At 49.4% G+C, this 141251-nt stretch overlaps 4 protein-coding genes and 4 long non-coding RNA genes across 12 annotated transcripts in view; 4 read left to right on the top strand and 4 right to left on the bottom strand.

Annotated features, from left to right (window-relative positions):
• The window catches only part of FHL2 (four and a half LIM domains 2), a 47435-nt gene extending 10770 nt beyond the window's left edge, over window positions 1-36665 (top strand). The window contains exons 1-6 of one of the 3 annotated variants that reach the window (XM_027554788.1): window positions 11116-11668; window positions 23437-23614; window positions 29927-30101; window positions 34613-34782; window positions 35454-35640; window positions 36201-36665. In XM_027554788.1, the coding sequence (XP_027410589.1) occupies window positions 23459-23614; window positions 29927-30101; window positions 34613-34782; window positions 35454-35640; window positions 36201-36352 (840 nt within the window). In that variant the 5' untranslated portion in view covers window positions 11116-11668; window positions 23437-23458 and the 3' untranslated portion in view covers window positions 36353-36665. Of the gene's footprint in view, window positions 1-11115; window positions 11669-11899; window positions 11985-23436; window positions 23615-29926; window positions 30102-34612; window positions 34783-35453; window positions 35641-36200 lie in introns of those variants that run through there. The other 2 variants (XM_027554786.1, XM_027554787.1) reach the window with 2 other exon arrangements.
• On the bottom strand, window positions 11064-13855 carry LOC113901000. 2 transcript variants are annotated; one of them, XR_003513286.1, is made up of 4 exons: window positions 13768-13855; window positions 12267-12461; window positions 11702-12033; window positions 11064-11149 (listed from the first exon to the last, which is right to left on the bottom strand). It is a non-coding gene; the product is annotated as an uncharacterized LOC113901000 (long non-coding RNA). The 2 variants fall into 2 exon arrangements; XR_003513287.1 differs by lacking the exon at window positions 13768-13855 and adding an exon at window positions 12806-12895.
• Window positions 36666-38501: 1836 nt separating the features above from the next.
• C11H2orf49 (chromosome 11 C2orf49 homolog) lies at window positions 38502-49134 on the bottom strand. The gene is made up of 4 exons (XM_027554790.1): window positions 48819-49134; window positions 47007-47173; window positions 43131-43506; window positions 38502-41313 (listed from the first exon to the last, which is right to left on the bottom strand). The coding sequence occupies exons 1-4, from the start codon at window positions 48915-48917 to the stop codon at window positions 41257-41259; spliced, it is 699 nt and encodes a 232-aa protein (XP_027410591.1). The 5' UTR covers window positions 48918-49134; the 3' UTR covers window positions 38502-41256.
• LOC113900999 lies at window positions 49012-50778 on the top strand. Its single transcript, XR_003513285.1, has 3 exons — window positions 49012-49308; window positions 49967-50017; window positions 50410-50778. It is a non-coding gene; the product is annotated as an uncharacterized LOC113900999 (long non-coding RNA).
• A 4908-nt stretch (window positions 50779-55686) lies between these two features.
• On the top strand, window positions 55687-89475 carry TGFBRAP1 (transforming growth factor beta receptor associated protein 1). Its single transcript, XM_027554784.1, has 12 exons — window positions 55687-55767; window positions 62337-63037; window positions 65849-66043; window positions 68464-68618; window positions 76316-76398; window positions 77366-77707; window positions 79619-79676; window positions 81311-81454; window positions 82391-82534; window positions 83280-83439; window positions 84661-85094; window positions 86936-89475. Exons 2-12 carry the CDS (start codon window positions 62350-62352, stop codon window positions 87110-87112), a joined length of 2580 nt encoding a protein of 859 aa, XP_027410585.1. The 5' UTR covers window positions 55687-55767; window positions 62337-62349; the 3' UTR covers window positions 87113-89475.
• Window positions 87835-92066, bottom strand: LOC113900995. Its single transcript, XR_003513283.1, has 3 exons — window positions 91801-92066; window positions 91448-91562; window positions 87835-89725 (listed from the first exon to the last, which is right to left on the bottom strand). It is a non-coding gene; the product is annotated as an uncharacterized LOC113900995 (long non-coding RNA).
• On the top strand, window positions 90309-93452 carry LOC113900996. The gene is made up of 2 exons (XR_003513284.1): window positions 90309-91504; window positions 93032-93452. It is a non-coding gene; the product is annotated as an uncharacterized LOC113900996 (long non-coding RNA).
• Window positions 92496-135300, bottom strand: GPR45 (G protein-coupled receptor 45). 2 transcript variants are annotated; one of them, XM_027554785.1, is made up of 2 exons: window positions 134941-135300; window positions 92496-96245 (listed from the first exon to the last, which is right to left on the bottom strand). In XM_027554785.1, the coding sequence occupies exon 2, from the start codon at window positions 96025-96027 to the stop codon at window positions 94906-94908; it is 1122 nt and encodes a 373-aa protein (XP_027410586.1). In that variant the 5' UTR covers window positions 96028-96245; window positions 134941-135300; the 3' UTR covers window positions 92496-94905. The 2 variants fall into 2 exon arrangements, 1 of the variants encoding a protein (XP_027410586.1); XR_003513282.1 differs by lacking the exon at window positions 92496-96245 and adding an exon at window positions 134161-134612 and having other exon boundaries at window positions 134941-135285.
• Window positions 135301-141251: the final 5951 nt, after the last annotated feature.

Genomic DNA, 141251 nt, shown 5'->3' with positions numbered 1-141251 from the left:
GAAGATCCCCTGGAGGAGGAAATGGCAACCCACTCCATTATTCTTGCCTGGGAAATCCCATGAACAGAGGAGCCTGGCGGGCTACACTCCATGGGGTCGCAGAGAGTCGGACAGGACTGAGTGCACACATCTGCACAGCAACGTCCTCAAGGTTCATCTCTGTTGTAGCTTTTCATGAACGGAATTCTCTTCCTTTTCAAGACTGGATAATCTTCCACTGTTTGTATAGACCATATTTGGTTTATGTATTCATCTGCTGGTGAATACTCGGAGGAGGAAATGGCAACCCACTCCAGTATTCTTGCCTGGAGAATCCCATGGACAGAGGAGCCTGGCGGGCTACAGTGCATGGGGTCAGCAAAGAGACACAACTGAGCCACTGAGCACTATGAATCTTGGAGTTGCTCCCATCTCTTGGCTGTTGGGAACTCTGCTGCTATAAACACGCAAGTGTTTCTTTAGACTGTGCTTTCGACTCTTTTGAATATATACCCAGGGGTGGGATACGCTTCCTGTATCTTAACCCAGATGGGATTGTATTGGGATTTCATCTCTACAACGCTGGCACCCTCCTTTCCAGTCTCGCTGGACTGTGGGCTCTGGGAGCGATAGCCCAGGCTTTATTCATCTCAGTGGCTTGCTGAGGATGACTCACTTGGCAAACAGCAAGTTCCTGCTCAATCACTTCCTCTTGCCTCCCCCCACCTTCAATCCAACGGCTCTGAGAAGGATGTCATCTGAGTTTTTAATATCGAAGCAGTGCCAAATTCCAGGACACTTCACAAATTTTTGAACAATCATTCACAAGCTGAACCAGGCAGGAGTCAGCTTGTCCTCTTGGCAGAGGAGAGAGCTGAGCTGAATTATCTGCGCATTGGAAAAGCACAGTGGGGCACTTCCAGGCGGCTCTGGACCCCGGGGGAGGCCAGACGGAACTGGGATGCTGCAGGTGGATCTTTCATCCCCTCTCTGCCTCCTCTTTCTTGGGTGAAGAGTCCTCCATAGGCACTTCAAAAATAGTATCACATGATTTACTAGCTTCCTCAATAGGTCTCTGTAAGATCAGACCAAGTGTGAACTAACCTGGTTGGTCCTGGGCATAACTGTATTCACCATTTCGTTCAACAAAGATGTAAGTCACCATGAACTCGAGGCCGCTCCAAGCTGGTAGATGCCCTCTCTTTTTCCTCAGCTGCTCTCCCACTGGGCTTACAGTGTCCTGGCCTTGCTTGGAAAGGCTGGAGCTGAGTGTGAAGCTAAGGTGTGGGGAGATTTGGGGTAACTTCCGCTTTGTCCTCGGATTCAGTCACTAAGTTGTGTCCAACTCTTTGTGACCCCCAAGGACTGCAGCATACCAGGCTTCCCTGTCCTTCACTATCTCCTGGAGTTTGCTCAAATTCATGTCTATTGAGTCGGTGAGACTATTTAACCATCTCATCCTCAGAAACCACCCTGATTTCCAGACATCGCTTGTGAACAGTGGCCTTATTTGCCCTCAGAAATGAAGCAGCCATGGGACTTCCCTGGTGGTCGAGTGGTTAGACTTCTGCTTCCAGTGCAGGGATTGCTGGTTTGATCCCTGGTCGGGTAGCTAGATCCCACATGTCTCCTGTCCAGAAAACTAAAACATAAAGCAGAAGCAATATTGTAACAAACTCAATAAAGGCTTTAAAAATGGTCCACATCAAAAAAAAAAAAAAAGTCTTAAAAAAATGAAGCAGCTAAAGCAGCCCTCTCCCACTTCCCCAGTGGAAGCTTCCTTTCACTTGCTCTGGCCACCTTCCCACCTTCCTTCCCTCACTTCTGTCTGTCTGTCTTGCCAACACTGTCCCTTCATGCATCCATTGCAGCAGGCCCCTGCAGCCCCTTCACTGGGTGCCAAGGCTTTTCCTGCCATTCCTGACCCCCCCAGGAGGGACCCCACAGTCACCCTGGCCACCACAGACTCCCACCCTTGCTCTGCTCCACTGCATCATCTTGACTGCAAGGCCCACCTCACACCGCCTCCCCTCCTGGAGTTTCAGGCAGAAAAGAATGCTCCAAGACCCTGAATCTGAATCCATACCCATCTCACCTTCCTCTGCCAAACAGGCATCACAACGGCAGTCAAAAATAAATAAATAAATAAATAAATAAATAAGAGCAAGAAAGAAAAGAAAACGTGTTGAACGGTGTTGGTGAATCCGGGATATCAAGTGGACATCCATTGATTCTCAGAGTTTCCTTCAACTGCTTGCCGCAAGTCCTGGGGACCCGAGGGACCCAATACTCATATGCACCACCAAAAAAAGGGAGGAAGATGGATTTGAGCCCATGCAAGTTTAAAGAGGTCAGGGAGCCTGTGTATGGCAAGGCCACCTGCCAGGTGAAAAGAGAACTTCAACTGCTGGGAAGAAGGGGAAACAAAGAAAGGAAGGAGGAAAAGAAGGAAGGAAGGAAGAGAGAGAGGGAGGGAGGGAAGCACCTTGAATTCTAGGACAGTGAGATGAACGTTTGGACGCCTGACAGTAACTTGCTCCTGGCGCATCCCTGCAGGAGGCATGTGACCAATCTTGTGTGATTATAGGGTAATTGCTCAGCATCTAACTGGACAGAAGTTTCCAAAAATATTTATGCAGTAAGGTTGGACCAGAATTTTAAAAGATGTTTTGGGGGGCAAAGAGTCCCTTCAAGGAGAGGCTGAAGGTCAGATGTTTTAGAAAATCTTTTCCTGGTTTTTGAACAGTCTACTGTTGCAATGATGTAGAAAGAAGCTTGGCTGTTTCGGAAAGCCCTGCCATGGCTCTGAGGTCCGGAGTCAAAGCACTTTCTGAAAGAGGTGGAAAATAGTCCTTAACTTGTTTTATTTAGAAGAACAGAAATCAACTTAAAATACAATTCTTTGTTATATTCAAATTTGGTGAAGAGCCACTCATGGGAGACATTACAGAAATCTTTCAATTATTGATTAGCCATGAAAATGAGTTGAAGAAAAACTAGATTAACCCTTTAAGGTAAGAAGTGAGTGGTATATTCTTTGTCTCACAGGTCAGGTGGGGTTGAGGGCGTCTCTTACTGTTCAGTCGCTTAGTCGTGTCTGACTTTTGGCAACCCCATGGACTGCAGCACGCCAGGCTTCCCTGTCCTTCACTATCTACTGAAATTTGCCCAAGTTCATGTGCATCGAATGGGTGACGCCATCCAGCCATCTCCTCCTCTGTCGCCCCCTTCTCCTCCTGCCCCCAATCCCTCCCAGCATAAGGGTCTTTTCCAGTGAAGGTCTCTTGCCTGAGGTCATATACACACATCCTCCATCAGAGCTCCTGGCTTGGAGCCCTGCCCATGCCTACCCACCTCTGCGCCCCCCAGGGCCTGGCACCCGGCTCTTCCTGGCTAGGCCACAGGTTTTCTGTTAATGACCCTGATCTAGGCGGAAATAGTACAAAAGAACGTTGGGATTTTAAAGTTTTAGTGTTGACTCATAAAGTTACTTCACAAAGAACAATTGTGATTTCAGTGTGGTTTAAAATCGACATTCTGAGAAACAAGTGAGGCATGAGGGGCCCTCTTGGCAGGAATGCCAGGAAGGATCATCAGAGGCTGCAGGTAAAGTGCTTTGGGGGACCCTGACATGGTGCCTTTAAAACAGGGTTTTGCCAGGTTTGCACAGACCTAGGATATGTATATATCCTTTAAATAGATTCTAGACTAACAGACACACGGAAAAAAACAATTGCTGGCAAGCAGAGAGGTGAAACGGGGCTTCCCAGGTGGCTCAGTGGGTAAAGAATCTGCCTACCAATGCAGGAGACATAAGAGACACTGGTTCAATCCCTGGGTTGGGGAGATCTCCTGGAGTAGGGCATGGCAGCCCAGTCCAGTATTCTTGCCTGGCAAATCCCATGGATAGAGAGTCTGTGGTGTGCAATAGTCCATAGAGTTGCAAACAGTCAGGCATGACTGAATCAACTGAGCACAGCATGCAGAAAGGTGAATGGATTGCTACAGAAAAGGGCTGGAGTCAGAGAAGAAATGATCCCAAAGGAAAAAAAAGAAGCAGAGTTCTTCTGGGCCTAGAGTACAAATAGCTTCATCCATCACAGCCCAGCATTTCCTGCTCTCAGGTGAACCCAGAGGAGCCGCGGTATGATGGCCTCCTCTCGCTGGATATTAAGCCTCAGACAGAGGCAGTTCCTCCTGACTTAGCAAGGCTCCCGGGGACTTGTGTCAGCTGCTCAAACACGCAGGAACCAACCAACGATGCAAAGTTCGATCCTGGCACTACTTGTTGATCCAAGTCAGACATGTCTAGGGGCTTTACGGCAGCAGTCCCCAACCTTTTTGGCATCAGGGACCGATTTCATGGAAGATGGTCTTGCCGTGGACATCCAGGGTGAGGTTGGGGACCCCCTGCTTTACATACTGACTGTTTGCACCCAGTAAGTCAGTTTATGGAAAGGGGAGTGTGAAGAAATAGGATGTGGGAAAGCAAGCATCTTTCTTCCTAGCCAGAGGGTGGTTAGGAAGGGGTAGGGGCAGTGTCTATCTTTTATGCCCACCTATGCTGTATGCCAGTCCCATCCAGACTCTTTGAAACTCCCTGGACTGCAGCCCATCAGGCTCGTCTGTCCAGGAGATTTCCCAGGCAAGACTACTGGAGTGGTATCCTCCAGGGAATCTTCCCGACCCAGAGATCGATCCCGAACCTCCTGCGTTGGCATGTGGATTCTTTACCACTGAGCCACCTGGGAGAGCTGAGCTTTTTCTGACCGACTGCCAGGCACAGGAACAACACGGGTCCTTCAGGAGTGAGCTATGTGGAACCACTGTAACCCGACCAGGTTCCTTCCTTTTGCTCCACCAGCTCAGGGGCACCGGCAGTGTGCTACCCCGCCTGTGGGGCCAGGTCCCAGAGAGGGTTTCCTGTGATTTCAGGAAGAGGGAGCACCAGTGCCCTGAACGGCCACAGGCCCTGCCTCCTGAGCCTGCTCCCCTCCCCTCTCCTTCTTCCTCCCCGCTCCTCCCTTCTCCCCTCCCCTCCCCTCCTGGGAGCAGGGCCAGCCTTTAGTTCTGAGACACTTACTCCCTGTCCAACCACGAGGCAATTACAGATGATTACCTCTGAATCAGGGGCAGATCATCCAGCAGCTTCCTGCCCCAGGTTGCCGTGGGTGGAACCAACTGCCAGTGAGAAATATCTCTTTAATCTACTTTGAAGATCTCTGTTGAGATGGTGGTTTAGGGTGACTAACCCTCTCCTCCTGGTGGGGGTGAGGGAGAGGGTGCCACAGAGGTCTGAGTGGGCCCACTGTCTGGAAGCTGGCCCTCCTCTAGGGGTCAGGAGGAGAGAGCTCAGCTTCAGCGTTTGCATCATCTAGCCGCATCTGGAACTTATTGCCGGTACGGGTTGCACCTTGTACTTCCTTCACAAGCCATGCCTACCTGCCTAAGTGGTACTTGCACTTGGATCCGAGTCCCTGGGCCTGGTCTGTGATTAGTCGATGCTCCCCGCCCCCCATAAAAGTCTCTGGTAAATTACTGAGTCCAGAGATAGGAGTTCCTGGTGAGCGTTTCACCTCAAAGCATGAGCAGTCATCAGTATCGCTGGAGGCTTGTTCAAACAGAACCCGCCTAAGAAGTTTCCTTTCACCAAGTTTCCAGTGATCCTAACACTTCTGGTTCCAGATCACCCAGAGGACCACTGGCTGGGCTTCCCTGCTGGCTCAACAGTAGAGGACCTGCCTGCCAATGCAGAAGACGAAGGTTTGATTCCTGGGTCAGGAAGATTCCCTGAAGAATCCCTGGACAGTGGAGCCTGGCGGGCTGAAGTCTTTGGGGTCTCAAAGAGTTAGACACGACTGAGCGACTAAACAACGACAGCCCCACAATGCCTTCCCTCTCCTTTGCATTCCTCTCTGTGCCTCTCCCAAAGCTCTGCGGTGTTGGCTGGGGCAGGATTTCAGGAGAAGCGAAATAAACCCAAGAACAAGCTAAATGACCCATCCACATTGCCACAGAATCCCTCTCTGAGGAGAGGGAATTTCTTAATTTTGTCCTTCTATGCACTCAACTCAGATCTATATCAGAGAATTGTTCTCTCAAAAAGACAGTCTTTTATCTTGAAAGCAGGATCTAAAGTGTCATCCTTCCTTCCGACAAGAATGAAGTCTGTTTCCTGATTTTTGTTTGTGGAGATGCAATTGACATATAACCTTATATTACTTTCAGTGTGATTTGACATTGGCATATATTGTGAAGTGATGGCCACAGTAAGTTGAGTTAACATCCCTCGCCTCACAGTTTTTCTTGTAAACAGCACTTCTAAGTTTCTGTTTACAAGAACTTTTAAGTCCCGACGTCTCTTGTGTGCACCGTGTTTCGTTCAAGTACACCACACAGCGCTGTTAACCGTGGTCACTGTGCTGCACGTCAGATCCCCAGGACTCACTTATCTCACGCAGCAAGTCCCCTACATACAAACCTTCAAGTTACAAAATTTCGAAGGTGTGAGCGTGCGTTCACACGTCCAGTCACGTGACTTGGTTTGCACGCCTGGCGTGTGTTGTCATGTGTGTGCGTCCTCTACAAATGGTTGTGCTTTTGTGCACTTTACTTGGTTCTGTACAGAGAAGAGTCGTACAGTGTCTTTATTTGAAGGCCAGGATGTCTGGAAGCAAGCGTCAAAGCCATGGTGATGTAGCTGGTACTACTGTACTTATCGAAGTACTAAACCATAAGATGAAAAATGCTTCTATTTTTTGTGTTTTTCATGCATTATTTGTGTGAAGAGTATTACAAACCTACGACAGTACAGTGCTCTATAGCCGATTATGTTATGTGGGTACCTAGGCTAACTTTGGACTTAGAAACAAACGGGACTTACGAATGTGCTCTCAGAACGGAATTAGTTCATATGTTGGGAACTTACTGAAAAAAAAAAAATTGTACCATTTAACCACCTTCACATTCCCTTCTTCTCCTGGAGTCATCTCTCCTTTAGCCATGGAATAAAAGCTAGTGTTTACTGAGGGCCTACTATGTGCCAAATGTGTACTACTGGGAAGTGGTTCATGGGCACCATGTCAAGGGATCTTCCCAACAGTTTTGCAAATAATACGTCACCGGTCTGTCTTACACATGAGCAAACTGAGGTCTAGGGTTTTGTGTTTGCTTGGGGCTGCCGGGCCGGTCACAGGGGTTCAAAGTAGGGTCTGATGCCAGTGGTCTGTTCTCTATAATATTCCATCGGCTATACTATGAACTAACAAATTACAAAATGAGAGATGTTACCTATTATAGTTCTTCTATGATCCATCCATTAATTCAAATTCTTTATTTAGTAAGCACCTACCATGCGCCATGTGTTACAGTCAGGTCCTGGGATTACAGCTGGCCCCTTATCAAAGGGTTCAGCATCTGAAAATTCAACCAACCTCAGATGGTAAATACTTAAAATAAATTAAATCTCAGAAAGTTCCCAAAAGCGAAAACTGAATTTGCCAGGCTGATAACTAGATACATAGCATTTACAACTAGTTACATAGTCTATGTATTATAAATAATCTTGTTGTTTTACAATTGCTAAGTCATGTCCACTCTTTGGGAACCCATGGACTGCAGCAGCACGCCAGGCTCCTCTGTCCGTGGGATTCTCCAGGCAAGAATACTGGAGCGGGTTACCATTTCCTTCTCCAGGGGATCTTCCCCACCCAGGGATTGAACTCGTGTCTCCTGCATTGGCAGGTGGATTCTTTACCACCAAGCCACCTGGGAAGCCCTGTTAAGTAAACCAGAGATGATTTAAAGTATACAGGAGGGTATAAGCATTTTATATAAGGAACTTAAGCATCCTTGGATTTTGGAGTTCTAAGGGGTCATGGAACCAATATCCTCCGACATGGATAAAACAACTGTACAATGATGTTCTGCTGTAGCCACAAGTTCTGGAAAACAAACTCACTCAGGAGGACAATGCAGTAGTGGAGTGCAGTTCATTACACTGGCGGGCCCAAGGCAGAGTCTCCTCTTAGCCAAGGACTTCAACCAGTTTTGTGAAAACCTTATATACCTTAAATGTACCTGCCCAAACCCACCTCCCCTGATTCCCTGAAACTAGTCGGAACAAAGGAAAAGAAAGATACAATCAAAGTTAAGCCGTGATTCATTTGCCTTCAGCCTAGGTAGTTAACAGTGGACAATTATCAATAGGCCTGTGGTCATACCCCAATAACCATAATAGAAAGTATGATTCTATTTGGTTACACAGATAATTAGGGTATTATTTTAGGCAACAGAGAGTCTAGGTACAAGCCCTGGGGCTCTTCCCTCCGGGGACTCTGGTTTTCCAGTTGGTATGTTGTTTCCATAGATACTGGGCATACAGCTCAAAGTCCACAATCTGGCCCAAGATGGAGTCTTGCTTTCAAGATAGAGCCTGTTCTGTCAGTTTCCTCCTTCAATACAAGAGAGAATTTTACAAAATAGTTTCCCAGAATGCCTGGTGAAATTTTATTTTTTAGTGGTTTGTCCTCTGGTTTAAGTTGTTCAGAAAAGTACCTCTATCATTAGGCCCAGAATGCATTCCTCCGTCTTCAATTTGTTTTCTGGCAAAACATGTTTGAGTTTCTAATAACTCAGTTTGATAAATTTGTTTCCTATTCCTCCTAAAGAAGGAACATGCATTGCTTTAATTTTTAAAATATTTTTAGGATTTCTCTGGTAGCCCACTGGTTAAGAGTCTGCCTTGCAATGCAGGGGACACAGGTTTGATCCCTGGTCCCGGGAGAATCCACGTGCTGAGAGGCAACTGAGCCTGTGTGCCACAACTAAGACCCAATGCAGTCAAATAAATAAACTATTTTTATTTTTGAAGGAACAGTGCATTTATAGAGCTGAGATTTTTAAGAAAACAAAGGATGCATAGTAAACATGTCTATCTTCTCCTGACCCTCAACCCCTCCAAAATGCCCCAGAACAACCATTATTGTATACGTATATACTGTCTCTCCCTTCTTTCCTTATCAACACAAATGGTTGGTTACTATTGCGCATGTTAAGTCGCTTCAGTCATGTCGCACTTTGCGACCCTATGTATGGTAGCTTTCCAGGTTCCCCCGTCCCTGGGATTCTCCAGGCAAGAATACTGGAGTGCGTTGCCATGCCCTCCTCCAGGGGATCTTCTCCAGCCAGGGAATGAATGCTTGTCTCTTCTGTCTCCTACATTGGCAGGGGGGGTTCTTTACCACTAGCGCCGCCTGGAAAGCTCTTTACAAAGTGCCAATTCAATAAACAGTTACCTTGTTCTTCTTCACAGCTGCATATAGAAACAATTCTAAAAGGAACCATGTGATATTGAATTAGGCCCTGTTGATGAACCTATTACATGGTCCAGTATTTTGCTATGACAAACAGATCTACGCTGACTACTCTTGTGTGTATATGAACTTACACATCAGCATGTCCACCTATAAGATAATTTACTTTAAGAGGAAATGCTGGGTTAAGGGCAAATGATATGTGCATTTGTAATTAAAAATTTTGATTACTGAATATTTCAAGCATTCAGTAAGCAAAGAGACAAGTACAATGGACTTCTACACACACTCCACCACTTTTCAATTGTTATCATTAATCCATGGCTGATACTATATCATACATACTATATATATATATATATATATGTATATAGTTAGGTCCTACTTATCCCCTTCATCCCAAATTATTCTGAAACAACCCTGACATAGTATTTTTTCCATGGGTAAATATTTCTGAAAAGTAAGGGCTTAAAGAATGTGTGTGTGTAATTTCATTAGCATATCTAAAATAAATTAATATTATTTTATTAATGTCATCATTTGTTAGTATCACATTTCCCCAGATTGTCTCATGAAAAATTATTTTTTCAACAGCTTGTTCTTTGAGTCAGAATCTCAATAAGTTTCATCCATTCACTGCAGTTGGTTGTTTTATTTTTTTAATCTATTGGTTTTCTCCTCCACCTCTCTCCTTTCTTTCTTTCTTCTTTTTTCTTCTTCTTCCTGAGTGATATTACTGTAGAAACTGAGTGAATTTGCTTCCAGAGGCTGGATTTTGCTGGTTACATCCCCATAGGGACATTTAATATGGTCCTCCATCCTTTAGGTCAAAGGAAAAATGCAAAATTAAACTGTAGAATTTCTTAAATGATCAAGAAAAAACATATCCGAATCTGTGCGGCATAACTAAAGTAGTTATTAAAAGAAAACATAGAGAACTAAATATATCAATCAAAAAGAAAATTAAAATAAATGAATTAAACATTCAACTTAGAAAGCTGAAAAATATAGTAATAAAAAATTAAGTAAGCAAAAAAAAAGCAGAAGGAAGATAAAATACAGAAATTAATGTTTTATTATTTTTTCAACTTGCTGAAAAGATTTAGGATCATCATTCCAGACCTAGGTGGTCATTTTGTGATTTACAACTAAATAGACAACAAATGGTACTTCCCTGGTGGCTCAGGGGTAAAGAATTCGCCTGCCAATACAGGAGATAGGGTTGGGAAGATCCCCTGGAGAAAGAAATGGCCACCCACACCAGTATTCTTGCCTGAAGAATCCCATGGACAAAGGAGCCTGGTGGGCTACAGTCCACGGGGTCGCAAAGAGTGGGACACGACTAAGAGACTAAACCACCACCCCTGACACCATAACCTAGGTTAACTGTCAGAGGGAAAAGGCTTTTATACCCAGTTTGCTCTGGATTTCAAGATGAGGCCTGCTCTGACTGTTAGTGAGAAGTCAGGTCCGAACCCACACTTAGGTTCTTGGTGAAAAACTTCAAGGATCAGGGAGGAAGCAGGGAAGGGAATCTTGAAGGGTCAGGTCTGGGGCGAGTCGCAGCCCCCGCGGCCCTGGAGTGACTGCTGGGCGGAAGGCATCTCCTCGCCTGTTGGATACAGGGCTTTGCCTTCCTCAGGCTCCAGGTCAGATCACCACTGCCAGAATCATTCATTGCTCGGGAGGCCTTTAGCAGATCCCTCTGAGAGAAATGTCTTTACCCTCAAGCAGGAGTGTTAACCCTTACCTTAAAGGGGCGAGGGTCCAATGAGATGCCCTGTTAGAGCTACATCTCAGTAGGTGACAGCTAACAGGATGGCGCTGGGGATCTGTGATTCTACGATGGGGACCCGCTGACACATCAGGGTACACAGAGCATCGAACAGGAGAAATCAACCAGACTGCTTCCCTTCTCCGAGGCCCACTCCTGCTGAACGCGCCACGTCCACCCCCGGGCCTTCTGTGCTGCCTCGGCCTCCATCCGCCCACCTTGCACCCCGGCTGCGCGCTAGGACAATTCCAGCCCCGCGCGCCGGGTCCTGGCCGGGCTACTGTGCGCTCTCGCCCGCAGGCCGTGCCGCTGAGCCCCCAGGCCGGGCTCGGGGGTCTGGGATCCAGTGGGGGAGGCGCTTTCTCCAGCTCAACTGGGTCTCCCTGCCCCGGAGGGACCACAGAACGTCCAAAGAGCGCTCCTCCGGCCTGGAGCGTGGGGACTGGTCCTTCCCGTCCCCTCCCCCGCGGGACAAAGACCCGGCCTTCCCCATTTTTCCTGCCATCGGCCGGCTTACTTGGTGGCACAGGAGCCGCGGGGACTGAGTAGAGACCCCACCCCCACCCCGCGCCCCGGCGCTCCTCCAGCTCCTGCAGACCCGGTAAGTGGACGCCCCTCCACCGCCGCCCCGCACCTTCCCGGCGGGTCGCCGCGCGCCAGGGACCTGGCGGGAGCCCTGGAACCGGCGCCCGCGACGCCGGGGGATTCAGGAAACGCCCGCGGCAGACAAAGGGCCGGGGTCCCCAGCGCCGCCCTGAGCCCGGGGGCGCCCGCCCGCCTGGCCCGCGCCGCCCAGCGAGCGTCTCCTTATTTGGTCAAATGACACGCGGGGTTCTCCGGGCGGGGCGCGCCTCTCCGCGGGCCCAGCCGCGCGGACCTCCGCTCCCGTCCGCCGTCTGTCTGCGAGCCGCCGCGCGGTGAGTGAGCTCCAGTCGGGCCAGGGACTGGGGGCCGGCGGTGGGGGACCTGGGAACAAGGGAACCCCGGAGGAGGAGGGAGATCTGTGGACAGTGTGGCTGGGGGTGGTGGGGAACCTGGGAGCAGGGGAGCCCAGGGACAGAAGAGGACTTGGGGACAGCTGGCGGTGGGGGATCTGGGGACGGGAGGTCTGGTGCTGGGGATACCCAGAGAGAGGGGAGCCGGCCATGGGGGCGATCCAGGGACAGGGGAGTTGACCCACAGGGACACCTTAGAGGTACCTTAGGTGGGAGAGACCCTGGCGGGGATGGACCCCACCTCATCCTGAAGGGAGGAGGGCAGCAGCCTTCTGGAGAGGAGGGTCACCAAGCCAGTGGTCTTGGTGCACTGGCCGAGTGAGTCTGCTCTGGGCTCCAGGCTTTTCCTGCGGTAGAAAGGAGTGGACCTTGCTGGTGACCTCAGGCATAGATCTGAACCTGAAACATCAGAGCAGAATAAAACCAAAACGGGCTTCTTTAAAAAAAAAAAATAATAATAATACAGTACTCATCTTAAACTGACTCCTGTGATATCTTAGCATATCTGAAATTGCAGGAACAGAGTGTTAAGTGTTTCCATTTTAAAGGAAGGATTAATTCTCTTGACTTTCAGATCCCCACTTGGCTTTCCATTCCCAGTAGTCTAACCTGGTCACCTGTGCTGCACTAGGGCACTTGAGAGGCAGTAACCCACCCCACTCTGGGACTTAGAATCCCAAGAACTGTGTTTAGGACCCACCCCCTTGGCGCTAACCCCGCTGATGTGTGTTTTGTAATAATACCTTAGAGGGAGGAGGCTTTCATATCCTGAAGGTGATTTCGACTAAGAAACAAGTGAGGAGAGTCTGAGAAGTACAGGCATTCCTAGGCTGACACTTAAAGTCCTACAAAAGCAAACAATGAAGAATATTTCATTGTGCAGCTGTATGAATTTTTTCACAGTGTTTTCCAGCCTGTATTTTTTAGCGTCATGAGTTAATAGATGGAATGGGGTTTCCACAGTGTCTATTATCTGGTGAGCTTCGATGCTTCTGCAGAGCTACGTGTTCACAGGGCTGTGTTGGCTTCCCATCAGCCAGGCATGGTGGGGTAGGCTCAGGTATGGACGTGCTTTGAAGCAGGTGTGGCTGGTAGCCTGTGTGCTTGGGCTGGAGCTAGGCTGCCTGGGCTTAGGTTCCTGTCGCTCCCCATCCCTCAACCTCAAGCTGTGCAGTCTTGGCCAGGTCATCTAAACTCATGGTGCTTTGGTTTCCACAACCTGAAAACACAGGATGGTGGCTTGCTTGCAGGGTTTGTTATAAAGCCTGCCCATCAGAAGCAGTGTACACAAAATGGATATTACCCTTGTTTTTACAGATACAGTGGAACACAGAGAGATCGAAGTAACTTTTCTCAAGGTTTCCTAGCTTAGAAGCGGTGACTCCAAGAGCAGACCCCAGACAGCTTTAATTTGAGAGCCTGAGTTCTAACCTCTAAGCTGAGGGTGGGCTGGGGGTAGGGGAACCTGAACATTTCAATGAGGGTGTAACTGCATACCTTCACTCAGGGTTGTTGTTAAGTCACTTCTAGTACTGAAAGAATCTAATTGTAGCCCAGCAGGATATTGAAAAAAACAAAAAAAAGACTGAAGACTGGGCTCAGGAGGCCTGGGTTCTCTTCCTGTCCTGCCCCCGAGGGCCTGTTTCCCAGCCTCTGGGGCTTCGGCTGCCTTGTTATCAGCAGGAGGCTGGAGGAGGTAGCTTACCTAAGCTGCTCTGACTCAGCACCAGGAGATAACCCAGTTTCGTGAGCTCCCGTGAACAGAACGAGCCGTTGGAGACTTCCTGGTCATTCTCTTACACCAGATTTATCAGAGCCACATTGTCACGTGGACTTACACTAAGCGGTCACTTCCTGAAGATGACCACCTGGAACTGAATGCACACGCCCATCTCTAGGGACTGTGAGCCCAGTCTTCCAGAGCTGGAGGCTGGCAGTGACTTTGGGGTGAGGTACGTGAATGGCCTCTCTTGTCCTGACTGGTGGATTGCAGTGTTAGCTCTTGTGGTGGTTCATTTTGCGTCAACCTGATTGGGTCACCCGGTGCCAAGACACAAATGTAACTTCTGGGTATGTCTGGGAGGCTGTTTGTGGATGTGATTAACATTTATTTAATCAGTAACCTGAGTCGCCCTGCCCAGCTGGGGTGGCCTCGTGCAGTCAGCTGGAGACCTGAGTAGAACAGAAGGCTGAGCAGGAGGGGATGCCCTGTGCCTAACTGTGGAGCTGGGACCCGGTCCTTTCCAGGCTCTGGTCACAGCTGGAACTTCAGCTCATCTTGGGTCTTGAGCCTGCTGGCTTTTGAGCTAGAATTTACACCTCTGGTCCCTGGTTCTCAGGCCTTCAGACTCAGACTGGAACTTCAGACTCAAGACCTCGTAGCTCTGCTTTGCCAGTAGGTCTCCAGCTTGCCAGCTGCTTGGGACTTCCAGCCTCCATAATAATATGATCCAATTCCTAATAATCAGCCTCTTCATATAATATATACTTTCAGTTCTGCTTCTCTGGAGAACCCTGAATACTACCATTTCTCAGTAACTTTGCTTCACAATTCTCTCCATACGCTCAGTTTTGCTTTTTTTAATTTTTATTGGAGTACCGTTGCCTTACAACATTATGTTAGTTCTGCTGTACAGCAGCATGATTCAGCTTTTTGTATACATGTATCCCCTCTTTTTTGAACTTCCTTGCCATGGCAACCCACTCCAGTGTTCTTGCCTGGAGAATCCCAGGGACAGGAGCCTGGTGGGCTGTTGCCTATGGGGTTGCACAGAGTCGGACACGACTGACGTGACTTAGCAGCAGTAGCAGCCATTTAGGTCATCACAAGAATCGAGTAGCGTTCCCTGTCCCCTACAGTAGGTTCTCATTAGTTATCTATTTTATGTTGTTCAGTTGCTAAATTGTGTTCGACTCTTTGTGACCCCACAGACTGCAGTACGCCAGGCTTCCCTGTCCTCCACGACCTCCCAAAGTTTGCTCAAGCTCATGTCCATTGAGCAGGTGATGCCATCTAACCGTCTATTTTATACTAGTATCAATAGTGTATGTGTATCTATCTCAATCTCCCAATTCCTCCCCTGCCCCCATCTTGCTTTTTAAAGATTCCATCATCCCACTGCTACGGGTGGTCCTCACGTTCCCTTCGCTGTAAAAGGTGGTTGCCCGCCCTCTTGGGTCCCTGATGAGCTGTTTGGGGGCAGCTTCTGGTCTGTTGATCTTCAGTCTGGTTCTCATGGGTGATTCTCACGCCCTGTCTGAGCTTTGGACATCACATATCACCCTGCTCATCATTGGTCTGTGTAAGTGGTACCTTGCTGGCCCTAAATTAGTTTGTGACTTAAAGATCTCCTTTAAGTGTTTCTGAGTGAGGCCAGTGATGTCTGAGCCCATGAGTGAAGTGGCTGCCCTGTTTTTGTAAGTAAAACCAGTGTTGAAGGGCATCCTTGAAGCCTGTAAACGTTTGTGTTTCAAGAGAACAGGTCTGTCTGTTTGATGGTATAACCTTTGGAACAAATGAGAATCAGCCATTTTAGGCAGTGGTGGGAACGGCAGGAGGAGTGCATGCCTGTCGTGACAGGATCCTGCGGGCTGTGCTAGAAAAACACCAAGGGGTGCGGGGCTGTGCGAACAGGGAGGGGGGCTGGTCTTTTGTGGAAGTTGGGGTCATAGCAGATGGAGGCAGACGAGAGTAAACTGCGAGCTGCCTTCTGGAGATGGGAGGAGACGTGTGAAGGGGAGTGCGGGTTTCTCCTTTTGTTTTTGTGAAACCCAACGTGGGTTACTTGGGCCACACGTAACCAGGAAGCGGAGGGAAAGAGGCTGGGCTCCCCTACACACGTTGATGCCAGTTGAGGACCCGAGGCCTCCAACCATTCTAGCCTGCGTAATTATGCTTGTCCTGTGCAGACAGAGCTGATATGTTTTGAGATTAAATTGCCAGATAGAATCTTAAAGGTGATTTAAATTCTTTGGAGCTGGAACTAGACAACTCTTCCGGAGACTGTTTCATCTCAGTCTCCCGGGGCCGTTTCATTATTCAGTACTACCCAAAAGATAATTCCAAAGACATCAGCTCACCTTATCCAACCCCTGTCTCTCACACAAAATATTTCTTAATACGATCATAAACGACTCAAGCTTTTTAAATGTTTCTGAAAGTTACTAGTTAATATACCAAGTTATAATACATTCATGACCCCTGCCTATATACTCACTGAAGACTCAGTAAGTGAACCCTTAAATATACAACAGGTATGGCTGCCCAGGTGGCTCAGTGGTAAAGAGTCCGCCTGCCAATGCAGGAGATGCAGGTTCGATCCCTGGGTTGGGAAGCACCCCTCGAGAAGGAGTTAGCAGCCCACTCTAGTATTCTTGTCTGGAGAATCCCATGGACAGAGGAGCCTGGTAGGCTACAGTCCATGGGATCGCTAAGAGTTGGATGCGACTGAGTTCACACACACACGCACAAGGTATAGTCATTCTTACTAAGAATCCCAAAATGGATTTCAAAAGGATTTTAAATACATTATAATACTTTTTAAAATAGCAACATCCTTTGAGATGGTGTCCCTCTCCCTTTCAGCAGAATTTCTGTTTAAAAGAAACAGTTCAGCTGGACTAATGGAAGAGCTTTGGGGTGAGCTGGTCTGTATGTCTGATCCTTCTGTCCATGGAAAAACAGACTGGTGCAGAGTGTTCGCTGGCTTCTCTGCTGGTGTGAGAGCTTGTGCCTTTGGGCAGAGACCTCTGGTTTATAGCTACTGTGTCTGTGTGAGACACCCCGGGTCCCCCCTGGTGCCTGGAGCCTGGGTCCAGGGAGCTGGTAGTTCCGCACAAAGATATTGGGGGCATCTCCTGGGGGGATGTGGGCTTCTTGACCTGGACAGCCTCATTTGGGGGCCATGCAGCTGTGTGCTCACATGGGTGTGGATCCAAACACAATAAGAACAATTCTACCCGCTGAGGAAGCAGCAGTTTATCTGGAAGAGGGACGAGGCCAGAGGCGGAGAAGAAAGAATGAAGCTTAAATCTGTTGCTTTAGAAATTGTAACAGTGTCGGATGCCAAACCACATTACATCTGGGGTTTGCTATGCAAAGTGGGTTGTTCACATAACACAGGCCTCGTTTCCTCTGGGGATGTTGCCCACATGTTTGTGCTCTGGGATATACGTGCTCACCCACCACCCACTGCGTGTCCATTCATTCATTCTCCATGTGTCCCTGAAGTGCTGGACCCGTGTTTGTCACCTGGTGACACCCTTGCAGGGCTTACAGTTGAGGGTGGTGTCAGGAAAACATTGCATTTTCAAATATATTCCTAAAAAGAGCCCACATGCCGCAGACTGGTTTTCTTAATCCTCCTAGAAAGCTCCAGATGCCGGTAAGCAATGGCGGTCCCCACCTGGAACCTGGCTGTCAGTGAAAGCTGGGCGGGGATTCGTCAGGACTGACTTGCTGAGGCTGTGTCGCAGGTTGTGGGACGGTTCCGGGGATGTTTGCAGATTTCTTGGGAGGAATCAAGGCTGTTAGACCAGGCTCATCAGGCAGCATGGATAAAGACGCACAGGCATCATGGGGCTGGAGGCACATGGCATCTCTGGAGTCAGGTTGAGGTGCTTAGTTGGCAAGGGGAGCCCTGAAGAGAAGGCTGAATGGAAGGCCCACTGTTCCGGAAGGACAAGCCAGACGCCTGGAACTCTGGCCCTCTCCTGATTCCCAGGAAATCTTTCTGGGAAAAAAAAAATGCAAAGGGACTCAGCCATACATATACATGTATCCATTCTCCCCCAAACTCCTCTTCCATCCAGGCTGCCACATAACATTGAGCAGAATTCCCTGGGCTCTATAGTAGGCCCTTGTTGGTTATCCATTTAAATATAGCAGTGTGTGCTTGTCCACCCCACACTCCCTAACTATCCCTTCCCCACATCCTTCCCCACTCCCGCAACCGTAAGTTTGTTCTCTAAGTCCGTGAGTCTGGCTCTGTTTTGTAAGTTCATTGGTATCATTTCTTTTTAGAGTCCACGTATAAGGTATGCCACACGATATTTCTGCTTCTCTGTCTGACTTACTTCACTCAGTATGATCATCTCTAGGCCCATCCATGTTGCTGCAGATGGCATTGTTTTCGTTCTTTTTAACGGCTGAGTAATATTCCATTGTGTGTATGTACCACATCTCTATCCGTTTCTCTAGGTTGCTTCCATGTCTTGGCTGTTGTAAATAGCGCTGCAGTGAACATTGGGTTGTGTGTATCCTTTTGGATCATATTTCTATTTCTTCACTGTTCACCGGAAACTATCACATCATTGTTGGTCAGCTATACCCCAAAACAAAATGAAAAGTTTTTTTAAAATGAGGCGTGTTCTTCCTGGCCCTAAATGCCTTCCTCCCTCCTCCACTTCCTTTCCTCCTCCCTTTTCTTCTCATTTCTCTTCTTTTCCTGGCTCTCACACTCCCCCTCCCACCCCAGACTTTGACAATTCTTACATCTGAGAAGATAAAAATAGCTCACACGTACAAGCCTGTGGACCTTGTAGAGTCATCATTTTCTGTGGGGAGCCCTATGTACTCTCTGAACCTGCATCTTCACACCTGAGTCAGCACAGGTGGAGAGACTCAGATCAAAGCACTCTCCCTCCTCCCACCCCCGGCCTGCCAGCTGCCCCAGGACTGACTACTCCCAGCACTGTCAGCTGGGCCTGCAGCCGCATCTGTAAACCTGCCCCCTAAGATCGGCTTCTTGTTCAGAGCCAAAGGGGGATGACATCAGAGGATGACTTAACCTGGAGGAGGGGTGAGAACTCGACACTGGGATCTAGGTTCAGTCCATGAACAACAAGTCAGCAGTCACCCCTGAGGTCCAGGGTCTCCTTGGCTGCTGCTCTGTGCGCTCAGCATTTGTGCACAGGCGATGGTCTGAGTGACAGGTAACCCACAGGGAGGGATGTGGTGGTTTGGTGAGGGTAAGCAGGTTGTGCACAATTAGGTAAAAAACAAAACAAGATGTTCTGGTTTTGTTTGAGGAAATGATTCAGAAGTGGCCTTAGATACCCCAAAAACATTTTGAAAGAGTCACTGCCTCTTGGTTTTGTCTCCCGTGGCCCCACAGAGTGAAGTCAGGCTTCCACACAGTAAATCTTCATTCACTGCAGGCTGAGGAGTTCACGTGCTACAGCTAACTGCCTGTGGGGCCAGTCTGTGTTCAGGGTCATGGTCACAGGCCCTCCTTCCCGTGGCCTCTGGCTATCTCTTCAGCTTCATCTTGAATGCTCCTGGAATGACCCGAGTCACTCCCATCTTCCTGGGGTGTCTGCTCTCCCCCCCCTCCCTGATTCCCGTCTCTGAGCCTCCACTTTCTGCCTACATCATCACCTGGATAACTCTTTCCTGGCACAGGTAACATCTTAGGAAGCCTGTCCACCGTCCCAGGATGGGTGACTCAGGGACTGCTTCTCCCGCTTCCCCTGGTACCCTTCGGGTCTCTCCCTCAGGGTGCTGAGCATGGAACTGAGTCTGTTGGATACACACCATGCATCCGTTTCTCACTAGACAGATTCCCTCCGGGAGGTCCCGTATCTTACTCATCTTTGTAGCTTCAGCTTTTTGGATAATATCTCACACAGTTCCAGCTCAGCTGATGCCTCTAGAATGAATGAGTAACCAAGCATTTTAGAACTTCCCTCGCGGTCCACTGGTTAAGACTCTGCACTTCCAATGTAGGGGGCATGGGTTCGATCCCTAGTCTGGGGAATAAGATCCCACATGCCGTGTGGTGCATCCCCCCAGAAAAAAAAAATTTTAAGTAAAAAAAAAAAAAAAGAAACAATTTTAATTAAATAAAAATAAGTCATTTTATAAAATTTAAAAATGTTATAGGGGGTGTCTAAAGCAAGGCTGTAGCTAAAAATTTCCCATTAAACAGAGGCTTAAGAAGATTGGACTGTAGCCTGCCAGGCTCCTCTGTCCATGGGATTTTCCAGGCAGGAATACTGGAGGGGGTAGCCATTCCCTTCTCCAGGGGATCTTCCTGACCCGGGGTCAAACCTGGGTCTCCTGCATTGTAGGCAGACTGTTTACCGTCTGAGCCACCAGGGAAAGCCCCATTCAAATAAATAAATAAAAATCAGGCATTTTATAAGATTTAAAAGTGGAGTTATCAGTTCAGTCTCTCAGTCGTATCCGACTCTTTGCAACCCCATGAATCTCAGCACCCCAGGCCTCCCTGTCCATCACCAACTCCCAGAGTTCACCCAGACTCACGTCCATTGAGTCAGTGATGCCATCCAGCCATCTCATCCTCTGTCGTCCCCTTCTCCTCCTGCCCCCAATCCCTCCCAGCATTAGTCTTTTCCAATGAGTCAACTCTTGGCATGAAGTGGCCAAAGTACTGGAGTTTCAGCTTTAGCATCATTCCTTCCAAAGAAATCCCAGGGCTGATCTTCAGAATGGACTGGTTGGATCTCCTTGCAGTCCAAGGGACTCTCAAGAGTCTTCTCCAACACCACAGTTCAGGGGATGTCTAATGCAAGACTATAGTTAAAGTTTTTCCCATTAAACAGAGGCTTAAGATCGGTAGTGCAACTTTGGATATACAATTGTGTCATTTTCTGTTTGGTAGCATTAGATTAAAGAACTGGTTTCAAACTCTGCAGGAGAAGGGAGGCTCTTAGATTCCTTAGGAGCTCGTGTGCTGCTAGTTCTGAGACTCAGGGCTTGTGCTTCGTGGAACTCACTGGAAATGGGTTCAGATTCATGTCCGTCTGCTCTGCTTCTGATTAGTGGTGGTCTTGCTTTCCGCCCCAACCTGTTGGTTTAAGCAAAAGCACTGTCCTGATCAATAAAGCTGTTGTGACTCTTTAGAGGAGATAAGGAGCGAGGTAGGAGAGAGACCCACCAGCACCTGAAACTATCTGCAGAAGTGGGGGCCATCGGACCTGGAGGGCAGGTGGGGACGTCACTCGTCCTGCCTGAAGTCAGGATCAGCGATGCGGGCTGTGCTGGGGCCACCTCAGCCGTCTTCATCCGCCAAGGGGCCCTGCGTGTGCTCACAGTTCACTGTCTTAGATGACTTCTGTCACAGTCCCGAGGAAGCAGAGGAGGCAGAAAGCACATCCCAGGCATATGAGCATTGCTGGGGCAATACCCTGGAGGAAACAGAGCCCCCTTTCATAGCTCCAGAGCACAGGAATGGCTCTCGATGGGGTTACTGGTACAGCCTGTCTCCTTCCCCCAGAAGGGCCTGTGCTTTTCCAAACCCACTTGGAACCGCTTTTCCATGTTGACTGGAAGTTTATTTTGTTCTAAGTGAGAGGGCTGTTTGGAAACCAGTGCTCATATAGTCTTCTGTTTTCATGAATGTTCCTGGCTTCCCATTTTTCCGTCCATAAAATGAGGTTGTTGTTGTTTAGTCGCTCAGTCGTATCCAATTCTTTATAAGCGTATGGACTATAGCCCAGTAGGCTCCTCTGTCCATGGGATTTCCCAGGCAAGAATACTGCAGTGGGTTGCCATTCCTCTCCAGGGCATCTTACCAACTTAGGGATCAAACCCTCAGTATCCTGCATTGGCAGGTGGATTCTTTACCACTGAGCCATCAGGGAATCCCATAAAACAAGGTAGTTGTATTAATAGATAATCTCCTGGGTTGTTCCCAGATTTAAAAATTTTATTTTTTATAGCCCTATCTCCTTTCCTTGTTCTTATTTCAAATCTTCAGGTCATTATTCTGAAAATTGTGTGACCCGCATAGGGAATAAGATTCCGCAGTTAAATCGTAGTCTCTGTGGAAAAATTCATAGGTTGGAAGGATGGTGCTTAATTGCAATGAACTGAACGGTGGCCACTTTGAAGGCTAGATACAGATTTCAGGAAAGCATCACGTCTTCTGCCAACTTAGCAGCTGAAACCTGAGATGGCCTTAGGACAGATGATATTCATACACTGGGTTTCAGCACAAAGATCAAACACTCAAGAGCCTCATCTTGTGATGTTATCTCAAGAATATCCCGGCAATGTTTTCTTTAACTCCAGGAAGAGCGATTTAGAGGGATGGATCTCGCCACATGTGTCCAGCTGCAAGTTTAGTAACTTTCGGGAAAAAAGACTGTCCTATAAACACAGAAGGCACCAAGTATGGGTGCCTGAAACTTGTCTGTTTCTTTGCTTACAGTCGTCAGAATCTTGTATACACAAAGTACAAAATTAATAAACACGGTGGAATTCACTATTATCGTAAACCAGCCAGCAATATTTTATGTGCACCCTAGGGTTTCATTTTGGAATTTCACTCTTCAGTGGATGGAGATGACCGAAAATCAAGTTGAGTTTCATCAGTTTGTGAAACATCCCTCAGGAGTTGTATGGTCAACCTGTCTCCAGATTTAATCATTTATAAAGCTTTTCACTTTTCAGTCAATTAAATATTGCCACCTGAGAAGCTATTTCTGAAGAAGCTGGACGGTGTTTCTCATGGCGTGGAGGCGTTTCTCCACACCTGGGCTTCCCAGGGTAGACGGGCTCTTTGTGGGGTGGCTCTGACATGTTGGTGCAGGAACCGCGTGGGAGGGAGGAGGGGAAGTCCTGCCTCCCTCTATCCCCACCCAGTCCGTTCTGCTCATGCACACGCCACACTCATCTTGGAAACATGCAAGTCGGGGTGTCGCCTGGGGAGACGGTTGATTGCGGTCACTGAGTTTCCTACCGTGATAATCCCTGTGCCTGGCAGCCAGCCTTCCCTGTACCCTGCTCGCTGGCTGCCCAGGCTGCGGCGGAGGGCAGGGGTGGCTCCTCTCGTGCAAGGGCGGGGGGGGGCGGGGGCGGTGTGCTTCCTGGTGCCACCCATCCAGGTGTGCTCCCGTGGCCTCAGGTTTCCAGCTCCGACAACCCTCCCCTGGCTTCTGTGGTCTCTCCTTATTCAAATCCATGAACCATGGAGGAGCGCATGGAAAGTCTTTTTATAGAAATGAGCATATTGTTTCTATCCCTGCCGAGCTATTCTGGGGGCAGCAGATGGAGAAGATGTGATGTGCAGGTCCATCCTGTCTGGGGCAGGCACTCCTCCTGGGGGATGAGGGCTCTGGCTCCAACTCTTGATTTGTGTCCAGCATCAAGACCACTTTTTCTGACACGGTCACCAAGAACTAGGACTTTGAAGGAAGCGAAATGCGCTCAGACACAGAACTGCCCCCAAATAATTTTTTTTTTTTAAAGTACTATTGAAAATGACAAGGCGTTTCAGGGGTGAGTGTCGACTGCTCAGCCAGGAGACAAGCCTCCGAAGGTAAAGGTGATGGTCAAGGTGACCGTGATGGAGGGGGACAGTCATGCCATGTGAACGCTCGCTGGAACCTGTCCTCTCCTCCCTGGTAGGTGACAGACATCCGGGGCCAAGATGACCGAGCGCTTTGACTGCCACCACTGCGAGGACTCGCTCTTCGGCAGGAAGTACGTACTTCGGGAGGAGCAGCCCTACTGTGTGGCCTGCTTTGAGGCCCTGTTCGCCAGCACCTGTGAGGAGTGCGGGAAGTTGATCGGCTGTGACTGCAAGGTACCCCGGCCCCTTGGGGGTCCCCCTGTGCTCCCTACATCCTCCCTTACCGCCTGGCTTCCCTGGGCCCCACATTGGCTCCCCATGTTTCTCTGCATAGTTTGCACTTAAGTCCTGGTTCCCATCACCTTGAACACTCCCGAGCCCCATTCTGCTGGGCTGGGACCCTGCATGAGCCCTTCCTAGCCTCCCCCTGCAGGCTTGGTCTCTGCCCCCTCCCAGTCGCGCCTGCTCAGGGCTTTCCAGGAAGTGTACGCCTGGCCTCCCAGGTAGACTTCTGATGGCCCCAGGTCAGCATCCTTATCTAACCAGACACCTGCCGCCCAATCCCTTTCTCCCCTGAGGCTCCCAGCTCTCCTCCTGGGCTGACTCACAGGGCAGGTGTGCGAGGTCAATATTTGCGAAGTGAGTGTGGTGCGGGTGACACAGTGCCTGCCTCCTGGGTGGAGGGTTTCAGAGGCTCTGCCTGCCCTGGGGCATCTGGGGAGCTTCTGGTCTTCATGGGGAGGGTTAGCTTGTGTAGCTGCTGGCTGAGCGGGTGCGGCTGGCTCTACTGTGCATCTGCCCTGGGTCTATCTTGCATCTCATCCTTCCAAGGGCCTGTGGTGAGCAGCTGGTCGCACACCAGCTTCTGTCTCTGTGTCTTTAGTAACAGTCTAGGAATGATTTCCATCTGGTGTGGGGAAAGCGGACTTTGCCTTGAGCAGAGACAAGGGGCGTGGGATGCCAGCCGCTGGAGCCTGAGCTGTAGTCACATGTCCTGGCTCCAGAGCAGGGTGGATTCTGAGAGGAAGGGAAATGGGGACCCTCAAAACAACGGGAACTTTGGCTACAACCAAGAGCAAAAGCAGCTGGTCTTGCTCACCTGAAAGCTGCCGGCCCTCCGGCCTCCAGCTCTGGCGGGGGATGGATGTGTGTCTGAGTCCCTCCGCATCCATCTCCAGGCCAAGCAGGAGAGCTCGGACACCAAGTTGCCCCGTTCCAGCCTGGCTCTGTGTCTCACTGGCTGTGTGATCTCAGGCCCATGTCTTGACTCCCTCAGTGCCCATCTACGTGTTTACAAAATGGAGCCACAACAAGGAAGCCTGGGTCATGGGTTCTCACATGTGCAGCTATGAAGCAGCCAGAGTTCTAAGGAGCAGCTGCGTGTGTGCTCAGTCGTGTCCGACTCTTTGCAACCCCATGGACAGTAGCCCGCCAGACCCCTCTGTCCTTGGGATTTCCCAGGCAAGAATACTGGAGTGCTTTGGCATTTCCTTCTCCAGGGGATCTTTCCAACCCAGGGATCAAACCCGAGTCTCTTATGTCTCCTGTGTGGTCAGGTGGGTTCTTCACCACTAGCGTGACCTGGGAAGCCCAGGGAGCAGGTGCTGGTGGTATGAACTCCAGTCCCCTCTTCTCTGCCGACTGCACCCCTGCTCTTTCTGCAGCTCAGTCCCTCCCCAGGCCTCCTGAAGCTTCACCCTATCAGTTTTCACTAGAGAAACATCAATAAGAATGTCTGCTTTGAGGGAGAACTAATAGGCAGAGAGAAACTTACTATTTCTAAAGGCTCTCCCTGGAAAAGACGTAAGTAGGTGAGAGTTTTGGATATCATTCTGACAAAGAACAGCTCTGGGTTTTGGGGGGTCTTTTGGAGCATAATTGCTTTATTGTTGTGTTGGTTTCTGTGTACAAGAAAGTGAGTCAGCTATATGTATACATGTATCGCCTCCCTCCCACCCTCCACATCCTGCTCCTCTAGGTCATCCCAGAGCACCGAGCTGCTCCCTGTGCCATACAGCATCTTCCCACAAGCTGTCTGTCTCACACATGGTCATGTAGATACGTCAATCCCAACCCCCCAATTCATCCCACCCTCCTTTTCCCCACTCCGTGTCCACACATCTGCTTTCTACATCTGCGTCTTTACTCCTGCCCTGCAAATATGTCCGTTAGTACCATCTTTCTAGATCCCACATATGTGTATATTCATATATGATGTTTGTCTTTTTCTGGCTTATCAACTCTGGTTTGAAGGAGATGTTTTGGAGATTTGGGGCTAGTCATCCTTGGCTGGGAGCTAAAGTGAAAACAAAACTGAAGTCACTGATCGTTTCTTCAGTATGATTTAGTGGACAGGCCCTTGAAACTGCTTATCCTTCCGCACATGCTTTACGAGTAAATAAACAAGAATCCCCCCAGAGTGGCCAAAATCAACAAGACTGCTGCAGAGAGAAGACTGCTGTTTAGTCAATCACGCTGAACTTTTCAACCCGGATAACCGTCCACTGTGGAGTCTCAGCGTGTGATTCTGTGCATTTGGGAAGGAAACAAAGAAGTGAACTTGCAGTTAGACCTCGGCATGTGGGGTTTTGAATGTTTGGAACCGTTTTCTTGGCTTTTGGAAATAATTACGAAGTTGGCTTTGTGGAGAAAGTGATGGCAGGAGAAACGTGCCTGCCTTTCAGGGAGCGAACCTTGAGCCTGGCAACAGGGTAAGTGGCAGGGTTTCTGCCAGAGTCTTTCTTCAAGGATTTGAGAGACCATACGGATGGGGACATAGTGGCCTGACTGGCACAAAGCACGGAACATCTTTGCAAAGTGCTGAGCCGAGTGGCGTGGCCCACCCCCCAACACAGTGGGATCCTGTGGGCCTGAGGACTGGGTGGCTCGGGAATCAGCAGCTGATCTTCCCCCAGCCCAGGAGAGACAGACAGGGGCTGGAAGATGGCGAGGGACCCCGCCGCCCTGGGCTGCCCCCATTAACTGGGGAGTGCAAGGTCCCTCCAGGCCACTGACTCCACCCACGGCTCAGCCGAGGCCTCAACAAGGGCAGAGCAAAGCCACAAGCCCTTCCCACGTTAGGAGTGTCTCTGAAATGGAAAAATGGAAAATCTGAAAGGAAGTGTTTGCGCCTAATCTCACATTGTTTATCAAACATTTTACAGCAATTTATGACATTCTGTGTGCATAAGATTACCTTGCTAGTTTTTCTAGGATGTGCTGAAGATTTTTTTTTCTTCCTTTCTTTTTCACCCCTTCATGCACTCTCTCTCTAGAGAACCTTTAAAACAGGGGCATTTTCTAGGATGTTTCAAAGTTCTTGAAAGTTAGTCAGCGAGCCCCTACCTCTTAGCCTTGAACCTCTGGCATCTCAGTGGTGTCTCTGGGGACCACCCGGTAGGCTCGAGACACAACAGAATTCAGCGAGACAAGACTAGCTCAGTACTACAAGACTGAAACTCCATTTGGAGCAGTGAATGCCAGCGGTGAGAAGAGTCACTCAGAGCCCAGTTTACAGACACACGTTTAGAGCAGGCGTCAGCCTGATTCAGGCACCAAGTCGGATCACCTAAGCAGACCAGATGCCTCGGCCTTTCTGTGCCGACTTCCAGTCCAGCCCACGAGCCCCAAGCCAGCAAAGTTTTTCCCCACCTTGGCACCCATGCATTGTGGACTTTTCCACAGAAGGGAGTCCCAGAGGAGGTGGGGACATGAAGTATCAACTTGACTCAGACTGATGTGTAAGGACAGCACGAGAGAAGGAGGATTCCCAGGGAAGCTGATAGCACAGCCTCAGATGGGGCTTCCCACAAGCGCCCCTGAGCAAGCTGCGGGATGTGGCTCTTCCAGGCGTGCCCGTGGGGGTGGTACCCAGGCCCACAGGGCCAGCATCACTCGTGGCCACACGGGCATCACCGAGCAACTGGTGTCCTAGCCGGGCCTCCTAGCCAAGGCAGATGAGGGTGAGGGCCTTCGGAGGCCAGGACAGTGCAAGCCAGGGTATGGTCAGGGGAGAGGGGAGCATGGCAGAGAGGAGGCTGTGGCAGAAGGTGAGTCTGGGTGAGCATGCTGGGGCCTGCTTGTAAAGATGCTGCCAGGCCAGGTAAAGGTCTGTGCCCTGCCAGATGCAGACCAGGAAGAGGGATGCAGGGGACCGGGTTCAGGGTATCTTAGCATCATTCAGTTAAACTTGCTCACCTATAAAATAGGAATAAAACGTTATTCCATGGCATCATTGTGTGGTTCAAAACAAGAGGGGATTAAGGGAATTTTAGAGTTAGAAGGGCCGCGGAGGCTGAAAGTGCTGTACAGGGTAGAGTGACTGAGCCCAGGAGCCTGGAGCTCTTAGAGGAGGGCATGGAATCTGTCTTCGTCTCATGAGTAAAGGTGACCCCAGCAAGTGACGCTTTGGGGCACCTGCTGTCACCATGAGCTGGGATCAAAGACCAATGTTAGCCGAGCAGTTACAGTGTGCCAGGACTGTGGTCAATTCTTCACCATCATCTCTGCTTCCTGGGTGGCATCTGAGGCTGGAAGGGGTCAGGTTACTGACCCCACCCACCCCCCACCACCCCCTCCCCCGCCACCATGCAGCAGGTGTGCGGCAGAGCCAGGACTTGAGTCTGGAGCCTGCAAGTTTAATCGCTGGGGTGAAATACATCAGGCGTTTTAGACACGTGCTCCCAGGGTCCCCAAAGGCACTAGTGGCATGGCGGTGTGCGGGGCTGTGGCTCGAGGTTCCCCACCTGCCTGCAAGCCAGGTTTCCTCGGCCTGGGGCGGGCGCCGCTGACTGCAACTGGAACAGGGGTGGGTGAGCTGTCGTCCCACCTCAGCCCACCCCCCTCCCCGCCCCACTGATGGTGATGCCAGCTTGTTCAGAGAGAGTTGTGACTCACCATGGCTCCTGAGAGCGTGGGCGTAGATTGGTATTTATCTTCAAGAAAAACATTTTTGTCAGAAGGTTGAAGAATTATCAAATGTCTTTGAATGAACAGTTCAGGGCTGTTGTGTGTTAATGCAGAAATGTGTGTGTGTGCGTGTGCGTGTGTGCAAGAGAGGGCAGACAGAGGGAGCAGCTGTGCAGAGGGGTGAGGATGCCCCAGGGAAGGGATGGCCAGTGACTCAGCTCGGCAGGAATCTCGGCAGGATGGTGACCAGCCCCCTGGAGTGGGTGTGGGATGGGGGCGGGTGAGGGTTCCAGGCAGCTGCTGTCACCAGCCTGGAGGGCCATGCCATAGCCAGGGTGTGATCAGTCCCTCCCTTGAATGCAGGACGTGGGATTCGGGACAGCGAGCTACCAAATGACCAACAGCCTCAGGAGGGTGGAGGCCAGGAGCTGGACCTCCCTCTGGAGGATCTAGTCAGGACAGGGTGTAGTATCAGATTTAGAGGGAACTTTCTAGTGTCAAGGGGGCTTTCTTAGTGGCTCAGTTGATAGAGAATCTGCCTGCAATACAGGAGACCCAGGTTTGATCCCTGGGGTCAGGAAGATCCCCTGGAAAAGGGGATGGCACTCCAGTATTCTTGCCTGGGAAATCCCATGGACAGAGGAGCCTGGTGGTCTGCAGTCCATGGTGGTGCAGTCAGCTTAGCACACACTCATGCAGTGTGTGTCAGAATTTCTTTCATTTTTGACGCTGTGAATAAGAGTCCGTGTTTGTCCATCACTATCTGTCCACTCCGTGATGGACACTTCGATGGCTTCCACCTTTTGGCTTCTTGAGGGCTCTACAGAATCTGGGTCTACAGATTCCCGCTTTCAATTCTTTGGGACATGTACCCAGAAGTAGAATTGCTGGGTCATGGGGTAATTCTCTGTTTAATTTTTTGAGGAACTGCCTGCCATACTGTTCTCCATACCAAAAAGAAAAAGTTGTTAAATTCATTTATTCCATAATCAGCATTACAACAGTGACCACATGATCCAAACCCCAACTCATCTTTAATTAGGCTGATTACTGTCCTCAGTGGACAGGACTTTAGATGGTTTGTCGTCTTTATTCAAATTCTCAACAAAGACAGAGCGGAACTGCACTCACCTGGGTACATTCATCTGGCTTCCTGGTCCAGCCCAGTGGGAACTCTCCCAGCCGGCGCCCCTCGGTCTGGCCCTCCTGGTCTGTGCCTTCTCTGCCCAGTTCACGCATCCTCTGGTCTTTGATGTTCAGCTGGTGGCACTTCCTGGAAGTGTTCTACCCGCCTTCTCCAGGTTGACCCAGGGACCCCACCCCAGGCTCTGTCTCTGAGGTTCCCGCAGCCCAGCCTCCCTCCCCTGGGAATCACAACAACCCCTCGGGCATGGTTGGCTCTGCCCCACGTGCTTGTGGCCAGTGGACCCCCAAGGTCTGTGTGTCCAGCTGAAGCACTGATGAGTTTCATGTGCAGTTTCTCTTTCTTACAGAGAGTTCTCAGGGAAAGCCATCTGTTTTTCAGAAGCTTCTAAACAGTGGCTCCGTACCCCACCTGACCCATTCCAGCCCCTCGAGCTCCATTTCCCTGCCCCCCAGTCCCTCTCACGTCTCTGTCTCTCTGCTCTGGGTCTGCAGGACTTGTCTTATAAGGACCGGCATTGGCACGAGGCCTGTTTCCATTGCTCGCGGTGCCGGGGCTCCCTCGTGGACAAGCCGTTTGCTGCCAAGGAGGACCAGCTGCTCTGCACTGACTGCTACTCGCAGGAGTACTCGTCACGATGCCAGGAGTGCAAGAAGAGCATCATGCCAGGTGGGCGCCATGATCCCGCCTAAGTCCCCAAGCCCTAACCCCCCAATCCCTCCCCACGCCCCCCTCCACCCCTGCACACTCATGCTGGACCTGGAGCTGGGTGCTGTGCCCCATGCGGGTGACATTCTGGCAGACTTGACCGCAGCTGGGTCTAGTGGTCAGAGATGAATGACCTGTCTTTTGATGGGGGGATGGGACTGTGTCCCTTGCTTTTGGTGGGGTGGGGGGGATCTTTGCTTTATGGGAGAGAGGAATCTTCTTTTAAAGAACAGAATGGACAAAAATGCTATACGAAATATTTTAACACAGTATTCAAAAAATGAATCTTGTTAGACACACAAAGCAAGGGCAAGAAGAACCTAAGATCTGGACCCTGGATAGTTCATCGGCCACGGAGTGTCAGTGACATCCTCTGTATGACCAGTAAGGGGCGACTGGACAGTAACCTTGCCAGACTTAGCGAATAAATACAGGACTCCCAGGTAAACTGGAATTTCAGCCGATCCCACCTGAGACCTCGTTAATCTGGCTTCTCTGCCAGAGAGCCACATAAAATCAAGAGAGGCCTCTGTCCTTTGACTGTCTTCTGGGGTGTGCCCCCCAAACCAGGCTCAGGGTGGTGGGAGCAGGGCACAGGTCTAGGGTCTCCAGCTCTTGGGAAGCAGGATGCTGCTGCCTAGGGAGCACTCAAATTGCTCAAGAAAGTGTTTGTCCTCAAGATGGCTTCTTGGAGGATGCGCTTCCTTTAGTCCTGAGAAGCTTTAGAATTAAGGGCACACTTATCAGGAGAATCCAACCCAGAGCAATAATATTGTGTTAAATAATCTGATAAAGCATGAGTGAAGTTTAGAAAGAAAATTGGTCTCAAGAGTAAATTAATTTTTTGATTCTAACTAAAAGTGTGCAATTGAGTGATTTAGGTTTGTGGTTTTATACGGGGATTTTCTTAATCTGTAAATGTTTTTGACATTTAAGATACCTTAGTTTTTGAGGCTGTGAATAATGGTCCATGTTTGTCCATCATTATCTGTCCACTATATTTATATATTTAGCTCACTTCATCAACAATTACTTAAAAACCTGAAGTCCAGTTTGCCAAGGTCCTCCTTGGCATTGAACTTAGAAGGGATATCAAATACATTAAATTTTGTTGTTCATTCGCTGAGTCCTGTCTGACTCTTTGCAATCCCATGGACTGTAGCACGCCAGGCTTCTCTGTCCTTCACCATCTCCCGGAGTTTGCCCAGACTCATATCCATTAACTCGATGATGCCATCCAACCATCTCATCCTCTGTCGCCCCCTTTTCCACTTGCCTGCAATCTTTTCCAGCATTGGGATCATTAAATTCTAAGTGTCCTTTTAAAGGACTTCACTACATTGGTGAATGGAACCAAACATAAAGTCATGCCCCTTAAGAGTGATTTTTAAAATGTGCTGTATCCGTGAACACGCTGATAAGATGTGCAGGATGAAGTTCGATGGAGGGTTTTAAATTTTCAGCTTCAGTAGAATGAATGTCAGCTTGTAGAAACCTAGGTGCCCTGCAGAGTCATGCTAGTCACACAGCAGCTGGGGTTGCGCCGACACACGCAGAGAACCTAGGCTACAGGGATCATTTAGAGTCAGACTCCTGACTCTGCAAGGAGACTGACCCAGGGGATGCCCAGCCGCCGGGACCCGAGCCAGGGCCATGCGTATGGTGAAGGACACAGCTTTCCAGGGCAGCAGTCCAGATTGGGAAGAAAAATGTTCACTGCCGTTTTGACAAAGACAAATATACCTTAGAGTAAGAGGTGAATTTTTCCTAAAATTCCTGAGGCCACCAAGATGATTCTTGATTCTGGCAGGCTGGTCTCTGAGGGCTGCTCCCCCTCCCCCCGCCCCGCTTTCTCCCCAGGGACATGCATCTCACCATCTCTGCTGTTGGGGTTTTTAGGAGAAGCCTGGCTGGTGTCTACTTTGATGAAGGCAGTAAGTCAGAGCAGGGCAGCCAGGAAAGGGGCCCTTGGGGGTGTGACCTTTGAGCAGTCTCAAGGTCGACCTGATGTCAGTGGATGGAGAAGTCAGAAGAGGGCACATCTGGCAGAGGAAATGGACCGGGCATCAGAGGTGGTGTGCCCAAAAAGGCCTGCAAAAATAAAACAAGTACTAGATACTTAAAAAAACCAAACAGGAAAAAAACCCACAAAACTAGATCAGAGCGCTAGCTTCCTTCCTTGGTTTGGTTTTCAAAAGTGCTACAACCAAATCAAGATGAGTGCAATGCAGACTGGCAGCACAGCTTCTGCAGGTGTCCCCACTCAGCACCCACAGCTGTGAGTCACCAGTTCGAGGTATGAGGCTCCCGAGCCCACGCAGGGATGCTAAGCCCTGGCTCCAAGGCGCACCACAGCTTCCAGGCAGCCTCACGCTGTTGCCAGGCCTTCGCTGGTTTTCAGATTCCTCACTTGCTCCTTTGAATCAGAAAGACACCCCTTCCTCCAGGTGGACTCTGTCCCCTGGCTCCTCCTCATCTGCACGTCCTTAGAAGGAGGAGCTTTGCCGCCCCCTGCTGGCGACTCTGCATAAGGACCACAAGGTCTGCACCAGGTCTGTGGGTACCCAACCTGGGTGGGACCTGGGACCTAGGACTGGACATCTCCCTGAGCTCCGGGGTGGACAGAAGGCTCATTCTGAACATGCAGAAGGCATGTGTGGTCTGGTTGGGAGGCTTTAGTGAGACTCAGGATTGTCGGGTATTTATGGACAGATTCTTTGGTGTCTGGGCTGAGTGACCAGAGGGAAGGTCAGAGGTTAAAAGAACTAGTGTCAGAGGTGTACATGGGAAATTAAAATCCCAGAGACCAAAGGAGATTTTGGTTCTAGAATTTACAGCAAAGTCCTTCCATCATTTTTACCTGAAATTTAATTGCTTGATGTAATTTTTGCCATTTTCAGGATTCATTGCCTCACAATTTAATCACATAGTTGTGAAGATCACCATTTGCTCCCTACCCCCTGCACACACACTCTGAGTGTTTTGTACTCTCTCTGGGAGGTGGTGCCTGGGGTCTAAAAGGCCAGGAAGCTGAGAAGGTGAACCTGAAAAAAATGACACCTGCTAAAACAAGCAGGCCATGATTCTGGAGCGATGCTCAGGTCTTTCCAACCAGCTACAATTTGGCCGCGTCATTTCAGCCTCAGTGCTAAAAACTAGTTACCCAATGCCTGTGTCCCAACATGAAGCCCCCCACACCCCGCCTCCAGCTCCAGAGCCGCCTCCCTCCTTGCTCCCTGATCTGAGTTCAGTCTGACTCACGTCTTCTATCTGTAAGCTCCGTCCTTCAGGTGCGCCCAGGGGGTGGCCAGAGAGGAAAGAACCACACAACAGCGCCCATGGTCGAGGATGAGCCAGCGGGTGGGTTGCGGCTGTGTCTGGGAAGACCTTGGTGATGACCTGGGGAGTCCGGTCTGCCCCTGAGCTGCCCAAGGACCAGGAACCCTTCTGTTTCCTCACCCAAGAAGCTCCTTCTCCCTAAGTCCTTCCTTGCGAGCATGCTAAGTGCTTGCTAAGTTGCTTCAGTCACGTCCAACTCTTTGTGACCCCATGGACTGTAGCCCACCAGGCTCCTCTGTCCCTGGGGATTCTCCAGGCAAGAATACTCCAGTGGGTTGCCATTTCCTCCTCTAGGGGATCTTCCCCACCCAAGGATCAAACCCCAGTGTCTCCTGCATTGGGAAGCAGTTCTTTACCACTAGCGCCACCTGGGGAGCCTGCAAATTCTTCTGTAGTACTTTACAAAGGGAGCTCGCGTACACATTTCTCTTACTTAAACCATCTCTTTCTATAAACAGACACATGCTCTTTTTTTTGGCAAATATAGGGAAGAAGTCCAAACAAATACAGCCCTCCCTGCTGTGAATCAAGCCTGATGGGGGAGTGGGGAGGGGTGAACCAACAGCGTTTTCTTGATTTCTGGTCTGCTTGAGAAATAATGTAAACCTCTCAGCTGATAGCACTTTTTCCGGAAGGAAATGGAATATCGAGATAAGATCAGAAAATTGTTCAATGGAAGTACAAGTGAGGCAGGTGGGTTTTAACCACTAAGATTCATCACAGCTCAGTCTACATGGCCGGCTGCATCAGTTTCCATCCCGCTGGGAACCAGATGGGTGTTCATCCTCTGGTCCCCGTGCTCCAGATTCATGTTCCCTAAGGATGAATCTGAGCTGTGCCAGGTGTCTGTCAATATTTCACAAGCTGAGAGACAAGTATTTTTTCCACTTAATGTTCATAATCGTCCTGTTCAACACGTAAGTATCAACTATGTACAGATTCTGTTCCAGGAGCCAGGTGTGTGGCTGTGAATCGACTAAATAGGAAAGATGCTGGTTGAGAGGTGAGCCTTCCGAGCTGGAGTGACTCTATGCGGGTCCCAGGACTGGAGGGCGGCAGGTTCTCAGCATCAGTCACTGGGCCTCCCGGGTGGTCAGTAACGACTCAGCTGCTGTCTCCTTGACCCCCGACAGGCACCCGCAAGATGGAGTATAAGGGCAGCAGCTGGCACGAGACCTGCTTCATCTGCCACCGATGCCAGCAGCCCATCGGAACCAAGAGCTTCATCCCGAAGGACAGCGAGAACTTCTGCGTGCCCTGCTATGAGAGGCAGTATGCTCTGCAGTGCGTGCAGTGCAAGAAGGTACCTCTTACTCACCCGGCCTGTCTGTCTGGCATCCTTTCCTAAACAGCATCCTCCCATCCCCAAGGTCCCTCTGCTCACCGCTCTCCTTGAATAAATGAGAAACCAGCCCTGGACTGGGCCAGGGAGGAAACAAGGAAACTGGAAAGGTCTCAGGGTGGGGATGGGGGTGGAAGCAGACCACTCATCATACTGTCCAGGGCTGTGTCCCAACACCACTAGACACGGTAGGGAGGCAGGCCCTGGGCTCATTCCCCACGCCTTACAAGAAGCCGGTTCCACCGTGGTGCTGACTGACCCCAGGTGTCTGCTAAGGCTCTTCCTTCTAACGCCCGAGTAGCTGAATAGACTGTTGAAGGAGGTGCCCCTGGAGGTAGAAAGATGCTCAAAGGGACCTGCGCGCGGGCAGGGCTGCCGAGGACAGCAGGTGACATTGCATCCTAGCCGAAGCTACAGTCTCTGGCTTTGCCCTCCTGCCAGCCAGTAGGCGGCGCTTTCCCGGGCAGATACCCTGGTACCCAGGTCACAGATGGGGACCCGGGTCTGTGGTGGAGGGCATTGGGATGGGGCTGGCAGGGGTGCCCTTCTGTCTGGAGAGCGTGTCTGGGGCGAGGACCGTGCATCCTCCAGAGGAGTGGACGCGGCGGGAGCTGAGGTCCCTCTACCTGCAGCCCATCACCACCGGGGGCGTCACGTACCGGGAGCAGCCCTGGCACCGCGAGTGCTTCGTGTGCACCGCCTGCAAGAAGCCGCTGTCGGGCCAGCGCTTCACGTCCCGCGACGAGTTCGCCTACTGCCTGGGCTGCTTCTGCGACCTGTACGCCAAGAAGTGTGCCGGCTGCGCCAACCCCATCAGCGGTGAGTGTTCCCTCCGGGCCTGCATCACCCCCGCCCCTCCCCGCGGGTGTCCTGTGTTAGCTTGCAACCGGGCCTGTGTTTAGACTGAAACAAGGTCCTATTGTTTCAGTAAAGGATGGTTTTCTCTGCACACATCCTCCTAACCCGCTCTCAGCTCCACCACCCTGTGCAGGAGAGTCCACCCCTCCACCCCGGCCCACGCAGCGTCTCCTCCGTGAGGCCACGTTCCACCTCTCTTCTCCCTCATTCTTTACATCGAGAAACTTCCGAGCACCAGACCTGAGGTGCGCAGTGAAGGAGTAACAGAAATCAGTTCCCAGACGCACAGTAGGAGGAATACACACACACAGCAGGAGTCTCATGATGAGTGATGACCATGTAGTGCTGGCCCGTCTTATTTTTCTGAGGCTCAGGAGCTCCCCAACCTGAGTGTGGAATCTAATTTAAACGTGGAGCCCAGCCCCTCGAAGTTGTAAGAGGTTCACACTGTCTATACTACAGGAGCCAGGCTGCCCGGCTCCCTCTCCATCTTCATCCGTGTCTTCTTCCTGCCTCCGCAGGACTGGGCGGCACCAAGTACATCTCCTTCGAGGAGCGGCAGTGGCATAACGACTGCTTCAACTGCAAGAAGTGCTCGCTGTCGCTGGTGGGGCGAGGCTTCCTCACGGAGAGGGATGACATCCTGTGCCCCGACTGCGGGAAGGACATCTGAGCGACTCCCCACTACTCTGACTCCCCCACCTACCCAGGTCCCTGCTCGAGCTGCACGCAGACGCTGTTTGCTTCCTCCGCCTGCCACCGGGCAATGCTGCAACCCGGTCCCCTGGCCACTGCGGGACTTTCCTCTGCGCTTCTCAGCGATACTCACCTGTTTAAGTCCTTTAATCCACACTCTGTGCATGGGAAGGAGAAAACTCATGGGAACCTTAGGCGGGAAAGGGTTTTGACTCTGTAATCAAGCGAGACCAATCCGAGTGTAAAAATCATTTTGAGTGATATCTTTATAAACGTTTCTTTCACGCGTATTTAAGTGCAATCAGTTTGTCACAAACTTGACCGTTTCTTAACTATGGTAAGGTAATAAGGAGCTGGTACTTCCGGTGTAACTTCCTGCCGTGTGGGGCTGCAAGCAAGATGACATGGCTTACAATAAAGGTATCCAGGGCAAAATCTTTTGCCAGGCGCAGTGTGTGATCTGGTGATGAAACATGCAGGTTCTGAGTATCAACAACACTTTACGGGACTTCCCTGACAGTCCACTGCTTAAGACTCTGCGCTTCCATGTCCCCCTTCCAGGGGCCATGGGTTCAATCCCTGCTCAGGGAATTGAGATTCCGCATGCCACGCAGGTTCAATGCCTGTTCAATGCCTGGGTCGGGAAGGTCCCCCGGGGGAAGAAATGGTAACCCACTCCCGTATTATTGCCTAGGAAATCCCATGCATGGGCCTGGCAGGCTACAGGGTTGCAAAGAGTTGGACAGAACTTAGCAACCAAACAGCAACAACAAAAGCTTTAATTATTAGTCTATATATATATATAAGTTCAAATATGCTTAAAAAAGATCAATAATTTTTACTAGAAAAAATGTATAGAGCTATTGTGTACTTACTGAACTAGTCTTATATCTGTTCTTTGATTAAACTGAACGCTTAGTTAAGGCTGGACACAGTTAACAGTTTCCAGTAACCCTTAGAATCAAATCCTAATTCCTACACGGCTGTGTAAATCCTAGGTTATCTGGCCCCTGCCCCCCGCCCCCACCCCTGGTTTCTGGGTAATTTCATAATAGGCTCCCTGTTCTCACTGATCTGAACCACAGCGGCCTTTCTGCCATGAGACCCTCATTCTGCACCTAGCTGGTGTCTGAGTTATCCAGGGCTGGGAGCAAAGAACCCCAACACTTCCTGCTCCTCGTGATTCCGAGTCAGCTGCCAGCGCTGGTCTCATCTGGCAGTGGAGAAGGGTGACCCACAGTCAGGGGTCTTGGGGCATGCTGACTGCTGGCTGGGACACAGTTCTCCGGTGGGCTTTTCCCACAGCTGTAGCATGGGTCCAAGCGTGAGCACTTGACCGGTTCCACACCCAGTAGTGGGACGCAGACTCTGCCTTTTATGGGCAGAGCAGCAACGACCACACAGTCCTTTGAACCCCACGACAAACAGGACTCTTCTCCTGAAAGCTTTCCAAGCTGCCTGCCCTTAAAGCACCATCTCTTCCTGGAGGACCTTCCCTAACGCTCCTCACCACCCCCATCCCTCACTGTTCAACTGCAGAGTCTGAGTTTCCTCCTATCATTGCGATTATCTACCATCCTGAGCAGGAACTTACCTAACTCACGTCTTTATCTTTTCTGCCACAACAAGGAAGACGACCGAGCTCAGTACAGACAGCACAGAGTACATCAGTCAGCAAAAGGCACTGTGGGAAAACTGATCTGCATGGAAATGAGATTTTTTTGGTCTCTTCTGTCCAAACAAAAGAAAAGATCTACGTTTAAGTTCAAGGTAGAAAGTCACCTGAGGCTTTTCCAAATTCCTTAGTTAATTTAGAGCTTCAATTTCCAACAGTAAAACATCAGTAAAAAAATAAGAGATAACTTTTTCAAGATTACTCCAGAAACAAATCCTGCTCAGCTGAGCCTCTGCTGAGTCCACGTTTGCCAGGACAGCTGACCGAGGACCATGGGGGCTGGTGGCTCCGTCCCTGGAAGAACAGGGCCACCAGTGGGTAGCCCAAGGACCCCCACTCAGCCCTCACGCAGGCCCAGGATGGCTAGACTACTGAGAAGTCGATCCAGGTACAGAAGGTTGTACTATAAGGAATAAACAAGTTTCTATACAGCAAAAAAAAATCAAATCACTACATGTTTTTACATTTTATTTTTGTTATGAATGACAGACCTACTCAGTAATTTTACTCCTTTTATTTAAATAAGGATAAGGCTACTTAAAAGACTGTTGACATACAAAAATGTATATTACAAGGTTAAACTCTCTGTAAACTCTCTGTACCGAATTACAAAACCAGCATGTAATAAAAGAGCACCCTTAAAACATGGCCATTCCGGAGGCTCTAAGGATGACAAGCTCCACAGCAACCCCCAGAGGAAGGATGTCTCACAGACCTATGACTTCACCTACAGGCAGTTTCACTTAATCCAAGTTTTTAGAAGGTCGTTGCTATTGAATGAGTCTCTAGATCAGTTTTAGAATCATCTCTCAAAACTTAAGTCAACCAAAATGCTGTTTCAAATAAGAATTACAATTCTGAAGAATTTTAATACTAGCAGAGATATGATGGCCTCATAGTGGTATTTGCAAAGTGCCTGGTCGCTGCCCAAAGAGATTCTGGTGAACTGCCCGCCTCCTCGGCCACTGGGCGACAGACCCTCTCGGACCCCTGCACCAGCGTCTGGTCCGCAAGGAGGACGGGGCTCACCTAGCTCTGGCCTCAGTGATCAGCGGGCCAAGCAATCTGACTTGCAAATAAATGTAAGCCTGGAGTTCAGGATCTATAGGGTGAAGGAGAAGGAGCAGAGAAAGTAGAACTGTGGGAGAGGAGAGTATGAAAAAGGAAAACCGGGAGCAAAGAGGGAGAGGCATAGGAGCCCACGTGCCTAGGAAGTAGACATGTGCCTACATCGGGAGCCACCTGACTTGACCACCCACCCTTCACTCACTTCATCCAAGCTACCAGATGGCCCCTGTCAAGGAGCAAGGGGCGGTCCACCTGAGTGCCGCTCAGGTCAAGGCCTGGAGACAAGCCCATAAAGTGACCTGGGACCGCTGTCATCGCCCACGGAGCCGTGTCCACTCTGTGCTCGGATTTGGCGAACGTGACCCACAGTACTTGGCTGAGGCTTCTCCACTCTTCAAACTCAAAACGGCTCAATAATATGCTGCTATATGAGCACTGACGCTGAATGTTCGTAATATAAACTTCAATTTGAAGCAACAATGTTACACAGTTCAGCTGTTATTACCAACCTACTCTGTAAGTTAAATATACAAATTAAAAATTATTTTTATTGAGTAACTAAAAACAAGTTTCCACTGACGTAAAACTGTCAACAGCTAACTCTCTCTTAACTAGGAGAGAGATGCAAATGGAAGAGGAGACAGCAGAACATAAAATACAATCTGCCATTCTACCCTAAAATCTGCACTTGCAAAATCTCCCTTTACACACAGTATGTGTAGGATTATGGTTGTCCTTTAACATACCCAGATGTCAGCCCTGCAGATAACAAAGCATGTTTAACAATTTACCTTAACATTAACAACTGACACAGCACTAGTGTCTGTCAGTTTTGTCTTATGTGTACGGATTTATAGTCTAGATAAAGGCAGAAAGGCTGAAAACTGTAGGGTTAAAGTTTGGGTATAGTACCTATCTTCAAGGCTGAATGAATGTTTTGTAAGGCGATTCAGAGCTAAAATGCTTGTTTTAACAAATCAACAAAGGGATGAACTGCTCTAGGAAGGAAAACTCCAATCTGAGGGTCACTCATAGGAGGGAAGAATGTGAAGTGCCCTTGACCTTGGTCAGAAACACACGGCAGAACACGGACCTGGGAACTCATGAGCACGAGGCTAGCGTGTCTCCCCAATGACTTCTGCTAGTGGACTGGAGTGACACCACTTCACACACCATGAAACCTCTGGTGCCTCCGCAGTACCCCCACTGCCCCGCGCTGCTCTGAGCAACCCCCAGACTCAGCGGCCTCTCTCCTGCCAACTGCACATGGCTTCCTGATCCTCAGGCTCTGGCCTTCTACCCTCTCTTCCTATCCCCCGAGTCTCCTGCCATCAGATACCACCTCCAACAGGATCACTCCCCTCAAGAGCTTAAAGCCACCTTCACTTGGAAAAGATTATGCTCCCAGGAAGGAGTGATTCCTGACTGAGAGGGAGGTCAGAGCTGCCATGACTACGTGGCAGGAGCATCCAAGGCCTGGGCAGTTTACTCTCCAAAAATCAACTCACAATTAAAGGGAAGAAGGAGCAGGAACAGCACTGGGCTCCCTTTTGGCTTCTATGCAAAGAGGCAACATGGGCGTCAAGGACAGCAGTGTCCTCTGAATGTTCTGAGCAGGTAGCTGGCAGCACTGCAAACATGCTCTCCATGGGGAACCCTGAAGAGGACTCTGGCAGTACTCACTAAAACACTGTGATGAACTGCTATATTCTTTTGCTTGGGAAAAGAAATAAAAATCATGAATTTCTAATGTATTTGAGTTTAAAAAAACCCTCAAATTTACCCAAAGACCAAAACAGACAATTGAGCATAATTCTTAAAATTCAACAAATATTTTATACCAGACTTGCAGCTAATTATGTGACTAGGGCCAATATAAATGACTTTACTACACCATTTGTTTAAAAAGAAATTCCTTCCTAATCAGAGAATGAAAGGCAAGATTTCCACCCCCACCCCCCCACAGGAAGGAAAGGAGGGAGAAAGGGAAAGAAAAGGACTTTATTTTTTTTGAACCTAATTTAAACCTCTTAAGAAAATTCCACAATAATCAAGATCTCTGTAAATACTGTCAATATATGTGAACTTGCTTGAAAAACTACAGTTACAGTTATATTTACATTTTTGGAAACTTTCCTTCACGGCCATGTCACATGCTGTATCTTCCTCTTGGCTTCTGGGGGTTTCAGGTTAATCTGAAAACACAGGAGCAGAAGTCAGTGCACACTTGCACAAATGTCGAAGGATAACCCAAAGGCATATTTTACACCAAGACTGACCGCTGACACAGGAATGGTGGCGCACTGCTGCCGCCTGGTGGAGGAACTGGAGGCAGCAGGAAAGAAGGCCAGCCCCCAGTCCTGTGTTCACAGCTGCGGTTCTCAGATGTCTGCTGGACAGACTGGCCCGGGGCACAGACATGACCAGGCTTGGACCTCACCCCAGAGCCAACTCAACCAACACCCTCAGGAAGTGCTGGAACGTGACCCTGACCCCAGCGGGGTTTTTTGGAAGCGCCCCCAGTTACACTCAGAGATGAGAACGACAGCCATTCCAGACCTGCTTCCTCCCTGCGGGGCCCATCGCACCCCAACCTCACAGTCTATGATCTGAGTACAAGATTTAAAAGAAAAGTCACATCTCTCAAAGAATGAAAGTTTTCTGAGTAGAAAAGTGCTTTCCAAGAGCTTGGGGGAAAAAAAAATCCTCAGTGCTCACTGACCATAATATTCAAGGGCCTCCCTCACAGTTCCACCTCTCCTCTCCCCCCATGCCCCCAGCAGTGACTGAGGACAGAAGCAGCGTGGCGTCATCAGAAGCACGTGTGCTGGGGTCAAGCAGACCTGAACTCAACTACAGACTGGAGCCCTAGTTTGTTTAAATTATTGAGGCAGCTTCTTCCTCATCTGTGAAATGGGAAGACCTACTGTACCTACCACAGGGGGCGGCTGAAAGAAGTCTGAACAATGAACTGAAACGAGAATTGTGGGCTGGTCAGGTCACTGCAGCTCTCTCTCCGGGGTCTGCTATTTAGGTCTCAACTAGTCAGTCTTGATCTCTTTGACATAGAACATGAAGATGATAACAAAGCTGAAGAATATACAGGAATGCTGTGGACTGAATACCTTTGTCCCTCAAACTCCCTGTGCTGAATCCTGACCCACAAGGTGGCGGTGCTGGAGGGGGGCCTCTGGGAGGCAGTTAGGTCATGAAGGGGATGAGTGCCTGCCCCCATAAAACAGACCCCAGAGAGCATCCTGCCCCTTCTGCCAGGAGAGGACGCAGAGGGAGCGGCTGACTCTGAACCAGGAAGTGGGCCCTGACCAGACGCTGAGTCTGCCTTGACTGTGAGCCCCAGTCTCCAGGGCTGCAGGAAACGAACGTTTACTGTTGGAGCCACCCAGTCAGCGGCGTCTGTGGTTAATATCGGCCTGAATGAACTAAGACAAGGAGTGAAAGCTATAAAACTGCACATATATATGTATGTAAAATCTCATAATTAAACTCAATATATTCTGGCAACTCTACAGATCTGCCATTTGAAATGCAAGCATTCAGACAGTAAGTCTAGTGGAGCCTAACAGAGCAGCGTCTCCCAAACCACCTCCATCCTCCTAAAGACAGGTGCATGTGAGGGGGGAGGGAGAGGCAACTGGTAAACCCTAAAGACTCTGGTGTGATTTTAAGGTAAGTGCAAAACAGACCAATTCAAGGTCAATATCTACAATGCCGTTTAATAAATGTGTAACCCTGCCCAACCGAGTTAACATTCTGAGTCTTGCTAACACAGGACTACTTCTCTCCTTTAGTTCTAAGAGCACAATCTAGGAAAAGTGCCCAAAAGGCACTCCCTTTACATGTTTTAAGCAGAAATAAACTGAGTGCACTTTAAAAGACATTAGCTTATCATGGATCCCAGGGCCACACACAGGGAATGAGACGTAGAAACGAGACACCTCTGCAGAACGGACCCCAGGCATGCAGCTGGCACGCACCGCGAGGCAGCACTCACCGAGGCCTCGGCCTCCTCCTTGGGAGCAGCTCGCTTTAACTTCACGGGAGTGGCTCCCACAGGCGACAAAGGCGGCGACCTCACAGGGCCCAAGGGACTTTTCCTATGTGTTAAGTCATGGTTCTGCTTAGTGTCATTATTACCGTGTTCCATTTTATTGTTCGTAGGCAAATTGGAAGACAAAACTAGGGGTGAAACACTCGAGGAAGAATCTGACGATTTTCTAAAGGTATTACTGGTAGCGCTCGCCTGGGGCTGGGGCCTGAGCCGGTCATTATCCCCGTTCTCCGTCTTCTTCACTTTTATGCTTGTACTTGTTGAACTTCCGTCAAACACAATGAGGGGTCTTTTCCGCAACCCATCTGCAGGGCTACTCCTGAAATCACAGAGATGTATTCATGAAAAGTACTCTCTGAATGGCAAACCAGTTCCCTGGAATTCAAAGCTAAAATGATCAAAAAAGATTTGCCTAATCTAAGTAGGACTACTGGAAATGAAGTTTTCTATGTTTACCCTAAATGAAATAACTTTCTGCTGCTTTGAACTTTACAAAATTTATCAACAAAAATTTAGTTATCTTTCATGTATACAGAAGACATAGTTATTTTTAGAGCATCAATCCATCAACTAACCCTAAAACTTCAAGTGGGTCTTATGAAGCATTATACGAACAAAGCTAGTGGAGGTGACGGAATTTCAGTTGAGCTGTGTCAAAGCCTAAAAGATAGTGCTTTGAAAGTGCTGCACTCAATATGCCAGCAAATTTGGAAAACTCAGCAGTGGCCACAAGACTGGAAAAGGTCAGTTTTCATTCCAATCCCAAAGAAAGGCAAAGAATGTTCAAACGACCGCACAATTGCACTCATTTCACATGCTAGCAAGGTAGTGCTCAAAATCCTTCAAGATAGGTTTCAACAATACATGAACTAAGAACTTCCAGATGTACAAGATGGATTTAGAAAATGCAGAGGAGCCAGAGATCAAACTGCCAACATTCACTGGATCATTGTAAAAGCAAGGGAATTCCAAAAAACATCTATTTCTGCTTCACTGACGAAGCTAAAGTGTTTGAATGTGTGGATCACAACAAACTGTGGAAAACTCTTCAAAAGATCAGAATACCACACCACCTTACCCGTCTCCTAAGAAACCTGTATAAAAGACAAGAAGCAACAGTTAGAATCGGATATGAAATAATCAACTGGTTCAAAACTGGGAAAGGAGTACATCAAGGCTGTATATTGTCACCCTGCTTATTTAACTTGTATGCAGAGTACAACATGCGAAATGCCAGGCTGGATGACTCACAAGCTGGAGTCAAGATTGCCGGGAGAAACATCAACAACCTCAGATATGCAGATGACACTACCCTTATGGCAGAAAGTGAAGAGGAACTAAAAAGCCTCTTGATGAAAGTGAAAGAGGAGAGTGAAAAAGCTGGCTTAAAGCTCAACATTCACAAAACTAAGATCATGGCATCCAGTCCCATCACTTCGTAGCAAAGAGATAGGGAAACAATGGAAACAGTGATAGACTATTTTCTTGGGCTCCAAAATCACTATGGATGGTAACTGCAGCCATGAAATTGAAAGACTCTTGCTCCTTGGAAGAAAAGCTATGACAAAGCTAGGCAGCATATTAAAAAGCAGAGACATCACTTTGCCAACAAAGGTCCCTATAAGTCAAAGCTATGGTTTTTCCAGTAGTCATGTACCAGTGTGAGAACTGGACCATGAATAAGGCTGAGTGCTGAAGAACTGATGCTTTCGAACTGTGATGCTGGAGAACTCGTGAGAGTCCCTTGGATGCAAGGAGATCAAACCAGTCAATCCTAAAGGAAATCAACCCGGAATATTCATTGGAAGGACTGATGCCAAAGCTGAAGCTTTAATACTTTAGCCACCTCATGTAAAGAACTGACTCACTGGAAAAGACCCTGATGCTGGGAAAGATTAGGGACAGGAGAAGGGGACAACAGAGGATGAGATGGTTGGATGATATCACTGACTCAATGGACATGAGTTTGAGCAAACTCAGGGAGATGGTGAAGGACAGGGAAGCCTGGTGTACTACAGTCCATGGACAGAGACTTGGATATAACTCATTGACTGAACAACAACAAAAAATTTTAACTTTTAAAAATTACCATTCTGTTGACAGAGTTATCCTGCCCATGTATCACTGATTATTTAGAAAGGCTAACAAACTACAAAACTACACTAAACCACCATACTGGCAGCTTACACCAAGGAATTGACAGGACATCTGACCCCACTCATTAAAAGTCCTTAAGTCCAGGCATTTTCTAAACTAACTGTAACATTTATATAATTTTAAGTTCGTAACTGCCAAGTCTTCACATTCAGTTTCTGAAAACCTAATTTCCACTCTTAATTGTAAGTATAAATAATAAAAGCATTCATTTGTTCAGTATTAATTAGACCTCAAGTGAAACAAACGTCTTGGCCGGGATGGGGTGGGGGGCGCAGTTTCAGTTAGACATGTTAAAAGAACTTGAACAACCAGTTATTAGGAAAAACACTTCCGCTCTGCTACTGAGAGTCCTACCAGGGACCAGCAGCATCAGCACCGCCTCGGGAGCCTGTAAGAAATACGCTCATCCTGAGCTGACTGTGTTCCGATCAACACTGAGACTGTACACACACCTGTTCGCCAAAAGACTATACACAGATGACACAGGTGGGATGTTCTTCCACTATTCTCAGAAGTGGGAAATAATCACCCGTCAGTCAGGAATCTTTCTTCGTCACTAGAGATTAAAACCACTAACTCAGAGCTAAGGTGCTCCTTCTGCAGCCCTCTCATTCCATCTTCTCCCACTGTCTGCACTGCCAAGGACAGTGAGGCTCTAAAAAAAATATTCAGTGATTAATCAATAGCACCCAATGTAATGAAATAGACACAGGAAAATAATTAATTAGGCCACTTAGAGATCTTAAGATACTTCGTCCTAACTAACTATGCTGACTAATTAAATGTACAAAAGGAAATTTATCTGCTTGTGGTTTGACGAACATTTTTCTGGAATTTAAAATTTTCTGGGGTTTATGGAAGTGATACAACCATCTCTTTATTTCTGTTTTATTCACAGACCTCATGGCCTTATCTGACTCCATTTTTCCCTCCTACTTTAATAAATCTTGTTGGCTCTGCCTCCAAAACACAACCAGACCCCAAATGTTTCTGACCAAGTCCAGTACCTCCCCCAGAATCGCCACTGTCCACTGCCAGGAGTACAGAACAACGCCCGGCCTGGTTCCGCCACCCTCCCCCAACCTTAAACCACGTCTCAGTATAGCAGCCAAGAGTAAACCTCTTAACATGTGCATCAGGCGGTATCATCTCTCTGCTGGAAATCCTGCGGTGGCTGCTCACCTCAGGGCAGCCCAGGTCCTCCCGCGCTCAGCCCCTGCGCCGCCTCCCCTGCCCGGCCCCGCCTGCCTCCAGGCTGCTCCGGCCATCGTGCGGACACAGCCCTGGCCTGGCGCTCGTGTTCGGCCCAGAACCTGGCTCACCCCTACTTTCCACAGGTCTCTCCACTGAAATGTCACCTCTCAGCAAGGCTGTCCCTGGGCACTTCACCCACAGCTGTCATCCCTCTTCCCATGTCACTGTTCTCCTTCGCATTGACCACACTGCAGCATGCCCTGCATTTGACTTAACTTTTTTACTGTGTTTCTCCCAATTCAAATTTGAGCAAGGAGTTCGGTCAGTTTTATTTACACTACAGCACAATGCCTATACTCAATAAACAGTAGCTGAGCAAGTATTTTTTTACCTAAATTCACCTGGGGAAAAAGAAAAGCAAGATTGTTCAGGCATATAAAACAATAACCAGAACCACAGAAAAAGTACCTTTTTGTCTCCTTTTTTATCTCGTGTTGTTCTCTCTTCTTTTCCATCATTTTCCCCCATCTACTCTTTGGCAAATCCCTCTGAGGCAGTGGTATTGCATGCTGAACATAAAGGTCGGTCAGGCTGTCTTTGTTTACTCTCATGTCATTTTCAACAGTTATGTTCTTCTGTGCAAAAGGAAGCAAAAGTAATTTCAAAACAACAGCCTTCATTTTAAGCACCTATCAAACAGGGTAAGACATGAGTGCTGAGATAACAAGTATAAAGCCACTTTCATGTTTGGACACGTGCCTAACATCCTGTATGCTGCTGCAAGAAGTGGTACTATAGAAAGGCTAAGCTCTTCAAGTTTTCTGTCCAGCTTCATCCTAAAGACAATGGTCATGTGTTCTCAGTGTGGAAGGACAGCAGTCCACGCTGCTCAACCCACACAGGAGGCATAAAGGCCATTTCCAGTAGCAGCATCTTAACCTATGAATGCAACTGCAAACTGGGAACTGTCTGGGGAGACCAGACAAAAGCAAGCAAGCAATGATAACAGTTACTCCATCCTGTCAGAAAGGTATCTAGAGAGCTACTGTCATAAGCAGATGGGCGGGTTGGAGGTCTCACCCCCTATGTTCTTCCCCAAGTTTCCCTTCTTGGGAAACTATATTAAACCTGAGCTCACCACCCAGACCTCAAAGCGATTCTCAAACTGATCTCTGGACCAGCTGCAAGAACCTGTTAAAAATGGCACTCCTCAGGCCACACTTCAAAATTACTGAACCAGAAACTTTGTGCATTGAATCCAGCAGTCTGTGTTTTCACACATGCTGGGGTGACTGTGAGGGACCTAAAAAGTTTCACAACCACAGGGAAAAAAGGTAATTGATATCTCTAAAAAATTCTACCGAGGTGCGGGGTGGGGGGTGGGAGGTGAGAGGGCCGGGTTTGAAGAAACCAGAGAAAGAGTATTGAGGGGAAAAACAAAAGGAAAATAACAAAACATGCCACTTAAAACCCCCCAAAGTTTTCAGCAATTCTCCACTTTAAACAAAACTCATCACTTAAAAATAAAAAACTTTTTTATACTGGACGATTAACAATATTGTGATAGTTTCAGGTGGACAGCAAAGGGACCCAGCCGTACATATACACAGATCCATTCTCCCCCAAACCCCCCTCCCATCCAGGCTGCTGCACAATACTGAACACAGTTCCCGGTGCTCTAGAGTACGACAAAACTCAACACTTTTTTTTTTTTTTTTTGGTCTTATCTTTCGTCTGCTATCAGAGGCCACAACAGCTGAAAAAGAGCAAACGCTGCTTTGAGAGCCAGGAGCCCTGAGTTCTCCGGGGGCACCGTCTAACGGCGGTGTGAACACAGAAGTCACTCCACCTGTCTGGGGCTCAGTTTCCCCATCTTTGAACTCAGTGAGTGTGGAGAACGGACGACTTCTCCGATGCCCTCCAGGCCGGCAGCCGGGGACCGCCACCCCTTGTTCCCATTCTTCCACGACCTTCCCCAGCCCCTCTTGGCAGGCCCTTGATCACACCCAGGCCGCGGGGGTCGTCTGGACTCCCCTTTCCGAGCCATCGGAATCCCAAAAGAGTATTCCTAACTCCCAGGAGTCCCTAGAACTCTGAGGACGTCTCTCTCTCGACATGCAAGGGCGGAGACCCGGCCGGTCCGCGCGGGGCGGAGAACGGCTCGATCCGGCGGCTGGCACGGCGGCGGCGGGTGTGTCGGGTGCCGCCGAGGACTACTCGGGGCGAGATCAAGTCCCAGCGCCTCCCCGAAGCAGGCCCGCCCGCAGCAGCGCGCCGCACCTGCTCCAGGGTGAGAAGAAGGAACTCCTGGGACAGCAGCTCCGGGTGCAGCAGCAGCTCCGAATCCGTGCAGCTGCGACCGCCCACATCCCCCGCCATCGTCGTCGCCAGGAGACCCCGGCCAGCTACCCACAAGTCTCCCGCGAGCAAGCGTCCCGGAAGTGACGTCACGGCAGGCGCGGCGGCCTCGGGTGTGTAGTCACTCTGTATGTGCCGCGCGTCGCGCTCCGCCTCTCCGGGAAGGCTAGGGTGCTGGGCGGGCTCTAACCGGGGAATATCCCCAGAGGCATAAAGAAGTGAAAGAGCTCCCTGCAGAGGAAACTGGCGTTTCCAGTCTGGCAGGAAGAGAGGAAAAGGCGAAGTTCACGAGCCACGATTGGTCGCGCCTGGTCGCGCCTCATATGACGTCAGAGACAGAAACCAATGGGAGTCCAAGGGCAGCCTCGCGGGAAGACGGCAAGGGAGGCCGGTAGAAGTTAGTGTAAATATGGTGAGTAGTGTCATGAAAACTTCTTGGTTTTATTTTTTGAACTTTTTTATTGTTTGTTTCCTAATCTTCCTTCAATATGATGTAAGGCCAAAGGCTTTAATTCCCTGGAACCCAGCGCCTGGCACATAGTAGGCACTCAAGTATTTGTTCCCGAAATAATACTCTGAATGAACCTACTCCCACATGAAAGAGCAACCGAGAAGTGCCGGGGACACAGACGCACGTTGGTTTAGTTTCCCCAGTTGTGAAATGAGAATAACGCCCCTCACACTGTTGTGAAGATGGAGCCAAAGTAGGGCAAATCCCTCCCCTGTTACCTCTGCTGCTGTTACTGCTAAGTCGCTTCAGTCATGTCCGACTCTGTGCGACCCCATAGACGGCAGCCCACCAGGCTCCCCCGTCCCTGGGATTCTCCAGGCAAGAACACTGGAGTGGGTTGCCATTTCCTTCTCCGATGCATGAAGGTGAAAAGAGAAAGTGAAGTCACTCAGTCATGTCCGACTCTTAGCGACCCCATAGACTGCAGCCTACCAGGCTCCTCCGCCCATGGAGTTTTCCAGGCAAGAGTACTGGAGTGGGGTGCCATTGCCTGTTACCTCTAGCTACCTGGAAATGTGACTACCGGTTCTTGTTCCCCCCCCCCCCCCGTGGTTTTCAGGACTTAACCTTATGTCTCAAGCTCTTCATCAGCAAAAACGTTTTATGGCAGGTAAGACTTGTGCTTTTTATTTTTTTCCTCGTATTTTCCAGTTTAAAACTAGAAGTACTTCCCTGGTTAAAACGAAATCCTTTTAAGATAACTATTGGTGCCTCTGAAACAAACGTTTCAGGATAGGAGTGTCCCCAGGGCAGAAGAATAAAATCAAGAGTCAGAGAGGAGGAAGTATTGGTAAAGTTCCAGCGCCCTCCCCACTCCAGGGGAAGGAGAGACAGGGTCTTTGGTAATGCCTGCCCTCACTCCATCCTAGGAAGAGCCTTAGAGAGAAGAGCCTCTGAAAACAGGTGGTCTGCTGTGTTTTAATCAGTTTCTGGTGCAGAAGTAGGGCGGGGGATAATTTGCCTTTCTAACGATTTTTGAGGTGCTGTTTTGAATGTGTACAGGCAGAAGGGCCACCTGAAAGAGACTTCTGCCACATCGAAGCAAGGAAGCTACAGGCATCTGACTTGCAAGCCAGGCAGACACCATGATTGGAGGCTTCAAGCCAGGCTTGTCAGCACCTAAACCACAAGACTGAAAACCAAACCCCAGAATGGACAAAGAGCGCCTCTGAATTCGTGCGGGACCAGAGATTTGAGGACCAGACATCTCCTGCTTCTCCTTGTCCTGGCACCTTACACATTCCCTAACCAGACACAGCCCTTAGGAAGAGCGCTGGCCTCCTGTGATAAGATTATTGTCACTGGCAGCTAAGTGGGGCTTAAAGTAGAAATAAAGTTCAGTTACAGAAAAAAAGTTCCATTTGTTCCACATTTGAGTTTCTAGACTGAAGTTCATTCCTGCTACAACAGTATTATCTGTATTATATAGTAACCGCAAATGTTCAGGTTTTATTATGAGAATTTCCCCTTCCTCAGAGATCGTGAGGTTTTCATTAACATTTTTATTTGGGGCCTGTAGTTGACAAGAACAAAGCTGAGGAAAAACAACAAACACTGCCCTGCTTGGCGTCATCACCTCACTGGTTATGAGCTCCTCTGGAACATAGTCCACCACCCCACCCTGACCCTCTGCATCGGCCCTAGCAACACAGTGCATACGCTTAGTAAGTATTCAGTGTCTACTGAATGAATGAATCATGAACAAGATATATAATGAGAACCTGGGGTGTTGATTTCTCTTATTAGCAGTGCAATACTAAGAATTCAGTTGTATCTATTCAATGCTTAATCTTCATTAATGTTTTAGGCCATCTTTTTCACACTCTGTAGAACTTGTTTAGTATGGACCAAAGGGATATTTAATAAGGATAATAATTACTTCCCTGGTGGTACAGTGGATGGGAATCTGTCTGCCAATGCAGGGTACATGGGTTTGATCCTTGGTCTGGAAAGATGCCACATGCTGCAAGCGACTAAAGCCTTTGTTCCACAGCTACTAAGCCCACACTCCAGAGCCTGTGGGATGCAACTACTGAGCCCATGTGCTGCAACTACCGAAGCCCATGAGCTTAGAGCTGGTGCTCTACAGGAGAAGCCACCACAGTGAGGAGCTCACATACAGCTAGAGAATAACCTCTGCTTGCTGCAACCAGAGAAAGCCTTTGTGCAGCAAGGAAGACCCAGCACAGCCAAAAATAAATATCATCAGTTCAGTTCAGTTCAGTTCCATCGCTCAGTCGTGTCCGACTCTTTGCAACCCCATGAATTGCAGCTCACCAGGCCTCCCTGTCCATCACCAACTCCCGGAGTTCACTCAAACTGACGTCCATCGAGTTGGTGATGCCATCCAGCCATCTTATCCTCTGTCGTCCCCTTCTCCTCCTGCCCCCAATCCCTCCCAACATCAGAGTCTTTTCCAATGAGTCAACTCTTCGCATGAAGTAGCCAAAGTACTGGAGCTTCAGCTTTAGAATCATTCCTTCCAAAGAAATCCCAGGACTGATCTCCTTTAGAATGGACTGGCTGGATCTCCTTGCAGTCCAAGGGACTCTCAAGAGTCTTCTCCAACACCACAGTCTAAAAGCATCAATTCTTCAGCGCTCAGCTTTCTTCACAGTCCAACTCTCACATCCATACATGACTACTGGAAAAACCATAGTCTTGATTAGACAGACCTTTGTTGGCAAAGTAATGTCTCTGCTTTTGAATGTGCTATGTAGATTGGTCATAACTTTCCTTCCAAGGAGTAAGCATCTTAATTTCATGGCTGCAATCACCATCTGCAGTGATTCTGGAGTCCCCAAAAATAAAGTCTGACACTGTTTCCACTGTTTCCCCGTCTATTTCCCATGAAGTGATGGGACCAGATGCCATGATCTTCGTTTTCTGAATGTTGAGCTTTAAGCCAACTTTTTCACTCTGCTCTTTCACTTTCATCAAGAGGCTTTTGAGTTCCTCTTCACTTTCTGCCATAAGGCTGGTGTCATCTGCATATCTGAGGTTATTGATATTTCTCCTGGCAATCTTGATTCCAGCTTGTGTTTCTTCCAGTCCAGTGTTTCTCATGATGTACTCTGCATAGAAGTTAAATAAGCAGGGTGGCAATATACAGCCTTGATGAACTCCTTTTCCTATTTGGAACCAGTCTGTTGCTCCATGTCCAGTTCTAACTGTTGCTTCCTGACCTGCATACAGATTTCTCAAGAGGCAGGTCAGGTGGTCCGGTATTCCCATTTCTTTCAGAATTTCCCACAGTTTATTGTGATCCACACAGTCAAAGGCTTTGGCATAGTCAATAAAGCAGAAGTAGATGTTTTTCTGGAACTCTCTTGCTTTTTCGATGATCCAGCGGATGTTGGCAATTTGATCTCTTGTTCCTCTGCCTTTTCTAAAACCAGCTTGAACATCTGGAAGTTCACGGTTCACATAGCGTTAAAGCCTGGCTTGGAGAATTTTGAGCATTACTTTACTAGCGTGTGAGATGAGTGCAATTGTACAGTAGTTTGAGCATTCTTTGGCATTGCCTTTCTTTGGGACTGGAATGAAAGCTGACCTTTTCCAGTCCTGTGGCCACTGCTGAGTTTTCCAAATTTGCTGGCATATTGAGTGCATCAATCTTTCACAGCATCATCTTTCAGGATTTGAAATAGCTTCACCTCCACTAGCTTTGTTCGTAGTGATGCTTTCTAAGGCCCACTTGACTTCACATTCCAGGATGTCTGGCTCTAGGTGAGTGATCACACCATCGTGATTATCTGGGTCATGAAGCTCTTTTTTGTACAGTTCTTCTGTGTATTCTTGTCACCTCTTCTTAATATCTTCTGCTTCTGTTAGGTCCATACTATTTCTGTCCTTTATTGAGCCCATCTTTGCATGAAATGTTCCCTTGGTATCTCTAATTTTCTTGAACAGATCTCTAGTCTTTCCCATTCTGTTGTTTTCCTCTATTTCTTTGCATTGATCGCTGAGGTAGGCTTTCTTATCTCTCCTTGCTATTCTTTGGGACTCTGCATTCAGATGCTTATATCTTTCCTTTTCTCCTTTGCTTTTTGCTTCTTGTCTTTTCACAGCTATTTGTAAGGCCTCCTCAGACAGCCATTTTGCTTTTTTGCATTTCTTTTCCATGGGGATGGTCTTGATCCCTGTCTCCTGTACAATGTCACGAACCTCTGTCCATAGTTCATCAGGCACTCTTATCAGATCTAGTCCCTTAAATCTATTTCTCACTTCCACTGTATAATCATAAGGGATTTGATTTAGGTCATACCTGAATGGTCTAGTGGTTTTCCCTACTTTCTTCAATTTAAGTCTGAATTTGGCAATAAGGAATTCATGATCTGAGCCACAGTCAGCTCCCGGTCTTGTTTTTGCTGACTGTATAGAGCTTCTCCATCTTTACATGAAGTTAATTAGTAATTCCTTTGAATACTTTATATTCTTAAATATGATGAATCAAGACAACATGAGGAGTATAGAATTAGCCATGTGCAGATCTTTGCATGTGTATGGATTAATACAGCTAATAGACTTCTCAAAAACTTCAGGAAGAAGGTTTGTAGATGGAATAACATGCACGTGTAGAGTTTGCCATTTTAAGAATCTTCTGACAAATTTTTTCAAAAAGGAAATAACTATTTCTGAATTATCTTCTTTTGCTCCTCTTTGTTAACACATCTTCACTCCTAGATTGTGTAAAGCAGAACACAAATGTTCCATAAAGTATTTCAACCAACAGAGCCTAATTTTATGTATAAAAAATTTCACCATGGTGTTGAGTTCTTATCCTTGCTCTGTTCTTACTCTGTGGGATGTAGGGGAAGTCTTTCACTTTGTGTCTGTTAATTCCCGTGTACAATGTAGAAATCAGTAGTGCTTACTTCATAAGGATATTGCTTAAATGAGGCCACCACGGTAAGCCCCTTAGCCCTGTGTCTGACTGGCAGTCAGTAGGTGTCACCTCTACCTAATCTCATGCCAGGGCATGGCAGAGCCCTGAAACGACAAAGCAGAGTGGATTCTAGGCCAAGTGGGCCAGTGATGAGCTGAGTCACACATTCTCCATGGGCCTGGGCAAAATGAGATGGATGAAAACTCAGGTGGAGCCAGAGAGCTGGCTCCACCAGACCTGCACTTGCCTTTGAAGCTCAGGTAGCTGTACACTCTGGAAACCCCTTCACCACCTGGAGGTTGGGCCAGTGATGCTGGATCCACAGGGTCAGGACTGAAACTCTTGTCTGGGGCTGGTGGGACGTGTGTAGCCAGAAGGGATGGGCGTAGGAAGTCACAGAAAATTAATTCCTGGTGATTATTTGCTTCCCTTGACTTTTTGGGGGGTCATTTGTTTTTCTCCCTTTGAAACAGAAGGCTGCAGAGTAGTAGCTGGTATCTGCCTCTAGATAGGGGACTACGTCTTTGTTTTATATTCTCCAGGGGGTGGAGGAAACCTGAGGTCTTGGGGGCCTCTTAAAGTCAGGAAAATCATTGAGAAAATTGGGCTTTTTACATGCTGATAGTTGCGCACTGACGGCTGTAGAGGGAATTTTCTTTTTCTCTGTGGAACTGGAGTTTGACTATATGTTGAAGAGAGGCCCATGGATTCATCCTAACCTACGACTCTACGCTGTAGTTTGACCCAAAGGGATAGCTATCGATTGGCGCTCCTCAAAGAGTGGGCAAATAGTCCAGGACTCCCTGCTTCAGTAACGACACCCTGCGAATTCACCGCCCCGGGGGCTCGGGGCTAGCTGTGGGCCTGGGGCGGGCGGCGGGCGGCTCGTACCCGGCCAGTCCATTTCAGTCCTACCGGGGCCACCAGCCGCCATCCACTCACTCCTCCAGTCCAACTACGTCAGGTGGCCGTGCGGTCCAGCCTTTCCCGGGATGGAGGGATGGGTGGATTCACTTGTTCGTTCAGCAAGTACACTGCCCAGCGCCGTCGCGGTGCTAGAAATAGGGCGGCGAGCGTGTCCAGCAGGCCCGGGGGAGGAGAAAGCGCGGCCCCGGCAGCTGCAGCCTTGCTGCGTTACCGACCCCGCCCAGGGCCCGGCAGGCTCAGCTCGTGCGCCGCGGAGATCTGCGCGTCTCCCCGCCCACCGCCCCCGCGAGCCCCGAGGCAGGCGCTCCGGGCCCCCCAAACCCCGGGCATCCGAGGCCGGAGGGGCGCCCCCTCCCGCGGCCCGGCCCAGGGCGGGGTCTGCAGCCGACGCGGGGCGCAGGCCGGACGGGGACCGGCGCTCCCGCCCCGGCCACCCACGTGACGGGAAGCGGCGGGGCCGGGCCGGAGCCGAAGCCGGGGCCGGAGCCGGGGCTCAGGAGCGCGCGGCCCGGGGCGCGAGGCCCGGAGCGGCCGGAGCGCGGCCGGTGAGCGGGCCCAGGGGCGGGGCTGGGGCGGGAAGGGGGTTAGGGGGCGGCGGGTACTAGCAGGTGCGCGCGGGCAGGTGGCGAGGAGGGGACTGCGGCCGAGCTGGGGGTGGGCGCGCGGCGCGGGGACCCGGCGGGTGTGCGGCGTGCGCGTGTTCGGGGCTGGGAAGACCCGAGACCTCGTCCGGGTTTGAGTGAGCTGTTCTGGGGGGAGGAGCCCAGCAGGACGACGCCCCGCGCCCCCTGCCCCTCCACCCGAGCATGCGATCGTTTCGTCGCTGTGGTTGACATTTCCTGGAGCTCCTGGGATTTGAGAGCGCGAATTCCGGGCCACAGTCGGGGCCGACTGTCTGGCCTGAACTGGGAGACCGGGCAGGGGTGTGTGATGGGAGGCGGGGATTCCTCGCCGCCGTTCTGTCCTGGGACGCAGGTGCTATGGAACTTGGCTTCTCCTCTGCCCGCCTTCTGTGTTTTAAGAGGTGGCTTTCAAGACAGAAGCTGCCACCTCTGGTTGCTCGCACCTGCCATCACTCCCGCCAAAGGCTTTTGGTGACCATCAAACCCCCCTCCTAGGCCCTAGCTGGCTGCAGGAAATGGGGTTTCACACAGCTCTTCTTCATGCACATAGGCTGTATTGAGTTCAGGGGTCCCAACCTGTCGGATCAGGGTTCCATCCTTTAGCAAGTGCCCGGGGAGGGCAAGCAGCCGTGGGGACAGTGGTGGCAGGTGGAGACCCAGGGAGAACGTGTGTGGAGGGTCCACCGCGGTGGGAGCCAGCAGCCCGGCCCGGAGCTCACGGCTGGAGAGGGCACCGAGCCCACTGCCCTCCTCTGGCCTCCCTTCTCTGTTGGTCAGCAGGAAACTCCAGCCTTATGGTCAGATAGGAAGGAAGAGCTGGACAGCTGCTTCCTTTTCTTTTTCCTTCCACTTCTGCCAGCCCTGCTGCCTCCGCGGTCACTGAAGCGGCCTGTCTGGTGTATGACCTTCCCAGGCCGGGTTCTTCGCTTAACAGGGACAGAGCCGCTCTGTGGTGGGAGTGGAGGGATGGAGTTGTGGGTTCAAACCCTGACCCTGCCCCTTCTAACTGGGAGCCCTGGGCATTCACTGGACGTTCTGAGTCTCAATTTTCTCAATCAAAACCGGGGAAATATGAGAAAAGATACATGCAACGCATAAAGAGAATGTGCATGTGGCACAGAGCCTGGCACTTAGTAGCTGCTAGATAAATTATGGTTCGTAAACAGAAAGAAGTCACGGGGCCAGAGCTGTCTGGGCTCTGAAGTGGGTGGGCTCGGCTCTGAGTAATTGTTAACCAGGTGAGGGCTCCCTCTGCAGTTAGACCCCTCCTGGACTCTGAACTCCAGAGTGCACATTTTCTGTGCACATTTTACAAAGACCTGGGGGGACAGGTGTGGTGGCCCTCACCTGCAAGTCCGTCCTCTGCCCCTTCTCTTCCACTCGACAGTGAGCCTCAGCCCTCTGGTCCTGGAGGCAGCTTGCCCTCCACTGCAGGCTCCCAGGACACTCCAGCCTCTGCCTAACCCTCCAGGGACAGGGGTTTGCCTGGGGTCCCTTTCTCCTTCAGGCAGATCCAGTAGACAAGTTTTAAAAGCACAGAGATCAGTGTTTAAAAAACGCTAAACTTTCCAGGCCTGATTTGCAGCTAACCTTTCTGTTCTTACACAAAACATTATGGCTATTCCTTCATGCTAAAGGATCATGTGATCCTTTAAGAAAACTCGAGGAAATTTTACTTAATGGGTTAAGCATCTTCATCTTGGCCTGAGCCCAGTTCTCATTAGAAATACATTAAAGTAATCATTTGTGGTGGCCAGGTGTTTGGAGACTACCCAATAATTTGGCCCGTACTTTACAACTCATCTCTTCTGTGGCAAACCTGACTCGTTTTTCTTTATTAAAAAACACTGTACTACTAAATGAAGGCAGAAGAAGCAAGTTAATCTGGGGCTACCCTGAGTGAGCTGAAATGCCTCATGCAGAAGGGCAGGAGGAGTCACTGAGCGTGCTGTGAAATCTTGCAGGTGATTTGAGGTCAGGATCTTGTCTTGATGGTCAGGTAGCTTTGTTGAGTAAATAAACATTCAGGAAAAAGAACATGTAAAAGGGGACAATTGCCTAGCATCCAGAAGGCCCTCAATAATTCTTAACAGCTGTTAGAAAGTCCAGGATTGAGGAAGATGTTACAAAGGCAATGCCCTGGAGACCCAGACCACCCTCCTACCCCCCCACCCCTGCTCCTGGCCCACCTACCCTGCCCTCTCCAGATCCCTACTTCGCTTGTAACTGTTGCTGTTGCTCTTATAGGATCCATAGGATAGGTATATAGACACACACTATGTGCATGTATGTGTATACAGGTGGTGTGTATAAATGGTGTATCTGTGTATGTATACATACACTTGCGTGTGTGCTCAGTTGCTCAGTCCTGTCCGACTCTTGTGTGACCCCATGGACTGTACCCCGCCAGGCTCCTCTGTCCATGGGATTTCCCAGGGAAGAATACTGGAGCGGGTTGCCATTTCCTCCTCCAGGGGATCTTCCCAACCCAGGGATCCAACTCGCATCTCCTGTATTGGCAGGTGGGTTCTTTACCACTGAGTCACCTGGGAAGCCCAACTTTAGGTAGAAGGTCCTTTTTAAAATGCACATAAGAATTCATCTTTAGTGGATTCATAGGAAGAGCCTCCTGTTACAGGGCTGTGATACCCATCAATGGGTCTTTACCTCTAAAGTGATGCCTCTCCGGTGCACACACAGCTGTGTGGGGCTCTAAAGGGTTTGTTTCATTTTAAAGCGTTGGTGTAATTCTTGAGTGTGTGATTCTTTGCAGATACATGGGACGCCACGCCCATCTCAGGGCCGTTCTCATATCATGTGTGCATTGTATGACAGGAGGTGACTGTCCTTTGGTTCAAGAAAAATAATTATTGCTATTATTTTTGGCTGCACCTCTCAGGGGATCTTAGTTCTCTGGCCAGGGATCAAACCCGTGTCCCCTGCGTTGACAGCTCAGGATCTTAACCACTGGACCACCAGGGAAGTCCTCCAAAAAATAAACATTGGCGAGGATCCCATTTCAATCAACGGCACTTTGTCATAGCATTATTTTAGGATATATTTATTTCTGTCTCAGATCAGGAGTCTCTCTCTTTCTATATATATATATATATATATTTTTTTTTTTCCTTTCTGTATAATTTTATTTTTGGCTCTGCTGGGTCTTTGTTGCTGCATGGGCTTTTCTCTAGTGTGGCAAGTGGGGTTCTCATGGTGGAGGCTTCTCTTGTTGTGGAGCTCAGGCTCTAGGGCACACAGGCTTCAGTAGTTGTGGTGCACGGGCTTAGTTGCTCCACGGCATGTGGGATCCTCCCAGACCAGGAATTGAACTCCTATCTCCAGCATTGGCAGGCAGATTCTTTGCCACTGAACCACCAGGGTGACCTTGAGTCTATTAGCCAGTTTCTGCATCTAGATAATCTGTCTACTTCAGACATTGCCTTTATTCTGTTTTTATTCTTTGAGTGGTGACCTTTAATGCAACCTGGCCTTGGTGAGATTTAGTTCAGAGAGAATGCAGAGGGAAGCCAGGCCCGGAGTAACACAGCATGCAGCTCCAGCTGGCTGTGGATAGAAATGGAGGCATTTGTGTGGCTGGGGTAGCAGAGGCTGAGCAGAGGTTGGGAAGTAAAAGGCTGGGGCCCTGAAAGGTGCCCACACTGCCCCTTGCAGGGCTTCTGACTCTGCTGGACTGTTCCCCATCTTCCAGTAACCCGGGATGTATGGAAATATTCAGACTTTGTAAATACAGATTCAGATAAACTAAGCTCTGGATTTAGATGAACTAAGAAATGACAAGTTAATCATTGACATGGGTTGTAAATGTTTCCGTGAAGTGAGATTGTAAACAAGGAACATGCATTTTATGATTCCTGCCAGGCTTATTAAGGGCTTCCCCAGTGGTTCAGCAGTAAAGAACCCTCCTGCAATGCAGTTGACGAAGGTTTGATCCCTGGGTGGGGAAGATCCCCTGGAGAAGGGAATAGCAACTCACCGCACTACTCTTGCCTGGGAAATCCCATGAACAGAGGAGCCTGGTAGGCTACAGTTCATGGGGTTGCAAAGACACGACTGAGCATGCGTGCACACCAAGCTTATTTAACCGAGGCTCTGTATCTATTATGTTTCCAGGGTAAGCTGGTTTGGGGAAATGAGTATATTTTTTATAAATATTTTTAAATTAATATTTTATATATTGAAAAGAACATTTACAATTCACATGAGATGTAGAGAGTAGCAATAAAAGCAACTCGGCACAGGGAAACAGACATGACTAATACCTTTGAGATCAGCTTCTGCCCACTCACATCCTATCCCCCTTGGGTTTCTGTTCTTTATTCCCTTACTTTTCTTTATGATCTCACTATGTAGGGCTGCAACTCTAAATAGTACATTAGTTGGGACTTCCATGTTTCTGCATCTTACAAGGCCTGAAGTATCAGGCCGAATATAGCATCCACAGCTCCCCTTTCCAGGGAGGTTTACCGAGTCATGGGTGGGCTGCAGTGCATCCCCTCACTGCTGTGTGGTGCTCCATCCATCTATTGTGGCATTTCCATTTCCCCCCAGTTGCAAACAGGACTGCTGCTAGCTTCCTTGCTCATGTCCTGCTGAACATCAGTGAAGCCAAAAGGAGAATCCCTGGCTCCCCAGTTGCCAAGGGCTTCCTTCGTCGCCCACATGGTCTGGCCAGCCCAGAAGCCTCCACCAGCAACAGGGGCATGCCCATGGATCTGGATTCTGGCAAACCCCCAGCATCATCAGACTTGGGAGGTGTTGTCCATTTGATGGGTATGAGATGAAGTCTGCTTGTAGCTACAGTTTGCAATTACAGGTGGTTCTGCAGATTGATCTCTCCCCCATGGCTGTTGACCATCATGTTTTCTCTTCTGAATGTGAGCCCTTTGTCTGAGATGGCTATCACAGATTTTTCTCCCAGTCTGGGCCTTGCCTATTCATTTCCCTAGTGATGTCTTTCAGTGGACACACTTTTTAAATTTCTATAAAATCCTGTTTACCAGCTTTTTCTCTTTTATGGTTAGTGCTTTTCGTAACCTAAAAAATCTTTATGTACCCCAAGATCCCAAAGATGTTCTCCTATCTTTTCTTCTAGAAGATTTGTAGTTTTAACTTTTGTTTTTAAAATAACTTGATGCATCTCAAATTAATTTTTATATTAGGAGATGATATGAGGTAGGGATAACCGAGGTTAATTGGAAGATCCCCTGGAGAAGGGAATGACTACCCACCCCAGTATTCTTACCTGGAGAATTCCATGAACAGGGGAGCCTATCGGGCTACAGTATATTGGGTCGCAGAGTCAAACCCGACTGAGCTGCTAACGCTTTGACTTTTCACTTTCAATGTTAACCACATGTTCCAGCAGCCATTGATTGAAATGATTTTATTTTTCCCCACTGAATTGCACTGGTGCCTTTGTTTCTGCTGCTTCTAATTTGTGAAACCAGAGTCCTTTCCAGAGGAAGAAGTAAGAAGCCCAGGCTTCCCACACTGTTTGGGACAGTGTGTCTTCCAATGGGAGTAATCTATTAACTGACCTTCTCACAAATTTGCTAAGTACCTCAACCCTCCACCTACAAGCCCTGGAGATTCGAGGCACATCTTTACCGCTCCACACCAACAGATTGATTCTGGGAGCCAAACATGGTACTGGGACAATGCGTACCCCTCAGTGAGAACAATGCGAGGGAACTGGAGGTTTGGTCCCTGCTTCTGACTCCTGTGAGATCCAAGGGGCAGGAGTGAACCCCACCATGGAGCTGTGCCCCACCATTCACTTAGACATCCAGTCAGGTGGCTGGTGGGGTTTGGGGGCACATCTGTGGTGATCATTTTTGTCTTTTTCCAAAATGTTTGTCTTGTGTTGTCTGTGGGTGAGTAGACATGCTCTTCTTCTACCCAGAGGTTTGTTTCTGAAGAACAATGTAGGGAGACTCCGTATATAATAAATCTCAGTTCTGTTGAGAGTTGAATATCCGTTGGAAGGACTCCTGCTGAAGCTCCAATCCTTTGGCCACCTGATGTGAAGAACCGACTCATTGGGAAAGACCCTGATGCTGGGAAAGATTAAAGGCAACAGAAGAGGGCAGCAGAGGATGAGATAGTTAGAAAGCATCACCGACTCAATGAACATGAGATTGAGCAAACTCAGAGAGAGAGTGGAGGACAGGGGAGCCTGGCATGCTGCAGTCCTTGGGTTCAAAGAGAGTCAGACTTGACTTAGCGGCTGAGTGACTGTTGAAGAGAGTTGGCAGTTACTTACAAGCACATGTGTGCTCTCCTGCCAGGTCTCTGTTTGCCTGTGGGAGAAGGCCAAGTCAGAAGTCTTTCTTTCAGTATTTTTCACAAGTGTCAAATGATTTCCTTTCTCTGAAGTTACAACTGGGAATTGACGTTTTATTTGTCATGCCCGGAAATGGTTCTATCCGTCCCTCGTTCCTCTAACCTCCCTTTCCTTTCCTGTCCCTCAGAGCCGCCGCCAACATGATGAGCACCAAGGCCTTCACCCTGGTCCCCGCCATTGAGCGGGAGCAGCTGCTGAGTGACCGGGACCGGGGGTTGCTGGAGTGTGTGGAGTGCTGCGGCCGGAACCTCTACGTGGGCACCAGTGACTGCTTCGTGTACCACTTCCTGCTGGAGGAGAAGACCTTGCCCGGCGGGTCAGCCACGTTCACGGCCACCAGGCAGCTGCACAGACACCTGGGTTTCAAGAAGGCAGTGAGCGAGCTGCGGGCCGCGTCGGCCCTCAGCCGGCTGCTGGTGCTGTGCGACGGCTGCATCAGCCTGGTCCACATGCTAAGCCTGGAGCCCGTGCCCTCAGGCGCCCGCATCAAGGGGGCTACTGCCTTCGCCTTGAATGAGAACCCGGTGAGCGGGGACCCCTTCTGCGTGGAGGTGTGCATCATCTCAGTCAAGCGCAGGACCATCCAGGTCTTCCTGGTGTACGAGGACCGCGTGCAGATTGTCAGGGAGGTGTCCACACCGGAGCAGCCGCTGGCCGTGGCCGTGGACGGCCACTTCCTGTGCCTGGCCCTCACCACCCAGTACATCATCCTCAACTACAGCACAGGCGCCGCCCAGGACCTGTTCCCGTTCTGCAGCGAAGAGAGGCGGCCCATCGTCAAGAGGATCGGGAGACAGGAGTTCCTTCTGGCGGGCCCTGGGGGACTGGGTGAGCAGGGCGCCCAGGCGCCTCCACTAACCTTGCCACTGCCCAGTCTCTCCACCTTCTGTCCTTGCTTTCATGCTGAGGTTGGAGAGGGAGGTTGTGGTTGCGAAAAGCAGACACTTGTGGACTATGTTTGGTGACATTGAGGCAACAGGCAAACAACCGCACGCCCAGTGTCTGCTCAGTTTTCATTCGACTGTTTTGTGAGTGTGGGTTTCATGGCACAAAAATAGGCCAGTCATAGCATCACCTATTTTCTGCTAAAGTAGAGCCTGAGGAACTTCCCAAGTGGCTCAGTGGTGAAGAACCTGCCTGTCAATACAGGAGCCCCAGGAGATGCAGGTTTGATCCCTGGGTCGGGAAGATTCTGGAGAAGGAAATGGCAACCTGCTCCAGTATCCTTGCCTGGGAGATCCCAGGGACAGAGGAGCCTGGCGGGCTGCAGTCCTTGGGGTCGCAAAGAATCGGACACGACTGAGCACAGTACAAAGTAGAGCCTGAAGATGGCTCCAGAGAGAATTCCTGTAAGGGGATAAGTGCAAAAATAAGAATCTGTAAGACTTCCTTATAGGATTTTCTTCTGTGTATGGGTTTCCACCTGGTCTGTGTTTATTCTCCATTCTAAAAAGGAGTTGGGGGAGCTCACTTCTAGATATTTTGAAGTGTGGAGGCTCCAAGGTCATGGCCCTGATTTTCTCTTATTGACTGCAGCTTCATGCTACCAAAAAGCATCTAGTTTAGTTGCTAGCTTCTTGGAAGGGCTTTCCTTGTGTCCTGTGGTCTTTCTATTCTCAGCATCACCTCCTGAGAATCATAGCTGGCCGCGTCATTTTCGGTCATAGGCGTGGATGACACACAGTGTCAGGCAGAGCTTTGTTTCCTGCAAGGTGGGAATTAGGACGATAGGTTTTCCAAATCAACTGTGTTTTGTTTGCTTGTCTGTATATATCCCCACACCTGATTCAGGAGTCAAAAAAGTCAGACACGACTTAAGGACTGAACAGCAGCAGCAGTTAGCGCTTTAAGTACAAAGTAGATAAACCGTCAGTGAATATGGATGTTATCATTGACAAACACTCAACAGCAGACTGTCTTGAATTGCAGAGTTAGTTGTACCCCTGTATCAGAGAAAACATGGAACCAGAATTACACCTGAACTCTAAGTGGTGGCAGGAGGAGCAGGGCGAGAGTTCCGTATGGGACATCTTGTCGAGTGGCCCACATACAGTAGGTGCTCAATAAGTATCTGAACGAATGCGTTCAGTGTGGAGAGAATGTCTAGGGAAAAGCTGGTTCGGAGAAGGCAATGGCACCCCACTCCAGTACTCTTGCCTGGAAAATCCCATGGATGGAAGAGCCTGGTGGGCTGCAGTCCATGGGGTCGCTGAGAGTCAGACATGACTGAGCAACTTTACTTTCACTTTTCACTTTCATGCATTGGAGAAGGAAATGGCAACCCACTCCAGTGTTCTTGTCTGGAGAATCCCAGGGATGGGGGAGCCTGGTGGGCTGCTGTCTGTGGGGTCACACAGAGTCGGACACGACTGAAGTGACTTAGCAGTAGCAGAGACACAAACCCATGGGAGGACTGGATGTGGCAGAAAGCTTGTGAAGCTTCTTAAATTGTGCGGAATTCTCTCTTCCCCACGTGTGAGGACACGAGCAGCGTACACCTTCATGTGGGTGCGTGTACACTATTTTTGGTTTGTTTTTTTATTTTGTTTTTGTTTATTTATATGGCTGTGCTGGGTTTTCATTGCTGCAAGGGCCTCTCTCTAGTTGCAGTGAGCAGGGGCGTCTCTTTAATTGTGGTTCGCGGGCTTCTCACTGCGGTGGCTTCTCTTGTTGCAGAACACGTGCTCTAGGGCGTGTGGGTTTCCGTAGTTAGAGCATTTGAGCTTAGTTGCTCCAAGGCATGTAGGATCTTCCTGGATTGGGGATGAAACCCTGTCTCTTGCATTGGCAGGTGGATTTTTTACCACTTGAGTCACCAGGGAAGACCCATGTGCACATTTTTTAACCTTATGTTTAATTTAGTTCAGCTCAGTCACTCAATTGTGTCTGACTCTTTGCGACTTCTAGGTATCTCCATGGACTGCAGCACACCAGGCTTCCCTGTCCATCACCAACTCCTGGAGCTCGCTCAGACTCATGTCCATAGAGTCGGTGATGCCATCCAAACATCTCATCCCCTGTCTTCCCCTTCTCCTCCTGCCTTCAATCTTTCCCAGCATCAGGGTCTTTTCAAATGAGTCAGTTCTTCACATTAGGTGGCCGAAATATTGGAGCTTCAGCTTCAGCATCAGTCCTTCCAATGAATATTCATGACTGATTTCCTTTAGAATTGACTGGTTGGATCTCCTTGCATTCCAAGGGACTCTCAAGAGTCTTCTTCAATACCACAGTTCAAAAGCATCAATTCTTCAGCGCTCAGCTTCCTTTATGGTCCAACTCTCACATCCATACATGACTACTGGAAAAACCTTAGCTTTGAGTAGACGGAACTTGTTGACAAAGTAATGTCTCTGCTTTTTAATATGCTGTCTAGGTTGCTCATAGCTTCTCTTCCAAGGAACAAGCATCTTTTAATTCTATGTTTAATTAGAAGGAGGTATAAGGTGGACATTCTGGGGAGAGAGATTCCCTTCATTAGAACAGATACAAGGGTCTTCTGTCCACGCAGGCTGGTATATCATCTCTCCCATCCTGAAATGTGATGAAGGGGACAGGTATTCCACGTCCAGACACCTCTGCAGAAAACAGGCAAGCAAACCACAGCTCTCTGAAGCCCCCCGACGCTTCCTGTTTTCCCAGGTATGTTCGCCACGGTGGCTGGGATCTCTCAGCGTGCACCTGTTCGCTGGTCAGAGAATGTGATCGGAGCGGCCGTCTGCTTCCCGTATGTCGTTGCCCTGGACGACGAGTTCATCACCGTGCACAGCATGCTGGATCAGCAGCAAAAGCAGACCCTGCCCTTCAAGGAAGGCCACATCCTCCAGGATTTTGAAGGTACGAGTTTCCACCGAATCTTTAGGTCTTTTGTGGTGCTATTTCTTCACTAAATGCTATTAAGGAACCACTGGGAACATGGCCTCTTGCTGAACACAGAAATTCCATGGGCGATGGTGATCCAGTCTTTGAGCTTCAGGGGCATGGAGATTAAAGGGAAAGAGGCATTTAAAAAACAGCTACAGCATTTGAGAGCTTGACAGCAACAAATAAGGCCAGCTAGGAGAACAGAGTAGGAAGTATTTCCTAACCATACCAGGGAGGGCTTCCTGCAGGAGGTGGCATTTGAGCCAAACTTTTGAGGATGAGCTGGAGTCCGCCAAGCACGTATGGTATGAAGGAACCTTTAGGCAGAGAGAAAGGCACATGTGAGTCTGCACAGGAGGGAAGCCCAGGTCCCGGACTGTGTAGGTCATTCAGCATGACTGTGGTGCCCAGTATGTGAGAAGGGCAAGCAGGGGATGAGGCCTCAGCAGATCAGGGCAACCAGGGAGCGAACCACATGAGGGATCTATTGTGGCTCAGTGGTAAAGAAACCGCCTGCCAAGCAGGAGATGTGGCTTCCATCCCTGGGTCTGGAAGATCCCCTGGAGAAGGAAATGGCAACCCACTCCAGTGTTCTTGCCTGGGAAAGCCCATAGACAGAGGAGCCCAGTGGGCTCTAGTCCACAGGGTCTCAGAAGAGTCAGACACGACTTAGCAACTAAACCACAAGAACAACAATTTCATTGTGAGCATCTTCACATGTACTGAAAAGTTGAAAGAGAAGCAAAGTGATTGCCCATCCCCTGTTCACCTGGATTTGGTACTGGTTCACTTTCAGCTGAGCTGTCTGGAAGTGTGTAGAAGAGATCGTGATACTGAATCCAGAGCCGTGCAGCAGGCATTTTCCCACATAACCCCAGAGCCCTTTCCACACCTCAGAAATGCGCTCTCAGCCCTGCCCCTGGTCAGATTTCCTGGCTTCCTAAGAACACTGCTTGTGAGGTTGCCTTGAAGCCAGGAGCTTATGTCTATCTGTGCAGTCATTGCCTTTGCCCCCAGGGCTCCCCGGACACTGCCCTTCCTGTGTTAGGTGCTAGGAACACAGCCTGCTGAGACTTGTCATCCCACGTGAGCGTGTCAGCGTTCAGCTTGGGCTCCAACACGCACACGCACGGGAGAGGTTATTCACAACAATGTTATATCCTCCGTGGGCTGAGGGTGGAGGCCGCCCCGGGGGTCACCGGCACAGGGAGGCTGGTGACATTCTACCCCAGGCGGGAACGTGGGAAGCCTCCTGGAAGGAGGACCCAACGCGGAGCAGGGGCTGAATCTCCCAAGTGTGGGGGGATGATGCTGGGTGGCATGGAGACAGAGGACGCAGACAAGACCGCCAGGCAGGGAGCCGAGGAAGGGAGGTGCGGGGGCATCCGGCGGGAGAGACCAGGTGGTGGGCCTGGGCTGAAGGTGATAGATCCCAAGGAGTGGGGAGCAGAGGGAGCAGGAAGGTGTGGCTGACCCTGAACAACCTTCAGACAGAAAGACAAGGCCATTCCACTGCTTCCTGGGAACAGGCATTAATTTAGTGGAAACGCACCTCCAGAGAGAGCAGAACTCGCTCTCAGTGCTTGGCAGGAGGAGTTCTCTTGGGCGCAGGTCTGACTCTCCTTTGGATTGTGCAGGACCTCATGGTGCCGAGGGTCAGGGTCTCTCATGGGATGGAGACCATAACCCTGGGACTCGGTGATCTTGACCATAGAGGGCAAGTGTGAGATGTTAGCTTATGGTTCAGAATGTCACCTTGTAATCTTAGTTTCTTGTAAACTGACTAACCTGGAGAGAAAAGAATTTTGAACGGCTTTATTTGAAAAAGTGAAAGTGTTAGTTGCTCAGTCATGTCCAGCACTTTTGTGATCCATGGACTGTAGCCCCCCAGGCTCCTCTCTCCATGGCATTTGCCAGGCAGGAGCACTGGCATGGGTGCCATGACTTCCTCCAGGGGATCTTCCAGACCGAGGGATCAAACCCAGGTCTCCCGCTTTGCACACAGATTCTTTTCCATCTGAGCCACCAGGGAAGCCCCAGCCTTATATGAGGAGTAGCATAATTCTTATTGCTCATTTTCTGTGACGGAGCTCTACAGACTCATTTGGATCTATTCAACTGGCTTTAAATTTATCAGCATCATAGAAGAAAAAAAGGCAAAGCATCTTTATGTCTTATACTTCAAAAATGTAGTGTTAAGAGTTTGCCTTTTTCTTATGATGGAAAGAAGATAAGAGAAGCGTTAATTTCTGATTGCCGTGGCGATTCTGTGTTGGGAGAACTGTGATGACATTGTTCAGAGTCAGCTATCGCTCCTGTGTGGGGTGAAAGCGGGGTGTTTTCTTGCCAGCACAGTGTCCGTTTCCTCTCCAACCTGTTCCATTTCTTCCCAGGAAGAGTGATCGTTGCCACGAGTAAAGGTGTTTACATCTTGGTTCCGCTACCTCTGGAAAAACAAATACAGGACCTGTTAGCCAGCCACCGAGTGGAGGAGGCTCTAGTTCTAGCGAAAGGCGCTCGGAGGAACATCCCAAAGGAAAAATTTCAGGTTTGTAGTCAGCTAGCCATGTGGAAGCGTGCCTCCAAGCTGCTGATTAGAAAATGTTCGGATCTAAGGGCGCCGGGCCCTGCAGACCACTTTGTGTCTGTCACTCAAATTCTCTGTGCGTCCACGTTGTACAGATAAGGATGCAGGCTGCGGGAGCGGGTCGCGATGCCGGCAGAGGCCAAGCCAGGATCTGAGCCTCTGACATGATCCCCATGCTTAATACACCACATTGCATTTCCAATCGCGTTCCTCCAGAGTAGACTACGGGCACTGTGATTAGAAGTCAAGAGATCCCCAGCGTAATTGGTTTCCCAATGTAGAATTTGTATTTGTTGGGATGGGGTTTAATTTTTTAAGTTTCTACTATCTGTAGGAAAAGCTTTGTGAACCATACTCATAAATCGTCTAATATTGCCGGAATCCATCTAATTAATTTCCTTAGGAGAAAGCTTGTAATGCACTTAAGAAATGCTAGCTTTAATATCGTTGGTATGATCAATATAGTTGATGAAACAATCATGAATTATTCTCACATCTGATGAAATCAGGTTTTCTAAAATTTGCTTCTTGATTGGTTGCAAGGTGAGTTCAGGTCACACTATGTATTTGAGAATGATGACGACTGAGCGACTTCACTTTCACTTTTTACTTTCATGCATTGGAGAAGGAAATGGCAACCCACTCCAGTGTTCTTGCCTGGAGAATCCCAGGGACGGGGGAGCCTGGTGGGCTGCCGTCTATGGGGTCACACAGAGTCGGACACGACTGAAGTGACTCAGCAGCAAAGTGTAATATCAGTGCATGCACGCTTCTTACAAACATCTAAGTCACTCATGAAAGATTCTCATGAAGTCAGAGTGATCCCCCTCTTGTTACCTGCTGGCCAGATTTTCAGGACGATATGGTTTGTGGGATGAAGCTGTGCTTTCTGGCCTCCGTGGCTTTTTGCAGCAGAAGGTAGACTAAAGGTGGAAAAAGTCAGGACCTGTCATTTATGGTCACAGGATAAATATTGATAAACTTTTCATCTTTATTCCTTATTTTAAAAAGTTTTATTTAAGTATAATTGATTTACAGTGTTGTGTTAATTACTGTTGTACAGCAGAGTGACTCAGTTATAAATATATATACATTCTTATTCATATTCTTTTCCATTATTGTTATTGCAGGATTTTGACTGTAGTTCCCAGGTTGCGCTAATGGTAAAGAACCTGCCTGTCAATGCAGAAGACCGAAGAGGTGTGGGTTCGATCCCTGGGTCTGGAAGATCCCCTGGAGAAGGAAATGGCAACCCACTCCAGTATTCTTGCCTAGAGAATCCCACGGACAGAGAGAGGAGCCTGGTGGGCTACAGTCCATGGGGTCGCAAAGGCCTGGACATGACTGAGTGATTTAGCACACATGCACCCTGTGCTGTGCAGTAGGACCTTGTTTATCTATCCTGTATGCTGGCGTCTGCTAATCCCAGGCCTCCCCTCACCCCAGCCCTATTCCCTGTGTTTTTCAAGTGAGATGATCTGTGAACTTTCAGCAGGGGGCAGCAAAGCACAGAGAAGGAAGCTGTCAGTTCAGGGCGTGTTTCCGAGCTGAGAGCACCTGTTTCTGCCTAGTGCATCACATCCTGGTGGGAAGGCCAGTGGGGTCTGGCAGCCTCTGCTCTCAGCTCCTCTCCCCCTGGGAGTGGCCTCAGGGGGACGGGCACATATCGGGATCCCCTCTTGGACACACCCAGGGACATACCTCAAATGTGTCTTAAAGAGGCTTTTTCTTAAAGAGGCTTCCTGTGTTGAATTTTTGCCTCCCCCTTGTTTTCCCACGAGCACCCGAACAGTGGGCACTGGCTAGTGTTGGCCCTTATCCTGCCCTCCTGTGTGATGTCCCTGTTGGGGTCTGTCCATCTGGCACACCCCTGTCTCCCCCCACCCCCTGTTGTTTTAGACTCCTATTTGGGCCCAGATATGCAGCCTCAATGACCTTGAACTTGGCCCTGGTTCTCGTGCCTGCATGACCACAGGGAGCCCTCCTCCCTTTTTGCTGGAATTGTGTTCACAGCCCCCTCCTCCATGTCTGCAACCCATCCTCCACGCCACCGCCGAAGGAGCTTTCTGACGTGTCCACACCCCTGCTGTAGGTCCTACAGCAGGCACCTCCTGGCCAGAGTCAGGTCCACACCAGGCGGCCTTGGTGGCTGGGCCCTGCCCCATCCCCAGCCTCTGCTACTGCCTCTGCCCCCGTGTGACCAGGCCTGAGCCACCAGCCACCTGCCACCTGTGTGCTGGGCAGGCACTCCAGAAGCACGCTGAGAACAGGTCAGAAATAAGCAGCGTCACCGACCAAAGACGGGGGTGCTGGGTAAGACGGCTGCCTCTGGGCGTCCTGGGGAGTCTGGGCTGGCCTCCGCCCCTGCGCCATTGCTTTCTTCCCTTGTTGTTTGTGCTGTTTTTTGTCAGTGGAGAAAACATCCATCATCCACCAAATACAGGGTTTTTGGTTTTTTAGATTTTTTTTTTTTAATGTGGGCCATTTTAAAAATCTTTATTGAATTTGTTACAGTATTGTTTCTGATTTTTGATTTGGTTTTTTGCCTGCAAAGCTTGTGGGATCTTAGTTCCCCAACCAAGGATCAAACCCACACCCCTTGGCTTGGAAGGCAGTCTTAACCACTGGACCACCAGGGAAGTCCCCTAAAATACAGTTTCTATACTGTGCTTACATATGTCTCTTCTCTGAATCTGCCCCATCCTCCAGGCAGCACTGACTCCTCTGAGCTCCCACGGTTATCCCTGTTAACCTATAACACACGGCCATTTACTCCCCAGCTCCAGCTCGCTCCTCCCCCAGTCCTGGGCAGACACTCGCCTCCATTTCCCTTGGCCCCTGCTCACGCCTGGGGCTGAACAACAAGGAATGAGTGATGGTTGATTCAGAGCTTTGAACTGGTCTTCAAACAGCTAGGCTCTGTGGATCGGGGAGCAGAAGAGTTTTGGTTTAAAATAGAAGTATGAGAGGAAAAGAAGACAGTCCTGACAAAAAGGTTCAGAGATAATGTCTCATTCATATTAATGTGTTTTTAAGGGTTGACTGTGACTCTTACAAGGATTAGGGATGTTAGTTATTTTAACTTTAGGAGGCTTGCAACCAAATGCTAGACCCTGGGCTCAGGAAAACCAGAAAGTGGCGAGGGAGAGAGACCAGAAGTTGAGGGGACTGGCTTTTCACAGTTCGCCTTTCTCTCCATTAAAGCGAGTGTTGGTTTTGCTTCACTGAGTTCTGAACTAGGGAGGGATTTAAGGAGAAGTTTAACTGTGGGACTCGGATTAAAGGAATATTCCTTCCAGAGATCCAAAAGGTGAGAAGGCTTAGATCTTTAAGAAGCCAAGCTTAAATTATATTAAGGTTTGGGATGCTGTAAAGACAGAGGCAGTGAGCGGATATTTACAGACGTAGGTGTGTGTCTTACGGAAAGCTTGCTTGATGTGTATCACGTAGTATGGATAGTGTCATATTTAAGCTTGGGCTTTGATACCTGTTCTTTTTTTTTTTTTTTCCCATTTCATCTAAAATTATTTCACTGTGTGTCTTCAAAAGACAAGAAAGCCCCCCTTTGAAACATACGTGTCACATACACCTCCGAAATAAACACTGATTCCTTCCTAGGCTGGGGTGTCCCATCTGCCTGAGTGTCCCCAGTTGTCCTGTAAATGTTTGCATCTTGCATCCTTTTAATCCTGGAGGGAAATCCTGCTAGGGCTGCACCAAAAGATTTCTCTGTTTCAGAGTCATGGGGCACAGTTCTCTGAGCTGGTCTGCCACCTACTCTTTCCTGTAGATACTTCAGTTCAGTTCAGTCGCTCAGTTGTGTCTGACTCTTTGCGGCCCCATGAATCGCAGCACGCCAGGCCTCTCTGTCCATCACCAATTCCCGGAGTTCACTCAGACTCATGTCCATCAAGTCAGTGATGCCATCCAGCCATCTCATCCTCTGTCGTCCCCTTCTCCTCCTGCCCCCAATCCCTCCCAGCATCAGAGTCTTTTCCAATGAGTCATCTCTTCACATGAGGTGGCCAAAGTACTGGAGTTTCAACTTTAGCATCATTCCTTCCAAAGAAATCCCAGGGCTGATCTCCTTCAGAATGGACTGGTTGGATCTCCTTGCAGTCCAAGGGACTCTCAAGAGTCTTCTCCAACACCACAGTTCAAAAGCATCGATTCTTTGGCGCTCAGCCTTCTTCACAGTCCAACTCTCACATCCATACATGACCACTGGAAAAACCATAGCCTTGACTAGACGGACCTTTGTTGGCAAAGTAATGTCTCTGCTTTTGAATATGCTGTCTAGGTTGGTCATAACTTTCCTTCCAAGGAGTAAGCATCTTTTAATTTCATGGCGGCAGTCACCATCTGCGGTGATTTTGGAGCCCAAAAAAATAAAGTCTGACAGTTTCCACTGTTTCCCCATCTATTTCCCATGAAGTGATGGGACCAGATGCCATGATCTTCGTTTTCTGAATGTTGAGCTTTAAGCCAACTTTTCCACTCTCCTCTTTCACTTTCATCAAGAGGCTTTTTAGTTCCTCTTCACTTTCTGCCATAAGGGTGGTGTCATCTGCATATCGGAGGTTATTGATATTTCTCCCAGCAATCTTGATTCCAGCTTGCGCTTCTTCCAGCCCAGCATTTCTCATGATGTACTCTGCATATAAGTTAAATAAGCAGGGTGACAATATACAGCCTTGATGTACTCCTTTTCCTATTTGGAACCAGTCTGTTGTTCCATGTCCAGTTCTACCTGTTGCTTCCTGACCTGCTTACAGGTTTCTCAAGAGGCAGGTCTGGTGGTCAGGTATTCCCATCTCTTTCAGAATTTTCCACAGTTTATTGTGATTCACACAATCAAAGGCTTTGGCATAGTCAATAAAGCAGAAATAGATGTTTCTCTTGCTTTTTCGATGATCCAGTGGATGTTGGCAATTTGATCTCTTGTTCCTCTGCCTTTTCTAAAACCAGCTTGAACATCTGGAAGTTCACGGTTCACATAGCGTTAAAGCCTGACTTGGAGAATTTTGAGCATTACTTTACTAGCGTATGAGATGAGTGCAATTGTGTGGTAGTTTGAGCATTCTTTGGCACTGCCTTTCTTTGGGATTGGAATGAAAACTTTTTCAGAGTTTTTTCAGAGATCTTTTCCAGTCCTGTGGCCACTGCTGAGTTTTCCAAATTTGCTGGCATATTGAGCACTTTCACAGCATCATCTTTCAAGATTTGAAATAGCTCAACTGGAATTCTATCACCTCCACTAGCTTTGTTCGTAGTGATGCTTTCTAAGGCCCACTTGACTTCACATTCCAGAATGTCTGGCTCTAAGTGAGTGATCACACCATCGTGATTATTTTGGTTGTGAAGATCTTTTTTGTACAGTTCTTCTGTGTATTCTTACCACCTCTTCTTAATATCTTCTGCTTCTGTTAGGTCCATACCATTTCTGTCCTTTATTGAGCCCATCTTTGCATGAAATGTTCCCTTGATATCTCTAATTTTCTTGAAGAGATCTCTAGTCTTTCCCATTCTGTTGTTTTCTTCTATTTCTTTGCATTGATCACTGGGGAAGGCTTTCTTATCTCTTCTTGCTATTCTTTGGAACTCTACATTCAGATGCTTATATCTTTCCTTTTCTCCTTTGCTTTTCGCTTCTCTTCTTTTCCCAGCTATTTGTAAGGCCTCCTCAGACAGCCATTTTGCTTTTTGCATTTCTTTTCCATGGGGATCATCTTGATCCCTGTCTCCTGTACAGTGTCACGAACCTCCATCCATAGTTCATCAGGCACTCTGTCTATCAGATCTAGTCCCTTAAATCTATTTCTCACTTCTACTGTATAATCGTAAGGGATTTGATTTAGGTCATACCTGAATGGTCTAGTGGTTTTCCCTACTTTCTTCAATTTAAGTCTGAATTTGGCAATAAGGAGTTCATGATCTGAGCCACAGTCAGCTCCTGGACTTTTGTTTTATAAAGATTGCTCTATTTATTTATTTTTGGCCGTGCTGGGTCTTTGTTGCTGTGCATGGGCTTTCTCTAGTCTGCCAAGCAGGGGATGCTCTCTAGCTGGGGTGTGCAGGCTTCTCATTGCCGTGGTTTCTCCTGTGGAGCACTGGCTCCAGGCGTGCGGGCTTCAGTAGTTGTGGTTCCCTGGCTTCTGAGCTCGAGCTCAGTAGCTGTGGCACACGGACTTAGTTGCTTTGCCACATGTGGGGTCTTAGCTCGCTGACCAGGGATCCAACCCACGTGCCCTGCATGGCAAGGTGGCTTCTTAACCACTGGACCACCAGGGGGGTCCTCAAAGTGGAGTTTCATAAAAACTGATCAGGTCAGTAGGTGATTACAAAACAGCAGGTACCATGCCAGGATGTGAGGATGCTAAGGTGAATCGTGGAGTGGCTTCAAGGAACTGATAGCTGCTTGAGCAGCAGGGTGTTCTGGAAGGGGGAGGGATCTAAACGTGACTGGAGTCTTCAGTTGTGAGGAGGTGCAGGCGTGAGCTGAGGTGCTGGAGCCAGGGAGGACACAGCAGAGACGGCTCCACAGAGCCTTTCAGACAAAGGTGGACACACCTCACAGCTGATCAGCCGGGCAGTGACAGGGTCGCGGTGGAATTGAAGACACCACAGGGCATCTTATTTTTTCTTTTGAATTTTTGATTTTGTATTGGAGAATCGCTGACGAACAACAGGGTGATAGTTTCAGGTGAACGAGGAAGGGACTCAGGGCATCTTCCTTGAGTGTGCTGCTATTCCTGGGAGTTTCCAGAACCAGGGGCTCCACAGTCCAAGAAATCTGGGTAGGACCAGATGAGACAAAGATAAGCGGCGCTTGTACTGCAGGAATCCTCAGACTGACTTGTGGGCGTGGCTGTGCATCACCAGTGGGGGAGGGGACGGAAGGCGCAGCATCTCCCCAGCTTCAGCAGGAAAGCCTGCTTATTGGTCTATCCTTAAATGAGATGGACCCCGTGCTCTGAGGGATGCTCGGAAATGCCGCTGTGAAGAGAGTTCCGCAAGAGTGAAGAGGGATGGGCAGCTTCTAGGCTGCCGAGAACACTGGCCTTGTTGACATCCATCTGAGCACTCGAGGTAGCAGCGATCAAGAAAGCCAGGGAGGGTGGGAGGAGGAATACGGACCAGTGGGAAAAAGTGAAAGTGTTTGTCACTCAGTCGTGTCCGACTCTTTGTGACCCCATGGACTGTAGCCCATCAGGCTACCCTGACCATGGGATTCTCCAGCAAGAATACTGAGTGGGTTGCCATTCCCTTCTCCAGGGGATCCTCCCGACTCAGGGATCAAACCTGTGTCTCCTACTCTGCAGGTGGATGCTTTACCACAGAGCCACCAGGGAAGCCCAAAGTATGTTAGGGTCTCTTTGTGATACAGACCAGGATGGATGGGAAATCATGAAGAAGAAGGAGCAATGATTATTCAGAGAACAACTTGATCTCGGGAACAAGGGGTGGATTGACATATATGTGTGTGTACTAACATGTTGAGAATAGTTTCGAATAAACCTTGTTTCTTCCTTACCATATAACTTCAGGATTCCCTGTAATAATTAACGTGTAGTCTGGGTTGTGACCAGGACCTCAGTTTCCCTCCCTTGGTGAGTGACTCCAGCTGGTCTGAGCGACGACGCCTGTGTCCCCTGCAGGTCATGTACCGGCGGATCCTGCTGCAGGCGGGCTTCATACAGTTTGCACAGCTCCAGTTCCTGGAGGCTAAAGAACTCTTCAGGTAACTCGAGGAGTTGGCAGCGAGCCCTCCTGTGTCCCTGCGGTCGGGTCTGCGGTTGGACCTCCGTCGTCACTGGAATGCTGTGACGGGAGAGTCGCGTAGCTGCAGTGCTCTGGGAGGAGTGGGGAGGCCCCCGCCCCCCTTAGCCCAGGGGTCACTGTCGTGTGTCTTCAGGGTGGGGCTGATGAGAGGCATACAGAGTGGTCCTCGGAGAGAGGAGACGGCAGTTCTAAAGAGTGCATGTGATGACCTGTGGATTCCCTGAGGGCTTGGTTTCCCTTTGCTCCAGAGATTTTAACTAAAGGCTGTGAGTCTAGAGAGAGAGCAGGTGGATTTATGAGAACTGTTCTTGTTCTAGAGACACTGTGAACCATGTGCTTCTGACTCAGTGTCTTAGGAAGCCATGGTCCCTTCTGTATTTCATGAATCCTGCACATGGGGGCCCTCCCACCACCCCCACTCCCTACATGGCCCAGCACCCCATCCCCAGCAGCCCTTCTTCTGGTGGGGGGGAGCAAGAGGGGGTGGTCAGGTGTGTGCTCTGGGGTCGGCAGCTGTTTATGTTCGCTCAGCACTCATGCAGAAGATCAAATTGCACCTGCTATGATAGCCCTTAAATGTCCCACGAAGGTGTGGTCTGTAGAGTAAGTTTTCTAAATGTCCAAGTAGAACAGACTTTGTGCGCTTCCAAGCCGTGGGGGAGGAGGTGTGCACAGAGCCTCGGAATCCACCTTTGGTCAGAGGTGCAGTGCCACTGCCGTTCCTTCCTGCCCGGGCTTGCAGGGACCATGGCCCCCCTCAGCCCTAGGGGTGTGATGTCCTCGGCAGCCGAGCCCCCTGTTCCATTGTGGGGCCTGAGGTTGGCGGAGCGTGGTGCTGGGCTCTGCGGGCAGTGGTGGGGTCCACTCCCGGTTGCCTTGCACCCTTCTCTCTCTATGCCTCACAAACTCCGCCCCTGTGATTGCAGGAGCGGCCAACTCGACGTGCGGGAGCTCATCTCCCTGTACCCGCTCCTGCTGCCCACGTCCTCCTCGTTCACCCGCTCCCACCCGCCCCTGCACGAGTTTGCAGACCTCAACCAGCTGACACAGGGTGACCAGGACAAGGTGGCCAAATGCAAGCGCTTCCTCATGAGTTACCTGAACGAGGTCCGCAGCACAGAGGTGGCCAACGGCTACAAGGAGGACATCGACACAGCCCTGCTCAAGCTGTATGCCGAGGCCGACCACGACAGCCTGCTGGACCTGCTGGTCACTGAGAACTTTTGTCTGCTGCCTGACAGCGCTGCCTGGCTGGAGAAGCACAAAAAGTGAGTGTCTTTCCATCCCCACTCCAGGTGCTCCCCAGGGGCTCCCCGCCTGGCCCTTCCCTGCCCCCTACCTTCAGATGCTGTTGTGCTACTAATGAACCAGAGCGACTTCTGAGTCCCACACCTTCCTCCAGGGACCACCTGTCACCCTTGGGTTCGTCAGCCCCATCACGGTCTGCAGACCAGACGAAGGGGTCTCAGAGACCACTCAGCTTCCATGTCAATCACTCAGATGGGTCCATCTCTAGGCGACCTCATGGACTGTAGCCCGCCAGGCTCCTCTGTCCATGGGATTTCCCAGACAAGAATACTGGAGTGGGTTGCCATTCCCTTCTCCAGGGGATCTTCCTGACCCAGGGACTGAACCCGCATCTCCTGCACTGCAGGCAGATTCTTCACCGTCCGAGCCACCAGGAAAGCCCCTCCACACTAACTCGTTAATGACGGAACATGCCGTCATGGGCCTTGTGAGTCAGCGCATCGTCCTGTCTTTTCCACGTTCCTTCTCGATGGGATCGGCCTGTGCTAGCTGCCACATGTGTGTTGGTAAAATGATAGCTCACTTCAGCCACTGATGACCAGATTGAATAGAGAGGCAGATACCTGGATAAGTAGATAGAAGGGCAGGCTTCCTGATCCTGTGGGCGAAAGGGATCAAACTCTGCCTTCATTACAGGCATGAGCTGGTCAGCACCCATCCCCTTGCTGACTGACCGCCGGGTACCATGCGGGCCTGTCTGCAGTGATGACCCGACTAGACCAGCTTCATCCTGGGGGCGGGGGTCTAAGCCTTCCGGGCCTGGGCTGGGGGTTTCTTTAAAAATGAGGGGTGTTGGGTGCTCCCTGTAAGATCCTCTGTCCGTGACCTTTATTAAGCATGTGACGTGGCCGAGGTGCTCATCAAATCCTGAGGGGACAGGGGCTCACAACCCAAACCCCGTTCAGATGCAGGACATCACGGGCTGGTGACTGGTCTCCACGCAGGCGGTGTCTTCTTTGGCCGTTTCCCTGAGTTTCCAGAATGCACTGTGGAGCAGAGTGATTCATGAAGGAACCAGACAATGCCCTGCCCTCTGGTGGCAGCGACGCTGCGACTTGGGACGGGAGGGTCCGGCGAGTCAGTGTAACTCTCTAAAATCTCCCTAGAGAAGAGAAGGGTTCCAGGGATAGTGTAGTGTCTTTGCTCTTTGAGGGGAGAAGTCTGACAGTCCCTGAGGCAGCTTGCTGGGAGAGGAGGGGGACCAGGAGGGGACACCCCTAAGAGCTGGGGAGGTGGGAACAGCTCTCGATCCAGGCAGTTCCGTGTTGTCACTGATCCTGTCCACTTAGAAATGAGAACACAAGGGCCACAGAGGGCGAGCTGCTTGCTCAGGGTCATACAGTCCATGAGTGATGAAGCCTGGATTGAAACTCAGGGCCCAGGACTGTGGGTGCCCCCCTGCCCCTGCCACCCTGACTCTCCCTGACCTGTTCTCTGCCATGCCTGCATGCTAATGGCCTTTCTTGCAGTTCAGAATCCCCCCTTCCAGAATAGCTCACACAGCCTCCCTTCCAAACAGTCTTAATTCCCCGTGATGATTTTAATGGTGCCCTCAAGAGATGGGAAATCATACTAGTATTGGAAGTAAATTGTAAAGCAATTCCCAATGCGAGTTTCCATCGTATAATTGTAGTTTTACTTTTCAGCTTATCTTAGATTTGAATATGGTCCTTTACGGAAGTTGATAGGGAATGCATTTTCATATGATACGTAAATAAACAGAGGTGGGGGTCTTTCTGCTGCTTGAAATGTGCTGCTGATCTGAGTTGAATAGAACACGCAGGGCTGGGGGAGGGCTGGGCATTGCTGTGGGGGTGCCGCCTGCAGTTTGTGGTCAGCAGAGGGTGCCCTGACCCTGTGCTTTCCTGCAGGTACTTTGCTCTGGGCCTGCTCTACCATTACAACCACCAAGATGCCGCTGCGGTTCAGGTGAGTTCAGAGGCTTCTAGGTGTTGCTGTAAAACCACATTTAACTCCGAGTCACTTGAAAAAAAAAAATCACAGCTTGGTAGAGACCGCTCTTGCCTGATCATAGCCCTTTTTCCAGAACAAGAGTGACACCTTTTTAGAAAATGAATTCCCTGAGAAACAGCAGCCTGGGATTTTCTTTTCTTTGCCTTTCCGTCTCTCTAAAGAACATTGTTAAGACTGAGTTTTTTTAAATGTGAGAAAAATAGGATTTCATACTGAGCCACGAGGCCTGCGACATCATTGCCTTATCAGAAATTGAGACTGTGAGTAGTAGTTTGTAATTTCTACCATTAATGACAGCAAGTTTTGTAGGCAACTGAGTTATCCATCATCTGCGACAAAACCAAAGCTGATTAAGGCCAGTCGCTTGCCCGTGGGACACCACTGGTCAGGGGGGAGCTGAGGTCTGAGCCAGTGCTCCGGGCCTTGGCAGGGGTTCTGTGCTCAGATGTCTCGGCCTGTCTCTTATGTCTTTTGTGAGCGGCTGGGAACACCAGCAGTGCTCACAAACTCATCAAACATACCTGCTTGCTTTGAGAAACTATCACGATAATGTGATTGTGGAATAGGTAAAAAAAAAATTTAAGAGCAGATTTGGGAGTCTAAGATAGCATTTTCATTTTTTTAAACACCAAGTTGTAAGAATTATGGTTTGCTTTAAATGTATTAATAACAGCAGAGCTGCATAGAGAGGAATTTATAAAACTGAAGTAATTAGGAATAAATCTCCATCTATGGCAGAATTTTTTTAATGACACATTTCAATGATTGTGTGAGTAGTTGGGTTTAGGGAATTCAGCACTGAAGAAATTAGTAATATAGAAAACATTTGTACACTGGTATCAAAATTGCAGCATTTACACTGCCCACCTGTTTCTTGGGCTTCTTTCTGGGAGTGTGGTTCAAAGGTCAGTGTGGACAGGTGGGTGAGGTCTGCGGCACAGGGATGATGCAAGACAGGCTCCCAGGCAGCGCCCATCTCTTCCACACCCTCGTGATGCCAATTCTTTCTGAGTCTCAAAGTAAGATTCCATCTACACGTCAGGGAAGTGCCTGAGTGAAATAGCAAAGGCCTTTATTGTGAGAATCTACCCTGAGCCTCGTGCCCACAGGGGTGGGAACACCAGGGCACAGGGTCACTGAAGTGTTAGAAAGCACATCTGAGTATGACAGCCCAAAAGGGGCTTCAAAATCAGGAATTCCTGTGATGGAGAAGGTGGAAACGCCTAGCTGATGGGTGCAGGTGAATTTCTTCTCTGTCCAAACACTGTCAATGATTATTTTATTTCAGGAAAAACATTTTATAATGCATCCACATCTCCCCATATTTTATATTTACTATTTGTATTACTGAGATCTCACGAGAAAGAAAAGAAAGAGAACTTGATGCTTTATGTTCTTGATTTCTTAGGCCATGTTCTCTGTATTTTTTTCATCTATTAGAAAAAAATTAAGATGGACTTAAGCCTTTAAAGTTTGTGTTACCACTCTGAAATATATCAAGGCCAAGTAAGCACATGCACATCCTCTCTAAGCTAGTTCTAAGCTGTCTGTGTCCTTCCATCCCACCTGTCCCGGCTCCCCCTCTCCAGCTCTGGGTGAGCATCGTGAACGGGGACATTCAGGACTCCACGCGCTCAGACCTGTACGAGTACATCGTGGACTTCCTCACCTACAGCACTGACCCCGACCTCGTGTGGCGGCATGCCGACTGGGTCCTGCAGAGAAGTCAGGAGGTTTGTGCTTCAGCAGTGCCTTTGCAGGCGGGCGGTGTGTTTAGATGGGCTGGGGAAGCATCTCCAGGCTGGTCACATGGTGGAACTGAGACTTGGGTCCTGGCTCATAGAACTCGGAGTCCATGCTCATCAGAGCTATGCTGTGTTTTGGGGTTGTGGAGTGTGTGTGTGTGTGTGTGTGTGTGTGTGTGTGTGTGTGTTTGTGACGGAGCGTGCATGTGTAAGTCCAGGGACACGCTCCCCCTGACCCCCACCACCTCTGTAGCATTTCTTGGAAGATAGTGTTGCACTACGAGCTCCAATTGACTGTCGGGAGGCGGCCTGGAGATGCTGGGGTCCCTCTCGGGTCATGCACACAGTTTGTCTGGGCGTCTGGAGAACCAAGTTGACTGAATCTTCAGCCGCTTATATCTTCTTTCACTTACCATAAGTGACCGTCCTTCTTTTGCTTGATCTGAGTGTAACAAAGCTGTCGTTTCACAGATTGTGGAAACCTGCTATCTATAAATGTGTGATTCCTTAGTTTCCAAGCCTTTTATTTATTTATTTTTAAGATTTTTTTTTTTTTTTATGTGAACCTCTTTCACAGTCTTCATTGAATTTGTTACAGTATTGCTTCTGTCTTATGTTTGGGGTCTTTTGCCCCTGAGGTGTGTGGGATCTTCACTCCCTGGCCAGGAATTGAACCTGTACGCCCTGCCTTGAAAGGCGAAGCCTTAACCACTAGACCGCCAGGGAAGTCCACCCCCAGCTTTTTTAGAAGGCCCAGCTGGAGCTCTGGGTCATTTCCTGTCTCTGTCAGCACTCCACACTGCTCTGGTTTTCTGAATCATCACGATTTTGACAGTGCTTTTACCCAAAGCATGCAGCGCTCACAATAAAGATAAGATAGGGTCTTTGAAAAGCACGCTGACCAAGTGGCTACTTTTCTTTCAGGTCGGAGTTCAGGTTTTCACCAAGAGACCACTAGATGAACAGCAGAGTGGTTTTAACCCAGATGATATCATCAGTTGCCTTAAGAAATACCCTCAAGCCCTGGTTAAGTACCTGGAGCATCTTGTCACAGAAAGGAGACTGCAGGTGAGGCCTGGCTCTCAGGCCAATATCATGGGTTTGCTGGGGCCCTATGGGAACCTGAACTTGGCCAGTGGGTCTAACTGAACGTCTTATGTTCCTGGCGCTCAATCTGTACTTGCGGGAGGTCAGAGAGGGAATCAGACATTTGTGAAAGAGACCGGAGGCCCAGGTGGCTTGTTTTCACCCTCCACCTCTTGTCCCGTCCACTTTCATTTTTCTTCTTTGTTTTTCTTCCTTGTTATTATTCTTAAAGGAAGTGAGTGAAGCTTCCTTTCTTTGGAGGCAGCTAAATCTTGTGGCCCTTACCTAAATCCTGTGGCCCTTACTTCTCAGAATGAGATACTTTCCCCTAGATTCTGTTTCATTCTGCTTATTATTTATTCGGCTGCATTGGGTCTCAGTTGTGTCACATGGCATCTTCCTTGTGGCATGTGGGCTCTTTCCTGTGGGCTTAGTTGCCCCCCAGCATGTGGGATCCTAGCTCCCCGACTAGGGATCAAACCTGCGTCCCCTGCATTGGAAGGTGAAGGCTTGACCACCGGACCCCAGGGCAGTCTCCCAAAAAGTTTATATTCAGGTCCTCCATCATGCTTTCTGAAAGCTTTCTCTCCAGTACTTGCATTCTGTTGACCTGGAGCCCCTGCTCACATCACACATCTGGGCTCCCACACATGCCATCCTGGGCGGGGGGTGGGGCGGTCTCTGGGCTCCTGCACATGCTGCCCGTCTGCTCACCCCTGTCCTGCAGAAGGAGGAGTACCATACGCACCTGGCTGTCCTCTACCTGGACGAGGTGCTGCAGCAGAGGCCCTGCACCCCCGACAAGGATGCAGAAGTGACTGAGACGCAGGCGAAGCTGCGACGCCTGCTCCAGGAATCTGATCTCTACCGAGTCCACTTTCTGATGGGTGAGTGGACCCATGTAGCCTCTGTGGATAAACGTCACAGGGTGCGGGGGGGACAAGGTGGCGGTCTGTGAGCCTCTGTGGCACCGAGTCAGCCTCCCGGAGGCCAGGGATGCCTCCCATCTGTCCTCTGCCCTCTGGCCACAGATAGGCCCTTTAGCCAATGACCCAGAGGCTGCCCAGGGTGCTGGGAGGTCTGTGCATTCACTGAGCAGAGCTGCTTTGAACTTGCTCACTCGGCTTTGAAGCACTCTGATCAGTTCCTTCTGAGGCTCTGGCTGTGACCATGACTTTGCTGGCTGGCACTACCCCCAGCAGCCCGCTCAGCCACTCCAGGCTGGGAGGAAGGCATCCTTCCTGGAGGGGGTCCAGTTTTCACTTCCTCCAGGGCAGGGACCGCAGTGTCCGTGTTGTCTGGCAGAGTGAACTGTCTCCTGCTCTATGGGCACCATGGGATTTCCAAGTTGTCCTTACTGGGTTAAAATACTTCTCTTTAGCAGCATTTAACTCCCAATCCTTTCTCATGGTTCATGAGAGGTATGTCCTGTATAGACCCCACAATTGAACTCACAGGTACTACACCATCACGCCTGGCAAACCACTGGCCACGTTTCCATCCATACATAACCTTGTTTATGTGCATTCTGTTGAAAATACTTTATTTAGTGTATATTGTTGATTCACTGACACTGACCTCATGGCCAGAAAGAAGCACATGACTCAGGCCTGAATGATGTTCCCATGAAGAACTTTGTCCCAAGGCACCTGGCAGTCCTCCTGTACCTAGACACCCCCAAACTCTGTTACCCAAGGCGGTGTCCAGGTAGCCAGAGTGGTGGTGTTTAGGGGTGTCTGGGCATCCTGGGGGACTTCTCAGTGGCTCAGCAGTAAAGAATCTGCCTGCCACTGCAGGAGACACAGGTTTGACCCCTGGGTCGGGAAGATCCCCTGGAGGAGGAAATGGCAACCCATTCTAGAATTCATGCCCAGGAAATCCCATGAACAGAGAAGCCTGGTGGGCTACAGTCTATGGGGTCGCAAAAGAGTTGGACGACTGAGCAGCTGAGCACAGGCAGCCTGGGTGGTGGCGTCTCGGGGTTTCCATGTAGCCAGAGTTGCTTTGGGCTCTCTTAAGCTCACAGTGCTGGCAGGCAGGTGCACGGCTGGACGTCCCCCGCCTGGCACGGGCACTTCAGTCCCTCACTGGCAGGTCCCACCCCGCAGACAGGACCCGAGGCGCCGGGCTGCCCCTGGAGAGCGCCATCCTGCACGGGAAGCTGGAGCAGCACGAGGAGGCATTGCACATCCTGGTCCACGAGCTGGCGGACTTCCCGGCAGCAGAGGACTACTGCCTGTGGCGCTCTGAGGGCCGCGACCCACCCTACCGCCAGCGGCTCTTCCACTTGCTCCTGGCTGTCTACCTGGGCCCTGGCCCTGCCGCGCCCGCGCGGACCGTGGCTGCCGTGGACCTGCTGAACCGCCATGCCGTGGAGTTCGACGCAGCCCAGGTGCTGCAGCTACTGCCGGGCACGTGGTCAGTGCAGCTGCTCCGCCCGTTCCTGATGGGTGCCATGCGGGACAGCATCCATGCCCGGAGGACCACGCAGGTGGCTGTGGGCCTGGCCAGATCTGAAAACCTCATCTACAAATATGACAAGGTGAGAGCTCGGCCCTCCTGGGTGAGACGTTTAACGTTGATGTTAACCCTGGAAAAACAGTCTTGGTCTGTTTTCTTCTCTATGACTTCGACACAGGGCATGTGTGGGTTACTCACGCAGACACGGCTGTGGGAGCCAGGCTGGCAGTGGTGAGGTTGCGGCAGTCTCCTGCCCTGCAGACGCCAGCGATCAGGAGAGCAGAGGGAGGTTGTGGCCAGGCCCCAGTCCACACCGCAGGTCATGGTGTCACTCCGTCCACCCAGCACATCCGTGCAGAATTGGCTGTTACTGTCCCCTTTCACAGAAGGGGGAGCAGGGACGTGGGGTGTCACAGAGAGCACACAGGAGCCAGATGTGGACCACAGGCCGGTTCAGAGCCCCATTCTTCATCCTGTCTCCATCCTCCAGGGCTGCTGTAACAGATAAGAGCGAACCCCACAGGCCAGGGGCTCAGATGACTCACAAACAGTTCTCCCTGTCTGGAGGCTGGAAGCCTGGAGTCAAGGTGCCGACTGATTCAGTGTTTGGGAGGCCCCATCCTTGCTATGTGCACATGGCCAGGCGTGGGCACCAGTCTCCTCTAAGGGCCCTGCAGCCATCATGGGGGCCCTGCAGCCATCATGGGGGCCCCGCCTCCAAACACCGTCCCGCTGGGGGTCAGGGCGTCCACGTAGGGAGAGATACAGGCATTCAGTCCATAGCAGCCCCAGCTCATCAGAAGCTCCTCTCTGGTGAGGCCCTGCGTGTGCCCTGCGGCTGGCAGGATGTCCCTCCAGAGCAGGAATCTGCAGGTTTCTCCCACTAGGGAGACATCCTTGACCTCCCCCAGTGGAGAAGCTGAAGTCTGGAGGATCTGGCCTCCCTCCTCTGACCCATCCTTGCCCATCTCACTGTTTCCAGGACACGTGGAAGGAGCAGTGGGCCTGCCGTTCCATTCAGACAGCCTTGATGTCCACCGGTTCCTCTGCCTGTGTCCCGTCTCTTCCTTTTGTGCCTGGTGAATGCCTCCTTGAAACCCAGGCTAACCTCTCTCCCCTGTGAAGCCTTCCCATCCCTCTAAGCAGACTAGCACCCCGTGTGCTCACCCAGTGCCGCGCCTGTGGTGCCCCTTCCCCTGTGAGGCTTTGGGTACTCTGAGGGCAGGAGCTTCCTTTACTGATCTCCGTATTCCTGAGCCAAGGCTGGTGTCATCTTGACGGCATCAAATGTTTGTTGAATGACTAAAGAAACTAACAAATATGGTGATTCCCCAAGCCACCAACAGGCTGACTTGCTGGGTTTACTCACGTGAATTGTGCAGAAAGGCTTTTAACTTACAGAACTCAAGTCCTGTGTTTCAGACAGGAAATGATAAAGTTGTGTTAGTTTCGTTAATTACCTTTAAAGAAAGGAAATTAAGTGTCCTGGGACAGGTCATGAATGTGCTACGGATAGACCGCGTGGCTTGGACCGTGTCTCTTATCTGGCCTCACTTTTCTGGTGTGCAGACAGGGGTAGCAGGAATTAGATGACTTTCTTGGCCTCGTCAGCGCTAACGCCCCATGACTGCATAATGACCTTTTTGAAAGCATCAGGGCTCAGAGAACGTTTGAGAGAGGATCTTGGTGAACAATGCCTCAACCAGAGAGGAAGCAATTACTTTTTAAGAAGGCAGTTTTGTAGCTTTTTTGATTTTTCTAGTTCCTGAGGATAGTTTTGTTTATTTTCACTGCTGAGATTCTGTTTCCAGAATTTGATGTTCAAGCTGTCCCCACCAGGGATGACTTTAATAACTACCCAGGGGGCGATGCTTGTCAGCTCTGAAAACTGGTCACAGACATCTCCATCTTTTCTTTCTGCAGATGAAGCTGAAAGGAAGCTCCGTTCGACTCTCAGACAAAAAGCTTTGCCAGATGTGCCAAAACCCCTTCCTCGAGCCTGTGTTCGTTAGGTACCCCAACGGTGGTCTCGTCCACACCCACTGCGCGGCCAGCAGACACACAGAGCCCAGCTCCCCCAGCGCCGGGGCTCGGACTTGAAGAGGCAGGGCCTTGGGTCCTCAGCTAGCCTGCTGGGTGCGCAGATGGGAGGCTGTGACTGTGCTCTGTCGGCCGTCCCTGAGTGCTGGGGGAATTCGGTCTATGGAAAACAGGCTGGGGCCAGCCCCCTGCCTCGGATGGAAATGGACAGTCCCTCCAATAGAAACATGCCAGGTTTCCGCGTCCAGGGACCTCGCCGCCCATAACAGATGTCTGTTCCCTGAGGAAGTGAGCCTTCCTGTACAGCCCAAGCAAGTCAGACCCCCACCCCTCGCCCTGATCTGTAGACGCGTGTCCACACTGGAATCGTCTGCTCCAGGGTAACAGCGGTGATCTCGTCCTGGTCGGTGAGTGGCTGGAGAACCCAGCTCTTCATCCTGATTGTCCGCCCACCGGCCACACCCGGGCTCTGCCTCTGCCCTGCAGGACTGCTGACCTTGGGGAGGAATTTTTGTTCTTTCCACTTCCCATCTGGCTCCCAGCCCCCAAAAGATCTGCCTGGGTGCCCCACCCTTCCTTTTGGGGTAAATTCGTTCCCTTCTGGCTGTCTGGAGAATGAGGCTCCGAGAAGCCTTGGACGCGCCTGGAAGAGCTGCTCTCGGGTCTGGAGTCGTCGGCGGGGGTGGGAACCCACGGCGTGTGGCCTGCTGGTTTGAAACTCCACGATTCACATGGTCGAGCAGAACCTTTTATTTGAAGTTCTGTCCTCTTCGTGGTTTTTCTCTAGTTTGGAAATTCACCCATCATGTTCACTAGGGACGGTTTTCCTTATGAAAACATATCCGCCCTTGATCACTTGGGAAATTAAAAGGGAAAGGTGTGAGCACAAGCCGGGTGTGTTTGCTGGGGCTGCTGATGGTCGCCTCCACGCTGGGTGGGCTGGGCTGTGGGTGACAGCTCCTCCTGCACTGGGGTCGTCACCCTTCCCGGGGGAGTGCTGCCCCACAAGGAAGCCCAGGCAGGCTGCCTTACCTCCCAGCACTTTACATGCCTGTGCTGCGGCTTCCCAGACACACAGGACAGAAGTCTCCCGCAACCTCGGCATCGCAGGCCCGCATCCACTCTTGCCTCTCTGTCCAGCATCTCGGGGAAGCTGACTCTGTGGTTACTTCACTGCCCTCCTCTGAATTTCGTCCTGCTGATGACTGACTGACCATCAGGGACTAAGAAGAAAGATGCCGTGACCCCTACCATGAAGCTTGGCAGATACACATCAGCCTGTGTGTGTGACGGGAGGACCCCCCAGACCTGGCCTGTGTCCTCAGCCCAGGCCTTACGGACCAGGTGTAGAGCTCACCCACCTGTAGAAAGGATCTGTACTAATAACCGTCCGTGTGCTCGTCCCTCTTGTGATTCGAAGGGGCCGGGAAGCACAGGCACCCACTCACCCTCCCAGCTGTGTCTCAATCTCTATAAAGAGTCAATGGTGAAGAAATTCTTGCAGCTCGGCTGTGTGCTGTGTGCAATACTGGCAATCAAAGCCGAGTCACGAGTCTTGCCCTGCAGGTGGCTGTGAAGGCATGGTCATGGTCCTGGGGACGTTATCCTTACAGCTTGTGAGTTTGGGTTTATTCCTCAGAGAACGAGCAGCTAGGACTTGGAATTCTGCAATTCTGAAGGCACTGTTGCTCTCCACGAGATGGGGACAATCCTGGAAAAGCCTCCTGGTTCCTAACTCGGGGGCACAGGTCTTTCTTTGCTCCACACTTTGATCGATATTTTGACGTTTGTTATCCTTTAGAATAATGGAACTAAAGTTGAACAGTTTTCTATCTCTACTGAGCCCTCAAATGCAGCAGGATTCTGTGACCCTGTGCTGAATTGTAAAAACCTTGCCTCTCTAATCAGCACCCCCACTGACCAGGCCCCTTTCTCAAATTACATTTTTAAAAGTTCATGGTTCTTTCCAGAGGCCTGCTCTTTCGTGATCGTCCCGTTGATTAGAGGAATTAGAACCGTCACTCGCTCCTTTCCTCCCTGGGTCAGTTTGGTGTCACCTACCGAGTTAAAACAGCACGAAGTGGACACAGCTGACATTAATATTCTCTGGGCAAGACTTTAATTTCATGAGCTGTTAATCTGCTGTAGCTTATCAAGCATCCCTGTGGGAGGGTCGCGTGGGCTATGGAGCCTTGGGCCTGCGCTCCGAGCTGGACGGACCCGGGGTGTGCTTGAAGGGGATCCGGGGGCCTTGGGTCCCGCCCTCAAGTCCCTGCCCATCACACAGCCAGGGTGGCCTGGGCTTCCTGCTCGCCCTCCTATGGAGACCTGGCCCTTTACCCTTTAACCCCTGGATGGGTCCGAAATACACAAGATGTACAAATGTAAACTTGTTGATTTTATTAAAAATCCTTTTAATTCTTTGTTCCTCCTGTAGTTGTTTTTTTAAATAAAAGTTGTCTTGGTGAGAGGATGGCTTCCACCCCCAGGGCATCCAGCCTAAGGGGGTCCTAGAACTTAGTCCTCAGCCCTGGTGGCCCCTCCCAGCTCCATCAAGGACTTGTGTTACTTGCAAATCCTTAGGTGTTACTGAATTGTAAGCGATGCACTTCTGTCTCCTGTGAAGTCTTTAGGTGCTCCTGGACACCTTAAGGCCTTTGGATTCATCCTGCCCTGCACAGTTCAACAAAGGAGATTTCTGGTTACTTCTCTGACAGGTCACCTTTAGCCAGATGCTCCTAAAGAAACTTTCTGCCCTTCGGTTTCTGGCCCTGAATATATTCCGAGGATGTTTGTGTGTGCGTGGTCGCCAAGTCGTGTCCAGCTCTTTGCCACCCCCAGGACTACAACACACCAGGCTTCCCTGTCCTTAACTATCTTCCAGTGTTTGCTCTAATTATGTCTATCACAGTCTCATCCTCTGTCACCCACTTCTCCTGCCCTCAATCTTTCCCAGCATCAGGGTCTTTTCCAGTGAGTTGGCTGTTCACATCAGGTGGCCAAAGTATTGGAGCTTCAGCTTCGGCACCAGTCCTTCCAATGAATATTCACCATAAGGAAGCCCCCAGATCGATTTCTACATTCTTTTTCAATACAGTGCTGTTGAAGTTGTTGTGTGGTCGTTAAGTAGTGTCTGACTCTTTGCAACCCCATGGACTGTGGCCCACCAGGCTCCTCTGTCCATGGGATTACCCAGGGAAGAATACTGGAGTGGATTGCCATTTCTTTCTCCATGGGAACTATCAGACCCAGGGATAGAACCTGTGTCTCCTGCATTGGCAGGCAGATTCTTTACCACTAAGCCGCCATGGAAGCCCAAGTTGTGGAAGAGTATAATCTAAATTTTGCACACACAAAAAAATCTACTTTTAATGTAATTTTTTTAAACTAGAGAATCTTCAACTTTGGGTAAAAAAGAGGTTTCATTCTACAAGGAGAAAATTACCTCTATAATATTTTTTTTTAAAAATCAGTAGGTATTATTTTTAAAACTTGTCTTAAACCTAGGGAACATTCATTCATAAGGATGGCAAGTACGCCATTCTCTTACATAATCTAAATCTAACCTTTAAAGTATAGCATCACCTTGTGTCTAGTTAAGAACCTGCCTATACCTGCTTATTGCATCATTTGAGAAGGGAAGACTCAAGGAAAACGGAGAAGGGGGCCAAACAGTGAAAAGGATCTGAGGGCAGGAGGGTATAATGGAGATTTTACAAAGGTATAATGGAGATTTAGACACTGGTGGACAAAAGTTGGGTGGAATATCACCCTAAGAGAGCAAGGGAGACCCCACGAGTGACCACACTGAGTGTGGCCTGAGCGGATGCACCTCAGCTGCCTGCTCCCCGGGAGCACTTCCCAGCAGCCTGGACCGCCTAATTCCTGGGAGGGCCCGCAAATCCGAGCCGGTGGCAGCCTTGGGGAGTCAGAGCCTCCTGCCTCCCACACTGTTTCTCCCTTACCTCTCTGCACGCCTTGAAAGCAAATTAGGGCTTTGCACTTTTCCATGTGCATTTCTAAAATTATTCAGTCCTGTTTGTCTTTTATGGAGAGGTGCCTGACCCTCTCTTCACGGTTTAATAAAACATTTGAAGTCGTCATGACACCGCAGCCAAACACCGTCAGGAGGGGAGACGATGGCAGCATTTCAATGAGGGAGGAAATGAGAAACGAGTCCCCAGAGGACACTTCATAAGGAGCAGCAAACCTGTCTTTTCAAACATGCTTCTGAAAACGAGGTTGGCTATTTTTTTTCCAGCTGGGATAGTTGGTGAAGGGACAGTGGCTGCCAGACCAGAGGCAGCAGGAGGGAGCCAGGGGAGCTGGACCACGTGGATCCCGGGAAAGGAATCATCCTTACCACCCCAGCCTTGGGGATCGTTAGGAGTTTACCTGGACACATCCAGCCTGAGCTGGTGTATTGGCATCCTCGGATTCCTGATGCAGAAGGTAGCATTCCAGTCACACCTCGTTTCCATTCGGACGAGTTCTTTCTGCTCCCATCGGACTAAGTAGGAAAATGCCCTGTGAGCCTCTCCCTGGTTCCCTTGGAGCTAGGCGTGCTCCAGCACGTCTCCTATTCCTACAACACCTTATCCCCGGCTCCTCCAGGACCACGGGGCAGACAGCGGAAAGTGAGCTAGGACTGCCTGGTGCAGTGAGTGACCTTGGATGCCCACCCCAAATATTGCATACATGTGCATGTAAGTGCACACTCACACACTCACAGAAACACACACACCCACCATGCTCTTGTGTTCCAACATCTTTCACCAGGCCAGTGCACTCAAAGTGCTCAAGAAAAGGGAGGGCTAGGGACCCTAGGGGAGGTTACATCCAGATCATATAAGAATGAAGAAGCAGTGGTCACCCTGCGGGCGGCAGGGAAGGAAACAAGAGCTTGCTATTTACATAGGATTTTAGGACAAGGTTCACTGAAGGCTCAGGGAGGCTAGAGGGAATCATGAAGGCGGCAAAATGAAAGTCAGAGGTGAGGGACTTCCCTGGAGGTCCAGGGGTTCAGAATCTGCCTTCCAAGGGAGAGGATGCAGGTTCGATCCCTGGTCTGGGAACTAAGATCCCACTAGCCACAGCTACTGAGCCCGTGTGCTATAGAGCCTGTGCGCCACAACAAGAGAAGCCCACTGCCACAAGGAGGGCCCACCACAGCCAAAAAAAAAAAAAAAAGTCAGAGGTGAAACTAGCTAGTTGGAATTACTGAGCAGGGTGGAGAGTTTTATTAAAACCATGGGTGCTGCCTTGCGACCCCTACTGCTGAATCTCCCATTGGTCATCTAATCAGTAATGTCTTTCAGTCGTTGCAGCTCCGTTAATAGCTTACAGGTTCTAGGAAGTGATCGTGTCTCAGGAGATGTTTGACCCCAGATTCCCGGCTTGCTATCATGGCCCTGGCGCTAATTTTGGCAAGAACACAGGCTTCTACACGGAAAGAACAATAATACTTTATTTAAAATATATACAAAATTATTACTTTGAAACATATATATTACTGTCCAACACACATCATATAACACGGATTGATGTAAATTTTGGTACCTTCATTCATTAAGTTTGGGGATTTCTCTTTTACTCAAGGCTCCTGAAGAACATTCTCTTAAACGGCCACGAGCGAGGAGGTGCCCAGAGGCTCCGTCCCTGTGGCGGGCGGGCTGTGCTCTCAGATACCACCAAGGCCATGTGGCTCTGCCTAGTGGGGACTGAGGGCAAACCCTGACCTTGCTGGGGGCTCACAGGACACAGATGTGAGGGACACACCTCAATCAATCACACACCAACTGCCCATCTTCGATCAACCTCTCTCTCCCTCTCTGAGTATAAAAGGGTCTAGGGGCTCTGGGTCCGTGTATAAAGGGAGGGTGAGGTTGGTGAGAAAAGTGCCAACTATTTTCTGAAAAAACTCCTCTGGGCTTAGAGGAGTGTAAACTGTGTTATCTTTCTTTTTTGCTTCTGTCACAGGAGGAGAATGAGGAGCTAGTCTGGTGATACAGCCTTGGAAAGGAAACGAGAAGAAATACACACAGGGAGCATCTGAGTTCCTGCGCCAAATGTGAGTCCTAATTATCCTGAGATAACTCTGACATCTGCCTCCAGGCCCAGCCCCTCCCACCCCCCCCAACCACACAGTGCCTTGCACCTCTTAGGCACTTAATTAATGATAGATAAACGCAGGCGGGGGGTGTGGTGTCTACGAGTGGAAAACATACGCATTTTAGAATCGGAGTGTGTGAGAGGTGGCGGGGACCTTGGAGACCTTCTAAACCTGTTTCCTCAGGGATGGGGAAACCAAAGCCCAGAGAAAGTGGGGAGAAGCAAGGTCACATGACTAGTTTCTAACTGAGTTGGGCTTGGAATCATGTTTTCTACATTTTTCTTTAAATCTCCCACTCTCTTCAGATCTGAAAGTGTAAGGACAGTCCACAGAACCAACTGTGTGCCCTGAACTCAGGAAAGTCACTCTCAGCAGTGGAAGCTCCTGGTGGTAACAGGGGCCCAGGGAGTAGAGGCCCAGTGCCCAGGACAAGCAGAAGGGTCCCCTCCAAGCATCTGCCCTCTGGATCACGGTCCTGCCTGGGCTGGGGGACCGGGGTCCCAGGGTCCTGGGGAGGTGGCCCAGGCTACAGCAGTCAGACTCCTGCAGCCCTGCGTGAGGTAGAGGAACACAGAGGTCACGAAGGCAACCCAGTGGGGGTTGTATTCCCGCCACTGTGACGGGGTGATGTGGCGGGCCTCAGGGCATCACGAGAAACATGTAAACAAAGCCCCCAGCCACTTCTGAGCCTGAAAGCAAGTCAACACAAGTACTGAAATGATGAATCAGCAGGACAAGGCATGTGGTGCCCGCTCATTGGTCAGATGGAAGGAGGGCCAGGTGGGGCGGGGCAGGAAGCAGGAAGAAGAGAAGGGGCAGGGCTGTCACCGCTGACCCAGAGGTGGCTTCAGGTGAGGGGCCATGGAGGGCAGGAGGGTTGAGGACATGCATGAGCACTGGGGTGGGCTTCTCCTCTCAGCTGAGCTGCCCTCGAACATTCTCTGGGCTTCGAGCCACCGAGGTCTCCCGTGTGTCACACGGGAGCTGAAAGGCCCAGGGCCCCTCTGTCTCCTATGTGACTTTGGTTTCCAGAAAGGATGGTTTGGCATCACCCCAAATGCCCATCTGACCAACATAAAGAACTCTGCATGCTTCCACCACGCACACACAGATACCAACGCCTGTGGAGGATGCTGGTGCTGCAGACAATGCCTGACCACCCAGAGATGGACGAACCCGGGTTTCTCACATCAGAACAGGGCACCCGGGCGTCTCCAAGGCAGGCCTGGAGAGGGCTCACAGAGCCTTCCTCCTGCCACTCAGCCAACCTCCCTACTGCTCCCCTTCCTCCCTAACTTTCGGCCCAACTCGGGCATCACTCATAGCTTAGTTGGTAAGGAATCTGCCTGCAGTGCAGGGGACCCGGGTTTGATCCCTGGGTCAGGAAGGTTCCTTGGAGAAGGAAATAGCAACCCACTCCAGTATTCTTGCCTGGAAAATCCCACGGACAGAGGAGCCTGGGAGGCTACAGTCCATGGGGTCGAAATAGTCGGACACAACTTAGCGACTGAACCGCCACCACCTGCATCACTGCACGCATCTCCCCTTTGGTCCTGATGCCTTCGGGTTTCCAACAGGTCTGCACTAATGTTCCGCAGCAAGAAACAGAAATAATTCATCGTGCAAACGCGGGAGCCCGTTTCCCTGGTGACCAGCGGGTCCCTTTGTGCTAAGCGCTGACTGCTCGGGAGTCCCAGGAAGTCAAGTGAGGGGCAGATGGTGGCTATTGCTCGCCCCTCCCCTACACCGCGGACTGGTTCTCCGTGCACGCGTACACGGTGCTCGGCTGGATTCGCCTCCGGATCCGCTCAGGCACTTTGGGGAGGATCTGGAAGGTGGGGGGCAGCAGCTCCAGACAGGCCTCGCGGAACTTCTTGATCCGCCAGCAGTAGACGATGGGGTTGAAGACGGACTTGAGGTAGCTCAGCCCCAGCACGCAGGAGCTGGTGGCGTAGAAAGAGGGGCCGCAGTAGAAGCGCCGGCTGAACACGGACAGCAGGCTGTACACCGAGTGCGGCAGCCAGCACAGCGAGAAGCCCACGAAGAGGATCAAGATGGTGGTGAAGGCCTTGGTCTTGAAACTCAGGTCCAGGCTGGCCTGCTGCTGCTGCCGCCGCAGCCGCCGCAGGCAGGCGCGGGGTAGCCGGCGCAGGTCCAGGCGCTCGGACTGGTTGTGCACACGCACCGCGTTCTTGCGCACCGCATGCAGGACGCCCAGGTGGGCGCCGAGCATCACCGCAAAGGGAATGAAGAAGGCGGCGCCCACCAGAGTCAGCACGTAGGCGCGGCCGGCCGGGAGTTCGGTATAGCCCAGCACGCACTGTGGGGCCCGCGCCGGCACCTCCACCAGCGTCCAGCCGGCCAGCGCCGGCGCCGAGACGCAGAAGGACAGCGCCCAGGATGCGGCGATGATCACTTTGGCCCGGCGGGGATTCAGCCGGTCCTGGCGCTGCGCGATGATGAGGAAGCGGTCCACGCTGACGATGAGCAGGATGGACACGCCCTCCAAGACGAAGAACCAGTAGAGCGCGGCTGAGAGCCGGCAGAAGGAGTCCCCAAAGTGCCAGTGGACAGTGACGAGGGTGACGGCCGTGAAGGGCATGCAGCACAAGCACAGCATGATGTCCGAGAAGGCCAGCGTGGCCAGCAGCAGGTTGATGGCGGAGCGCATGGTCGGCCTCTGGTACACGATGATGCAGACCACCGCGTTGCCTAGGAACCCCACCACGACCATCAGCATCATGAGGACCGCCAGGGACATCCTGAGCGTGGCGGGCGGTGGGGGCACCCTGGAGTCCCCCTCGTGGCTCCCGTTGGGCAGCAGGTATTCGTAGGTCTCGATGGACGATTGGTTACAGGCCATCGTGGAAGAGGCCCTGGCAGTGAGGCAGAAGCGGGATAGGAGGGGCCTCAGCGATTCGGGGGCTGCATGTTCCTCCTGCTGGCTTGGGTCTCAGGGGAGCTGGAAGGGCTGGGAGGAGCCTGTCTTTGGGAGCAACAGGCTGGGACTTGCGATTCATCAATCACAGCCTCATCGTCTCCGTGACAACTGGCTGTGCAACTTCGTGGGCTCTGGATGGCCTGGAGCAAAGAAGCAGGAAAGAAAAGGGGGTTAGACCTTCCAAGCATGTGTGGAATAGAACAGTTTTTTTACCTTTTACAGGTATTTTAAGCATTGGAGTGGAGATGACTCACTTATTTACCACTTGGAACAAGGCTGGGTCTTCACAAGTATGACAAGCCTTGTCACATCACCTGGGAAACCTAATCAGACCCACCTTGTGGGGGACCAGAGTTTGCAATCAACATTTCCACAATCAGCATTTATTTAATACATCCTAAAGGAAATCAACCCTGAATACTCATTGGAAGGACTGATGCTGAAGCTGAAGCTCTAATACTTTGGCCACCTGATGTGAAGAGCCAGTTCATTGGAAAAGACCCTGATGCTGGGAAAGATTGAGAGTGGCAGGAGAAGAGGGTGCCAGAGGATGAGATGGTTGGATGGCATCACTCAATGGACATGAGTTTGAGCAAACTCCAGGAGATGGTGGAGGACAGGGAAGCCTGGTGAGCCGTCCATAAGGTTGCAAAGAGTCAGACACGACTGAGCAACTGAACAGCAGTTTATTAACTTGAATTATAAGCACCCTGATCCAGTGAAGCTTTGCATGAGGCACTGCTGGAGCAAAGCCAGCTTCGTGAGGGCAGGGCTTTGTCTGTGTTGTTTGCTGTGTCCCCAGCAGAGGTGCTCAACAGAAACTTTATTGAGTAAATAAATGTTGGTATATGCCGCCACTCCTTGTTTAGCCTTTTTGTTGGTTAGCCACTCAGTCATGTCTGTCTCTCTTGCGACGCTATAGGCTATAGCCCGCCAGACTCCTCTGTCCATGGGATTCTCCAGGCAAGAATACTGGAATGGGTTGCCATTTCCTCCGGGGGATCTTCCTGACCCAGGGATTGAACCTGCATCTCCTGCATTGGCAGGTGGGTTCTTTACTGCAGAGCCACCTGGGAAGCTTGTTTGACCTTAAACAGTTGTAAGAAATAATCCAGCAGGATCGCATGTCTTCTTCCCCCAGTTTCCACTGTAGTAACACTCCAGATAACTGTGGTGCTGCCAGAGTGTTGGGCTTCCCTGGTGGCTCAGATGGTGAACAATCTGCCTGCAATGCAGGATATGCAGGGTCAATCCCTGGATTGGGAAAAGTCCCCAGGAGGAGGGCATGGCAACCCACTCCAGTATTCTTAAGTCTGGGAAATCCCATGGACAGAGGAGCCTGGAGGGCTACAGTGCATGGGGTCACAAAAGAGTCGGACGCAACTGAGTGACTGATCATCACACACACACACACACACACACACACACACACACACACACAAGTATATAGTAGTTGGGGTAAGAACCCAGCCTGGGATTCAGATAGATCCTACCAACTGAGTTGATTTTGTTTCTTAATTTCTCTTAAGTCTTTGTTTCTTTGCCTGTGACGTGTCGCCCAGGGAGGCCTGTTACGGGGAGCACAGGCGGGGCCTGGCCCTCAGTGCTGGGAGCAAGGCAGGCAGATCACTGCCCGAGCTGGTCTTTTGTTTTCTTCTTGTACCTGAGCTTTTACTGAGAGACTGTTGACATATCACACGTGTCAGTTTAGGGTGATGATGTGATACACATATATACTGTGAAGTGATGCCCACAGTAAAGTTAGTTAACAGCTCCATCTCTTCATGTAATTATCAGTTTTGGGGTGTGTGTGCATGTGGTCATGAAATTATGATTTCCATTCTTTACAGCAAATTTCAAGTGTATAATACAATCTTGTGAATTGTACTCACCATGCTGGACATTATTCACAGCATCCAAGGCATGGAAACAAGCTAAATGTCCATTGATGGATGAATAAAGATATTTTCATATGTGTGTGTGTGTGTATATATATAATGGAAGCACTTTTGAATTATTAAACAAGATATCATTTATTATATACTTTATTTAAAAATTACCTAAAAGGATTAAGCAATTTAAAAATATAAGACTTAATGAGCCAACAATTTGACTCAATTTTCTTTTTATAGGCCCAATCTTTATCTCCCCTGAGAAATAAATGTTTCATAATTTCAGTAAAAAGATTGTTGCAGTGGGGCATGTAGGTGACTGAGGTGGCCATGGAACCAGGAGGGGAGGCAGCAGCAGCTCTGGGTTCCTCAGGCTCCCCCAGAGGAAGCCCCACTGGCGGTAGGGAGGGATCACATGGGCAGTCCCTCGCTTGGGCTAGTGTGGGCAGGGCCCACAAGGAGCCAAAAGAACACACTTGACCGACTAGAGCCCCCTGCCATTGGCAGCGGTCTGGGAATGAAAACATTCGAAGGAGAACTGAATTGTTTCTTCTTTCCACTACCTTCTGCCAGAAACAAAATGCATGAGCCAGGTGTGAATCAGACCTGTAGACGCTCCTAGAGACACCTTAGGGATATGGCAGCTTCTGTCCTTTGGAAGCCCTCTGGCTTTCCACTTATTTGTGCCCACTTCTTCCTCTGTGCTGGTGAGAAGCATCTTTTTTTCCAGATTCCTTAGAGTCAATATCATAGAGATCTCAAGTTGAAGGACTGGGGTGGCGAAGAAATTCAGGAGGTCTCACACCACATAGTCTAAAGGCTCTGCCAGTGACAATGTCTTGGTGATGTTACTTCAGCTCAGGCCCGCCTGGTCCTCAGTGCTCCAGGGTAGACCCACGGTCTGAGCTCCAGTTCTGAGCATGGCCAGAACAGGCTTATCTCAGTGGTGGAAGCGGTTATCCAAAACTGTGGAGGTTGAGCTATATAAGCAGAGATCTTCTGTGTTATTCTGTAAGTGAAAAGTAGCTCTCTGCAGATCACAGATACTTGAGTTAGCACGAAACAATACTCCCGTGCCTCTGTCTTCCAATCTATGAAATGAAACCAACCACATGTCTACCCCCAGGGTTGTAAGAACATGTGCAAGGCCTGGTACAAAGAAGGGCATTAGTCAATAACTCACCAACTAGTAATTAGTAAGTTAATTCCACATCCCTCATTGTTTCCAGTTCATGGATTTCTGTCTCTTGAATTAAATAACAGGAACCATGACATGTATGCTTGAAGCCCTGGTGGATCAAGTCCCTCTTGGAGCACAGAATACGGGCCACTGAGAAAAAGACAAACCCCTGCATGTCCATGTGTTTATCAATCCTGGCTGAGCCTTTCACCTGCCCCCGTCTCCACGCTGTAAGAGTGGATCTTTCCTACAACGTAATTATAGGGAGCGATTTCATGCTTAACCAAAGGAACAGATGGTGCAAGGAGTTTTTTTTTTTAAAATATGTGTCTTGAGGTTGAATCAGATTAAAATCGTTTGGGCTTCTGGGCAACAACTTTTCTCAGATATTTTAATTCAGCGTTTTGGTCACAGTCCTGTTGTTTGTCCCCAGATCAACAGCGCTTTTCTTAGCAAGTATTCGGGCACATTAAAGATCAAAGTAAGAGGTAACAGGCAAACAGGAGATGTTCTGGGGCCTTCTTCAGTCTGAAGCAGCTCTCAGCATCTCTCCTGCGGCTTGTATGTGGAAGAGAGGGGTCGTGATGGGAATTGTAAGCCCAGGAAGCATCGAGCTGGGAACGGAACCATTTCAAGGCACTGACTGTAGTTCCCATGCAATCGATCCCACCCTGGGGCTAAGTAGACGTGCAGGTGTTGAAGATAAATAAGCATCTCGGTCTCACAGAGAACCGAGCTGAGCTCCCTGTGCTATACAGCAACTTGCCACTAGCTACGTGTTTTACACATGGTCGTGTATTTATGTCAGTCCTACTCTCTGAATTCATCCCACCTTCCCTTCCCCTATTGGGTCCACATGTCCATTTTCTATTGACCTAAAGGGGAGAGGTGGGATGTGGGAGGTGAGTGGGAGGTTCAAGGTGGAGGGGATATACGTACACACATGTGCTGTGCTAAGTTGCTGCAGTCATGTCTGACTCTTTGCAACCACGTGGACTTTAGCCTGCCAGGCTCCTCTGTCCATGGGATTCTCCAGGCAAGAATACGGGAGTGGGTTGCCATTTCCTCCTCCAGGGGACCTTCCCGACCCAAGGATCAAACCTGTGTCTCTTCTGTTTCCTGCATTGGCAGGTGGGTTGCTTACCACTGGTACCACCCGGGAAGCCCCTGTGTATATATATATAGCTGATTCATTTCACTGTACAGCGGAAACTAACACGTTGTACAACTGTACTCCAATTAAAAAACTGTTGACATATTTTAAAGAATAAAGAAAAAGTTGAGAAAAAATAACAAGCCTTGTAAACTGAGGTTTCATTTACTAAGGGGAGGTGACAGCCTGTGCTCCGCTGTGAGCAGGGGTCCACTGGGCGGCATGCTTAGTGAGCTGCGTCTACCCCGGGGTGGAAGGAGCCACTGGCAGTGAGCAGAGAGGAGACACTGAACGGAGCACGGCATTTGTTGTCTGCAGCTCGTAGGGTCGCAAAGAGTCGGACATGACTTAAGCAACTTAGCACCCACAAAGGGTTTTCAACAGAGGCTCATGCCTCCTTTCTTGTCACGACTAAAGCAGGATTGTCCAAAGGTGGGTCTGCGTGGAGGCAGCAGATCGTCTTATTACATGTGTTAACTGAAAAAAAAAAAAAAAAAGTGCAACCTAAACGTTGAGAGTTACGTTTTATTCGGAGGACAAAACTGAGGTCTTATGCCCAGGAGACTGCCTCTCTGCAGTCTCAGAGGGGCTGCTCTGAAGAAGTGCCAGGATTTGGGGAGAGGACCGACGGCAGGAAGCCAGGATATGCAGGAGTTTTTACAACAAAGACCAGGTAGTCAGAACCAGAGATTACTGTTAATTAAAGAAAACCAGACATCTCAAGCTAAGGAATTTACCGCTTTTCTAAGTGCGAGAAGGTGCAGGAGTCTGGGCTCACTGAAATCAGTCCTTTGATGTGCACCTCAGCTCTCCACGGCCAGTATCCTGTGTTTGCACATTCTGAGCCCCCTCAGGGTGCATCGCCAAGGTGGCTGTAATGTGATGGCCTGATGTTTACTGATATAGCTGGTGGCATTGGCAGTTCACACAAGTCTGAGGTTGGTCCGGCCCAGAAAGCCAGAATCACCATTGGGTGTTCAGAAAAATGACTGACCCTCCCCACACGACAGCAACAGCAGCTGCCCACTAGTCCCGCTATCTTCAGAACCCCACTGCTGCTCTGGCTGCCCCCATAGATGCTGCTCCTCTACGTCCTTCAAGCAAAGGTGGGCGCTGGCCTTCCTCAAGCTGTGCCCTGGGTGTCCGGAGAGTCTCCCTGGGGTGCGGCCACCATCCACTTTGAAGAATAAACTCTCAAAGCACTGGGTTGGGGAGCAAGCACTTCTTAGGGAACTATTTTCCAGAAATATTAAAAATAATTCTAATAGTCACTTCACAGCAGCACATCTACATTTTAATTCAAGATTTAGAAATATGTATATAATCTCTGGGGCTTCCTTGGTGGCTCAGTGGTAAAGAATCTGCCTGCAATCTAGGAGACGTGGGTTCGATCCCTGGGTCAGGAAGATCTACCTGGAGAAGGGAATGGCAGTCCACTCCAGCATTCTTGCCCGGAGAATCTCATGGACAGAGGAGCCTGGCAGACTGCAGAGAGTCGGGCATGGTAATCTCCAGTAGAACTTGCTGTCTCTGCTGGTGGGGAATTGGTGAGTTCTTTCTCTGAAGCTGTGGTTATTGCTTCCAGTAACCAATCACATTTGTGATACAGGACTTTTCATCCTTTACTCCAGGAAAATGCTGGTTCACAAATGCCGGATCTAAGGAGTGATGTCAGCTTGGGCAGATGGGGAAGTCTACCATGGAAACAGCTTGAGTCTGTCTTTACCTGCAGCCGCGTCACCTGTCTTTTTGATACAAACTCTCAAACAGATGGTATATCCCAATTTCAATAACTTTATTGGCAATGAAAACTAGGCAAGAGCTGCCAGAAGTAATTCATCAATAGCTTTGCTTAGAAACAGGTGTTAGGCTATGTGTCTCAGCTTCTAAGAAAAGTGAGCTGAGAGAGACCATATTTTTTATTTCTCAGCTCAGGCAAGACTCCTGGGAGGAAAATTTTCAAACAGAACAAAATCGGAGGGACTTCCCTGGTTAAGACTTTGTGCTTCCACTTCAAGGGGTGTGGGTTCCATCTCTGGTTTGGGAACTTAAGATCCTGCATGCCCCATGGTGTGGCCAGACAAAAAAGTGGGGGAAGGGGGAGAGAACAGAATCGGGGAGGCTTTTAATGAAGCACAGCTTTACTGAGGATTCTTAGGATCACCTGAAATGTATTGTGTGCATTATTACTGCCAGACTTAGCCCTGTGATAGCTCAGGAGTCCTCTGAACCTGCATTGGCCAGGGTATAGAAACTTATTAAAAATGCAGGTTATCAGGGCCACCAGACCTGCTGAATCACAACCCCAGGGTTGGGGGCACAGCAAGCCTTCTGTTAACTATGGCTCTAGGGAATTTAAAGTTCTCAATCCTCAATTTTGGGAGCTGCTGACAGCCTACCTTGTAGAACCCTGCCACTGATGCAGTTTTATAGACTGCAGTCCTTCACCTAGAAAGTGGTGGCAAAAGACACCCACATTAAGACCCAGGAGGGCTGGCTTAACCCTGAGCTGGGCCACTTCCATGAGATTTAAGTGGGCGTTCACATACATGGGTTTTTTAAAACTATTATTCTTTATTTATTTTTGGCTGTGCTGGGTCTTGATTGCTGCTTGCAGGCTTTCTCTAGCTTCCATGCCTGAGCTTCCCATTGCAGCGGCTTCTCTTGCTGTAGCACGTGGGCGCAGTAGTGGCCGCTCCTGGGCCCGAGGGCACAGGCTCAGTAGTTGTGGCTCACAGGCTTGTTGCCCTTGGCATGTGGGATCTTCCCGGACCAGGGATTGAAGCAGCGCCCCCTGCATTACAAGGATTCCTAACCACTGGACCACTAGGGAAGCCACACGGGTCTTTCATATTAGCAGTGAGTTAGTATTTTGGGACAGGAGCAGTGGAGTCTTTCAGCAGGAATAGGAGGAGGCAGGAACAAAGTAGCTTGGAGGCTCTGTGGGAACAGAGACGGGCAGGAGCACATGGGGCCACGGCAGCCATGGACGGACCCCAGGACTCTGACTGCCCTTGAACGCGTAGGACACGCATAGCTGAGCTCTCCCAGGTGCTTCTGGAGAGAAGTGGGTGAGACCTCCTTGTCCCCCTGGAGTTAACGCTGCTGGCTGCAGAGAATGTAGGATGACTGCCACATCCACAGGAGATACAGGGAAGCACCAGGATTTGGACACTATCTGATCTGTTCAGTCCCCAATGCCACCCCATGGATATGTACAAAGAGCATTCATATGGCTCTGTGGAGTGACCAGGCTTGGGCCTGAGGGGGCTAAAGCCTGGACACACTGGCAGCCTGGGCATTGCTTTGGGGTCAGGCACCCAGTTGGGAAATTCTAGTCTGTGGAACCAGGCTGCAGGACTCTGTGTGAACACGGGGGTCTAAGACAGACTGAATTCTTGCTCGGACCAAAGAAAACAGTAATAATACCTACTGTTTGGATAAGATTTCAAATGCACAAAATGGGACTTCCCTGGTGGCTCACTGGATCAACATCTGACCATCATTGCAGGAGACACAGGTTTGATCCCTGGTCCCGGAAGATCACGTGTGCTGTGGAGCAACTAAGCCCGTGCTCTACAACTACTGAGCCTGTGCTGAAGCCCATGAGCCTGGGGCCCGTGCTCTGAAACAAGAGAAGCCACAGCAGTGAGCAGCTCTCGCACATCAACGAGAGAGGCCCCACTCACCACACTAGGGAAAAGCCCACACGCAGCACCAGCCAAAAGAAACAAATACTTTTTTCATAGGGAATAACTTTATTTTTTTTAATTTTATTTATTTTTTAATTGAAGGATAATTGCTTTACAGAATGTTGTTTTTTCTGTCAAACCTCAACATGAATCAATCAGAGGTATACGTATATCCCCTCCCTCTCGAACCACCCTCCCATCTCCCAAATAAATAATTTTTAAAAACAAAATTTTAAAAATATAAAAAATGTTCACAGCCACTCGATTACATTAATATTCCCATTTAAAGATGAGAAAACAGTCAAGTGGACAGAGGGCCTCCGGTCACTTCTGCCTCCCCTTGGGCCCTGATCCCTGCTCTGTTCTGGGGCCTTGTTAGCGGTGCCCACTCAGGGTGCAGGTGGGTTTCCTTGTGCAGACAAATCCCTTTCTACAGACTCAGATGCTGACTTGGATCCACTGACTGCCTACACTTGCTCTAGTTATGACATAGAACAGTTGGTGTTATACATCCTTCTGAGAAGTCCAAATAGCCCACCCAACCTTTACCAAATGCCCATTTTTTTCATCTTTATCTTTAGTTGCTCAGTCGTGTCTGACTGCTTTCGCCCCCATGGACTATAGCCCACCAGGCTCCTCGGTCCATGGGGTTCTCCAGGCAGGAATACTGGAGTGGGTTGCCATGCCCTTTTCAGGGGATCTTCCAGACCCAGAGACTGACCCCGCATCGCTTGCGTTTCTCTTGCATTGGCAGGCAGCTTGTTTACCACTAGTGCCACCTGAGAAGCCCTTTGTATCTTTATATCACCCTTAAAGCATATGGCTCACTTAGGGACCTTAGGTTCCAAGTAATTCTTAAAAATTGTGTTTATGCATTCCACTGTGAAAAGCCAACTTCCCCCCTCTCTGATTTAGAAGTATTGCATCTAAGGGGTGGTGTTTAAAGTCTCTGAACCAGGTAAAAAGATTTTGCTAGAGGCACAAAGCATATGGTGCTTCTTTAAAAACAGACACAGTTTGATGTTTTAATGAGATCTGAGACACTTAGCACTTTTTCAAGATGCTAAAAAATAAGATCTGCCAATGTCGAGTTTCTCCATGTAGAACAGGTGATGTCCCAAGCCACTTGCCACCTACCACCGGCCCCCACCCAACCAGGCTCCCAGTGCAGCTGCGGCTCCTTTAAATTCTAGAAACCCTGGATGCACGTGGGCTCCTCAGACTTCTCAGCCTTGCAGCCTGGCTGCTTGGCAAAACCTTTTTCCTTCTCCAAAATCACATCTGCAGGTGCCCATCCTTCCCTTGAACTTGACTTCCTCAGAAACTATTTTTAAACTCTTGGGTACCTTTGCAATTTTTCTAACATTTTATCCCCCTATTCTGAAAAAAGAAAACCCTGACTCTGATAAAAAAAAAATATATATATATATATATATATGCTTTTTCATTAGTAATAAAGAAAACACAGCTGATAAATTCTATTAAAATGACTTTTGATAACATTTTAATGTTTTAACAGCTTTACTGAAGCACAATTTACATACCATAAAACCTGCCCATTGTAAGTTTACAATTCAATGATTTTTAGTCAATTTATAATGTTAGGCAACTGTCACTACAGTCCACTTCTGGAACACTTCCGTCGCCCCAAAAAATACCCATTGCGTCTGTTTGCAGGTGACTGATTGCGTTTCATTTAATTTCATTTAATTTTATTTTTGGTCACACTGGGTCCTTGTTGCTGCATGGGCTTTTCCCTGGTCGTGGCAAGGAGGGGCTACTCTCTAGCTGTGGTGTGTGGGCTTCTCACTGCGGTGGTTTCTCTTGTTGCAGAGCATGGGCTCCAGGGCGCTGGGGCTTCAGTACTTGTGGCACGTGATCTCCGCAGTTGTGGCTCCCAGGCTCTGGAGCACAGGCTCAGTGGTTGTGGCACCTGGGCTCAGTTGCTCCACAGCATGTGGGATCTTCCTGGCCCTTGTCTCCATCATTGGCAGGTGGGGTCTTTATGTCAGAGCCACGAGGGAAGGCCTAGAGTTTTAAATTTATTTTCCCAGAGTCCCTAACACTGTTGTCCAGAGGGCTGTTAATCTGGCAGCCCTGCCCTGACAATCCCAGCTGGGTCCACCCATGAGGGAAGTGGTGTCGAAGGGACCACCTTTGTGATAAAGATGAAACAGCACTGGAACCTTGTCAGTCCTGCAGCCTCGGCCCATGTGGAAATTCGTGACCCTTGAGTGAACAAGTATGAGTTGGGCAGGGAGCTTAACTCCTTCGCCTCTGCCTCCACCAAACCACCACCCAACCATCACGGAGTTGAGATGGACCAGTGATGTACAGGAGGCTTTGGCACCGGTCCAGTCAGGGAACTCCAGACCTAAAGCATCGTCCTGCCTCTGCTTCTCAGCCTGGGAAACTGGACCCAGAGATCACCACACTGAGTGAAGTCAGTCAGACAGAGAAAGAGTGCATTGGTCTTTGCATTACATATTGACCAAACTTCCTCTATCAGCAGGAATACCTGCTCAACCATGCTGTTGTTCAGTCGCTCAATCGTGTCTGACTCTTTGCAACCCCATGGACTGCAGTACGCCAGGCTCCTCTGTCCTTCACTATCTCCCGGAGTTTGCTCAGATTCACATCCATTGAGTTGGTGATGCCATTCAACCATCTCATCCTCTGTCGTCCCCTTCTCCTCCAGCCTTCAATCTTTCCCAGCATCTGGGTCTTTTCTAATGAGTTGACCCTTCCAATCAGGTGGCCAAAGTACTGGAGCTTCAGCTTCAGCATCAGTCCTTCCAATGAATATTCCAGGTTGATTTCCTTTAGGATCGACTGGTTTGATCTCCTTGCATTCCAAGGGACTCTCAAGAGTCTTCTCCTTGCTCAACCATAAATAGCAACATTCTCCTAGCACCAAGACAACTCCTTAAAAGATAGCATTCCTTCTTGAAGAGAAATATCGTATGATGTCCCTTATGAAGTGAAGTGTTGGTCACTCAGTCATGTCTGACCCTTTGCGACCCCATGGACTATAGCCTACCAGGCTCCTCTGTGCATGGAATTCTCCAGGCAAGAAAACTGGAGTGGGTACCCATTTCCCTCTCCAGGGGATAGGTCTAGGTTTCTCATAGCTTTTCTTCCAAGGAGCAAGTATCTTTTAATCTCGTGACTGCTGTCACCATCCACAGTGATTCTGGAGCCCAAGAAAATAAAGTCTGTCACTGTTTCCAGGTTTTCCCCATCTATTTGCCATGAAGTGATGGGTCTGGATGCCATGATCTTAGTTTTTTGAATGTTGAGTTTTAAGCCAGCCTTTTCACTCTCCTTCTCCCTTACTTCCTGCAAGTGTTTCTTCAAAAGCCCATCTCGGTGTGTCCTTTGCTGCCCACTGACGTTGACAACATCCAACCAGGAGTGCAGCCTGCACCTCCTCTTGGTGGGGACCCTGCCCACACATCTCCAGCAACTCAGGCAGCTTAGAAGCTGTTCTTCAAAATTCATCCAGTGGGGCTTCCCTGGTGGTCCAGTGGTTAAGAATCCGTGTTGCTATGCAGGGGATGCCGGTTTCATCCCTGGTCCGGGAAGATCCCACCTGCTGTGGGGCAACTAAGCCCGTGCGCCACAACTATTGAGTCCCTGCTCTAGACCCTGCAAGCCTGCAAGCTCTGAGCCCTCTCGCCCTAGAGCCTGTGCTCCGAAACAAGAGAGGCAACTGCAACGAGAAGCCCACACACCACCTAGACAGTAGCCCCTGCTCACTGCAAGTAGAGAAAGCCAGCATGCAGAGCAAAGATCCAGTGCAGCCAAAAATAAAATAATTTTAAAAAACAAACATTCATTGAGTGAATGATTTTACTTCTCTTCCATTGCAAATCTATATATTCTAAACTTTCTGCAGATAACAGGCCACACTTTTTTTCCATAAAAGTTTCATTTTTTAAAAATGTATAGCATTTATGGGCTTCCCTGGTAGCTCAGACTGTAAAGAATCTGCAATGCAGGACATATGGGTTAAATCCCTGGGTCAGGAAGATCCCCTGGAGAATGGCTACCCACGCCAGTATTCTTTCCTGGAGAATTCCATGGACAGCAGAGCCTGGTGGGCTACAGTCCATGGGGTTACAAACAGTCAGACATGACTGAGTGACTAACACTTCATTTCACAGCATTTTATCTATGTTTCAATTTTACACTATGTATGTTTTGAACTCAAGAATCATGGATATGATGGGTATGGTGTTGGGGGGAACAGACAGTTGAGAGGGAGGCAGGTAGAGGGGACAGGCACAATCCGCCATTTCTGGCCATTTCCTAGACAGCAAGCAAATCCTTTACTAAATCAAAGGCCTGGAATTTAATATGACTTCTTATCAAGAAAGGCAACTCACTAATTTGAACCCAGGGCCAAAAGATTTCAATACCAGCTGCTCCAACTTCTAAAAATTCGCAACATCTTTTTACTGCTTAGGATGGTAATAACATCAAACACGTCCTCCCCTGCATGAGGAACACGTTTAGTTCTAAACCAGCCAAGACGGAAAACATTCGAAACACACAAAGCCGGAGGGTGATTGGGCCCACAGGTCATCGGGTTCCACCTGGGCTTCCCCCAGAATCAGCCGGGGAATAGTTCATTTACTATAAGGGAGGCTTGGGTTCAGGTTTCTTGAGACGATGTTTAACAGTCTGCTCAGACACGCAGGCCTGTTCTGCATTAACCTCCTCAGGTAATATTATCCAGACGTCTCCAATGTATGGAAGGTGAGGGCTGCCTTCTTACTTGGAGACAAAAATCGTGCTGGGGGGAAAAAAAAAAAAAATCGTGCTGGAGCAGGAACCCTGAGGGTCCCGGGGTCTGCCCTGGCTTTTTTCACACACTCAACTAAAGAGATCCCTTCTCTTCCAAGACTCCTAACGTCCCAAGAGACTGCTCAGGCCCAATTCTAGAAGCCACACCCAGCCCCCTTTCTTGACTCCCATGGTCCTTGGAACATCAACTCTTGGTCTGTTTTCTGCCCAGCCTGCCCGAATCAGAACTCAGCATCTTCGCCCCAAACGAGGCTGTCCCCTCATCGCTCCACATCTCAATAACCAGCCCCACCAGCCCCGCAGGGTCATCTTTGACCCTCCCCCCCACTCCATGCTACCATCTAATCATCTAGCCTCTGCCTTAAGAATTGCAGGGTGTTTCCTGGAGGCTCAGTGGTTAGGAATCCACCTGCTAATGCAGGACACGTGGGTTTGATCCCTGATCTGGGACGACCCCACATGCCACTGAGCAACTAAGCCCATGAGCTGCAATTACTGAGCCGGGTGTCCCTAGAGCCCTTGCTCTGCAACAAGAGAAGCCACCACAGTAAGAAACGCATGCACCGCAACTCAACAGTGACCCCACGGGCCACAACTACAGAACAGCCTGCACAGCAGTGAAGACGTAGAACAGCCCAAAATAAATAAAATTAAGAGGGAAAAAAAAAAAGAACCACTGAACTGAACCCACTTCTCTCCACCCACTCTGCTGCTGCTCCAGTTTGGGGGGCTGCCACCTCTCAACAAGGTCACGGCCACCGACCAGCCCTGAGAAAGACAAGACCCAGCCACTTCCAGCTGAAAACCCATGGACAGCTCCCTACCGACCTTGGGATGAAGGGCAGCCTCCCTGCCTGAACATCCAAGAGTGTGCGCAGACACCCCGTGAAGGTGATGAGATCAAGTCTGGGGTCATAACCAGTGCCGACGAAAGCAGAACAAGATGGACGTGGAGGTCTTCGTGCAGGGCGAGTATGGCTGGTGAAGGCTGAGTCCCACCTCCCTGGGTGTCCTGAGCTACGACGTAAATGCATTTCTCACTCTGGGCTGAGTGAAGACTAGTTTGAGAAACGCTAGTGGATGAGACCTTTGGTGAGCTGGCCCCGGCCCGACTCTCCAGGCCTCTCCTCACTGCCTGCTGTGAGGTTCTCTCATCGCCTCCAGACCCAGTTGCCCACTGCCCCCGGCCCTTTGCACAGGCTCTTCTCTTTGCTTGCCCCACTCTGGACTTGCATGTCCAATTCTCACTCCTCAAATCTCAGCTGAAATGTCCTTCCCTCGTGGAAGCCCTGACTGGGTGGGCCCCCTACCCCATGTCACCTTTCCTTCCCCACTGTTGCCCACATCACAGTGCAGAGCAGTGGTTTGCATCTGCTTTCCTGCTATTGACTCCACCAGGGCAGGAATTATGTCTGTCTTTCCCCTCTGTGACTCCCTGGTGGCTCAGATGGTAAAGAGTCTGCCTGCAATGAAGAAGACCTGGGTTCGATCCCTGGGTTGGGAAGATTCCCCTGGAGAAGGAAATGGCAACCCACTCCAGTATTCTTGCCTGGAGAATCCCACGGACAGAAGAAACTGGTGGGCTACAGTCCATGGGGTCACAAAGAGTCAGACATGACTGAGTGACTTTCACTTTCACTTTTCCTTCTCTGCTCCTGGCACGCAGTACATGGAGCAGGCACTCAGTGACCACGTGCTGAATGAACAGACGCTTGAGCCTGTCCGTTAATTCAAGTCTTATGTGTTGCCTGAGCCCCTCTGCTGCACTGGCCCTGTAGACACACAAACAAGGCAGCATCACTGCCCGGAATCCAGAGGTAACATCTTCCAGACCTCTGCATCAGGACCACTGCTCCCCAGGGAAGAGCAAGTTCAGGAGCACAGCTTCCTGTGGGTGATGCCAGGTGCTTAAGGGAGACCCTTTCAGACCCAAAATAAATCAAACAAAACCTCCTCGAGCCCAAATGCAGGACTCAAGCATTGATTTCCAAGCATGGAAATCTTGTATTTCATAGGACATTGTTATATGAAAATTATGCTTACATGTCATGTAAAATTTCATATGAAATAGATATGAAGTCCTTGGCTTCCTCAGAACTTTAATATTCTTGGGCAATGACAAGGTGCCTTGAGGACCTTACGTGCCTGACATGGTGTTTAAAAATAGCTCGAGTCTGCATTTAGTTCTTACGCTGGATTCCTGAGTTCTAGTTGTACTTTACGGGAAGGGTCAAGGGTCTCAGACAGGTTGGGGTAACAGGAAATGTTGGCTCTGGAGTCCCAAACCATCCCTCCAGGGATGGCTGATGGCACCGGGGTTCCCCAGAGGCCCTCAGATCAGCTCGGGGTCCCTCCTTACTCCCAAGTCTGCAGAACAATAGTCTCCCTTGAGTCCAAAGTCTCCTCTGTTCTGACTATCATCTCTTCTTGCATCTCTCAAAGGCAGAAGCAAGTCAGGGAACACCATTAGCCTTCTCAAACTTCATTCATTCTCTTCCCCGCGAAAGAAGTGCCCCTCAGCAAACGCCCCCACCGCCCACTGACTGCATGAGCCAAAGACCCCTGGGGTCAGGCTGGACACTGTCCTTCCTGCCAGTTCATCACCAGCGCCTGCTGCTTTTATTCTTGTCTCTCTAGATCAGCCGTCCCCAGCCTTTCTGACACCACGGACTGGTTTCCTGGAAAACAACTTTTCCATGGACCAGGACGGGTGGGGGCGGTGTGGATGGCAGCAGTGGGCTGGGGGGGGGGCACTCAGGGATGACTCAAGCGCATCACATTTATTATGCTCTTGGTTGTTGTTATTTAGTCACTCAGCCGTGTCCGACTGTGACCCCCATGGGCTGTAGCCCACCAGGCGCCTCTGTCCATGGGATTTCCCAGAGGAGAATACTGAATTGTGCCCTTTATTTCTAATCTAATGCCACCGCTGATGTGGCAGGAGGTACTGGTCCATGGCCTGGAGGCTGGGGACCCTGCTCTACACCACAACCCCAGCATGAGTTTTGACCTGAATTAACACATAAAGTCCCTGAGAAGTCCTGCGTGAAAGAAACCATTGGCACAGTTAACCCAGCCTTTCCAAATCCTATGCGGTCCTGGAATACTCGGCCCCTCCACCACATCTCCCAAAACTATGCCTCATGGGATACTCTTTGGGAAACACCTCTGACCTCCCTGGGGGCTCCCCAGCACGTCCACTCTGTCCTCATTGCAAGCTGCTTCCCGGGTTTAGCTGATGCCAGCTTCCTCCTCTAAAACTCCGGGCACCTCCATCAGTCCCAGCGATGACCTGGGGACACTGCTCCCTATCAGGAGAGGGTCCTCACAGTCAGATGCTAAACCAGGAGCCAGAGCACACGTACCAAAGGCCAGTGAGGAGACATCACTTCAGTCTCTCAATTGTCCTGGTTTTCCAACCATTCGCTTAAGAAAAGCTCTAGGACTGAGTAACTTCCCTAAAGTAACACTTACCAGCTGGCTGACCACAGAATCACCAGCCTCATTCACTAAGCAGGATTCTACACTTGGAGTTGGAAATACTGAGTTCGGCCTACTTTTTATATACATTTTTTTAAAAACTTTCCTTAAGGAATGACACCATGAATGGAAAGAACCCTAAAAATATAAATTCTCTACAACTGAGCAAATTCAGGGACAATGAAAAGTCTAATAATAAACTTGAGACAGACTAAACACCACATAATTAGCACACTTGAACCGAAGGCAGAAGAAAAACATGTAATTAAATCTGAATCTTTTAGGAGGAAATAAAAATGGTCCAATAATAGCTAAATCAACCAGAATGAGAAAAGTTATAAAAAGCAACCTCCAACTGATTTGCCCAAGAAGAAGATAATATAGGACCAAACAGCAAAGGCTGGAAGAAGGGGAGAAATTCTCTACGGATACAGAAAAGTGAGATGAGATGGTTGGATAGCATTACTGAATCAATGGACACCAGTCTGAGCAAACTCTGGGAGTTGGTGATGGACAGGAAAGCCTGGCGTGAAGCAGTCCAGGGGGTTGCAAAGAGTCAGACATGACTCAGTGGCTGAATGATGACACAGAAGAGTGAAGCTGACGCAATTTCCAAGAGCAAATGATTGCTTTTCCAGAAGCACCCCAAAGGCTGAGTTCTCTTACAGTTGGTGAGAACAAAAATCACAAATTTACAAAATTCAGTTCACATGTGAGTATTAATGATGCAAAAACCTGTGGTTCCTGGAACAGCCTACAGCATTTCCACCCCCCGGGGCCTCTGCACTGTGGTTTCCTGCCTGAAGACGTCTCCAAATGATGCCAGGGCTCACTTCACCTCGTTCTCAGCTCTGCTCAGACACCCTCACTGACACAGAATCCCCAGGCACTCTCTGTGCTTCTACTGGGCATTATTTTTCTTCAGAACAAAACATAACCTCTACTCAACACTGTACTGAGTTCGTGCTCAGTCGCTCAGTCATGTCTGACTCTTTGAGACCTCACTGACTGTAGCCTGCCAGGCTCCTCTGTCCATGGGATTCTCTAGGCAAGAATACTGGAGTGGGTTGCCATTTCCTTCTCCAGAGGATCTTCCCAACCCATGGATTGAACACGTCAAAGGCGTGAATAGACGCATCTGGGGAATTTGTTGACTCAGCTAAAGGAAAGCACGTCTTCACTCTCAACGTCGCTGTTATAGATGTAGCTGAGCGGTACTGGTAACTACAGCTGCCCTCAGCCCATCCCTGGGACTGAGTGGTCCTGGCATTGAGTTTGTTTCTCACGACCATCTTCTGGGGAGGTTCAGGTCTCTGGGGAGAAGGGATGCTTAGGGAACAGCCACTGAGGAGCAGACTCAGGACTGCCCAAGCTGCCAGGGGAGCCAAGGGAGCTGGCTGGCAGCCCACACCCACAGGAGGCTCTCCGGGAACCAGCCGATCTGGGATGGACAGAACCATTCCGAGCATGTTGGCTTTTCTCCAGTTTCTGTGCTGAAAAGAGTCCAGTTACTTGCTTCTTCCTCTCTCTGCTAAGAGAAGCCACACAGGAGGGACAGCTGGCTTTCCAGGGACCCTCCAGATGCCCGCAGACACAGTGACCACCACCCCGGGGCCCAGGAGAACCACCTAGGGAGTTTGAGCAGTCAGATGCTCAGGCCCCACCCCCTCACATTCTGTTTGCACTGGTCCGGGGCTGCGCCCTGGTATCTGCATTTTTTTTAATTTATTGATTGACTGATTGATTTCATCTTTGGCTGTGTTGGGTCTTTCGCTAATTGCAGAGAGTAGGGGCTACTCTCTTGGCGTGCAGCATGGACTTTAGGATGTGTGGGCAGTAGCTGTGGCCCCCAGACTCCAGAGCACAGGCTCAGTAGCTGTGGCACACTGGCTGAGATGCTCTGTGGCATGTGGGATCTTCCTGAATCAGGGATCAAACGCATGTTTCCTGCATTGGCAGGCAGATTATTTACCACTGAGCCACCAGGGAAGCCCAAGGCACCTGCGTTTTTTAAAAGTACAACTGTTTGCACGGTGCAGGGGGTTGAGAGCCATTGGGCCCCAGAAGAGGTGCAAGGGGTGGAGGATGGGGCGAGGGTGGGGGGAGAGAGGGGCGAGGGTTGGGGGGAGAGAGGGGCCTCACTTTCTAAATAGAAGATGATAGCTAACAATTTTTACTTTTGTTTCAGGCTCTGATATGGCTCCACAACACTGATTGTCCTGTCTTTATTTAAACATTTTGCTATTTTGTTCATCGTGGCTTTCTTTGCATTCGTGTTTATTTTTAAAATATCACATTGAAATATTATGTTTATCGGGCTTCCCTGGTGGCTCAGACAGTAAAAAAATCTCCTTGTAATGTGGGAGATGCTGGTTCAATCCCTGCGTCGGGAAGATCCCCTAGAGGAGGGCATGGCAACCCACTTCAGTATTCTTGCCTGGAGAATCCCATGGGCAGAGGAGCCTGGCGGGCTACAGTCCATAGGGTCACAAAAGAGTTGGACACGTATTAACAACTTAGCATGCATGCACAAGATATTATTTTACTCCATTATTTTACTCCATTATTTTACTGTATCGCATGTCCAAGTCTTTAATCTTCATGTAGTCCTACACGGAAGGTACTATCTCCATTTACAGACGAGGAAACTGAGGCTCAGAGAAATTAGGCTCCTCATCCCAAAGCACACACGTCATAAATGTCAGAAGCAGGGTTGCCAAGCTCCACACCCTGTGTTTGCTTCCCACAGCAGGCTGCCTTGGGCAGTGCCGCTGCCTGCAGCCTACAATGTTTTAAAAATATTTTCATTCCTCCAGCTTCTGTTGTCCGTTTATATCTCTTCTCTCCAACAGACTCTCATGCAGTGCACACCTTTACTTTCCCTGTCTCACCTGCACTGCTCCGCCCACTTGCCCAGGTTCTGGCATCTACACTAGGCTGTGATGGAGAGACGTCTCCGCTGGAGAATCTGGAACACAGCTGAAGCCTCTGGGATTAGGCAGTGGAGATGGGCAGTGGCTTTCTGTCAGCAGCCAGGCCATGGCTGGACGGACCTCAATGGATGCTTCACCTGGGGGCAGCTAGTCCCCACACGTTTCCATGGAGACCCTCCTTCTCCCCATCTTGCGCACCAGACCCTCTGCATCGATGGGGACCACTGTTCTGAGGACCCCAGGCTCGCTCACAACAGGCCCCCAGCGAAATGCCCCTTGCGTGGGGTGGGGGTAAAACGGGGGCCAGCCCCGCATTTTTTTTAAAGATCTTTATTTCTGGCTGTGCTGGGTCTTCATCGCTGCCGGGGCTACTCTCCAGCTGTGCGCCGACTTCTCCCTGCAGTGATTTCTCTTGCTGCAGAGCACAGGCTCTAGACACTACCCGTGTCCTTTGTAGTGTGAGTTCTTAACCACTGGACCACCAGGGAAGCCCTGGCCCCACATTTTGTCCAGGGAATTTCCCAGAAGCGGTTTGTAAATCAGATTATCCTAAAGCTAGTTTTCTTTTCCATAGAAATAAAGCTGTTACTGTGGCGATCCCAGCCAGAGCTGTCTGAAGAAGCCGTGGATGTGACCATGTCACCAACGCAGCCAGGGAACTGAAGCCCTGCCCCTCTCCCCCAGCACTGGGCATCTCTCCTCTTCTCCCGTCAACAGAACTTGGGTCTTGGGTCTGGTCCAGGTAACTGGGCATCTGTGCAGGTGGGCGGGGTCTGGTTAGGGATGTGTGGGGACCTTCAGTCAGGATGGACTGTCCTGCCAGGACCCCCTGACTGGTTGCAGAAGAGCCACTGTGAAGTTTGGGGTGCAAGGACCACTCACACCCAATCTCACAACCCATCCCCAAAGCTCTGTGCTTCAGCCACCTCCAGCACACCCTAAAGGATGGAGAGGCCTCCAGGGACATGCTGCCTGAAGGGGCCCCTCCTTCTGGCTCCCTGGCCATTCTCAATCCTGTCCTACAGGGCAGGACTCCGATAAACAGATTCTTGCTGGAGTGGTGGGGACTTCCTGAGTTACCACGCGTGAGTGCTAAGTCTCTTCAGTCATGTCCGACTCTTTGCGAACCTATGAACCTCTGCCCGCCAGGATCCTCTGTCCATGGGGTTCTTGGGCAAGAATACTGGAGTGTGTTGCCATGCCCTCCTCCAGGGGATCTTCCCAACCTAGGGATTGAACCTGCGTCTCCTGCGGTTTCTGCGTTGCAGGCAGATTCTTTACCGCTGAGCCACCAGGAAAGCTCTCCTGAGTTACCACCGATACTTTTAGCAAGTGTAAAGCCCAGAATAAAAGAAATAACTTTCTGAAAGATGCAAGTGCAAAAGAAGAAATGCTATTTGGGAAATCCCTCTACTGCCTGAAATGAATTTCCAATTAATGCAAAAGTTTTGCATGCACTTTGGAGGCAAAAAAAAAAAAGGCAGATAAAAAGAAGTTGACTAGAAAAGGATGTCTTTGCAGCATCATATATTGTAGAAAATAAACGTTACTATCAAGAGTCTGGGAAACCCAAGTACTGTTTTATTATACCTTGCAGCCTGTAATTTAATTCCCTTTGCATATCATCTTTCAGCTCTGGGGGCTGTAAGTATTTACCAATATATTTATATTTATTCAGTTGCCATAATAAAGAACAAAGGTTTTACTCTTTTTTTTTCAGCCAAGCAGGGGGAGGTAGTCTGAGAAAGCAGAAAATGGGGCGCAGGAGAGGAGTGGGGGATCTGCCACCTGGGGAGTGTCTCAGCGCTTGTCAGGGGCTGGAAGGATGGGGGGAGTGTCGAGGTTGGGGGTTACTGGTGCACCCCCAGGCATTTCCTGCATGTCTCCAGCCACGCTACAGGGTCACCCTCTCTGCTCCCTGAGGTTGAGTGTGGCAAATGGCCCTCCTTGGTCAGTAAGCGTGAGGGGTACCCTCCGACTGATGCTGAATAGCAGGTGAGCCCCTGACTCTCTCCCCACTCCAAGCCCTTGATGCTGGAGTCTTCCCTGCATGAAGGCGACAAACAGGAGAGCCCAGCCCCCCTCGGCAGTCATGGAGCTCAAAGGGCAAGCAGCGACTGCATAACCTCGTCCTCCCGACAAGGACTCGGGGTTCAGGTCACATTTCGGCCACTCCCTGGGGGTTTGGACGAGCGAGTTGCCCTCATTGAGTACGACACACATAGTAAGGCTTCCATCAGCCTACAGAAAATACTTATAAGGCTTAGGGGAAGCACACACCGCAGGGCTGTGCAGTGGCCAGCTCAGTGCCGGCCCATCTAGGTGCTCGGGGAAGCTCAGTCTCTAATCCTCGGGTTCCCTCCCAGGCTTCAGTTTCCTGTCGTGAAATGAGGCTGTGAGGTTGGAGGGGACAGTCCCTGAGGGCCCTGCCTGCCTCGTCTGTGATCCACTCGGAGCCGTTCACGCTGTCACGTTGCAGAGTCTGAGCCCGGAGCGTTTGCCTCTGTCTCAACAGCGAAGGATGACTGAAGGCGGACACGGACTACCCAGCTGTGCCTTCTTCCTTCTTGGAAGAGACGAACGATCGTTTCCCTGCCCTGAGGATCATTTATGATGCTCACAGAGCCCTTGGCGGTGCCCTGCCATAAATCAGTGGCGGGAGTCGCTGGAAGTGACGTGAGATTCAGGGATGTGCCTGGGAGGGGCCAGGAGACCCTGGGGAGAGCCACACGCCTCCCCCCCAGCTTCTGATCAGCTGTTCCAGACTCCGGTTGTTTATTTTTCACTTGCTTATGTGATTAGATCTGCCTGGCTGACAATCTTTCAAGGCTCCATTCTCAGGAAAACCGTTTTGCCATTTATTAAGCCTGAGTAGGCCATGGCAGGGTGGACTGCAGGGAGCCAGGTCAAGGTTTACCATCCCCAGCCCCCAGCCCTCACCTTCAGAGTCTCTGTTACATTTTCCTCTCCATCAGGTGGTCTCTCAGGGCAACCCAAATATTTGCAGACACCTCCTTCCCCAGAAAATTTCCCCCTCCAACCAGATTCCTTCAAACAACAAATAATTACAGCACAGCACCTACTGTGTGCGGGGCACTGTGCTGGGTGCTGGGATGGAACCACCAGGCGACTCCTGGAAAATGGAAAGGCTGGATCGAGCTGAGCAAGTGATGTCCACGTTGCAGAGACCATGGCTATGCTGGGGGTGGGGTGGGGGGCTCCCTTCCACATGTGCATGCTCCCCAAGGGGCCTCCTGCCTCCAGCTCTCCCCTGCCCGGCTGAAACACCCCACCTTGCTGCAAGGACTCCTGACTCTTGATCTCCAGCCCATTGTCTGAGTTTTGGCTGTATTTCTAGCCACCATTCAAACAGTATTAGCGACTGTAATAATAAAATCCAAACAATACCAGCATTTATTATGTGTGAGTTTGACAGTATGCACGCCATCCTCCTTTGATTGTTGTTTAGTCACTAAGTCATGTCTGACTTTGCGACCCCATGGACTGTACCCACTAGGCTCCTCTGTCCATGGGATTCTCCAGGCAAGAATACTGGAGTAGGTTGCCACTTCCTTCTCCAGGGGATTTTCCTGACCCAGGGCTCAAACCCATGTCTCCTGCATCCCCTGCATTGACAGTTGGTTCTTCATCACTGAGCCACCAGGGAAACCCATATGATCCTTCTTAGGAGTCCCCTTATTCTTATTTGGGGTGGGGGGTGGGTGGCGTGCAGGGGTGGCATACACTTGATCAAGGTCACATGGCTTAGAAGCTTCGGGACCTGGATTTGAACTCTGAGCTCTGACACCAAGCCTGAGCCTTCCCCATCGTCCACTCCATCCACTGCCAGTCAGGGGGACCCTCAGCACCTCGTACTCAAACACCTAAAACCAAGTTCCTCCTCCTCCTCTCCACCCAGCCCCTTATCCACTCACCCTATGAGAGGTCTGTCCCTCCTCCTGCCTCGTCTAGAAATGGCCTCATCACTCTCGTGGAGCACTTAGATTGTCACCTGAGTCATCCCTGACTCCTCCCTCTGCCTCTTTCCTCCCATCCAATCAGCTTCTGAGTCTGTAAGACAGCTTATGGTTCTATCCTCTGCCAAGTCTTCTAGGTCAGTGTAATAGCTCCTAAACCATCCCATTTCAGGATCATCTCTCTCCAGCTGACTCCCAAAATGACATGTGATGCTTGTTCCCCTAAACACTGGGTCTTTTGGTTCCTCCCTTGATCAAATACCTGATGGCTTCCTAACGAAACTCATGACTCCTAAGTCCAGCATCCACCCAAGACTTCGCTTCTGGTTTGCATGTGCTGCTGCTGCTAAATCGCTTCAGTTGTGTCCGACTCTGTGTGACCCCATAGATGGCAGCCACCAGGCTCCCCCGTCCCTGGGATTCTCCAGGCAAGAACACTGGAGTGGGTTGCCATTTCCTTCTCCAATGCATGAAAGAGAAAAGTGAAAGTGAAGTCGCTCAGTCGTGTCCGACTCTTAGCGACCCCATGGACTGCAGCCTACCAGGCTCCTCCGTCCATGGGATTTTCCAGGCAAAGTACTGGAGTGGGGTGCCATTGCCTTCTCCAGGTTTGCGCATATGTCCCCAGAAATTCGCCCGTGACACCTGAAGCTCAACACATCTCACTTCCGAATGGGAGAAATTATTTGCAAGTGACATGACCGACAAGGGGTTAATATCCAAACTATATAAGCAGCTCATAAAACTCAATAAAAAAAAAAAAAAAAAAACTCAGTCAAAAGATGGGCAGAAGATCTGAATAGACATTTCTCCAAAGAAGGCATACAGGTAGCCAACGGGAACATGAAAGGATGCTCAACAGCACTAATTATTAGAGAGGACGCAAAGCAGACACAGTGCTGCCCCCAGGCCCGCAACTCTACAGCCCTGACTGGGTGCAGACACCCTCAGACCCACCCGAAGTGCTCTGCCCACCTGCTGTCTCTGAGTGAGCCCTGTCTCTGCTGGGCTCTGTGTGCCTCTCCCTGACCTGTCCCCACCTCGCTCCCCAATATCCTCTCCCCCGGACCTCCCAACGTCCCTCCAAACGGTTCTGAGTCATGTGGGATCTTCCCAGATCAGGGAGTGAACCCGTGTCTCCTGCATTGGCAGGCGGATTCTTTCCCACTGAGCCACCAGGGAAGCCCTTGTAAGTTCTTTAAAACTGGATGGATGCTGGTCCATGAAAACGGACCATGGAAATGTCTCTGCTGGGAATCTGCTTTTCCAAAGTGAAGACTAGAAATGTCCCCTCCCGCCTGAAGCCCCAGCTGGCTCTGGGCCTCCTGCCTGAAGCCCTGGCTGGCTCAGGGCCTCGTGGTATCTCCACCCTCCTGGACTGGTCAGCACCTCCACTCCATTCTGTTAGCAGAAGACAACTCTGAGCAGCAAGGCCGGAGGCATCCACCCTCTGGACACTGAACTGTAACTCTCTCTGGAGATAGATTCCTCCACAAGGAATAAACATGGAAATATTTGTGATAAAAAATAGGGTAGAGCCTTGTGTCTCTTTGGGGAACGGGATTCCAATTATCTCCACTTGCTTTCAGGCTCCACAGTGTAGTCTGTTTACAGATTTTTAGAAATCCTTTAACTGTACAAAATTCTTCCCAAATATGCTGCTGTGTCTCTCTGCTCTTTCATGAAGGCAGAAATAGGACCTTGAGGAGTGCATGGCACTCCCTTCCTGCCCCAGTGACATGAAAGGGACTGGAGACAGAGGAAAGCATTCTGAAGTATATAAGCCAAAAAAGTGTTCTTTGCTGGATGTGGGTCAGTGGTCAGTGGTGATGCTGAGGGCTCTCTTGACGGGGAGCTGGGCGCCAGGATGTAGCCTTGGATGACACCCATGGAGCCCATCCTTGGGGCGTACAGTAAAGCCGGGGGCTCACACATTGACCACTGCAGCCACAACAGCTCGCCCAGACCAACCAAATATCTAGTGACAATTTGGAATCAGTCATGGGAGAAAAAGCAAACTGCAAATCAGGTCAAGCTTCCAGGGCACAAGCTCAGTTTTTAAACCTTCACTGCCACCAGCTCCTTTCTCAAGGCATCAGACACGAATGTTTGATGAAAGAATGAGTGGATAAAAGAGATGACATCTTGTTAGAAAAAAATACCATTTTCTCATCCTCAGGGTCTCGGTCATCTGATCTACCACTAGACTACCATTTTTACTACTTAAAAAAAATACTTTTTATTTTGTATTGGGGTAGAGCCAATTAACAATGCTGTGATAGTTTCTGGTGGACAGCGAAGGGACTCAGCCATACATATACATGTATCTATTCTCCCCCAAGCCCCCTCCCATCCAGGCTGCCACGTAACATTGAGCAGAGTTCCCTGTACAGCACATTAGGTCCTTGTTGGTTATCCATTTTAAATACAGCAGTGTGTACACGTCCACCCCAAACTCCGTAACTATCCCTTCCCCACATCCTTCTCCCCTGGTAACCATAAGATTGTTCTCTAAAGAGTCTAACACTTTTTAAATTAGTAATCACCTAATAAGTAACTCCATCGTCAATGGCTGTACCCACAACAAAAGCCTTGCATAGTAGAAGGGGGAGGAGCGGGGAGAGGAAGGGAGGGGTTATTTATTGAGCAAGTGCCTTAAACATGCTGTTTTTTTCCATCTTCTACCAGCTCTGTAAGGCATTTTTCATCACATCCCTCTTTTACAGAGGAGCAAACAGAAGCTACAACTGGTTCCATAACATGTACAAGATCAAGATCATATGGAGAGAAGGGAGTGACCCCACAGATGCTCGTTCAGGTCTGTCTGAGTCCTGCTCCTTCTGGAATGACATGACTTTCCAGACTTACTCCAGACAGACAGGAAAGACTGATTTTGCGGGGTTTCACCACTAAAATAAAATAATTATTTACATTAACAGTCTTTTCCCCGTTTCACCAGGATTAATTGAATTTTCTTAATTTCATGTTTTTTCTCCTTATTTTTTTCCTAAGGCTTTTGGTGCCTGCTACCCCTTATTGGATAGTGACGTCAGCAGTCCTAAAAGGGATGAAAAATTAGGAAAGGATCCTTAACAACGATTCATGCTTCATTTGGGAGATTTTCTTTTATTACGGAAGGTAGGCTCTCAATTGTGACTTCAGATTGAATGCATGTTCCAGGCGCCTTGGGCGCTGGCAGGAGAGTTACGCACATGGAGCTCATTTAAAAAGGTGTCTGGACAGGATGTCCTGAGGAGGGCCGTCCATCTGAAGGAGAACACAGGACGCACCCAGCTCCACGTTAGCAAGGACACACCAGGGGCGACGAAAGCAATTTCCTATTCAGAAGAAGCTGGTCTCATTCCTTCTAGCGAGCAGCCTGTCTGCTCTAGCTTCTATCAGGAGTACAAACAGTCTTTGGTCACTCAATAAATCACCCATTTGCCACAGAAGACACGTCCTCTTCATTAGAGAAGGGGGAGGATTAGACTCCGACCTTAGAGCTTTAGAGCTGTACTGTGATGCTCCAAACAATTACATAAAAGTCAGACCCCACTGACAGACAACCTCCCAGGACTAAGGAAGGAAAGAAAGAGCTTCTGAAAGCAGCCAGGTCTGAGGCTCTGCAGCCCTGCTGAGAGGCCAACTTCTTCCTTCCAGGAGCCGTTTATTCAGTCACGCCTTCATTTACTCATCCAACACTTTTTCAGCCCTACCCTGTGCTGTGCAGTATTTGGGAAGCCCCAGGATGCAATAGGAACCCCCTCCCATCCGTCTGGTGGGAGACGCGAATAGGGGAGAGAATTCATACAATGCTGCGCCCCACAGGCTCTGCTGGGTGGGGAGGGGGCCTGATGGGGGCCACGGAGGAGTGTGGATGTCAAGCAGGAAAGACGATATATTCCCACACGACCCCTCTCCCACAAGGAAACTTCAGAGTCGACGGAAACGACAAAAGGAAAATTAGACTGGACGTTCAAACTTACAACTTTTGTGCATCCAAAGACACTAACAACAGAATGAAAAGTCCACCGATGGGAAATACTTATAAAAGCAAACACCCAGCAAGGAATTAATGTCTAGAATAGATGAAGAACCCCTACAACTCAACAGTAAAAACAAACAGCCTGATTCCAACACAGACAAAGGGGCTGAAAGGGCATCTCTCTGAAGAAGATTCACCTATTTTCATAGTGTTTAGCTTTCCTTTTTTGTTCTGTTGTTTTCTGGTTTTGACAGCAGAGAAATCATGCGTTCATAAAGAGGCCCAAGAAGAGTTCTCTCTCTTTCTATTTTTTCTGGAAGACATTAGTTAGAATTGATCCACTATTCTTTAAACGTATGGTATAATTCTCCGGTGAAGCGGTCTGGTCTGGAGATTTTAAATTAGGAATTTAATTCCCTTAATAGTTGTAGGACTGTTAAAATTATCTGTTTCATATTGAGGCAGTTGTGGTAGGTTGCACTCTTTCAGAAACTGGTCTATTTCATCCCACTTGCCAGATTTATGTGTAAAGAGTTGCTTGTACCAGTCTCTTACTACTTTTTTTGATGTCTGAAGGATTTATAGTGCTATTTCATTTCTGGTATTAGAATTGGCATGTTCTCTCCTTTTGTGAGAGTTGGACTGTGAAGAAGGCTGAGCGCTGAAGAATTGATGCTTTTGAACTGTGGTGTTGGAGAAGACTCTTGAGAGTCCCTTGGACTGCAAGGAGATCCAACCCGTCCATTCGGAAGGAGATCAGCCCTGGGATTTCTTTGGAAGGAATGATGCTAAAGCTGAAACTCCAGTACTTTGGCCACCTCGTGCGAAGAGTTGACTCACTGGAAAAGACTCTGATGCTGGGAGGGATTGAGAGCAGGAGGAGAAGGGGATGACAGAGGATAAGATGGCTGGATGGCATCACTGACTCAATGGACGTGAGTCTGAGTGAACTCTGGGAGTTGGTGATGGACAGGGAGGTCTGGCATGCTGCGATTCATGGGGTGGCAAAGAGTCGGACACGACTGAGCGACTGATCTGATCTGATCTGATCTGATCTCCTTTTCTCTTTGTCAGTCATGATAGAGATCTGTCAGTAACTTTATCTTTTCAAATGGCCAGCTTTTTGTTCAATTGTTTCATTGATTTTCTATTTTCAAATTCACAAATTTCTTTCTTCTTTTTTCTTTCTTTCTTGAAGTATAGTTAATGTATAATATTGTATAAGTGTCAGGTGTACAACATAGTGATTCACAATTTTTAAAGGTTATTCTCCATTTACGGTTATTATAAAGTATTGCCTAAATTCCCTGGGTTTTTACAATATACCCCTGTGGCTTTTTAAATTTTATATATTACAGTTTTTAATTTTATACAGAATAGTTTTATTTCATAGATAATAGCTTTTATTTTATACCTCTTAATCCCCTTAAGTTCATAGATTTCTGATTGAATATCATTTTCTTCCTTCTATTTGCTTTGGGTTTATTTTGCTGTTTTTTAAGTTTCTTGAGATGGAGGCTTAGATTATTGGTTTGCGACTTTGCCTCTAAGTATTTAATGTTGTAAATTTCTCTCTCAGCATTGAATTAGCTGCATCCCACAAATTTTGATATGTTTTATTTTCATTTTGATTGTCTTTATATTTCCCTTGAGACGTACTCTTTGACTTGTGAATTACTTAGAAGTGTTATTTAGTTTTGAAGTGTTTAGACCTTCCTGTTATCTTTCTGTTATTGATTTCTAGTTTGAATAATAGTGGCCATTATTTTCTTGAGAACTTTTTCAGTCCTGACCTTTTTCTCTTCTCCGTCTAGAGCTCCAAAGACATGAATGTTAGGTCTCTTCTAATAGTCCCGGGGGCCTCTAAGTCTTTCTTCCTTCCTTCTTTCTTTCTTTCCTTTTGTCTATTTTTTTCTTATTTGCTTTAGGTAATTTTTGATTATCTTCCAGTTCACTAATTTTCCTCCTCTGTCTCAACCACTCTGCTGTTAACTTCATCCACTGAGATTTTTCTTTTGTTTATTGTGCTAAAATTTCCATTTCATTCTTTTTCATATTTTCTATTTCTTCAGTGAGATTTTTTTTCATTTTTCATTTGAACAAAGTGTACCATAACTTCCCTGAGCACTTTTATGATGACTCGTTTAAAATCCTTGTTGGGTAATTCTAACACATGTATTATGTTGGTGTCAGCATCTATTGCTTGAGGTTTTTCAATCAGGTTGAGATTTTCCTGATTCTTTGTATGACGAGTGATTTGAGGTTGAAGCCTAGATGTGTTGGGTGTCATGTTATGGGACTCTGGGATGCCAGAGATGAAATAACACCCAGGGAACTCATGGCAGTGTTATCCTCCATGTCCTAAGTTCCCTGGTGGGTCTACCTCCTTCTTGCCACTTTCAGAGTCTTCTTATGCTTATTTTACACAGAATGTTCAGAGATGTTTAGTTCTACCTAGCAGGAAGAATAAGAACAATTACTTGTACATCATCTTCCTAGAAGCAGGAATCTATATGTGTGTGTGTGTGTGTGTGTGTGTGTGTGTGTGTGTGTGTGTGTGTAGTGAAGATGCTACCTCCTTAATAAGCCTTGAGTTAAGAGTATGCAGTTTCCATATTCTGTGCTTTGGTCCTGTTCTCCCACTCACTATCTCTTGCCTGCATTCTTTAAATGGTTCCCAAATTAGCCTCCAAGCTGACGATCTCTCCCTCTCTTCCAGGCTCCTCTGCTCTGCAGATTGTGGGCAAAGACATCAATCTCTAGCCTTCCTTTCTGTTCCTCCATAACTGTGGGCAGCTCATCTCTGGCTTCATCCTAAAACTCAACCTCCTTCGCCTTCAAAGCCAGCAATTCAATGGCTCCACCTCACATCCACTGCCTTCTCTTCATCTGCTCTCCCATGTGATCTGCTGCTGCCGCTAAAATGCATCACTGCTGGGTTCCAGACACATGCTGTGCAGTTGGTTCTGGGTCTTCACACATGCCTTGCCTCCACTCAGAATGCCCCTCCTTGCCCACTCTCTCGAGGGAACCTTCCTCGATCACCCAAGGCAGAACCGATGGCTTCTCCACACTGACATTCACACATAGCCTTTTACTCATCTTTCTCTGAGCACATTCCTCAATCCATTTCGCAGGACAGAATGTGTACTCCTTGCAGGGTCTTTCAGGCCTTCTTGGCTCAGTGGTCCAGGGAGGAGAGCAGGCCCATCAGCAATGGGAGACCAGAGCTGGCTTCATCCGGAAGCAGGGGGTATGCAGAGAAGCATCTGCTACTTCTAGAAAGTGCACCTTCATCGGGAGATTCTGCTCTGTGTCTGGCTGTTCTGAAGGTCCAGGAAGATTCTTTAGAGATGCGTTCACCACATTTGTCTTGAGGTCAGTTGTGCAGACTGTCTAGAGCAAGGTTCCCCACCCTTCATTAGATCCACCTGTCATGACCGTGATGTGGACAATTCATCCTTTGGGGTGCAGCTGCTTTCTCCGTAAGGGGGGTGTTGGCAGCATGAGGAGTAAGGGAAGGGAGAAGTTGGTGGGGTTAAGTCTTAGCTCTGCCACTTACAAGCTCTGTGAACTCTGGAAAATTATTGAACTTCTCTTTGTATCTCAGATTCCTCCTCTGAAAAATGGGGATAAGTATAAAACCTCCAGAGAATCACATTCAAATGCTTAGAACCACTCACAGCACTCCATAAATGTTACTGGTTAGCATTTTCAATGATTTCCACCAAAGTGCCCTAAACAGTAGAAGAATATGAGTAAGGATCTGGGGAGAGACCCCAAATTAGCCTCTATCTGCTGGACGTTTCTTTTAAGCATCCTGTGTGCGTGCATGCTCAAACACTTCAGTCGTGTTCAATTCTTTGTGACCCCATGGACTATAGCCTGCCAGGCTACTCTGTCCATGGGATTCTTCAGGTAAGAATACTGGAGTGGGTTGCCATGCCCTCCTCCAGGGGATCCTCTCAAACCAGGAAATGAACCCATGTCTCCTGAGTCTCCTGCATTGCAGGTGGATTCTTTACCCACTGAGCCACCTGGGAAGCCCTTAAGCATTCTATCTCATGTTAAATATTTATGCAAGTCTTGCATTCTACTCCATTATAAGGTTGAGTATTTTTTTTAACACATTTTTTACTGAGGGATTTTTGCAGAAACTAACGCCTGCGGCTGGAGATTTATTACGGAAGTGAACAATGAAACACTCTGGTCGATAACGTTTGGGTAACAAAAGATGTATTAATATGTCTGTAGTCATAAGACCCTGATGCTGGGGAAGATGGGAGGCAAAAGGAGAAGGGGGCAGCAGAGGTTGTGATGGTTAAATGGCATCACTGACTCAATGGACATTAATTTGAGCAGACTCTGGGAGACTGGAGAACAGAGGAGCCTGGCGTGCTACACTCCATGGGGTCACAAAGAGTTGGACACAACTTAGCGACTGAACAACATTTCTTCTGCAAATGTATTTAAGAAAAAAGTACACTCTAGGTAGACACCTCCATGTTGCCCCTCGACATGGGCTTGAGTGAGGGGCACAGCCAGGGGACCTTGAGCCAAGGATACAGAGGGTGGGTGCCCAGGCTGGCACTGGAAGGTGCATTTCACTGGTGAGAGCCATGCAGGGCCCCCGCCCCCGTTCCCTGCTCCTCCCTCAACTGGGAGCCACAACTTCAGTCCAGCTTTTCTCATTTCAAGAGCTGGCCTTTTCTTGGACGCCTGGGATCTAGAGAATGTGAGCGTGGAAATAAAAATCTTGGCTTGGATTTCCTGAGCTATGATCATCAATAAAATAGGGCAAAAGAGAGCTATAATCTAATGTACTATATTACTGTAATTAGAGCTTCACGCATGGAGCTCTTACCCGCCCTCCCTCCAAAATAACCAAACAGTTTTAGCATAGATAGTAGCGACTTTATTCTCCATCACGGGGCACTCTGTGATTGGGTAATTATGGTAACAGCATCCAGTATGCGGGTGTCAAGTTCAGAATAAGAGAAAAAAGATGGGAAAAGGCACACGAAGGAAGAGAAGCACAGAATCGCAGCATCGCAGGATTGGGAAGAACAATTGTGTACCTTCCTTCCTGCTAACAAAAGAGGAAATGGAGGCTCAAGATGGTGGGGGTGGGCTGGGTGGGGGTAAGTGACCTGCAAATGTCAGACACTTAGATGGAGGCAGAAAAAACGTGAAGATGTCAGTCACTTAGTCATGTCCGACTCTTTCTTGACTCCCTGAACTGTAGCCACCAGGCTCTTCTGTCCATCGAATTCTGCAGGCAAGAATACTGGAGTGGGTAGCCATTCCCGTCTCCAGGGGATCTTCCCAATCCAGGGATTGAATTCAGGTCTCCTACATTGCAGGCAGAGTCTTTCCTGTCTGAGCCACCAGGGATGGACAGAGGTGGAGTCAGAACCAAAACCCAGGTCTGTCTCTCCTGTTCAAACTCTTTTCTACCTGATGTCCCTGGACAACTGCATAAGGTAGAATATTCTAGAAAACTTTCCACAAGGCAACGAGTCTTAGCTAATGAAACCTGTGGAGGTATAGAACACAGCGCTTCCGTGCCTTGAGCTGTTGTCAGTTCATTTGTTGCCTGAGGCCCAAAGTCATGGGCACTGAATGTCAACAGTCATTAGCAGGAAAAGTGTGAAACATGTTCTGTTTTGTCCATTTGGTTCCTCTGACCCAGCAGATGGGAAAAATGTGCAAGTGCACAAACTAATACTTTGTTCAGCTTCTGGTTAAGGAGGCTGATTGTTTACTTTCAGCGAGATTTTATTTCTGTTATTACACTGACAGCAACTACCACCCTGGTCAGGCGGCAGCCGTCACATCAAGGCAAGGCCCTCTGCCAGCAGAAAGATCATGACTCGATGAAGGCTCGGGTGATGGTTAGCAGTTTTCAGCAATAAAGTGTTTATAATTAAGGTATATACATTGTCTTCTTAGACACAATGCCAGTGCACACTGAACAGACTGCAGTGTAGTGTCAATGTATCAATAATCTTTAAATCTTTTTTTTAATATAAATTTATTTTAATTGGAGGCTAATTACTTTACACTATTGTATTGGTTTTGCCATACATCAACATGAATCCGCCACGGGTGTAGACATGTTCCCCATCCTGAACCCCCCTCCCACCTCCCTCCCCATACCTGTGTTGGGTCTTAGTTGAAGCATGCAGAATTTAGTTTCCTGGTCAGGGATCAAACCCAGCCACCTGCATTGGGAAAGCCAAATCTTAGCCACTGGACCACCAGGGAAGTCCCTCCCTCCAATCACTTTTATATGCACTGGAAGACGGAAAGATTTGTGTGACTTGCTTCACTGCGGCGTTCGCTTTACTTGGGGTGGGGGTGGGTCGGGGTCCGAGTCCACAGCATCCTGGATCTGTGCCTGGAGGTCTACCTTAGTCTCTTCTCACTTGAACCTCCACCACAGATTTCCCCTAATGACAGCAAACCAGAGTGATATGCTCCAATTCTTCCCATCAAATGAAATGAAATACTTGGGGATCTGACAGCAAAGTCAGGGGAAGACCTAGTTCCTAGCAGCCCTCCTCCTTATTAGCACACCAGAAGTACAACAATTAAGGTTATGCTGTTGGCCCACTTTAGATGAAAAGGACACATATCCAATTACTTCACATGACGACAAGTGCAAATAATTAGAAATACACCCCAGACAGTGTCTTGGAACTTTCTGGAAGAAACAACTTTAGGTGTCTAGGTGCTTTCTCAGGCTGCCATTCAGAGCTGAGATCCACCCATCTCCACTCTGCTTTGCTGTTTTCACTCCTCCCTTTCAGACCCGAGGGCAGCGAATCAATTATCAGTGATGTAGGTGGATGTACGTATATATGGAAGTGTTTCAAAGTAGATAAAAACAAAACTCCCCAAATCATACAGAACAGGGTGAAACAAAATATGAATCTGTGATCAACTACTGTATAGAAGGGGAAAAAACTCAAAACATGCAAAAGAAAATAAAACATTGGAAATTTCCCAATAAAAAATTCCGAACACGTTTGTTAAAATTTAAAAAAAATTTGCCTAACCAGGCTGTAACACCAGTGAAATTACTCTCACCAAGTCTCCCAGGCACCTGTGACTGACTTTCTTATTAGTTAATACAGTAGAGCAGTGGTTCTCAAACTCTGCTGGGGGGGGGGGGGGCGTGTGAATCACCTGGAAGTCTGGTTAGCATTCAGAGGGTCAGTTCAGATTCAGGTGGTCCTGGGAGACTGCTGATTAACACAGCCACTAAGAAGAACCCACGGAGGTTCCTTAAGAAAAGAGGAATAAAACTACAATGACCCAGGAATCCCCCTCCTGGACATACACCCTGAGAAAATCATAATTCAAAAAGACACATGCACCCCACATGTTCGTAGCAGCATTATTTAAAATAGCCAGGACGTGGAAGCAACCCCAATGTCCATAGACAGATGAATGAATAAAGAAGATGTAATACATACATATAATGGAAATATACAGCCATAAAAAGGACTGAAATGGAGTCATTTGCAGTGATGTGGATGAACCCAGAGTCTGTCATACAAAGTGTACTTCAGTAAGAAAGAGAAAAACAAACATCGTACACTAATATACATAAATGAAATCTAGAAAAATGGTACTGATGAACTCTTTGCAGGGAAGGAACAGAGAAACAGATGTCAAAAACAGACTTGTGGACATGGAGGGGTCGAGTGAGAGCGCAGCATGGACATATATACACTCCCAGGTGTAACACAGCCAGCTAGCGGGAAGCTGCTGAAGAGCGCAGAGAGGTCAGCTCGGTGCTCTGTGATGACCTTGAGGGTGGATGGAGGTGGGGGTGGGAGGCTCAAGAGGGAGTGGATATATGTGTTCATAGAGCTGACTCACTTTGTTGTACAGCAGAAACACATAGCATTGTAGAGCAATTATAAATTAATTTATAAATTATAAATTTATAATTATAAATTTTTAAAAGAACTTACATTTCTGGTGTCAGCTGCTGCTGCTGCCACCTACACTCAGAAGCCCCCAGACTGCAGCTCTGGCCTGATATATGTGAGCCTCACAAGGTCATAGTTCACCCTTGCATTGTGTGGTTCATTCAGAGTTGCATCTAGGTGACCCCAGAATGCCTAGCACATAGCACATGCTCCAAAAACATCTGTTACAACTTCCTGGGAGACACTTCTACCTACATATCCCACAAGCTAACTGGCAACTGAGATCAGGGGTATTCAGAGAGTTATATATCACAAAAGGATATTATATAAACCAGATTCTTCCCCCACCAATATCTCCAATGGCTCCATCGTCCACCAGTTTTGTGAGATCTAAGAAACCAAAGGGGCATCCTTGAATCTTCACAGGTCAAACACGTGTTGATTTTGCCTGCTAAGTTTCTTTCTTTGTTAAATATTTACTTATGTTATCTTTTCATGTGGGTCTTAGTGGCAGCACATGGACTCTCCATCTGCAGTACATGGGTTCAGTAGTTGTGGCTCCTGGGTTTAGTTGCTCTGCCGCATGCGGGATCTTAGTTTCCTGATCAAGGATCAAACCCTTGGTCTTTGCGTTTCGAGGTGGATTGTTCACCACTGAACCATCAGAGAAGTTCCCTAAGTCTCTTTCAATCCTTGATTCCCATTGCCACTGCCTGGCTAGGCCACCGTGGTGTCTCGCTGGGATACCACGGCAGTCACCCGGCCCCCATCCCTTCTGTAGTCTCCCCACCGCACAGCAGCCAGCTGACAATCAGATCTCATCCTCCATGCGTGTCCGGGCCTCCTCCCTGCCAGAAAACCACCACCACCCCTGCCCCGGCCTGAGTCTCCTGGTGGCCCTGCTGACCCCCTGGCTGTCTACACACTCCTCCCCCAGACTGTGCTCCAATCAGCCTCAATGAGTTTTTGTTCCTCAAACCCTCCACACTCTCTTCTTTCTGAACCATGATGTATGACCTTCCTGCCACTCGGAACAGACTTTCCTTTTCCTCTGACCACATTTTACTGATGACCTTGTGCTCATGTTTCAGTTCCCAACTTGAAGATTCACATCCTCCAAGAAGCCTTCCCTTTCCCCCTCAGGAAAAAAAACCAACAAAAACTAGGATATGGCCTGGAATGTTCTGTATCTGCATGCAGTGTCACCCCCGCTTATCTAAGTATCTGGTTTATCTGCCTGTCCATGGGGAGCTCCTGTCCATGCAGTGCTGGGCCCAGGGCTGGGACTCAGTCATAAATTTCTAAAAAAAAAAAATTATTTGTTTATTTAGATTTTTGGCTGTGCTGGGTCTTTGTTGCTGCATGGGCTTTCTCTAGCTGCGGCGAGTGGGAGCTCCTCTCTAGCTGTGGTGTGTGGGTTTCTCACTGCAGTGGCTTCTCTTGTTGCAAAGCATGGGCTCTAGGGAGCATGGGTTCCATAGTTGTGGCTCCTGGGCTTAGTTGCTCCTCAGCATGTGGAACCTTCCCAGACCAGGGACTGAACCAATGTCTCCTGTATTGGCAGGCAGATTCTTTACTACTAAGCCACCAAGGAAGTCTCCAGTCCTATTTGCTAAAGGAATAGGCCAACCAGATTTAATGTGAGATACTGAAAAGAAATCAATCTAAAAGGAAATCAGTCCTGAAATATTCACTGGAAGGACTGATGCTGAAGCTGAAGCTCCAACACTTTGGCCACCTGATGTGAAGAGCCGACTCATTGGAAAAGACCCTGATGCTGGAAAAGACTGAGGGCAGGAGGAGAAGGGGACAATGGAGGATGAGATGGTTGGATGGCATCACCGACTCAATGGACATGAGTTTCAGCAAGCTCTGGGAGATGGTGAAGGACAGGGAAGCCTGGCGTGCTGCAGTCCATGGGGTCACAAAGAGTTGGACACAACTGAGTGACTGAAACACACTGAAAAGAAATTATTTTTCTATGTTGGGAACAGCCAAAGAAGAAGTTATATCTGGAAAAGGACACAGAGGAACACTCACGGACCACAGAGATTTTCTCTCTCTTACTCTGGGAGCAGGTTATGTGGGGGTCAACATAGGTAAAGTTTGAGCTGTGCAGTGAGTTAAGTGTATAAATGATACTTCAGTAAACAGAAAGAAGTTAGGGCTTCCCTGGTGACTCAGAATTCACCTGCCAATGCAGGAGACATGGGTTTGATCCCTGGTCTGGGAAGATCCCACCTGCTGTGGAGCAGCTGAGCCTGTGAGCCACAACTTCTGAAGCCCACACTCTAGAGCCTGTGCCCTACAACAAGAGATGCCACCGCAATGAGACGCTCAAGCACTGCCTCCAGAGAACAGCCGCCGCTGCCACAGCCAGAGAAAAGCCCGCGCAGCCATGCAGGCCCAGTGCAGCCACAAATAGATAATAAATAACAATCATCTTTAAAAAAGGAGTCCTGCTACCCTGACTTTTGGGCAAGAAAATTTCCAAGCATATCAAGATACGTAGGATTGTCTACTTTACGTCTAGTTGGACGAGAACACAAAACCCAGATGTCCAAGGCTCATTTCTAACCAGTGGGCAAAAACAGAGGGGACTTAGCTGCTTATTTTCTGAAAGCCACTTTTCGTAAGGAGCCGGTTTTGTGGGGCTCACCTTGGGCTCCCTAACAGCCCTGATGGCTCCAGAGCCGCGTGCGTGCTTTGGTCTGATCTGTGGTCCCTTGGACCAAGGAAAGGCCAGTTTGAAACAGCAACGGAAACATTCTTGGGGCAGCGTGAGAAACTACACACATCCAGAGTAATGAGATCGAGATCTACCAACCACCAAAAGCACTCTCCACACGTGATGGGGCTCACTGCCTTCAGCCCACTTGGGTGACTTTTCTACAAAGGACCTCTTTTACCCCTATTCCTGGTTATTATTTTTGGAAAAGCTTCATTTTCCTCTTGTCTCCACTTACTGCTGGTATTTTCACACCCAAAAATTAAAAGAGAGAGAGAAAAAATTAAACTCCTGATTATCTAATTTAGTGAGGATATTACTTTATACTTGATCATCATCATCAACATCATCATCATCATCATTACCAAGTGAGGGGGAGTTTTTAATCAGACCTCTCCAGCACCAGAATTAGAAAAACCGAGAGCATCGAAGCCTGATTGCTACCTTAGTTAACCGGCCCCGGACAGATGACTGCAAGCCCCTCTGATCTCTGATTTGAGGAGCTCCGATGCTTTTTCAAAGTATTACCCGTGAAAAGGAAATAATCTGATAAAGTTGTCTTTACACCAGGGAGGAGGTGGGGGAAGTCGGGATGGGCGCAGGTCAGTGATGGTGATGGTGGTGATGGTGATGGTGATGGTGATGGTGCTGGTGCTGGTGACGCCGGCCCGGTCCTCTCCCGTTGCTTCATCACTGCCTGTCCTCTGCCTCCTGCGTCCCCGTGTGGCCTCTGCCCTGAGAAACACGGCCGACAGGACTCGCACCCAAGCCGCACGTCCGCAGGCGCAAGGCTGCGGCGCCCAGCGAAAGCGCACAGTGTCCCAGAGCGCGGCGGCTCGGCACCTCCCCCACGACCCCTGCGCCGCCTCCGCGCACCCCAGCGCCCCTCTCGGCGCCCTCTCGGCGGCGGCCCCTCCGCGCCCACCGCGCCCCGGCACCACCTGGCCGGGCGCGCACAGCCCGAGCTCCGGACAACCGGGCTGGCCCGCATCCCCCGCAGGGAGTGCCCCCGACCCGGGCCCGCTCCCTGCCGAGCCCCCCCGCCCGGCCACCGGTCACTTACGCCTGCGCTGGGCCCTCCGCCCGGCTGCCCCGAGACAAAGGCTGCGCGGCCGCTGCGCCGCCGGCTGCTCCCAGAGCCTCGGCTGCCGGGGACCCGGAGGAGGATGGGGCGGAGGAGACGGGGAGGAGGGGAAGGGATCGCAGGGGAGGGGCCGCCGCACCACCGGCCTCCCGGCTGGGGCTGCGAAACCCAAGCCCTTCTCCCCGGCCCGCCGCGCTCCCGGGTCCTCGGCCTAAACCTCCCCCAGGGACCAGGGTACCGCCCCTCGCGGGGCGGAGTGAGAGGAAGAGGATGGAGGGAGATGAGTGTGTGTGTCTGTGTGTTTTCCTCCTTCCCAATCACGAGTCTCTCCATCCACCCCCGCGTCCCCAGCCAGCTTTGGAAAATGCCGGCCTCTGCTTCACCTGGGCAATCCTGGAGGCGCTCCCGACCCACCCCCCTTCACTGCCCGCGCCTCTTCCAACAGGGACGTCAGCCCATTTCAGGGAGAGCAAAACCGAGGCCAGGAGGGGCTCGCTGCGGGGGAGGAGGAGGGGCGCCAGCTCTTTAAGAGCGGGACCCACCTTTTACCTGTTTTCCTTCCGAAAGCGTGGCACCTGTCGGACAGACAGACCTGCAAGGTGCAGGGTGGCGACTGAACTTGCCCTCTCTGGGAGAAGTTACACTTCCGCCTGGCTGAGTGATTTGCATCTTGTTATGAAGAGTAGCTTGGATTTATTTTTATTTTTTAAACTTTTTTATTACGGCATTTTAAAAATCAAAAGTAGAAAAAATTGTATCCTGAACCCAGGAGTGCTCAGCTCCAGCCTGAAAGATTGTCAACATTTTCTTTCTTCTTTGATCTGCTCCCCACTCCCCCAGGCTAACTAAAGACTTTAAAAAACCATGATCACAATATCATTATCCTATGTCACAAAATTAAGAATAACTTCTTAATATCATCTGACTATGATTTATTGACAGCTGACTGTTGTCATCTGCCTGGTCTGTTCCGGCGCTTTACCTGTGCGGCTCAGCCTTGGTGGGCCCTGACTTTCGCTAAAGCTGGTGGTGGACAGGCGGTGAGCTGGCAGTTACCTGCCTGCGATAGTTTGTGGAGCAGGAATTAGAGAACAGTGACCCCCTCCCAGGCCCAGACACTCCTTTCTGGGCCTGAACGCCTTGAGAATTTTGATTGAAGGCCATCCTTCCAGAAAAAAGGCACACAAAGAATTTTTATTTAAATTCCAGGAGTTTCACACTTATTAAATAGATAAATAACAAGGACCTAAAGGATGAGATGGTTGGATGGCATCTTATCTCAGGCGAGAATACTGGAGTGGGTTGCCATTTCATTCTCCAGGGGATCTTCCCGACCCAGGGATCAAACCTGCGTCTCCTGCATTGGCAGGCAGATTTTTACCACCGAGCCACTGGGGAAGCCCAACGAACAATATCAGCGTCACCCAGACACCTGTCCGTCATCCACTAGATGGGTGCAAGGGGTGCCTCGTGTAGCGTGCACACAGATCACAGGCCCCCCTCCCAAGAGGTTTCGGCCCAAGCCAGGACCTCCCAGCCATTAGCTTGGGCAACTCACACCTGTGCACTTCCCCAAACCCTTCCTGGGGGCAGGACAGGGCCGGAGGGGGGAAGGAATGTGCCCTGGGCTGGGGTGTCCCAGTCTCCCCGATTGTGACCGCTTGACCTTGCCTCTTCTCCTCCTGGTTGCTCTGAATCTGCCGCCCTGAGTGGGAAGGCTCCTCTCCTCTCTCTATTCTCCCCCTCCCTTCCCCCACTCACGACTTCCTGTTTTCTTTTCCTATCTCACAATCCGGATTGTACTGGTTTTTAAAACCATTTGATGTACTTTGCTTGTATCAATGAGGGACGATGTAGGTGAATAAAACCAAGATTAAAGTTTTTGTGGAGTGAGATGGACTAGTGACACTCAGCGTCCAATTCTACTCAGGGGAGAGCAGCCCAACAGGAAGACTTCAGTGGAGAATATCTGAGGGATATTCAGGTCTATGGGTCTTCTCGGGAATAAATTTACCAAAGGCTCCCAAGGTAACCCTTCCAATGAGCTGACTTATTAGAAAAGACCCTGATGCTGGGAAGGATTGAAGGCAGGAGAAGGGGGCGACAGAGGATGAGATGGTTAGCAATACCAACTCAAGGGACATGGATTTGAGTAAACTCCGGGACATAGTGAAGGACAGGGAAGCCTGGCGTGCTGCAGTCCAGCATGCAAAAGACATGACTCAGTGATTGAACAACTACCACCCAAGGTAACATGGAGTGTTGCCGGCATCTACTAGACATGACTCAGTGATTGAACAACTACCACCCAAGGTAACATGGAGTGTTGCCGGCATCTACTTGTTCTTTGGGGGACAGTCTGACACTCTGTGCCAGCTCTAAGGAAGAACTATTAAAATGACAAAGAGCCTTAGTCGTGGTAAAGAAATAGGGTTTGGTTTAGCTAAACGGAAGACCATGCAGTTGTGAAAGGACAACTCTTGGCGATGAATGGATTTCACAACCCTAATGATCAGTTCACAGAAGATTAATAGAAGGAGAGCTGTATGTTATCAGGGTGTCCAGCTGTCAAGAAATGGGAAACTTATTGACACTGAAGGTAAGCTCAGATAAAAGGCACTCCATCCAAATGGAGAGAAAATACTTGAAAATAAGCCTAATGTTAGCAATTAAATGAAGGCAGTAAATACATCTGTGGTTCCAGGCCATTGACTGTTATAGAGACCACAGATCATCATAATGAGCCGCAGATGATTAACCACCAAGTGCTCCGTGCATCACAGGAACCTGAACCCTCACGCTCCTACATCAGAGGAAATCGGCTGTCCTGACAAGGGAGCTTTCACACCTTAGCTGGAAACTAAGAGAGTTGAGATGATCATACGGGGTGAGGTGTGGTCTGCGCCCCACCCACTGAATCTGGATGGGCTTGGGGTGGCTTCGGCCAACAGAGAACGGAGGAAGGGTCCAGTGGGGTCTTCTGGGACCAGATCGTCAGAGGCATGTAGCCTCCATCTGGGTCATTTGGAGCACTCACCCTCCAGTGCTCCCTCTTGGGATAAGCCCATTCAGAACATGGCTCTCCGGCTGGGAGAAGTCTGAGCCACATGGAAAGGTCACGAGGGGTGCCCAGATCAGCAGTCCTGGACTTCGAGCCCTCCCTCCCAGCCCAGTTGCCTCCCAGAGATGCTGGGGCCCAGCCTTCAAGCTCTCTTCCTCCCTGGGTGTCTCTTTCTCCCTTCTTTTTCCTTCTTGTCTTTCCTTTTCCCTTCTCTAGTAATTTCCATCTGTAAGACCCAACCCCTCTCTGATATATAACCAATGATGTCAGCTTCCTGCCAGCATCCTCCAGTTCTTTCCTGGTGATAAAATCCCAGCAGAAACCTTTGCCACACATAAACCTTTGCAGTTTCTAGAACAGGAGGTGTGAGGGGGAGAGGAAAGCTGGGGAGGACCTTGGTGCCAGCCAGGGGATGCTGGTGTACCATCAGGACAAGGGCCTCAGTGTGGATGACAAGGGTAGGGGGGCGGGACGGAGGGGCTGGCCCAGAGCAACTCCTCACACCCTGTTTGCACAGGTGTTGGCTTTACTCTGCGGGACAGGCTGGTTATAAACACAGGTAATACGGCGGAAAGACTACTCCAGGACAGCCCCGTGACGCCCACCCCCGCCCCCAGGGGTAGAATCTGCTCTCCTGACTGTGGGGGACTGGTGCAAACAACCGAACCTCAGTTTGGACAGGAAGGAAAGAAAGATGTGTGATCTTTGTGGCGAAGCTCCCGCCACGGAGCTCAGAGCACGTGCGGTACCTGCTGTCAGGTGAACAGCAGGTTTGGGGGCGCAGAGCATCGGGATGCCCAGGAAGCCAGAAGAGGGTGGGCTGGGAGGCTCTGTCTGTCTGGAGTCCTGCCCGCCCTCGTCCTCCGGGCTGTCAATGTGCTCAGGAATGTGGTCGGGACCCAGCGAGGCAGCTCGTACTTTGCCGGTTAGATGCTCGTCCTGTGACTTGGTTATTTTGTCTGAATCAAATCCCCAGAATATTAAACACACGCATAATCAAATGTAAGTAAAAGCTCACATTTGAAAGTCAAATATAAAGAGTTTCTGCATTTGTATCATTTTGCATTATCCAGGCTTCTGCTTTCATCCGTGGGAATGAATAAATAAGAGTTGTCTGAGACCGAAATAATTTTCTGGGCAAAGCAGAATGAATGTGTTAAAATGAAGGGGAAAAAAAAGAAAAAAAAAACACCAAGCCTCTGAAAATGAAGAGATTTTCACCCAAGATGGAGATAGGAGAGATGGAATCTGCCTGTTACTTTCAATTTTGATCATCCAGCCTTTTGTCATCAGTGTAATGATAAGGCTGCAGAGAACATCTTGAAGGGAAGATGAGGCCAAAACAGCCCCGGACCTGAACCTTGGGAAACAGTAGTCTCCAAGCAGCTCCCCTCAAGGTTCTTATGAAAACCAAATTTTGCTTGATAATTAATATGTTCAGAGGAAGCCTGAGAAAGCCACTTCTCACTTAAGACCCTAAGTTAGCTGGATGTTAATTCAAATAAAGGAGATTCTGCAGTTCGTGTCCTCGTTCCATTTTTAGAAGAGTATTGGCTCAGCAGACCTGCAATGTGAGAGATCTGGGTTCAATCCCTGGGTCAGGAAGATCCCCTAGAGGAGGGCAGGGCAACCCACTCCAGTATTTTTGCCTGGGAAATCCCATGGACAGAGCAGTCTGGTGGCCTACAATCCATGGGGTCACAAAGATTCAGACGAGCCTGAGCGACTGAGCATGCACACACAGAGACCTTTTCTAGCTCAAGGCATCTTGGAAGCCTTCTAAACTGGGGAGAGATAAATTATTAAAAGGGCTTCCCAAGTGGCTCAGCAGTAAAGAATCTGCCTGCCAATGCAGGAGATGAGTGTTTGATCCCAGGGTTGGGACGATCCCCTGGAGAAAGAAATGGCCACTCACTCCAGTATTCTTGCCTGGAGGGTCCCATGGACAGAGGAGCCTGGTGGGCCACAGTCCATGGGGCCACAGAGAGTTGGATACTACTGAAGGGACTACAAAACAACAACAAATTATTAGAAAACTGTTTATCTTCTGACAACTTGGTATCTCTCATCTTGGCTTATCTAAGAAGCCCTATTTGTATTTTCAAAACTGGCTTTTTCAATAACATTTATGTAAGAACTAGTTCTATTTTACATTGCACAGGCATCTCCCCTTGTCAAAGACAACAGGTACTTTGATTAGTGAAATGGAATCCGTGGGTTGAAATAGCATTTCTACGTGGGCCACCTGGATTTCTGCTGCTTCTCTGAACACAGAAGGTCACTTCTTATTGTGGGACACAACATCCGTTCAGGCGTGTGCAGCTGAACGGATAATTCTCCCGGGGACACTGCGTGCTGTCACTGTGGAGACCAAGGAAGAGAACTCCACCAGCACCCAAAGGCCCCGCTGGCTCCCCACCCACAGCCCCAGACTTCACCTGCAGCCTCCACGTGCTTTCCTTTTCTTTTCTATAATTGACTTATTCACTGTTGGCTGTATGGGTCTTCGTTGCTGCTAAGGCTTTTTGAGTTGTGGTGAGAGGCAGCTCCTCTCTGTTTCGGTGTGTGGGCGGGCTTCTCTTGTTGCAGAGCACGGCCTCAAGGGCACGCAGGCTTTAGTAGTTGTGGCCCGTGGGATTAATTGGCTGAGGCATGTGGAATCTCCCTAGACCAGGGATCGAACCCGTGTCCCCTGCACTGGCAGGCGGATTCCCATCCACTGGGCCACCAGGGAAGTCTCATAGGTTTCTCAAGAGGCAGGTCAGGTGGTCTGGTATTCCCATCTCTTTCAGAATTTTCCACAGTTTATTGTGATCCACACAGTGTGTATACATGTATGATATTAAAGATTCAGAACCTTTCTCAAGACATCAAATTGCCAACATCCTCTGGATCATGGAAAAAGCAAGAGAGTTCCAGAAAAACATCTATTTCTGCTTTATTGACTATGCCAAAGCCTTTGACTGTGTGGATCACAATAAACTGTGGAAAATTCTGAAAGAGATGGGAATACCAGACCACCTGACCTGCCTCTTGAGAAATCTGTATGCAGGTCAAGAAGCAACAGTTAGAACTGGACATGGAACGAGAGACTGGTTCCAAATCGGGAAAGGAGTATATCAAGGCTGTATATTGTCACCCTGCTTATTTAACTTATATGCAGAGTACATCATGAGAAACACTGGGCTGGATGAAGCAAAAGCTGGAATCAAGATTGCTGGGAGAAATA

This window comes from Bos indicus x Bos taurus, chromosome 11, assembly GCF_003369695.1.
Source record: "Bos indicus x Bos taurus breed Angus x Brahman F1 hybrid chromosome 11, Bos_hybrid_MaternalHap_v2.0, whole genome shotgun sequence".
Taxonomy (NCBI): Eukaryota; Metazoa; Chordata; class Mammalia; order Artiodactyla; family Bovidae; genus Bos; species Bos indicus x Bos taurus.
This window is presented reverse-complemented; position numbering and strand designations above follow the sequence as displayed.

Coding starts and splice junctions, on each gene's coding strand:
- C11H2orf49 (XM_027554790.1), bottom strand. CDS start 48,917: ATGGCGGGGGATGTGGGCGGTCGCAGCTGCACGGATTCGGAGCTGCTG. Junction 43,507..47,006: donor ATAAAAAAGGAGACAAAAAG/GTACTTTTTCTG, acceptor CTGTGATTTCAG/GAGTAGCCCTGCAGATGGGT. Junction 41,314..43,130: donor AGGAGGAGGCCGAGGCCTCG/GTGAGTGCTGCC, acceptor CTGTGTTTTCAG/ATTAACCTGAAACCCCCAGA.
- TGFBRAP1 (XM_027554784.1), top strand. CDS start 62,350: ATGATGAGCACCAAGGCCTTCACCCTGGTCCCCGCCATTGAGCGGGAG. Junction 83,440..84,660: donor CCGAGTCCACTTTCTGATGG/GTGAGTGGACCC, acceptor CCCACCCCGCAG/ACAGGACCCGAGGCGCCGGG. Junction 85,095..86,935: donor TCATCTACAAATATGACAAG/GTGAGAGCTCGG, acceptor TTCTTTCTGCAG/ATGAAGCTGAAAGGAAGCTC.
- GPR45 (XM_027554785.1), bottom strand. CDS start 96,027: ATGGCCTGTAACCAATCGTCCATCGAGACCTACGAATACCTGCTGCCC.